This window comes from Vombatus ursinus, unplaced genomic scaffold (genome assembly GCF_900497805.2).
Source record: "Vombatus ursinus unplaced genomic scaffold, bare-nosed wombat genome assembly UNPS02009205.1, whole genome shotgun sequence".
NCBI lineage: Eukaryota > Metazoa > Chordata > Mammalia > Diprotodontia > Vombatidae > Vombatus > Vombatus ursinus.
The window spans coordinates 53,682,903-53,823,115 of record NW_020948983.1 but is presented as its reverse complement, the minus strand read 5'-3'; the positions used below and the strand labels follow the sequence as shown (position 1 = coordinate 53,823,115).

Sequence of the window (140,213 nt, the reverse complement as noted above, 5' to 3'; positions counted from 1 at the left end):
AGCCTTCACAACCTGTCTGCAACCTACCTTTTCAGCATATTACTGCCTTTTTTACATTCTACATTCTGTGGTCCAACAAAACTGGCCTTCTTGCTCTTTCTTATACATGGCACCCCTTCTCCCATCTCCAAGCCTTTTCCAATCAGCTTTTCCCAAGGCCTCGAATCCACTCCCTGCTTTTTGGAATCCCTTAATCCCTTCAAAACTCAGTTTGAGTGCTACCAATCCCCAATTCCTCCTGATTCCCCCAGCTCCTCAATCTCCGAACTGCATTTCATTTATTTTATATGTAGTGTGTGTATGTATATAATATACATATTATACATACATACACACACATATATATGTATATATGTTGTCCCTTCCAATTAAATGTAAGCTCCTTGAAAGCAGAGACTTTTATTTTGCTCTTTTTATCCCCAGTGCCTAGCACAGGCTTGACACTGAAGAGTGCTTGTTAATTGGTTGATTGAGATTTTTTCATCCTTTTGAGATCTATTGTTATTGTTCAGTCATTTCAATCTTCTGTCTTTTCTTTTCTTTTCTTTTTTTTTTTTTTGGCTAGGCAATGGGGTTAAATGACTTGCCCAGGTTTACACAGCTAGCAAGTGTTATGTGTTTGAACTCAGGTCCTCCTGAATCCAGGGCCCGTGCTCTATCCACTGTGCCAACTAGATGCCCGATGCCCTCTGTCTTACTTTTCTTGACCCTATTTGGAGTCTTCTTGACAAAGAACCACTGGAGTGGTTTGCAGTTTCCTTCTCCAGCTCATTTTACAGATGAGAAAACTGAGGCAAACAGAGGTAAGTAACTTGCTTAGGATCACACAGCTAGGAAGTATTTGAGGCTGTATTTGAACTCAGAACAGAGTCTTCCTAACTCCAGGACTGGAGCTCTGTCTCCTGAGCCATCTAGTTGCTAACTCATTGCCTAGAGAATCTTTGAGTTTGATCTCTCTGAGTTTATTGCTTGAATGACCAAAGAAAGTTCCCAGAAGAGCAGGCAGAGCACTGTGGGCTCAGCTTCTCATTTCTTGGTGGGACTTTCAAGAGATAGATAGATACGCTGATACGTGTATATATACATATATCTATTTAAAAATAACAATACATTTTTAATGCCAGAGATCAGTCAAGTTGCATACAGTGAAAGGTCAGACCTGTGGTGAGACTTTCCCAACAAAGGCAGAAGGATTTGCAGACCTGGATCTGGGGGCTGTGCCCCAACCTCTGGTTAACTCTCCATATGATCCCTTCCAAAGGGCCCTCAGAGTATTTAGAGTCCTTGTTATCGCCTTAGTCTAACTCCACATCATCATAGCCTGGGAAACTGAGGCCCAGGAAAGGGAAATAAGCTTGCCTGAATTAGTAGGATCCTCAGTCAGAACCTGAGCCCAGGGCTGTAGGTCTTTCTACCGCCTCATGTGGTCAACTGCTCTACTGAATTTCCTGAGCTTGTAACAGGGCAGCCCTTCAAACCCTTTGCCTTCCCTAGTTGCACTGAAGCAAGAATGAGCTTGAGGTTGTCTGTACCATCCAGTCCTGAGGCCTGACCTGCTCTTGCCCTGGTCTCTTGCCCTTTTAATTCAATGCAATAAGCATTTATTAATTCCCTACTATGTGTCAGGAACTGTGCAAGCAGGGGGTGGAGTAATACTTTGCCTTTGCTCCTTTCACCATAAATGGTTCCCATACCACCAAGAGACGCCTTCTGCATCAGCCTCAACATCAGGATTGAACCCATTTCATTTTAAAGGGAAATGACCGTTGTCAAAGAGAACTATTGGGGTTTCATTTCCTTATTTTAAATCCTATAGTTTCATCTTGTGGGGGCTCTGTCTGATCTCTTCCCTGAAAGAGAAGTTGGCTCGATATAGTGATACATACCTGTAATCCCTACTCCCTGGGGAGACTGAGGCTCCTGGGGGAGACTGAGGCTGGTGGATTGTTTGAGCTCAGGAGTTCTGACCTGCAGCAGGGCCCAAATTGATCAGTGTCTGTACTAAACCTCAATCAGTCAGTCTTTATTAAGCATCTATTAGGTGCCAGGCACTGCTGAACACTAAAGGAAAAAGACAGTTCCTGCCCTCACAATCTAATGGGGGAGAATCTGGCACCAGTGTGGTGAGCCCCTGGGAGCAGGGACGTTAGGGTGAGCAGGCTGCCTGAGGACGGGCTGGAGAGCAAGTCATGCTGATCAGCTATAGCGTTGGGCTCATGAACAGCCCTTTACTTCCATTCTGGGCCAGGTCCCAAAAGGGACAGAAACAGGGGCAGCTAGGTGCTGCAGTGGATAGAGCACTGGCCCTGCAGTCAGGAGGACCTGAGTTCAAATTCAGCCTCAGATACTTACTAGCTGTGTGACCCTGGGCAAGTCACTTAACCCTGATTTCCTCAAGAAGAGTGATAAGAAGTGGGGGAAGAGAAAGAGAGAGAGAAAGAAATGAGCAGGACTTAGAGTTAACAAAGTCCTAGGTTCAAATCCTACCCCACACATTTTCTATGTGATTGATTATGAGTCAGTCAGCCTTTCTGATCTTCAGTTTCCTTGTCTTTCAAATGACAGCGCTTTACCTGTAATAGCCAGCTTACAAGGTTGTTGTGAGGCTCAAATAAGATCATGTATGTAACTTATTACAGAAATGTCAGCTTTTTATTATTATCATTATGTTGATGATGGTGGTGATTGTGCCCTGCTATATACCACAGCCTAGGCACAGGTCAGCCAGGCCCTGTCCAGCACATAAAGTATAGAAATCTCAGTTTGCAGGAAATTTAAAAACTTGGGCCTGTGTAATCCTTGTGGCTGTTCCTTTTCCCACCTTTTCCCCATTCCCTAATTCTATACCCCTATGCCTATTATTCTCCCGCATCCTCCCTAATCTTTGCCCCTGTCACAATCACTCTGGGCACCTTTGCCTTTCTGTGCTCCAGACTTTGCAAACAGCCTCCCCCTTCCCAGCCCCACTTTGTTAAAGTGACTTATACTCAAATGGCATGGCAAGATCGTTGGTTACAAAGCATTTCCTCCAACCCGAGGTGTGTGTGCACTTTCCCAAACGTACACCTAGAGTGGGGAGTAAATGGTAATAAAAATGGGAGTGAGCAACGTACAGTGGTAGTGAGACTTGCATGTAGGGAACATTTGGTTGAGGCAACTCCAAAACCCACAACTGCAAGGGCCATTTCTCTCCTTCAGAGGATCAGGAGTTTGTAGATGGGCGTGGTGTCTAAAAGGAAAGAGTCGCTCCTCTGTTCTGTAGGGCCTGCCCCTCCTAGGGTGTGGTGGATGGGACAGCCTAGGGCTGGTTTAGGGCAAGTAGTTCTGAAGGCGGCTAAGCTGGCTCCTTCCCAAGCCCTGCTGCGGCTGGCCTGAGCCAGGCTGGCTGCACTCACTGTCCCTGAGGCGGGCTTCCACCTGGCCTCGTGGGGGTGAGCATTTTATAAAGGATTCACACATACACATGCACACCCACAAGCATTTCCATACGTACAGGAGAACACAAAAACAGGATCTTTTGTGAAACTGAATCTCCATTTCTCACAGCTTTAAAAGTATGTGACAAATTTTACATGTCACTTTTTAAACTGTGCTGCTTGGCTTGCTACATTCTGAACTTCCTTTATGTTCTGTGCATAAAAAAAATATCTCAGTGTCCATTTTGGGGCATCACTATTGCTAACCTCCCTCCCTTCCATCATCTTCTCAGTTAAAAAGTGAGAGAAAGAAAAAACCCTTGGAGCAAATAAACATCATTAGGCAAAACAAATCTCTTTCAGTACTTTGAGGCCATCACCTCTCAGTCAGATGCGTTAACCACGGGGCCTCTGCCATGTTGGTCATTGCATTGATTATAAAGCTAGAATTTACATAGGTAGTGAAGTGGATTCTGGTCCTGGATTCAGGAAGACTCATCTTTCTGAGTTCAAATCTGGCCTCAGCCACTTCTGAGCTATGTGGCCCTGGGCAAGTCAGTTAACCCTATTTGCCTCAGTTTCCTCATCTATAAAATGAGCTGGAGAGAGAAATGGTAAACCACTCCAGTAACTTTGCCAAGAAATCCCTAAATGGGGATCTTAAAGAGTCAGATATGACTGAAATGACTGAACAGTAATGACATATAATGCTTTAATTTTTGCAGAGTGATGAGCATATTATCTCATTTGATCCTCACAATAAGTAGGTGCTATTATTATCCTCATTTTACATATGAGGAAACTGAGGCTGAGACTTGGTAAGAGTTCTAAAGTCTTTCAAAGTTGTTGTTTTTTTAAACAGTGGTATTGCCCTTGTATAAATTGTTTTCCTGGTTCTGCTCACTTCACTCTGCAACAGTTCATTTTGCCTAGGATTCTCTGAAATTGTCATCATTTTGAATGGCAAAATAATATTTCATTATATTTATATACCCCAATTTGTTCAGCTATTCCCCAACTGTCTAGGAGACAATCTAAACCTGCCCTTAGATTCTAATTCTTCTCTCCTGCCCTCCTTTCTCTCTCCACCTTTCTCTATCTCTCCCTCTTCCCCCTTTTTTTCCCTTTCTCTCCTCTCTTCCTCTCTCTTTCCTTGTCTTCCCTTTCTCCTTATCCCTCCACTCCCTCCCTCTTCCCCTTCTCTTTTCCTCTCCTTCCCTTATCTTCCCTCTTCTCTTTTTCTTTTTCTCCACACTCCCCTGCCCCCCATCCCTTCTTTCAGGATCAGGAAGTTTGTTTTGCTTGTGACTATTCACTCTCCTGCATTATCCTCCCTCTTATCCTCCTCCCCTCCACTTACCCCAATTTTTCCCTGTTGAATGATTCATTTCTACACCAAATTCTGTGTGTGTTTAATCTAACTTTGTTCATTTCAGATAAGAATCAGATTCATATCTTATGCCTCCCCCCACCCCCCTTCACCTTTGCATATTCTTCTCTTGTGTAGCAATTAAAAGAAAGAGCAAGTTATACTGGCTTTTTTTTCCTTACTACACAAGTGTCTTTTTCCTTTTTAATCCTCCCTTCTATTTCTTCTCCTCAAATCCTCTTAACAAAACCAGTCTACCTTCCAGGACCTCAGTTTTTCTTTTCTTAATTCCCTCACTACCTTTTGAAGACATTAAGGTTCTGAGGAGACATTTGTTTCTTCTTCTCCTCCTAGAATGTTAGCACTGCATCATCATATAGCTCCTTCCAATTGCTCAAATAATTTTACTTCTAGGTTTCTCTGCACTCTTGTGTTTATATTCTAGAGTTTCTATTTAGCTCCGTTCTTTTCATCAGAAATGTTTGAAAGTCCTCTATTATATTAAAAAGCCATTTCCCCCCTGTTTAATGATATTGCCCTTTGCAGGGTAAATTATGATTGGTTGTAAGCCTAGGTCTTTTGCTTTTTGCTCTGGTTTTTAGTAGAGAGTTACAGGTTTTGTATGATCCTGATTGTGATTCCTTGGTACTTGAACTGTTTCTTTCTGGATGCTTGAAGAATTTTTTCTTTGATATGAAAGCTCTGGATCTTGGCTAATATTCCTGAGACTTTTGTTTTGGGGATTCTTTTCAGGAGGTAATCAGTGGATTTTCAGGAGTAATCAGTGGATTCTTTTTATCTTTACTTTTTCCTCTGGTTCTTAAATTATCTCTCCTTGACCTATTTTCTAGGTCAGTTGTTTTTTATATCAAATATCTTACATTTTCTCCTATTTTTTCAATATTTCCATTTTATTCTAATATTTCTTGTTGTCTAATGGAATCACTGACTTTTCTTTATTCTAGTTTTCAGAGAAGCTGTTACTTAGGTAAGGTTTGTCATTTTCTTTTCCAAGCTATTATCTTCTTTCTCTTTTTTGTCCTAAGAGCTTTCATGTCATTTAAAAAATCTTTTCTTTCATTTCTCCTAGGTATGCATGTAGTCCTTGTGGAAAGTCCATTTTTTTCCTTTGAGTCTGATGGTAGTTGTCAGTCAACCAAACATTTATTAAGCACCTGCTACGTGCCAGGTAAAGTGCTTAACACTGGAGAAACAAAAAAAGGCAAAAGACAGTGTCTCCCCTTGAGGAGCTTAAAATCTAATGGGAGAGACAACTTACCAATTATGTGCAGTTGCGCTATATACAGGATAAGTGGGAAATATTCACAGAGGGAAGGAATAAGAGTTCAGAGGGATTGAGAAGAACTTCTTGAAGAAGGCAGGCTTTTATCTGGGACTCAAAGGAAGCCAGGAGACAGATATGAGGAGGGGGAGCCTTCCAGGATGGGGGACAGCCTTTGGAAATGCCTGGAGTCAGGAGATGAGCATCTAGTTCAAGGAACATCCAGGACACCAGTGGCACTGGACTGCAGAGTAAGGGAAGTGATATACAAGAAATCTGGAAAGGGGGAGGAGGGTAGGTTATAAAGGGCTTTGAATACAGAACCCGATACAGAGCCATTGAAATTGGAATAGAGAGGTGGCATGGTCACACCTGAGCTTTAGGAAAATCACTTTGATGGCTGAGTGAAGAGTGAAGAGATTTGTGGCAGAGATCCACCAAGAGGCTATTGCAACAGTCCAGGTGTAAGATGATAAGGGCTTGTACAAGGTTGGTGGCAGTGTCAGAAGAGAGAAAGGGGAGTATGAGAGAAGCTACAAAGGTAGAAACGACAGGACTCAAACTAATTAGATTAAAGGGGTAAGATAAGGTGAGGAGTTAAAGATGACATCTAGGTTGTAAGCCTAGGGGACTTAGAACATGGTGGGGTTGTCGGCAGTAATAAGGAAGTTTGGGAGCCATGAGAGATTGGGACAGGGTGGAAGGTGGGAAGATAAAGAGTTCACTTTTGGACATATTGAATTTAAGATGTGTACCAGACATCCACTTTGAGATGTCTAACAGGCATTTGGAGATGGGAGATGGGAGATCAAGCAGAGAGGGTTAGGGCTGGATAAGTAGTTTTGAGAATCATTAGTATAGAGATGATAGTTGAAACCACTGGACCTGATGAGACCACCAAGGGAAGTACTATAGAGGGAAAAGAGAAGAGGGCCTAGGACTGAGCCCGATGGGATGCCTGTGGTTATCAGTGGGGATGATAGAGGGGGCAATACGCTAGAGGTGATGGGACAAAACGCACTCACTTGTTCGTGTAGATGAGTTGGCCTTGCAAGAAGGGCCACTTTCTCATGTGAGACAGGTGAAGAAGGAGATAGTGGCAGAAGGCATCCAGGGGATATGAGATAAGGAGAAGGAAAGGAGCTCGTGGAATGGCCTCAACTTTTTCAGTAAATATGAGGCAGAGGTTTCTCCATGGAGAAGGCTGAGAAAGGGAGACACAGGAGGTTTGAAAAGGTTTGGAAGAGTCACTGTGGTGAGTGGCATAATGAGTCAATTTGGATGATATAAAAGGATTGTCTAGTAGCAATGAGGGCAGTTGAGGTTATGTTACATAAATCTGTTAGAAGATGGAAGAAGTAGGAAAGGTAAAGATTTAAGGTTTCAATAACTTTTGAAGACATTAAGGTTTTAAAAAGATACTTATTTCTTCTCACCCTATCAGAAAGTCTGTGGCTAGGAAGCTGTCTGCAGAAACTAATAATGGACTCCTGCCAAGATGGCTGCCAAACAGGAAGCTGACCACTCTTCTTCTATGTAGACAACAGACTTGCTTTCACCTTGTTCCTCCATCCTCCAGAGCAGGCATTCTAGAGGGGACAGTGGAAGAGGTGGGTAGCTTTGGGGTGGAACACTGGGGAGGTAGGTCGACTGGCATGATGGATGGAGTTACTCTTTGCTTCTTTTGGGGAGATCTCTAGATTTGCAGTAATTTTTTATTCTTATGTTTTTTTTGATTCATTCATCACTTCAGTTGTAGTTCCTAAACTGGGGGCTTTGTGCTAGGGCTAGGTTCTACACCATGTCGTGCTTTTCAGTAGAGTGGTCAGACCTGCTTGTTCTCTCCCAAGGTTCCTTAGGTGACCTCCACTTCTGGGAGTTAGTCCTGCCTGGGTTTTTGAGGTTAAGAGTACGGGATCTTCAGGGCCTTCTCTAGCATCTCAAGATGGGTCCTAGGACCTCAGAACCCTGGGGCAGGGATTTTTCAGTCTGTTCCACTGTCCACCACTCTCTTGGCACATGCATCGTTCCCACCCTACGGCTTTCTGTCCATCTTTGATTTCCCAGCATAGCCCTCTGTTCTTGCTACCTTTGGATACAGCCTTGCAGGCAATGGATGTCTTGGACCCATCACTGATCACAACTGAGAGGTTACTCTGTAATGACACTGGCTTTGGTATAAGCCTTCTTTCCTGTTGCTTCAAGCTTCTAGTTATCTTTTTGTGCAGTTCTGGGTCAGAAGAAATCACTGACTGGAGCTCTTCATTGTAATTCTTGTTCATCACTCATGCAAACTTCAGGATTTTGTTGGCATTGGCATGTAGGAGCTGAGTGGTCTGCCTCCTGTTTGGGCAGCCATTTTGGCAGGGAGTCCATTACTAATTTCTGCAAATGGCTTCTTGACCTTAGACTTTTTAAAAAAAATTTATTTATTTATTTTTAGTTTTCAGCAATCACTTCCATAAGCTTTTGAGTTTGAAATTTTTTCCCCTCCTTTCCCACCTCCCTCCCCAAGATGGCATGCAATCTGATATAGGCTCTACATATACATTCCTATTAAACATATTTTCACATTAGTCACGTTGTAAGGAAGAATTAGAACCAATAGGAGGAACCACAAGAAAGAGGAAACAACACAACAGAAGGAAAAAAATAGACAAATTGTACGCTTGACCCTAGACTTTCTAATGGGGGAGAAGAAATGTGGATTTCTTAAAAAAATTTTAAAGTCTTCAAGGTTATTGAATGAATGAATAAAGTATTTATTGAGTTACTTACTATGTGCAAACACTGTATTATGTGCTGGAGATATAAACAGAAAAGTAAAACAGCCCCACTCTCAAGGAACTCACATTCCAATGGGGGAGAAAACACATGGGGAATATTTCAGCTGCAAGTCAACTGGAAAGGTCCCATGGTCCTTGAGGTGCAGTGACGTGCCTCGTCATCAGGTTCTGCTGTTGAGCCCTTTATCAGTGCTTTCGTGAGAAGAATTTTCTTTGCTGGGTCTTCCGGGGCTGTGGCTGTGTAGTCTCTGCAGGAGTGGCTGCCAGGCTGCATCTCCATAGGGGTTATTCCCAGGATGATGGCTGAGGGCACTGGGCTGGAAGCATTGACTTTCCCAGGGCTTTTGGGTCCAGGGTCCTCGGCTGTCTCCATTAGGGTCTGAGGGAACATGGTAGTCAAGGGGATGGTGGTGGTATCCTGACCTGCTTAGCTTATGCTGGTTCCTGTCATTCTCCCAAGGTGCCTTGCTACTTCAACCAGACTGGTTTTCCTATGCAGTGAGTGGCATGGGGTTGCTCGTTGGTGGGACTTGCTGGTCCCTTTTCTGTAGGAGCTGCCTCCCCTGATGATGATTGTTAGGGTCTGACTGGAAGCAGGGTCAGTGGTCAGGGGTGGGGCCACCCTCGGGCCTCCTAAGCTTATCTGCATGTTGGTGGCAGTTGCTCCAAAGTCGTTGCCAGTGCCAGTGAAGGTGGGCCTCCTCTATCCAAGGATATTGAAGGAGTTAAATTTTCTAAAGAATTGGATGTTGTATTGAGGGTAAAAGGGAGAAGATGCTAGTGTAGCAGGATGGGTGTGGAACCTGCTTTTTTTTTGCATGAGAACATTCCATTCAAACATGGAAGAAGTAGTGGGGCATGATCATCAAGATCAACGTTACTTTTATCTGAAACGGTCAAAATGATCAGTCTGGTGTGGAAACACATCCAATTTAAGAGAGAAAAAAGCAAGAGTTCCAGTAGAGGTTAAGGGGAAGGAAGGATAATAGTGGGGAGGGAAGATTCACCAGCGAAACAAACTTCCTGACCCTACAGGGGTGAAAAAGAGGGGATGAGGGGGAGAAAAGAACTAGAATTTCAGGGGGGTATTTTAGATTGCTTTTTAGACACCTGAGGAATAGCTAAACAAATCGTGGCAATGAACATAAAGAAATGTTATTTTGCTGCAAGAAATGATTTAAGAGAATCCTGGGGAGTGTGAATTGATGCAGAGTGAATCTATGAGAACCGGGAGAACAATATATTTATACTGTACAAGGACAACATTGTAAAGAAAAACCACTTTGAAAGGGTTAAAACCTCTGATCAAAGCCATGACCAATAATGCCTTTGGAGGACCTGTGACAGGTATGTAACTCACCTCTTAACAAAGAGATGAGGGACTCAATCAAGGTAGAGAAAAAACACCTATGTGGCCACTGTATGGATTAGTTTTGCTTAATTAATTCATTAACTTATTTTTTTTGGGGGGGGGGAAGGTTTCCTGTTGTTTTTCAGCTCATGGGAAAGGAGAATAGCAAAAGTGATATCAAGAAAAAAGAGTATTATACCATTTTAAAAAATGCAAAGAAGTTAGTGAAAGGCAGTTCAGAAGCAAGCAGAGACTGGCAGGACAGTTTTGAAAGTAATGTGTAATTTGTTTTATACTTTTTAAAAAGCAAGTTGTGTGAAATGAAGGGTCAAGATTGCATCCAGAGTCGTCTTTTCGTTGTGTATAAGGAAATGTTCTCTCTCCGTTTTGTGTGTGTAAGTTTAGAATTTAAAAAAAAATAAAATAAAATTTGGAGAAATCCTTTAACTTCCCAGGGCTTCAGCTTCCTGTACCGTGAAATGAGGGGTTTGGATAGAATTGGCTTGTGATCTGGGTTACCACCGGTTTCTTCATATGTAAAATGACAGATCCCTTCAACTTTAGGTCTATATAACCCTCAGATGTCTGGGGCTCAGTTCCCTCCTCCATAACATAAGGAAGCTAGATTATTGTGTTCTGTCCAGCCTCACTGCAGGCTCATGCGAGAGAACGTTCCAGGCTGATGCTTTGCCTTCCTAACCTAGCTCTCCTATGTACCAGAGATAGTGAGAAGGCGGAGGCAGGCAGTTGGCCTAGACTTGGTTTATCCCTCTCCCCGACTGAACCCACAGCTGCCCATGCCATGCAGCTACTTGGCAGCCCCTGCTAGCCCAGAGCATTGCTAAGAATAGGGGTGGAGTGCTTGGGAAATAGGCGAGTGAGGAGCAAAGGTCACGTATATCGAGCTGGCGCCTGGGTGGGGCAGAGCTCAAGGACTGTAAAGAAAGCAAGAGGAAAATTGAGTTTTAGGCTTGAAGATAATTCCATCCTGTTTCCTCCTCCTCCCATCTCCTTTGCTCAGAGGAGCTGGTGACGAGAAGGCCCCTCTTGCTTTTGGCAGCTGGGGTTTCTGGGACAGCTGTTTCTCAAGGGCTGACCCAGCAGGCCTGGCTTGGCTGTCCTAGGATGAAGGGTCCTCCTCTTCCTCCTCCTCTTCATCCCCTCTGCATACAAAAACCCCTTTTCACTGCAAGGTTTATTAAAAAAAAAAAAAAGTTTTTTTAAGCACCACCCTTGTGTGGCTGGGACTGCTGAGGAGGGTGGGTTAACCCCCTTAAGAAAACAAACACAACCCTGGGCTCAGAGCCCCAGGACTGCTGGACACAAAGGCTGTATTCTTCATGGGTTCAATGCTTCAGCTAGATTATCTGTACCCCGGCTAGTCAGCGGAGCCTGAGAAGGGGTCTGCACCTGCTGGGGTTTGGGGGGAGATGACTCCATGGAACCTTGTGCCCATTCCCACCTGGGGTTTCCAGATTCCAGGAAAATTCCCCAGATGATGTACCATGAGGATCCCCCCAAAAGCTAGCCCCTACGTCAGCTCTCCACTGGGTGGATCCGCAGATGGCTCCTCAGTTCTGAATTGGCTGCATATAAAAGTAGCAGAGGGTTGTGCCCCTGGGTATGGGAATGGAGCCTCTGAGTAGGAAGCCTTTGGAAAGCCTCTTGGACTGGGTGAAAAGCATCATTCATTCATAATGGATCTATATTGAGCCCAGCATCCGGTGGGAGGGGTAGGATATAACAGCATCTATTACTTCAAGGAGCTGATAATCTCATTTTTAATTATAACAACACTACACATTTGTAGAGCGCTGAAGTATTCCGAAGTGCTTTCACATTCCTTTTCATATCTGCTTTTCACACCAACTCTTCAGTGTATGCCAGACAGGTTTGTTTTTTTATCTTCATTTTACATTTTATCTTCTTTATAGCTGAAGACTAAGGTCTGAGAAGTAAAATGACTTGTTCAGAGTCATTAGCTACCAAGTGGCAAAGTCAATAATTGCCAGTTTGAATCCTGGATTCAAATCCAGGGATTCAGTGTTCATCCCCCCTCTTTTTTTTAGAGCTGCCCCCTTTTTTTCCTCAGAGGTCATTTATATATTTTATTTTTCAATTAACCTTTTCTTTCCCCTTCCACCCCAGGCCACCCATTAAAAAAAACAAACAAACCCAAAAAGCCTTGGCAACAAATATGAATAATTAAGCACAACAAATTCCCACATTGTCTCATCTCCCTCACTGTTCTATCTGCCCCCTTTCCCCCATTAAACTTCTCCCTGCCTCCCTAATGGCTCTTTCCATGCCCCAAAACGTAACATCTGCATTTTAAATCCATCACTGCTCTGGCAGGCAGTGGGTAGTATGGTTATCATTAGTCCTCTGCAAGCACTGATCAGAGGTTTAGAAGTCTTCCCAGGTTTCTCTAAATCCATCCCTTTCATCATTTATTAAGGCACAGAAGTACCCAGCTGCCTTGAAAAGCTAAGTAACAACACAGGGAAGTGTGACAGTTGTCCACTGAGTGATAAATACAGCGACACATAGGGCTGACACATAGGAGGGATTAGAGTGTCCAGGGAAGGCTTCATGCAGCAGCTGGGACTTAACCTGAGTCTTAAAGATTGTTTGATTTGGATAGGTGGGGAGAAGACAGCACAGTGGGTAAAGATTTGAATGAGCAAGCACAGTTGGAGTAGGGAGTCATAAGAAGTTTGTGATCAGGAGAGGACACAGATCATGGAATGTTAAAGCTGAAAGAGTCCAATTCCTTCATTTTACATATGAAGAAACTGAGTCCCCGCAAGGTTGTAAGCAAGGTCACATGCCAGTTCTAGGAGTTTCCATTTCCATTTTCCTTTTCTCATCTGTCCGGAGACATGCTCAGATCTCTTAAATCTGAAAAGGCCTTTCCTCTGTCCTTCTATTCCAACTCTCTCTGCTTTGCTGTTTTTTAAAATAAGTTTTTATTGATGTCTTGTTTCTTACATGATCATAGTTATCCCCCATATCTCTCCACTTCCCATATAAAAATAGTATTTTTAAAGGGAAAAAAAATCAGCACAAGATGAACAATACATTGAAAAAGTCTGAAAACATCTTGTACTTGTCAAGTCAATTTTTGACCCAAGTGTCTCAAATCACAGAAAAGGGAAGAGAATGGAATTTGCAACCTACAGACAAATGAAATTAACTTCAATTATTGAAGAGATAGTTAATGAACATCTAGAAAAGGAAATGATGATCAGATAACATTTTTTCCCTATTAAATTTCATCTTATTAGGTTCAGTTTTCTAGCTTGCTAAGACCTTTTTGACTCAGCTTTGTCATCCATTATGTTAGCCATCAACTCTCTCATTTTGTGTCATCTGCAAATTCGATATGCATGCCACTTAAACCTTTATGAAAGTGACTGATAAAAATGTTAAGCAGCAAAGGGCTAAGTACCATTCCCTGAAGCCCTCCATTAGCAACGACCTTCCAGATTGACATCAAACCAAAAGATCTGATTATTCAACCAGCTCCAAAACCATTTAATGGTTATTACTGTGTAATCCTCATCTCTCCATCTTCTCTACAGGACTAGTATGAAAAGCTTTGCTAAAATCAAAGTAACAGAAAGTAGCTAGAGTATTCCCTTGAGCTACTGGTCTAGTAACCCTGTCAAAAAGTCTTGTATAACCTATTCTTGATGAAGTCATACTGACCTTTGTGATCACCATTTTCTTTTCTAGATGTCCATTAACTATCTCTTTAATGAGCCTTTTGCCAGGAATTGAAGTCAGGCTATTTGGTCCATAGTTTGCAGATTCCATTCTTTTACCTTTGTTTTTTTTTTAAAAACTTGAAAACCTAGATAATATTTGTCCTTTCCCAGTCCTATGAAACCTCTCCTCTTCTCTGTAGTCTTTTAAATATCATTGACAGTGGCTCAGTGACCACATTACTTCTTCATTCAGTATTGAAGGATGTCACTCTTATTGGCCAGGTGACTTCAACTAATCAAGTGTAGCTAGGTACCCTCTTTCCACAGCCCTATTAAACTTAGGAACTAACTCCCTGTTAGCCACTCTTGTTCTGTCCTTTTCTATTTTAAAGGTCATCCTCCTTAGCAAAGAAAATAAGAATTGAGTAATCTTGTCTTTTCTGTAATGTTGTCATCTTCTCATCCGCCCTCAGCACCAGTTCTATTCCTTCTTTGATCTTCTTTTCCCCAATATAGTTAATAAAACCCTCTTTGTTGTCCTTGGCTTTCCTTGCCAGCCTTGGCACATTCTGAAGCATAGCACTCCTAACACTGTTTGTGTAGTATCACACCATGTTTTATATTCCTCTTCCATTAACTGTCCTTGCTAATACTGTCTGTATATGTCCTTGAAAATAATACAAGTTGGTTAGCGAATTCTCTGTGCCTTTTTCTTTGCAATCAAATTGTTGTTTTCAGAATTTCAGTCCCGAGAGCCCCACCTTCCTGGGGCTCTCCTGATTTTACCTTTTGAAATGTAGCCTGCAGCACCCTGTCTTCCCCATAGAGTTCTGTCCTTGTCAGCCTTCTTTCTCTACATTCTCTCCCTTGGCTATCTCATTTAGTTTGGTGGTTTCAATTACCACCTCTATGTGAAGGACTCTCAAATTCCTATCTCTGGTCCAAAACATTCTTTTGAGCACCTACAGGACATCTGTCCATGGATGTCTCAGTCACAGTGAACTCAGCATGTCTTTCTCTCTAAAACTACTTCATCTTACTTCATTATTTCTGCCTTTGGTACGCCATTAACCTGTTTCCCACCCCCTCCCTTGTAATGTTTGAAACCTTGGGCCTGACTCTTCGATCGACCTCACTTCTCAATCTACTTAGTAAACAGGTCTTGTCTGTTTCATTCCTGATGCATCTACCAATTTAATCACTCAACTAGCTATTATTATTATTATTATTATTATTATTATTATTAGGCACCAACCATGTACCTTAAACTTTGTTAGATGGAAGGGATACAAAGACAGAAATTAAATGGGCTTTGCCCTTGAAGAGGTTACATTCTATCAGAGGAAACATGATGTACATATATGTGAAATATATGTAAATTTGAAATTCATAAAAAGTAAATGTGAAATATATATAAGGGAATTTGGTGAAGGGGAATGCTAGCAGCTGGAAGCCTCATGGAAGGCATCATGAAGGATTCTGTACTTGAATTGGATGTTAAAAGTAAGATAAGGGTTCTAAGAGATAGAAGTGAGGAAATAATCCATTTCAGGCAGAGGAATAGTCTGAGCAAATGCACGGGGACTAAATAAATTCCACTTAGGATTTTCTTGAGATGGGATGTTGGTTGTGAAGAACAGCAAATGCGCCAGTTTTGCTGAACCAGAGAGTGCATGAAGGAGAATGAAGGAAAATGTCTGGAAAGGTAGGCTGAAGTCAGCTCCAGAAGGGTTTTAGTATTAGATGTACTACAGTCATTTAAAACTCACCATGTCCACAACTGGACTCATTCTCTTTCCTTCCAAGTCCTCCTTTCTTCCTAACTTCCTTTTAATGTCAAGGATACCGTCATCTTCCCAGTCACCTAGACTTTCATCCTTGACTGCTCACTCCTTCACATCCCCATCTAACCCATTTCTCCAAACGTAATCTCTCATATATACACCCCCTTTTCTCCTCTGCCACTGCTAACAATGACTGCATTAGCTTGCTGGCTGGTCTCTCTGCCTCAAGTGTTTACACACTCTACTCCATCGTCCAGTCAGTGTCAAGTTGATTTCCCTAAACTAGCATAGGTCTGCCCATGTCATCCCCTATTCAACCAACTCCAGTGGCTCCCTGTAGCCCCCAGGATCAAATATAAAATTCTATTTGACATTCAAAGTCCTTCCCAATCTGGCCTCTTGCCTTTCCAGTGTTTTTTACACCTTACTACATCCCTCACCAAATACTCTGTGATCCAGGGACACCAGCCTCCTTGCTGTTCCTCTCACAAGACACTCTACCTCCAGACTCCATGGATCCCTCATGCCTGGAATTCTCTACATCTACACCTCCTGGCATCCCTTCCAACTAAATCCCACCTTTTCTGAGAAGTCTTCCCTATTTTCCTTAATCCTAGTGCCTTACTTCCACCATCTCCAGTTTATCCTGAATATGTCATTTGTACAATATTGTTTTCATGTTGCCTCCCCCATTAGATTCTGATTTCCTTAAAAGTGGGGACTGCTTTTTGCCTTTCTTCATATCCCCATCACTTAACACAGTGCCTGACCTGGCAGTTAGGCGATTATTAAATGCTAGTTGACTGACTGAAAAGGGTACTTTAGGAAATTGAATCAGGCTTTGATATGTAATACTAGTCCTAGGAATTGCAAATCTACTTACTTGCAAGCTCATGACATGTTTTCTGGAAAGCTAATGGGTTGGAGAACCCAATTCTGGGCTTAGTGCTGGTTGGAGCAGAGAGTTGACTCAGCTACCAGGGCCCATACCACCAGTTCCCAAAGAAGCTGATCATTCTATGTGATGCTCCAGGCAGCCCTACCCAGACATAAGGAAAGAAGGGTAGCACTTCTCTCAAGACCAGTCCTTGGATACAACACTCACTCAAGGGCAAGCTGATTGATACATCTCATTTTCAGATACCAAAGCAATACAGGGGGAGACCCAGAGATCTGCCACCTATTTGGCACCATGAGACCTCTGCAGTTTTTGTTTGATACCATACTTTTATGAGATGGTCATAAGGTCATCTCAGCATCTGAGGACTTCATATGTTATCTAGTCCCACCTTCTCATTACAAATGAGGAAACTGGGTAATGCCTAGTGAGGTTCTGTGGCTAAGTCACACAAGAAGTAAGCAGGAGGTGGGGTTTGATTCCATATACTCCGACCTTGGAGCCAGGGATCTTTCCACTGTATCATGAGATCAATCAACTTGGCACAAACGAAGTATCATAGATGTGAAAGGAACTCTGAACTAGGTCTTCTGAATATGGATTCTAGTCTCAATTCAGCCACTAAATCACTTGGAAATGTGTCAGCTTGTCAATACCCTTCATAAACTAGTGCGTAAAAGTGATCCTCCAGATGTGGTCTGATCAAGGAACACAGGGAGCATCTTGGCCTCCCTCATTCTGGACGCTGACTCTCAGGTTAGTCTAAGCATATGTTAACTTTATTTTTTAGCTGCCAATGTATCATATTGGTGGCTCATATTGAGCTGCGTTCCAATGTTTTTCAGACAAACTGTTCTATGTGCCTTTGTGTTTACAAAATTGAATTTAGGTCTTCTAACTCCAAGAACCATGACCTTTCTGCTATATTATATTACCTAGTATACAAACTACATAAATTTGCTGGCCCCTAGTTAATTCATCCATAAAATGAAAGAGCCGCAAAAAATAAACAAGTGAGGGGTTTGGATTAGATGATTTTTAAGGTTCCCCTCAAGGTCCCCTCCCTACCCCCCACGGATCTAACATTTTGTGAACTGATATATGTTAGTAGGCTCAACAGAGATACAAATGTGCATTTTTTGTGTTGGCCAGTGGTGATCCTTGAGCAGAAAAATGTTTTCCATTCAGTCTGGCAGCAAGGCATAGTCAATTTTGTTTTTATATGGAAGTGAATTAAAATTCCTCTGCTAAAGTCTCTTTGTCTTCCTTGTCTTCTTTTGCCATGGAAGTAACTGGGGAATTCCCAAAAGCCATGCCAACAGAGTGCCTGTCTTGGCAAGTCCTATTAAGCTGGCAAGGCTTTGAACTTGAGCCTGGTGACAGATTTTGTGAAAGGTGTTCAAGGACCACAAGGACCAGCCTAGCTAAGTTTCAGAGGCCCTTTTATCAGGGTGGCACCAGGAGAACAAATTTTTTCGTCAGCTTTTTTTTTTTAAACAGGTGACATTTTATTTTTCTGATACGTTGAGAAACTGCTTGGAACTGGTGTTTACTGGTAAACTTGGAATTCATCAGCAGCTAGTATCTCTGCCACATGTTTTAAAAAAACACATTTTATTGAAGTTTTTGTTTTTACATCACTTATATTTTCTAATGTATTCTTTTCCCCTCAGAAGCTATCCCTTATAACAAAGAAAAAGAAAAAACACAACTCAGGAAAAACTAATTGATGCATCAAAAAAGTCTAACATTATACTCAGTGTTCAATATCCAGTCTCCCATCTCAGAGACGGGGGAGGGAGAAGAGTGCTTTCTCTTCCCTCTTCTTTGGAGACAAGCTTGGTCATTCTACTCCCCCAAGCATTGTTCCAAGCTGTTCTTTCCATTAATACTGCTTTAGTCATTGTGTATAGTTTTTGGTTCTGCTTATCTCACTCTGCATCAGTTCTTGTAAGTCTTTTCAATATTCATCATTATCACTGCTTTTCACAGCACAAAAATGTTCCCCAATCAATGGGCATCTACTTTGTTTCTAGTTCTTTGCTACTATACAAAGTACTGCTCTAAAATTCTAACTTACAGGGTTTTTCTTTTTGTAAGTGACCTCCTTAGTCAACTTTTAAAGACTGTCTACAAAGAGGGGACTACATTAATGCATGCCATTGAAACAGCAGATCTATGAATTACAGAAAAAAGAATTAAAACTAATTTTGCTTTGAGAATTTTACAGCACCCCATGAGCTAACTAGCAATACTCTGGGATGTCATAAAACCAGATCTAGGACTCACTGGCTAAGCAGTGAGTGACTTCAGTTAAAGGAATTCAGCTATTTTCTCTGACACACTTTCTATGGAAAATAGATTCTTGCAATACAGGATATAGTATAAGAAAGCCAGTAGCCTAGCTTAGCTAGGTTCCATTCTACCCCAAGACAGTAGTTTCAAGATCTGGCATTAGGGCAGGGGCTCAATTCCCCAGAAATGATTCAGAGGTCAGCAAAGTTGAGACTCTAGTGCCAGCTAGATCAGAACAGGAAAAGTCCTTCAGAAGCCTTGAAACCAAGCACTAGGACAAAGCACTGAGTTTGGAACAGAATGGGCAGTTTCCTTATCTGCTATCCCACTAAACTGATTAAATATATCAAGGAATACCATATGGATGCAATTACCAAATTCCTATGGGCAGGAAGGCCCTCCTCAAGACAATTCTGAGAGTGACTACCTGCTCCCTGAAGATGACCACTGTTTGGGACAAGAAAAAAAAGGCCAATATTCTATTCCCCTTGGACAAATATGTCAAATTCAAGATTGAGGCAAAAACTCCTCTTCCAGCTTGGCTCCCAGGGGATTCATCTCTCACTGTGATTAGCAACAGGCCAGCAGATCTTCCCTTCAGGGGAACAGGTATCATTTGACACAAGTATTAGGAACCTATTTTCCTGTGGTAACGTACACAGCAAGTCAGACATGAAGCCTACTCCCGTGAAGGGCCAACAATCTAAGTTCAAATAAGAAGGAACAGAGGGAACAGGCAATAAAACACTGAACAAACATGCTAACACACACACAATATGCCTGTTGATTGGTCTCATATGTAGGGTGGGGAGGGCAGAGACCTTATTCTTTAATCTGGTTCATTCAAATCCTGGGAGGGAATTGGTTTGGTGGCTAGGTGAAAAGCCTAATTAAATCAAAGAATATTTATAGAGCTCTCATATGCCTAGCAATTGAGAGGATACAGAAATGTGTAACACCTATTTCCTGCTTTGAGCTACACAAAGATGAAAATAAACAATGTGATGCTATTGGTTTCCTCTCTGTTTTCTAAATGTGCATTTGTTTCCTGGGAAAGAGCTAAGAGAGCAACAGAAGGTGGAGGGGGGTGGGCAGAGGAGGGAAAGAGGAAGAGAGAGAGGGAGTTCGAGAAAGGGAGAGGGGAATGAGGGAGAGTGTTGCGGAGCTTCAGAACACAGGAAGGGCCACTTTACAGCTGACCTGAGGCCTACCTGGTATTGTGGATACTATGAGGGCATCATATGTTTGGGCCAAGGCGAGGGCCCAAAGGAACCCTGGAATCATCTAGTCCAATCCCCACTGGAAAAAAGAAAAAAGACCCCACTTTGTAACTTGCCCCGATTATTCAACTAATTCATTACAGAGTTGGGACTAGAAAACAGATTCAATGACCAGGTCAGTATTCTTTCCATCTCATTCTTGTCTTGTGTGCCCAGAGGGCTAAAGCATTAAGCTGGATATTTTATCCACTCATATTTTATCGGTCACTAACACTCAGTGTAAATGTGTTTATCAGAGCTTTCTCAAAGTCAGCTAGCCAGGAGCAAGTTTTGATAGGAGGGTTGGAGAGGAGGGGCAGAGCCTAGGACACTGCTCAAGGACAGCAAGATGGGTGGGAAGCAGTAGGCATAGATGTGTGGGCCAGATAAATTCTGCCTATTTCAGAGAAAAGAAGGCATAAGGCACTTTGATAAAATGGTAGGATTTCCACGATCCCTTCTTTACAAGACAGTTAAGTAAGAACTTCACATCAGCCAGTCTTATGGGGACACAGAGTAGGGGAATAAACCTCACACCAAGGCTCCCAAAGAAAGGGTTATGAAGGGAGCAAGTGCCTAGACCAAACTCAAATGCTGTAGTTAATGAAGTTTCTGAATTTTTGTTTTTTACTCTGACTTCCTAAGTACAGGGAACTAACTCAGTGAGAAAAACTTAGTGCAAGCAACTCATCTCTACCTTGGTCTTAGACCGTTGTTGGGGCGAGGAGTAGGTGTCTGAGTCAGGCCTTGTGCTGAAGTCCTCCTGACTGCATCCACTCTTTTGTGATGAAGGATTATTAAAACTCTCCTGTCCTAAACCAGCCTGATATCCACCACACCTCATGGTACAGTGCTTCATGAAACAACCTTCATGGTTTCCCCAGCCCAAAGCAAGAAGCGCATCACAAAGAGAAATCAATGGGACCAGATTTTTAAATATTTTATTACATAATCTTTTCATGGCACCATCAGGAGTAACAGAAAACGTTATTCCCAGTTTCTAAACCACATCCTGAAAAATATACATTTTATTTATATATTTATATTAATAACACCCCACCCCATAATCCCACCACCTAACTGTAGATCTTTCGCTTAAAGCAGGAAACTATTCTCTTCAGTAAGAAAATATATATGGAAGCTAAATGAAAAATACAGTTAGAAGAATTACTGGAGCAGCTTGGTCCTGGGAAGGGATAAAGGGGTTATAAGTCTCTAGGCTCAGCAGGATGTGCAACTGGGATCCATTAAAGGTGGAGAGGTATAATGTATAAAAAGGCAGCGTAAATTCAGGTGGGCTCTGGCTTTCTTGGTCCATTAGGAGATGGCTTTCGCCTCAGGGAGAAAGGCTTCCCAGTACTTCACCAGCTGCAAAGAAGCCAGGGTAGAGGCGAGTGAAGAAGCACCCCAGCAGAGCTAGCTCCCTAGCACGCCCCAAGCAGGAAGGAGGGATGGCCAGTGTAACCAGAGAGCTTCCCCATCTACCTTTGGTCTCTTAGTGTTTGGCTCACTGAGAAATGAAGCACAGCAAGAGGAAGGGTGCAGAAAACAGAGCCGGCTTGACCACTGCACTGCCCGCCAGACCATGGAACACCACGCCCCAGCGGTCCTCATGGCTGGGAAGGAGCCTGCTTGTCAAGGGGAGTCAGTATCGATGCCAGTCTGATGTCGGGCTCCTGCACCTAATCTGGTATCAGGACTCTTCTCAATGCCTAAGGCAGTGGCCATCTGGGAGCCTTCGTGGGATATCGGGTGATACGTATCAGACAGTTGTCAGGAATTAAGGAACCACTTAGTATAAATTTTGAGGAGGAACCTGTTCTTGTGAGGAAACATCATGGACTGAGCACCTACAACTTACAAGGTACTAAAGGTGGCACAGGAAAAAACTTGGTAACTAGGGTCAAAACTATAACCTCCTGCCTAGTGAAGGTCCCAGCCTAACAACATGCCAGGGGCTATTTTAGCACCCCTCTCTGGGGACCAAGACAAAACCAGCCCAGCCCACTGGGAAGGTCCTTTGCAAAGAGGAGTCAAAACTAACCTCTGAAAGAAAGGCAGCAAAATACTACGAGGCACAAAGCAGAAACATTCACTCACCTGCTGCTGTGAATACAGAAGGGTTTCAAGGTACTTGATCACATGGTTTCTGAAGTCCTTGGATTTCTCTTTCTATAGGAAACAAGATACTGTGCTGAAGCCTTAGACGTTCCTCCCCTCCACATGTGGAGAGGTAGGATTAACTGCTGGCTGAGGCAGAGCCCAGTCTCCGAAGGCAGAACCAGGATGTGCATAGGTCACACTCTGTCAGCACCGAAGGAGGGAGGGGGAGCAGTTCAAGCTCCTAGCATCCCAAGACAGAGGGAGAGTGATACTCAAGGGAGCCCCTGAGAAAGGAGTCTGCCAGAGGGACCCCACTCACAGCCCTCCAAGTCACGAGCCAGAGCTTCCTGCGCTAGGGGCCTAACGAGATGAAAGAGGAACATTTGAGACAGAAACAACCCACGGCACAAACGAAAGGGTAGCAAACCAAAGCTACAGAGCGGTGGCAAGAGAGAAGAAAAGGAGTCCCATCATACCTCGAACCGTATCACTTCTTTGCGGACCACTGTCGAAATTCGTTCAAAGTCCCTTTCATACTGAGTCACACGAGACTCCCACTGGGCAGAAAAGAGAAAAAAAATCTCCCTCAGCATGTGCTCATGCAATCACAGGATCTCTCCACTGTCTGGCACTGCTGCCTCCTCCTCTCTCCCTCACACATCACTACACATCGGTGAGAAAGCAGTGAAGTATCCTGTAGCGGAGCTCACAATGAGGGGGGACTGCTGGGTCCGTCCCCGCTGCCAGTGGCCGATCACAGACGCTACCACAGAGTCACAGGCTACTCACCCACGTTAGGATCGAACTAACCAAACAGTCACAGGCTATTCATGTTCACTGGTAAAACTAGGGTCCTGATGTTTCAGGGGAGTCCCAGAGGATAAACTGTGAGGAGGAAAATACACCAAGGTGCAGAAATAACCCTGCTGGGCACAGGGAAAGGACTCATTGCCCCTCTAATCAAGGCGGTACTATCACTATGGGGCCAGGCACCGGCTGTGCATAGTTTTATACAGAAAATAACTAACAAGATCATCTTGAACCGTCAAGCTTGTCACACCTTGGAAGGTTAAAGCTTTCTACTTATCTACTTTGAGCCTGATTCAGGAAAAACAATGAAGAGATTTGCTACAGACTAGACTGTTGACTCTTCTCTGGACCAGTTGAGGTTTTCTTTGAAAAGATACTGGAGTGATTTGCCATTTCCTTCTCCAGCTCATTTTACAGATGAGGAAACTGAGGTAAACAGGATTAAGTGACTTGCCCAGGTTCATACAGCTAGTAAGTGTCTGAGGTCACATTTGAACTCAGGAATAGACAAGGAGGAGGCCAGATCAAAGAAGCAAAGTTCATAGAGCTAGGCAAGACCATTTTATATTAGGAGCTTAGAGAGCATTTGATTTGAAATACTAATTCAGAGAACTAGTATTTCATACTAGCCCTCAGTTGCACTTGTGTTAAAGCAGTAAAATGAAACCTCTTTGGCACAAGAGCCTATGTTGCTGTGGGGCAGGAATGGAGGACGCTTCCACCTGGTTGGACTTACTTCTGCAATCTCGTCTTTGGCTTGCTGAAGCTTGTCAGGTTTATTGGCCCACAATAGCCTGGCCTCAGTTTCCCGTTTCTTCTGCAACATGGTCTGGGCATCCTGCCAACGTTGCCAAGTCTTCATTCGATGGTCAAAGGCACCCTACCAAGAACAGTGAAGATCGAACATTTTGGCAGTTATCCATAATCTTGGGGGGCTAGGACATCCCTAGGGTGTGGAACTCTATAGCCATGTGAAAAAATGCTCTAAATCACTACTGATTAGAGAAAAGCAAATTAAAACAACTCTGAGGTATCCTTTATACCTATCAGATTGGCTAATGCAACAAAAAAGGAAAATGTTGGATGTTAGAGAAGATGTGAGAAAACTGGGACACTAATGCACTGTTGGTGGAGTTGTGAATTGATCTAGTCATCCAGAAGAGCCATTTGGAACTATGCCCAAATAAAACTGCATACCCTTTGATTCCGGCAATACCACCACTGCTAGGTCTATATCCCAAAGCCATATAAAAAAAGGGAAAAGGACTTATTTGTACAGAAATATTTATAGCAGCTCTTTTTGTGGTGACTTAAGAACTGGAAATCAAAGGGATGCCCATCAATTGGGGAATGGGAAACAAGCTGTGGTATGTGATTGTAATGGAATATTACTGTGCTATAAGAAATGACAAGCAGGGTGATGTCAGAAAAACCTGGAAAGACTTACATTAACTGATGCATAGCGAAGTAAACAGAACCAGGAGAACATTGTACACAGTAATAGCAATATTGTTTGATAAAGAACTGTGAATTAGCTATTCTCAACAATACAATACAATGATCCAAGACAGTCCTGAAAGACTCATGATGAAGTATACTATCCTACTATCTGCCTCAGAGAAAGAACTGATATTGTTTAAATACAGACTAAAGCATGCTATTTTTCACTTTCTTTTCTTTTGTTCTGGTCTTCTATAAAACGACTAATATGGAAATATTTTACATAATTGGACATGTATAACCTATATCTGATTGCTTGCTGTCTCAGGGGGAGAAAGGAAGGAGGGAGGAATAGAATTTGGAACTCAAAACTTTAAGTAAAAATGAAAAAAAAAAAAAGATTTTTATCAGGAAAAAAAGAGACATGGAATGACTCACGAACTGATTACAGAAAAGTAAGCAGAACCGGAACAATATACATTATAACACCAAGATTATAAATACAAAGTTTTGAAGATTTTCATAGATCAATGAAAAACTGAGGGGAGCCATGAGAACAACAATCCTGTAAAAACAAGTGATTTTGAAAACTGAAAGAATTATGATTGATACAGTATGACCCTTCATGATTCCAAAGGAAAGATTTTGACTCATGATCTCCATGACAGGGAGATAATGGAGTTGGGGTGCAGAAGGAGACATACACACAGATTTACGTTAATTTTTTTAAATTGAGAATTGAGGGGGCAGTGCTACAAATGTAAAATGCTGTGTGCACCTTCAGACAAGGTCACTGTACTATTAGTTTTACTTTGTTACAAGAGTGGGGGTAATCTGTAAATGTCTGTAATGCAAAAATATATCAATATAATTTTAAGCACCTCCTCCGCCCCCAGCTTGCTTACTGGTCTCCTTCTCTCCAACCTCTCCCTTCTCTGATGCATCCTTTACACAGCTGCCAAAGTGAGATTCTACAGGTACAAGTGGGACCATGTCTCCCTTGCTCAAGGAGTCCCAGCAGCTCTCTCTTACCTCTGGGACACAGTGCTGACTTCCTGCCTTCATAATCTGGCTTTAATTTACCTTTACAAATGGACTTCACAATTCCTTTCTTTCATGTGCTCCCCATAGAGGACATTTCCTCAGCCACCTCACCATGGCACAAACCTTTCCTCCTCCCCCCTCTGCTTTTCAGAATCTACAAAGCCCTCCCATGTTCAGTTCAAGTATCCATTCTTAAAAGAGTGAGGCTTTTCCTCCCGTCCCCCTGAATCGTTTAGCATATAGGTATTTTCTATTGACTTCTGGGTACATGTTTCCTTCCAAAAGAATGCTGGCTGCCCAGAATAGGAGTGGTGGCTTCACTCTCCTCTCTGTACCCCCAGGGCCTAGGATGTTTCTGAGGGCAGGAAAGCTCTTCCATCAATGCTGGCTGACAACTGTTCTGCAGCTTACAAGGCTGCCCAGGTATTGAGAAGGTAAATGATTTGCCCAGGATCAAAGAGTTAGTGGGTGTCCAAAGCAGGACTCAGACTCAGGTCATCTTGACTCTGAGGCCTCCTGCCAGGCACATAGTAGGTGTTTTTATACATGCTTTTGTTGAACTGAATGACCTTACTCTGGCCGTGTGTGTGTGGGGGGAGGGGTTAGTAAGAGATAAGACGTGAAACTCCTTCAATGGTCTCTACCTCAGTATTTCCTTCAATTATGCACATCACCCTCTTGCATGACTTTTGTCCATGTCTCCCCATAGTTCATCTAAGGGGCACTACCTAACATTCTGGGGTCCTGTACAAGTTGTCTTGACACCGAGAACAGTAGAGGCTGTCCAGAGGTCATCCCTCCTTCTAGCCATGTGGAACTAACATCATTTTTTTTTCCACTCATACATTTCTTTGGTAACATCCTTTATATGGTTTCACTTTCATAATTAGTTGTTAGTAAAGGACCATTCATATCCACCATGGGCCTTATCCTTTGGTTAATCCTTTATTTTAATTTTGAAACTAGAGCATTGTAGTCTCACAACTATACAATATCATAGGATGAATACTAGTTAAAAAAAAAAAAAAGACAGACCCTTTTTCTGAAGAAGTTTGGAGTCACTAAAAGAACTTACTGATTTCCGAAAAGCAATCCAGCCTACCTTCTTCTTTTGTATAAAATTCTAAGTTTAATTAATTGTTTGCAGCTTCTGTCCAAGGCTTACATACCAATAGACGAGTTCTATAGGTTGTCCATCTAATAGTATATCATCGTTTGGACAACTGGCACTCTTCAGCCACTTGTTTTTTCCTATGGAGATAGTTGGATCACACTCTTGAGTGAAAACAGACCTTATTTGAGAGTGTTCCAGCGTTTGATGCAACCAGCACAATGTGATCAGTTAAAAGGAACACTTGCTGGACCTCATCAGTCATGGGTGGTCCTTTTACATTTCAGACACTATGCTACAACTCCTCCTCGGCACTGACAGTAACTTCTGGTGAGTGTACATCTCCCTGGTTAATGATTCACAGTATTAATGATCAGAGACAAGGTCACTGAACAGAGTTTTTTCTTCATGATTGTATGAACATTTCCCTATTCAAAAGAACAGAGAAGGAGGACTGAATAGGAAACTGAATCTCCACTATTACAACCTGTTGGTTTTCTTGGGAAGTACATTTCAAATTGAGCATCATAATTCTAATACTACCATGGCAAAAAACTTATAAGCTGATAGAGGCAGTGCTACCTTGTTTGAAGAGTTTTTAAGACAGTGTTGTGCTGAGACAGAGACCGACAGACAGAGAGATCATAGATTGAGAGATTGGAGGGACCTGAGAAGCCATCAAGACCAACCCCTTCATTTTATAAATGAGGAAACTAAAGTATGAGATTAAATGATTTACCTGGGAAAGGAAAGATTTTTGACACAGACATAAGGTAATGATGAGGATGGGAGACAAAGGAGAAGATGTAAACTATATGAAGAGAAGTAGTTAAGGTTGGAAAAGTTTGGATTCGGTCAAAGGGCCACAGCTGAGGACCTAGAGGGCCACATCTGGCCTCAGGGCCACGGGTACCCCACCCTTGATAAAAGTTTCTGGATGAGGGTGGGGGTGTTTAAAAGATCAAATCGGTGTTGCAGGAATATTACTTGTAAAGCAGTGTTCAGAATGTATTTAGAGGAAAGACTAGATACTAGGAGAATACTTAGTAGTCTGGAGGAAGTATGATGAAAAAGCCCAAACTAAAATTGAATCCAAATTTAATAGGATGTGGCAACTGACTCTTCTATTATCTCTCCTCTACAAAGAAATGACTGATGTTTTGAGCCTAGGTAATAGGCTAGTATTGTTTTAACAGAAGTAGGAAAATTAAAAGGGTGGGTTTCAGAATAATGAATTCACTTTTAGATGCTGAATCTGAGCTATAAGTGGGCCATCCAATGCAGATTTTAGAACACAAAGCTAGAATGGTAAAATGAGAAAACTGAGGTCTAGAGAGGTTAAAAGAATTTTCTGTTGTCCCAAGATGGTAAGTGGCAGGACTCAAACACAGGTCCTCTGATTCCAAATTCAGTACTTTTTCTCATGCCTGGCAGGCAGCTGGAGATGCAAGACTAGAACTCACAAGAGTCTAAATCGGGCCTGGAAGGTAGGAAAAACAAACCCGGGAGATCTGGATTGTACACTGGATTGTACTGTCACTAATAATAGGGAAGAACCAGTTGCTAGGGTGGGAATGAGGAAAATGACCAGTCTGTCCTGGAGTTTGTGCCTGAGGAAGAGATGAAGTCTGGTCACAGCATGTATGGTGCATACTCCAGATCTTGAGAAAATGTATTTCAAAGGGCTTAGGTGAAGGTGGGGCATGATCCCACAAAATAATATCCTACAGGTAAATCAGTATAGGAGACATGGGAAACCCTCAAGAATAAATGAAATGAAAATCTTGAAATAAAATGGGAAACCATTTCAGAGAAGAAAAAACAGGAGATTTCTAAAGATACCCAGTGTGGACACATAAAGAACTCACCAACCAACTTAGATTTTTAAAAGAAATGTTCTACCTACAGAAATATAAAGTACCTTTATCAACTATTTATAAAATAAAGATCTTAATCTTACAAAGTAAAATTACACTAGTTATAAAGGAACTATCAAAGGAAAATAACAAAATCCTGTTGAAAACGGATTTGCAAGTAAATGCTAGTAAATATTTAAAGAACAATAACACTTATACATAAATTATTCTCAAAATGAAAGAACTACAACTCTCCAATACCTAAACCTGAGAGAGAAAAAGCAAATGAGGAACTATATGTCAATCACTGTAATGAATATGGATGTAAGAGTTTTAAATAAAATCCCACCAAAAAGATTACAGCAACATATCCAAAAAATCATTCATAGCAGAAAGGATTCCAGACTGAGAAAAGAACATAATCATATTAAAAATAAAACCACCCCAAACCATATGATTATCTCAATAGATAGATAAAAAGACTTTGACAAAGTACAAGAATTAGAAATTTTCATCTATAAGAAAAAAATTAGCTAAAACTCATAAGAAAAAGTATATATCTAAACCCTAGAGTTGGCATTATCTGCAACTAAGAATTTCTAGAAGCATTCCCAATAAAAACAAGAGCAAAGCCAGGATACTACCTTTCCCCACTGCTATGTGACATAGTTCCAAAAATTCTACTAATAGTAAAAATAAGAGAAAGAAATTAAGGACATAAAGACAGGTAAAGAAGAATAAAATAATTCTTATTTGATGATGACTTCAGAGTTCACTTACAAAACCTCAGAGCAACTAGGAAACTGACATCTCCCATTTTTATGCCCTTTTCACTTGCTTTCCCCTATTAATGCTCTGACACCTCACCTCTGCTTAAGTTTCCCGGCCTATCAAGGTCTCCCAAGGTGCTACTGCTTTCTTCTCTGAGATTACCTCCCATCTACTCTATATACATCTTGTATACACCTAGTTTTTTACATGTTGTGTCCTCTATTAGAATGTGAGCTCTTTGAGGGCAGGTTTTTTTTTTTTTTTTAAACCTATCTTTGTATCCTTAGCACTTAGGATAATGCCTGGCACACAGTAAGCAATTAATAAATGTTCTCTGAGTGACTGATAATATCTTCAGCAAAAAAGCATAGGACAAAAACTATACATACACACACAAAATCAACATTTCTATATTGTAGTAACAAATATAAGAGAACATAACAAAAATACAAGTCACGCTCAAAATTAACCACAAAATGCATAAAATACCTATAAGTCAATTTACCAAGATACATTCAAGACCTATGAAAATACAATCACAAAACATTTCATTTATTTATTTATTTATTTATTGGCTAGGCAATGGGGTTAAGTGACTTGCCCAGGGTCACACAGCTAGTGTTATGTGTCTGAGGCCAGATCTGAACTCAGGTCCTCCTGAATTCAGGGCCGGTGCTCTATCCACTGTGCCACCTAGCTGCTCCTACAAAATATTTTAAAAATAATACGTTATTGGAGTTGTAAATTGGTCCAATCATTCTGGAAAGCAATTTGGAACTATGCCCTAAAAGTTACTAAACTATGCTTACCCTCTGACACAGCAATACCCCAAATAGATCAAAGAAAGAGGAAAAGGGTTCATATATGCAAAAATATTTATAGCAGCTCTTTTTGTAATGACAAAGAACTGGAGACCAAGTAGGTAATCACCAACTGACTGAACAAATTACAGTATAAAAAATGTAATTGAATCCTATTGTTCCACAAGAAATGACCAAAGAGATGGGTTCAGAGAAACCTGGGAAGGCTTGTATGAAGTGATGCAGAGTGATGTAAAACCAGGAAAACAATTACAACAACATTGTAAAGACAAACAGCTTTTCAAAACTCAAGAACCCTGATGAATGCAATAATCAACCGTGATTCCAGAAGACTGATGTCTACCTCCTAAAAAAGAAGTGTAAGACTTGGAGTGTAAAATAAAACATATATTTTTAAAACATATGGGAATTTGTGTTGGCTATGCATATTCATTACAAGGGTTTTTCCCAACCATAAGAAAAAAGAGGTGGAAAAGAGAAAATAGTTGTTTGTTAATTGAAAAAAAAATTAAAAGAAATAATTGAACAGATATCCATTGTTCATGACTGAGCTGCTACAACATAATAAAATGATACCACCTAAATTAAGTTTTAGGTTTAGTGCTATACCAAACTACGAAGGGATACTGTATGGAACACACACACACACACACACACACACACAAATTCAGGTTTAGAATCTCAAGGGAAATAATGAAAAAGGTAAGAATAATATTGCTAGACCTCAAATTACATTATAAACAGTAATATTAAAACTATTTAGGAATGTTTAAGAAATATAACAAATCAGTGATTTGTTATTTAACAAGATATATATAATATAAGGGAATATTGGAAATAAATTGAAGTCAATAATTCAGTGTTTGATAAAACAGATTAGAAAAATTACTGGAAAAAATAGTTCAGCAAAAAATTAGGGTCAGACCCATATCTTACACTATTTACTACAATAAATTCCAAATGGATATGTGAGCTGAATATTAAGGGTGACACCAAAAAGTAATTAGAAGAGAAAAATATTAAGTGCTTTCCACAGCTGTGGCTAAATAGAAGAGTTCTTAACCAACAAGATAAGCACAAAGATAAACTACATAATTTCGAGTATTAAACTGAAAAGGTTTTGTAAGGATAAAAATGAAACAACTAGGATTAAAAAGGTAATAAGTCAACTGAGAAAAAAAAACCTGCATCCAATATTTCTAATCTATACACCAAAACATTTATAGTAGCAAAAAATTGAAACATGACCACTGGTTGGGAAATGGCTAAACAAATAGTAGTTTAAGAATGTAATGTAATATTACTGTGCCATAACAATGAATATAAATAATACAGAGAAGCAGAGAAGACTTATATAACCTGATGTAAGCTGATGCAAGCAAAACCAGGAAAATTACACATACTCAATGACTGCAAAACTGTGAAAAGAATAACATCTCCAAAAAAATCTAAATGGAATGCTGTGTAATTAAAATGACCAAGTTTGGTCTTGAAGAAGAAATATGAGAATATACCTCCCTCTCCTCTTTGTAGAGTTGGGGAAGCCATGGTTGTGGAATACTGTATACATAGCTAAACTTAGTGGATGTGTTGTTAGTTTTGCCAAACTCTTTTCCCTGACTCCCTTTCTTTTTTGTTCATTAGGTGGGAAAGGGGGAGAGATATATTGGGAAAGAAGGTGATGTAAAAGGAAAAGGTATCAATAAAAAAATTTAAAGATGTTGTTAAGCTCAAAGTTAAGTAGAGGCTGATAAGGAAGCAAAAAACAATGAAAAGGACTTGGGGTTTTTATAAGCTGTACTGGGAGAAAAAGAATGATCAAAGAAGAGATAAAAAAGGCAGTGCATGCGCGCACGTGCGCGCGCACGCACGCACGCACACACACACACACACACACACACTTTTCTCTGCCAAGAATGACTTTCGTATGAGAAGGATTCATACTTAAGGCAAGTAAGAAGATGGTTAAGAGCACACCTACTGACCCTTGATGAATTCATCAGGCTCAGATGAATTATATCCTTTGGTATGGAAAGAAGTGGAAGATGATTGCTAAATTAGTAATTACTGCTATTACTACTACTGCAAGATTGTGGAAAACAGGAGGGGTGTCACAGCACTGGAGAAGGACAAATGCTCTACTATGTTTTTTGTAATGGAAGAGAACAAATTCTGTAAGCTGTATGTATATCAGTAAGCTTGATTTTGATTTCCAGGAAAACTCTAGAATGGATCATGAAAGAGATGGATGACGAATATCTTAAAAGTAAAGCAGTGATCACAAAGAACCAGTATGATTTAATCAAGAACAGGTCATGCCAGAATAATCTACCTCTTTTTATAACAGGATTGCTAAACTGGAAGATAAGGGGAATGACAAAGACATAGCTTAACTGGATTTCAGCAAAGTATTTGGCAAAAAACTCTTACTGTTCCTGATGGAGAGATAAGGACTACACATTAATACAATTAGATGCATTTGAAACTGAGTAAAAGGCCAGATTCAAAAAGTAGTCTTTATGATACAATGCTAACTGAGCTATTCAATGTTTTCTATCAATGACTAGATAAAGGCATAGAAGGCATATTCCTCCAGATATGCAGATGACACAACTAGGAGGGATAGCTAATATAATGAATGACTAACGAGATCTAAAGAGATCTTGACAAGTTAGAACTATATGTAAGTTGATAAAATTCAATAGTGGTGAGTGTAAAGTCTTACACCCATGTTAAAAAAAATTGACTTTACATATAAAAGATGGAAGGAACCATGATTAGGCATGATTAAGCTATAGAGATGGGGCAGCTAGGTGATGCAGTGGATAGAGCACTGGCCCTGTAGTCAGAGGACCTGAGTTCAAATCCGGTCTCAGACCAGACACTTAGTAGCTGTGTGACCCTGGGCAAGTCACTTAACTCCAGGGCCTAGCAAAAAAAGAAAAAGAAAAAGCTCTAGAGGTTTTAGAGGACCCCAAACACAACACGAAACAGCTATGTGACATGGCAGCCAAAAAAGTGAATGTAAAATCTTGGGCTGCATTAAAAGAGGCCTAGCTTCCAGGACTAGGGAGGCAATTGTCTCTTTGTATCCCTCCCTTCTCAGACCAATTTGGAATATTATAATTAGTTGTGGGTCCTACCATTTAAGAAGCACACTGCTAAGCTAGAGAATGTCCAGAGAAGGGCAACCAAAACAGTGAAAGAACTTAAATCCATGTCATAAGGATCAGTGGAAAGCACTGGGGCTATCTGGCCTGAATAAGAAAAGCCTAGTGGAGGAAGGGGCTAAGACTTGTCTTTAAATAGTTGGAGAGCTCTAGTGTGAACAGAGATTGGACTTTTTCTATTTGGTGGAACCAAAACCAATGGGTGGAAGTTGCAAACAGTCCTATTTAAGCTTGATGTCAGGAAAACTTCCTAGTGATCAGAGCTATTCAAAATGGATGCCTTATCTGTATCCCAGAGATCGTCAAAATGGGAAAAGGACCCACATGTACAAAAAATTTTATAGTAGCTCTTTTTGTGGTGGCCAAGAATTAGAAAATGAGGGGACACCCATCAAGTGGGGAATGACTGAAATAGTTGTGGTATATCAATGTAATGGAATAGCGCTATAAGAAACGAGTGGGAGCGGAGCCAAGATGGCAGAGGGAAAGCAGTGACTTGCTAGAGCTCTCCCCCAAAACCCCTCCAAATACCTACAAAAAATGGCTCTAAACAAATTCTAAAGCAGCAGAACCCACAGAAAAACAGAGTAAAACAAATTTCCAGCCCAAGACAACCTGGATGGTTGACTGGAAAGGTATATCACACCAGGCTGGGAGAAGAGTGCAATTCAGCGTGGGCACGCAGGCCGCAGCAAACCTGGAGCAGGCCCCAGAGGACTGAATCACGGACAGCTGTGGTGGTTTCCAGACTTCTCAACCCACGAATGCCAAAGACAACTTAGAAGGTCAGTGGGAAAAGTCTGTTACTGCAGTGAGAGAAGAAGCTAGATCTCAGTGGCCCCAAGGGCAGCGACTGGCTTCTGAGCTTCCAGCCCACAGAATGAGGGGGAATCCGGTGGCTGATCAGAGGGGGATTGCAATCTCTTTGCCAGGGCTGAGGCAGGAATCTCTTGCTTTACCTGTGCTTGGATCTGGGTCACAGTTCTGAGGAGCGGTCCTGGGGCGAGGAGGAGCGCTGGCGTGGTGGAGCTTGTTGTGGCAGTGGAGAGGAAACACCTTGCCCCTTATCATAGCACTTTGGAAGAACTGACACTTTTCAGGTCCCTAGAAGTATCTCTGAAAACAGCTGTACAAACCCCCGAAGCCTGGGACAGTACATTCTCCACACTGGAAACAGACTCTTACCTTAACAAAGAGTTTAAAACTCAAGTAATTGGTTGGGATCATGAGCAAGCAGCGCAAAAAGAGTCAGACTATATTATCTTACTTTGGTGACAAAGAAGATCAAAACATACAACCAGAAGAAGAAAACAAAGTCAAAGATCCTACAACCAAAACTTCCAAGAAAAATATGAATCAGTCCCAGGCCTTGGAAGAGCTCAAAAGGGATTTTGAGAAGCAAGTAAGAGAAGTAGAGGAAAAACTGGGAAGAGAAATGAGAGTGATGCAAGAAAATCATGAAAAGCAAGTTGACAGCTTGCTAAAGGAGACCCAAAAAAATACTGAAGAAAATAACACCTTAAAAAATAGCCTAACCCAAATGGCAAAAGAGGTCCAAAAAGCCAATGAAGAGAAGAATGCCCTAAAAAGCAAAATTGGACAAATGGAAAAGGAAGGCCAAAAGATTACTGAAGAAAATACTTCCTTAAAAATTAGAATAGAGCAATTGGAAGCTAGTGACTTTATGAGAAATCAAGACACTGTAAAACAAATCCAAAAGAATGAAAAATTAGAAAACAATGTGAAACATCTCATTGGAAAAACAACTGACCTGGAAAATAGATCCAGGAGAGAGAATTTTAAAATTATTGGACTATCTGAAAGCCATGATCAAAAAAGAGCCTAGACATCATCTTTCAAGAAATTATCAAGGAAAACTGCCCTGATATTTTAGAACCAGAGGGCAAAACAGAAATTGAAAGAATCCACCAATCTCCTCCTGAAAGAGATCCCCAAAGGAAAACTCCTAGGAATATTGTAGCCAAATTCCAGAGTTTCCAGGTCAAGGAGAAAATATTACAAACAGAGAAAGAAACAATTCAAGTATTGTGGAAACACAATCAGGATAACACAAGATTTAGCTGCTTCTACATTAAGGGACCGCAGGGCATGGAATGTAATATTCCAGAGGACAAAGGAGACAGGATTACAACCAAGAATCACCTACCCAGCAAAACTGAGTATAATTCTTCAGGGGAAAAAATGGTCATTCAGTGAAATAGAGGACTTTCAAGCATTCTTGATGAAAAGACCAGAGCTGAATAGAAAATTTGACTTTCCAATACAAGACTCAAGTGGAACATGAAGAGGTAAACAAGAAAGAGAAATCATAAGAGATTTATTAAGGTTGAACTGTTTACATTCCTGCATGGAAAGATGATATTTGTAACTCATGAGACCTTTGTCAGTATTAGGGTAGTTGGAGGGAAAAAATTATATGTATGTGTGTGTGTGTGTATATGTGTGTGTGTGTGTGTGTGTGTGTGTGTGTGTGTGTGTGTGTATAGATAGATAGATAGATAGATGAATAGATAGATAGATAGCACAGGGTGAGTTGAAGATGAAGGGTTCATAACTGGAGAATAAAATTAAGGCGTGAGAGAAGATTATACTAGGAGAAGGAGAAAGGAAAAGGTAGAACGGGGTAAATTATCTCACAAAAAAACAGAAATCTTACAGTGGAGGGGAACTGGGGGAAGGTGAGAGGAAATGAGTGAATCTTATTCTCATAGGATTTGACTTAAGAAGGGTATAACATACACACTCAGTTGGGTATGGTCTTACCCTACAGGAAAATAGGAGAGGAAGGGGACAAGAGAGTAGGGGGATGATAGAGAGGAGGGCAGACTGGTAAAGGGGGTAATCAGAAGCAAATATTTCTGGGGAGGGACAGAATAGAAATAAAGAATAGAATGGGGGGGGCGGATAGGATTAAGGGAAATACAGTTAGTTTTTCACAGCGTGTCTACTATGGAAGTTTTTTGCATAACTGCGCATGTATAGCCTATATTGAGTTGCTTGCCTTTTCAATGAGGGTGGGTGGGTGGGGAGGGAGGGAGAAAATTTGGAACCCAAAGTTTTAAAAACACGTTTAAAAAAAATATTTTCATATGTAACTGGGAAATAAGAAATACAGGAAATGGGGTACAGAAATCTATTCTGCCCTACAGGAAAATAGAAGGGGAAGGGGATAAGAGAAGGGGGGCAGAGATAGCAGGGAAAGAAGACTAGGGGAAGGGGTATTCAGAATGCATGCCATCCTGGGGTGGGGGGAGGGGCAAGATGGGGTGAAAATTTGGAACTCAAAATCTTGTGGAAGTAAATGTTGAAAACTAAAAATAAAAAAAGGCCACTTGAAAAAAAATAAAAAAAAAATAAAAAACATAGAAAAAAATTTAAAAAAAAAAAAAAGAAATGAGGAGCGAGCCGCAGCTAGGTGGTGCAGTGGATAGAGCACAGGCCCTGAAGTCAGGAGGACCTGAGTTCAAATCTGGCCTCAGACCAAACACTTACACTTACTAGCTGTGTGACCCTGGGGCAAGTCACTTAACCCCAACTGCCCAAAAAAAAAGACAGACAGAAAGAAAGAAATGAGGATCAAGCAGATTTCAGAAAAACCTGGAAAGATGTATATGAACTGATGCTGAGTAAAGTGAGCAGTACCAGGAGAACATTGTACACAGTAATAGCCACACTGTGCGATGACTAACTTTCATAGACTTGGTTCTTCTCAGCAATGCAAAGATCCCAAGACATCTTCAAAGACTCACGATGGAGAAAGAACTATGGAGTTGGAATACAGATCAAAGCATACTATTTGCTCTCTCTTTTTGTTGTTTTGTTTTGTTTCTTCTTTCTTGCGGTTCCTCCCATTGGTTCTAATTCTTCTTTACAATATGACTAATGTGAAAACAAAACAAAACAAAACAAACAAACCAAAAAGGGATGCCTTGCCTGGCGCACGCTTATGTGACTTGTGGGCTTTCCCTCCAGGAGGTTCTTTATGCAGAGGCTGGCTCATGGGGACAGAACAGATGCTTGCTGAGGTTCCTTTCAACTCAAAGGATGTGACATGACCTGAAGCCCAGGCCAGGATGGCATCATAAAGGGTGGGGAGTCCGGAGAAAGGAGAAAGGTTAAGGCTGTAACCTTGGGAACTACAGAGACTTACTAGTTCAAGAACAGGAGGCTGCAAAGTTGACTGAGAAGCCATCTGGTGCTAGAGCAGGGATGTCTGACTCACACAGAAACAATTCCTATGGCCACATCTTGACTAAGAAAACCACAAGTTAACATTATCTGTGTTGTGTTATATTTTTATTTGGTTTAATATTTCCCAATTATATTTTAATCTGGTTTGGTGCTGCACTGGGGAGTTTCTGGCAGTGAGTTCAACACATGTGTTCTACAGTATATCTGCCCAATGTTTTTTCCTGATATCAACAGTCCTAGGGCTCTAAAGAATATATACAAGAGTCATCATCATTACAAGTGAGCCCCTCTTCTTTACAGACTTCAGATAGCTGCAAGAGATCTCAAGAAGCAGAGGCTGCCCTTTTTTGTATCTTTTCAGATCTTTCCTTAATTCCCCAATTCAGAAGAAGTTTGGAGGATACCTTCCTGGCCTCCTTAGTATGGCTCCTGAAGTGGGGGTGAGAGGAGAACAGGGCCTGCCATAGTTAAACTTGCCAAATAATATTTCTTTAACCCACCTACAGCTTATCTGATATTACTAAGTAAGACAGGAATAGGTGAATTTTATGGGATGACCTTATATCTCACCTAATTATAATTAGGTAACAAGCATTTATTAAACAGTTATATACTAAGCAGTATCCTTGGTGACAGAGATATGAAGGCAGAAAAAGAAACAGTCCCTGCATTAAAGGAATTATATTCTATCAGGGAAGGAATATGCTCATACAACTACAAACTATCCACACAAAATAAATAACAAGGTACTGGGGGGGAGTACTAGAAGCTTGGGGGAGGAGAATAAAAAAAAAACTTCATGTAAGAGGTAGACTCTGGGCTTCCAGAGATACAGGTGAGACTTTAGGCATAGGAGGCAACCTGAGCAAAGGCACAAGACACATGAGATAGATGATCACCTGTGAAAAATAGCAAAAAAGCCACTTTGGGGGGGGGGACCACAGAATGTGTCAAGGGCAACAATGCCTGACAAATCTGGATAGACAGGCTGAAAAATAATAAACCATTTCACCAGAGTTATTCTTCCAATCATAACTCGGGCCTAATCCAATGTGTTTTAGTTGCTATTATTCTAGGCTCAAAATAGAGGAAGAAGAAACCACCTTCATTTTCCCAACACTAACCAACAACTGGAGCCACTACATTTCTCCAGAAAAATATTTGCCTAGGAGTAGCAGTGTGTTCATGGGACAGCGAGTGTCACAACCCCAGACACCGTGCTGTGCTGCACCCTACTCTGGGAACTCCGGATGAGCCTCTTCAGCTGAATAGCCAATACACAGACGTCCCAGGTGCTGGAGAGCCCCGGAGTACACAGAGTGTCCTTGCAGAGGTTTGCCCAGAAATAGTTCCATTTTCAGATAGCTCCTGTATCAGGACACAGCTAGTTCTAGGGATTCCATTGGAGGTTATTTTTTAAGCCTCATAGTCTTTATCATACCAGAGTTAATGGCAAAAAATAAAATTAAAAAAAAAAATTCATGGGAGAAGAGAATGAGTACAACTCCAATAAATAGCTTCACTGTTCTGGATAAAATGTAAACTGGTAACAGTGATCCTGCCCAGTCCTGGCTTCCTTAATAGCTGCATGTGGAGATGCTTATAAGCATACATGTGCCCCACGGCTAGGAGGTGGGAGATGGAGGCCTGTTCCAAGTCAGAGACTCACCTCCTCTGACACTAGGCCTAGGAAGCAAACGGCTCTAAGGCTGCTTTTACAACATGGACAGGAAAGGAAACTTAACTCTAAATAAGGATTTGCTTTTCAGTTTGGAGACACTCTCTCAACCATTTCTTTGTTGCCTGGTGATATGAGCCAGGAGAGTGGCATGTGCCTGGAGATCAGCAGTGACGGGCCAAGCCAGGCCAGCCTCTGCTACTGCACTGACAGCATGTGGTGGGAGGGGCACAGTAGTGTCCCATACGAGGCTCTTGGGCTCATAGTTTACATTCTTCCCTATGATGCTAAGCCTTATTCTGTGGGTGCCTACACTGAAGCGACAAGTGGGTGAGAAGAAGACAAGAGGAAGATTTTTTCCATCTCATGATAGAAAAAAATCTATGCAGCAAGTTTCTCTAATAAAGGTCTCATTTTTAAAATTTTTATTTATTTTATTAAATAATTTATTTTTAGTTTTCAACAATCACTTCCATAAGCTTTTGAGTTTTAAATTTTTCTCCCCCAACCTCCTTCCCCAAGACAGCAAGCAATCTGATATAGGCTCTACATATACATTCTGATTAAACATATTTTCACATTAGTCATGTTGTAAAGAAGAATTAGAACCAATAGGAGGAACCACAAGAAAGAGGAAACAAAACAAAACAGAAAAAAAAAAGAGCAAATAGTATGCTTCCCTCTGCATTCAAACTCCATAGTCCTTTCTCTGAATGTGGATAACCTTTGGAGTTGTCTTAGATCCCTGCATTGCTGAGAAGAGCTAAGTCTTCAAAGTTAGTCATTGCACAGTGTGGCTGTTACTGTGTACAACGTTCTCCTGGTTCTGCTCACTTCTTCACTCAGCATTAGTCCATACAAGGGTTTCCAGGTTTTTCTGAAATCTGCTTGCTCCTCATTTCTTATAGCACAATAGTATTCCATTACATTCATATACCACAACTATTTCAACCATTCCCCAATTGATGGGCATCCCCTCAATTTCCAACTAACCACAGAAAGAGCTGCTATAAATATTTTTATACTTGTGGGTCATTTTCCCATTTTTATGATCTCTTTGGGATACAGAAGTGCTATTGCTGGGTAAAAGGGTATGCACATTTTTATAGCCCTTTGGACATAGTTTCAAATTGTTCTCCAAAACAGTTGGATGATTTCACAACTCCATCAACAATGCATTAGTGTTCCAATTTTCCCACATCTTCTCCAACATTTATCATTTTCCTGCTTTGTCATGTTGGTCAATCTGATAGGTGTGATGTGGTACCTCAGAGTTGTTTTGATTTGCATTTCTCTAATCAATAGTGATTTAGAGCATTTTTTCACATGACTAGATAGCTTTAATTTCTTCACCTGAAAACTGCCTGTTCATATTAAAGGTCTCATTTTATATGTATGTATGTATATACAAAGAACCGATCGAAATTTATAATAAGAGTTAATCCCTAACTGATAAATGGTTAAAGGATAAGAACAGGATGTTCTCAAGGGAAGAAATCCAAATTAGCAAGAGCCATATGAAAAAAAAATCCCAAGTCACTAATAATTAGAAAAATGAAAATTAAAGTAATTCTGAGGGAGGTTCCACCTCATACCTCTCAGACTGGCAAAGCTGACAAAAAAGGAAGATGACATATGTTGGAAGCTTCAGGAAAATAACCACATTAATGCACTGCTGGTGGAGCTATGAACTGCTCTGGCCATTCTGGAATACAATTTGGAACAATGCCCCAAAAGTCACTAAACTGTGAATACCCTTTGACCTAGCAATACCACTATTAGGCCTATGTCCCAAAGAAGTGAAAGGAAAAAAGAAAAGGACCCATATGTACAAAAATATTTATAACAGCTCTTTTTGTAGTTACAAAGAACTGAAAACTAAAAGGGGTTCCCATCAACTGGGGAAGGGTTGAGCAAAGTATGCTATGTGAATCCAATGGTAGAGAAAGTAAAGTACTTAGCACAGTGCCTGGTACATAGTAGGCGCTTACTTTCTAACTGACTAATGGAGTCCTATTGTGCCATAAGAAATGACCATAGAGATAGGAAGACACATATGAACTGATGCTGAGTGAAGCGACCAGACCTAGGAGAATGATTTATACATACGGTATCAACAACATCGAAGACAAAATTCAGAGTTCAAATACTGCTTTAAAGACTTAATAGCTGCCTGACTCTGGGCAAATCACTTAACCTCAACCTGCCTCTGTTTCTTCATCCAAAAATGGAGATAATAATAGCACCTACCTCCCAGGGTTGTTGTGAGGATAAAATGAGATATTTGTAGAGGGTTTTGCAAACCTTAAAGTGTTATATAAAAGTATTATCATTATCATTTTTGTTACTGTTATCATCTCTTGCCAGTGCAATAACAATCACAGTTCCAGAGGACAAATAATGAATTATGCTACCCACCTCCTGAGAGAGCAGCGATGGATTTAAGACGAAAATGAGACATACTCTTTTGCTAGTGGACAATATTGGAATTTGTTTTGCTTGACTATGATTATTTGTTAGTTTTTCTTTCTTTTTTTTCTAATGGATGTATGTGTGGGGAAAGGGATGAAGAAAGAAGGTAGAACACAGAGAAATAAATGCTTAATTGACATCTCCCACCCCCAAAAAAGAACTACCTACAGCACAAATGCCTTATCAGGGATCAGTTAGCTGTTAAGAAGGTAAAACACAAAGGGCTGAAGGGCTCCTGGTTTCAAGAAGCCAGCCAGCTAGCTGAAACACAGAAGCAGATGACCCCATCATCCACTTCTTACAAGTTACAGTAAGTAACTATGTATTTACTATCTACAGTTTTAGTATATTGTTCGTTAAGTGTTGTGTTGAACATTCTAATAGTTAAATATATCTTAAGATCCAGGAAATGACAATAGCCTGCACATTTAAATAACACTGAAAGGTTTACCAAGAGTTTTACATACATGATCTTATCCAATCCTCTCAAAAATCCTGTGAAGTAGGTACTGTTATTTATCCCCATTCTACAGATGAGAAAACTGAAGCTGAGTGAGGTTAAGTGACTGGTCCAGCTGTGAATAAGCATCTGAGGTAGGATGTGAATTCAGGTCTTCCTGACTTCAAGTCTACCACTGTAATCACTGCATGCTAGAGGAAAGAAAAGCAACTTTCCTTGGAAAACCACAGGTAGAAAGAGAGGGTGACCTCGAAGGACTCTTACCCTGACTATGGCCAAGAGGCGGATGTAGTCACTTAGGAGCTCAGCTAAGAGGAAGAAGTCATTGCTGGCCTGCTCCTGGTGCAGCTGCTCAATCTTCTCCTCCACCTCTGCCAGCTGGGACAGAGCCCGGGAGAGGGCCGTGTTGTCCTCAGAGCTCCCAAGCATGGCCAGACTCTTTGCAAACTGTGCTGTGTTTAGTGCTAACTCTGAGAAAAGGAATAAAAAGGGAAACACTTTAAAAAGTAAGAGTAAAAAACCCCTTACCTAACTTATACTCTTCAGTGTTTTAAAAGACCCAGGATTTCAGCATTTCCTTGGATAATAAAGAACACAGATCCTGAGATGGAAGGGACTACAGAAACCATCTAAATTCAACTCTCTCATTTTACTGATGAGTAAACTGAGGTCCAGGGAGATGGAATGATTTGCCCAGGGTTCCACAGGTAATAAGTGACTAAGCCAGGATTTGAACCCATGGCCTCTGACTCCAGAGCAAGTGTTTTTTCTAGTTCACCACACAACCTCACTAGATTTTAAAGACGTTCATGTATTATCATGACCAAAAATGAGACCAGAAAAGCCCTCGCTCTCACCTACTCTGTGGCCAACCTTCTAGTAATGATCTCTTCAGGCCAAAGGCTGAAAAATATATGATATAGTTCCTGGAGATTAAGGGGGGGGACCCCCAAAGCACTTAAGGGCTATACAACCCAACTGGTAACCAAAACTAACATATATGCTGAACTATAAGGGAGGGTTACTTTGTGAGAGACATATAGAGAGTGCCAGGCTAGGGTTTAAACAGGTTAAATGAGACAACCCGTAAAAGCAGATCAAATGCAGCTACTTAACAAAGCTTCCAGGTCAGGCTGTGCAGCAATAGGAGTCAAGCTAATAAGCAAGCAGGGCTACTGATCACTCTAAAAACCAATGTACACACACACAGACGCGCACGCACACACGCACGCACACACAGAACTGATTTCTGGCTCTGCTACTTACTACCTGTGGGTCTTTGGACAAGTCTACCACTTCTACTCTGCTCCTCAGTTTTTTCATCTTTGAAAAGGAATAATGATATCTGCCTTACCTGCTTCACCAGGTGATTGTGATAAAAAGGAGAAAATGTTAGCACTTTCTAAACTATAAAATACCATATAAATGTAAGGGATCATTATTATCAAGTTTAGATATTATACTCCTCCCATCTTCTTGTCACACACTGTTCATCAATATTTTCAGAGAGCAAAGACAAAAGAAAGAAATCAAATTAGGCCAATTTAGCTGGTTCTTAGCAGGTCTCACCAATATAAAGGCAACAGTATCAGTAGCTAAAGTAACACTAGGATATCCATGGCTTCTCCCCCTCCCCACTCCATCTACACGGTGATGTCATTAAAATGGCAGAGCAAGAAGTAATGTTATTTAAGATCAAAACCAACAAAACAAGTAATTTATAAAAAGTTATGTCCTAGTAAAATGCTGTATTAGGGCTCCTTTCCTTAAAGCCTTCTCAGTTAGAAAACAGGCAACACTACTATGACTAAAAAGTCATCCTCGTGCCAGGAAATGCAAGCTACATCTTTAAGATCTAAGCTCACCTGAATAGAGGGGATGAGCACTTCAACTCTAAGCTAGGGACCTTAAGCACAGCACGCCCTTGTCTCTAGCTCACAGGTGCCATGCATCCATCTCCTCCAATTCCAAGTACATTCCAGAAATCATTACCTTTCCTATGGTTGACTAGAGTTTCTACAACAGTATGCAGTTTTCGTAAACGCTGCTCCTCACACTCCACCTCCTGGAGTTTCTCCTCAAACCACTGAAAGAGAGACAAGCCAGAAACTATAATGGATTGTTTGGTGTGGTTTTTTTTGGGAGAAGAATTTGGTTTTTTACCTTTCCTAGAAGTTTACAAGAAAATAACCAAACACTCTCAAAGTTTGTAGCCTTGGATGTTTAGGAAGTCTAAGGGCCACTGAAGAACCAACAGCTGAGGGCCTATAGGAGAGGCAGGGGTAGGCCTGCTGTCTGCCTCCATCCTGCCTCTGACACTTACTTGTTGTGTAACCACTGGCAAATCACTTTGCCTCCATGTGCCTTAGCTTCTTCATCTGTAAAATGGGGATAAAATCTATAGTTCCTGACAGAGTCTGCTGTACAGAACTTAAAGCATTATATAAGTGACTATTATTAAGATTACAAACCCCAAAGAAGAGACCCAAAGGGGCACAAGACGACTCACAATGTCAGACTCATTCATCTTGATGGTCATTTTGCTCACTGCATCAGTAGCTTTGTTAAACATCTTGAGGAGACCGGCTCCACTCAATGTCTGTGTGCCCACTGCTCGTGGCAACTGTAAGACCAAGTAGACAGAGGTGATAAGTCACATCCAAAAGACATCAGCCATTGATTCTTCCAAATTTAAGTGTCAAATCAAGTGTCAATTAAGTGTCAAACAGATGGCAGCTACTCCAGTTCTCAAATGAAGACACCTGCCAAAAAACCCTAGCTCTCTCTCACAAGTTGCTAACTAACTCTCACATGAGCAAAGATTTTCTTTTATAAGTGTTAATGGGGGCAGCTAGGTGGCACAGTGGATAGAGCACTGGCCCTGGAGTCAGGAGGACATGAGTTCAAATCCAGCCTCAGACACATAACACTCACAAGCTGTGTGAGTCTGGGCAAGTCACTTAACCCCAATTGCCTCACCTCCCCCCTCAAAAAAAGTGTTAATAACCTATAACATACTTAATTCTCCAATGAACCTGTGAGGTAAGGGTAAATAAGGGTAAACTAACCACATCTGGTAAATATTTAAGCTTGGGAATTTAAAAAAGACCAATTAATATGGATCTTAGAAATAGAAATGTTCCATTTCATAAAAAAGTGAAGTGTTTTCAAAATAAAAGTACTTAAGAGAAAACAATGTGACAAACTCTGGGCAAATAAGGAGCTAATGACAACTCTCCCCCACCTCTCATCCCCCTAAAACAGATTTTTAGTTCTAGAGACCACTGCAAGAAGATTCTACTGTACATGAGTCATTCAATTTAAACAAAAATCACTCCAGATGTACTTTTTTTTGTTGTTTTTAAAAGGGAGATAGAGGAACCTACCGTCAATATAGAGTCAGGATTAATAATTCAGGGCCATATGAAACAAATAGAACAAATTCTTTAGCTCTTATTATGTGCAGAAGGAAAGTCAATCATGTGTATTAAGTGGTCAAGTGACCTTATGTTGAAATCTCCCAATCTACCTAGCTGAACTCCTCAATATTTTGTTTGAAGTCAAACGTTCTCTTGGACTGGCATCATAAAAAACCAGACTTAACATGTCTCAGAGAGCTCTTTAAAAGGTATGTTGTGTACTCAACAGGGGCAAAGGAACAGGGAAGAAAAGATACAAACACAAGTACCCCATTATCTTCATTCTGCTTTCATTCAATGGAAAAATATCATAAGACTAGTCTTTAATGACATAGCTCAGTTAGAAGACTAAGATATTTGAGATGTCTAGAAGCTATTTTAACTGTCCTAGGAACTCTCGAACCATATTACTTGACAAGGCCAACGAAAGGAAAGCAACCATCTTCTAATGATTTTAAGGTTCTGGGCTTTGAGAAGAAGAAAACAAACTAATCAGGAGACCAAAATTACTTATATTCAAAGCATAACTTGCCATCTCATTTACAATTTAGTACAGTTCTGAAGTTATTATTTAGTCTTTAATAAACTCCCCTATCTCTTAGCACACTGTAAAGTGTACAAAGACAAATATTACGTATAATGACAATGCCTTAATGGATTACTGTTTTGAGACTGGGGTAAGAGTCTAGACTGACCTCCAAAATCAAAACAGGCATTTTGTTTCTTTATTTAGAAGCCAAGTCCTTGACATACATTGGGATTAGAAGATATGGAGTCAGAAGAAGGAAACCAAGAAACAGCCTACTATAGTGCTACACATGCACACAGCAGGCATTCTATAAATCTGTTGAGTAAGTTAATGAATATACTCTCTACCCAACAAGGGTAGAAGTAAACTCCAGAGGCAGACATCCCTCTGAAGAAGAGTTTGATCTACCCAACACTTACCTCTTCCTTTTCTAAGAACTCTCTGACATCAGGATCCTGTAACATGGTGGGATGGTTCACAATCCTCTGAAGATACCTAGGAAAAACAATGCATTCTACTAATTTATCTCAACTCACAAGTCCTAGACCAGTTATGTACTTTATACAACTCTGTTCCTTGACACAACCTTTTTCTTCACGTAAAACACTCCTATCCTGATTAGGTGGTTGGATATGCCTGGCCTAGTGAATATATTCTACATTACATTTTTTAACAACCAACCAGGTGAAACATCATTCAAGAAGCAGGATGTGATTAAGCTTTCTGAACTCAGGACAGGAAGAGCAAAACAGTATCCTCCTCTCCCATACATAGGAGAAATGTTCAGAAAGAAACTAAAATAGAGGGGAATAGAGCTCTCAACTCTGATTAAAATTTATAAATCATTCCTTTTGGAAATAGCAGTCCTTATCCTGTTCTTATATTAACCAGGAAGACATCTGCTCTTAATAGCACACTTACCTTTCTAAAGCAGCTCTTCTTTTTTCTAGAAATTCTGCAGAAGAAGAATCTTCTTTCCCAACTTTCACTTTAGTCATTCCTGGAGTAGAATTTGAAGAAAACAATAAACAAATATGCAACAGGACAAGTTTGTGACAAAGCCAATGGGCGGAAGAACAACAAAATAAAAATGTAACACTGCAAAATACAACCAAAAAGCACAATTATGTAATCAAGCAAGCACCAAAAATTTTTTAAAAAGGTTGGTTGATAAAGTGACCCCTTAACTAGGCTGAATATATTAAGAAAAAGGATTAACTCTATATTCTATAACCTGAAACTTTATAAGTAACATCAAGTACCAGCTTATCCCACAAGGCAGATATTAAGTGATGGAAGGAAAAACATCTTCAGCCACTGTACTTTAGACTAGGAGTATGATAAACTATGAAATTCTTGTTCTCAAATGGTATCTAGAAGCAAATTTCTTGCTCCCCTAGCCTTTGATAATGTCATAGACAAATCTTGGAGTCTGAGGCCCAAATCCTTAAGTACTCCCAAATAAAAATAATAAAAACATGTTAACTAAATTGTTTGAATAATTTCTAAGAAATCAGTAGAGACCCCCTTTCACCTAGCAGGAGGCTGTGGTATTGCTAAAAGGTGTGTCTGTATACTTCAGGCAATTATTTCTAAAAATCAGTTTCCTCATCTGTAAAAGGGGATAATAATAGTATCTATTTCCCAGGGTTGTTGTGAGGAACAAATGAGATAATATTTGTAAGGTGCTTAACACAGTGCCTGGCACATAATAGGCACTATATAAATGTTAGTTGTTGTTATATGCACAGAAAACAAACCTGCAACATTAGAAGGCCACAGGCTACAACCTCACCTATTAAGCTCTTCTCTGGAGGAGGAGGGACAATAAATCCATTCTGTGAGTGTTTCTCTGAAAGTTTCTCATAGAGTCCCAAAAAATCACTGAATCTTCTTTTCACTGAAAATTGTTTACTTCTAAACATTGGCAAGCTGGTCTTGGGGACAAAAACAAGCAGAAGATTAGCTGAAAATAAGGAATTAATCATGGAGAGCTCTTCTTTTCAATTCTTCAGAAACAGTTTCTCTAAGGAAATAAATGCCCAATTCCAACTTAGAGCTCAAGTTCCGTGGCCATGTAATGACACTCATCCATTGCCTCTTGCTTAAAAGGATATAGTTCCTGGTGCCAAAAAAGCAATACCAGAGGAAAGACATTCTCCTCCCTAACAAAAGAATCAGTCAGATTTATTCATATAAGACTAGAGTCCATTGGGACACAGAAGAAGGAAAGAAAATTCAAACTTCCTACATGACATCTTAAAAGAATGTAGAGCTTTAAAATGGATTGTTGCATTAGTTGGTATGGTCCACTTAGTCTCAGAAATACTGCCACACTCAAGGAGGCAGCTAGGTGGTGAAGTGGATAAAGTGTCAGGACTGGATGGAGTCAGGAAGACTCATCTTCCTGAAATCAAATCCAGTCTCAGACACTTACCAGCTGTGTGACTCTGAGCAAGTCACTTAACCCAGTTTGCCTCAGTGTTCTTATTTGTTTGTTTGTTTTGTTTTGTTTTTTGGATAGGCAATGGGGTTAAGTGACTTGCCCAGGGCCACACAGCTAGTAAGTGTTATGTGTCTGAGGCTGGATTTGAACTCAGGTCCTCCTGAATCCAAGACTGGTGCTCTATCCACTGCGCCACCTAGCTCCCCCCCCCTTTTAAGGCAATTGGGGTTAAGTGACTTGCCCAGGGTCACACAGCTAGTAAGTGTCAAGTGTTTGGTCTGAGGCCGGATTTGAACTCAGGTCCTCCTGACTTTAGGGCCAGTGCACTATCCACTGCACCACCTAGCTGCCCCTTCAGTGTCCTTATTTGTAAAATGAGCTGGAGAAGTAAATGACAAACTGCTCGAATATCTTTGCCAAGAAAACCTGAAATGGGGTCATGAAGAGTTGGACACAACTGAAATAATTGAACAATTCAATTTCAACACTCACATAAACTTCATTTCAAACTTTGCAGTGAGTTCCCAGACCTCAGAGAAAGTTGGGTAAGGAGTATCTAGGGGAGCTATTGGAGTATAAAGGCTGGCTCCATCTTCTGTCAGAGACAAGAAAAACTACAGCAAGGAAATTAAGGGGCTTCTAATATAAAGCAGAAATTCCACAGCCACCTTTATTATTTACTAAAGTCTAAAGAATCAGGGCTCTCTCTCAGACTCACCTGTGTTGTAACTTTGTAGGCCACGTATGCATTCATACCATCTCCTACAGAAGAACCAGGAGGAAACAAAAGTCAGTACTAACATTTAAACACCACTCTAGATCTATGCTACTCCTGCTTGAAACTGGAAGCCACATAAGCTTTATAAGAAAGAACCTTGGGGGAAGAGGGAAGAGGGAAAAGGGAGGGAAATAATGCAGATCTGAAAATAAAACAGAATTAAACAAAAAAAAAAAAGATACTTCTTGCACGACAAAGTTTAACAAAGCCCCCTAGAAACTGGTCCATTTTGCCTTAGGACTTGTACACACATGTCATAGCGGCTGCTGGGCTTGTTCCAGTTTGATGGAAGACAATAGATTCAGCTTTTTTGTTTTGAATCCAGGCCTTATTTATACTCCAAGATCTGCAGTGACCCTTAACAATCAATTGGTTGTTGCCCTGCCAATATTTGGGCTGGTTACACACATCTGCCCAAAATGAAACAATTTGTTGGCTGTATCAAAAATGAGGAGAAGGAAGCAACGGATGTAAAAGGAAACAAGTGGTTCTACCCTTAGTCCAACTTTACGGATGGTTTGCTTTTTCAGATATCCGTCACAGTTCTCTGTATTGGTGCTACAGTACACTGACCTCTCTGATCTATGATGTTTGCCCAGAGCAAGAGAAGATTTTCTGATGGACTGATGTCATACAAACATCCCTTTCACAGGGAGACAAGAAGAGGGGGGAGGGTGTCATTTTTCTGAAAAAGCCTTTGACTGCTGAATGATTCAAGAGACTGGTATTCTCTGCAACAGAGACCTGTCCTGGTTCAGTTGGGCATATAAAGGAACCACTGACAAACACAGAAAAAACACGTATTAGGATGGAGGCAGACACAGTTCCAGTCCCCAGTTAGGATTTTTTGTTTTTGTTTTCCCCGCCAGTGGTTTTATTTGCTCCCTCTCTTCATACCAAACAGGAAAATCTAGTTAACAAAGAGTTACAGTGATCTGAGCTCCTAAATTAATGCTGAAAGCAGTGGAGAGTGAAAGAGTTGTCCTAGATCAGAAAGAGCAATTGTCATAGCTGGATCTCAAAGCAGATGATCAGATGTGACAACTTTTATCAAAAATACTCAAAAACTAGCGAAGAAAAATAACAAAGTGGCTTTCTTTTCTTTTTTAACCTTTATAATTCCTTAGAGGTCATTTTAAACCATTTAGTATCTTTGGTTCCTCACTAATATTTTTTCTTTAGGCTAACTGGACAGAGAATTAGGAGAAAGGATTCTAATCCTATATCTGCTACCAACTAAAGTTCCATGACCTTTTGCAGGTCACTACTGAAATCCTACGCATTTCAAATCTTTTTTTTTGAGGAGGGGTCCATAGGTTTCACTAAACTACAAAAAGGGTCCATGACACAAAAAAGTTTAAGATCTCTTGATCTAGGTCCTGAATCTGTCTAAATCCACACTTTCGTCAAAATTCCTTTCACAACCATAGCAAGATATACCCCAAACTCCAATCCCTTCAGGCACTTTCCAAAATGACCAAAAATACTTAGTGTATCTATACAAACTTCAAGAAAGCAAAATGCTGTAGATTGTAAAGAACTGAAGAGACAAAAAGTCAATAACACCCTTCTTTGAATTTAGTTTGCTTTATTACTGCATGCGTAACATACTAAAGAAAACAAAAAGAATCTCTCTCAAAAAGGAAGGGGGAGAAAGAGTTTGGGGAGTGACCCATCATGAATATCATTCACCTCGGTTGGTTCCCCAAATATTTTACAATACTTGAGATAAGCTGTCTACAAGGCTGCAGAGGATTTGAGAGGGAATTCTGGGTAGTAGAAGGATTCTAAATTTACTTAGTTATCAAGTATGAGGGATGAGAAGCACAAAATGAATAAACAAACAAAGTAAACAGAAGGTGCACCAATGAAGATCAGACCTCAGATTCTAAAACAGTGTTGGGCAGCTGCTTTCTGGGCAATTAATAGTGCTAGTAACCAAGGACCCATTAGATATGCGCTTAATTGGTTACTAGGAATAGGGTGAGTATAAAAGATTAAGAGCTATAGGGTCCTATAGAGCATAACACACACTAGACCTCAAGCTTCTTTCCTACTAATCTAGTGCTTTGTACTAAACATTTAAAAAATTCTATTACCCCTGCCCTTTTCGTAACAGTTAATTCTCAGTGACCTGTAGAGATTGGAAATATGGGTATGTGAGTATGTGTGTGTCCCTTCTCCTTTGAAGCTTACTAGCCCCCTTTTACTAACCCCTTCAAAACTTGAGTCCAGTGCCAACAAATTTATCTAACTTTCAGTGGCATACTAGGGATGTTGGGCTATATGACCAAGTGTTAGATTAGAGATGCTTACATACTTATTTTCCCATTAGAAATACGTTTTTCAGGTTGACTAATACTCAACATCTCTTGCTCTTCAATTGTCAGTTTAGCATTTTGGAGACAGAAGGGAAAACAAAGAGATATTCACAGTTAAAATGCTATCTGTGTGCCCTGCTCTGTTCCCCTGCCCCCCATTAACCCATATTTCTAATCTCTACAAATGTCCATAACTGCTCAAAAGGTTAAGTGAAAATTTTCAAAAATCTTAGCAATTGAATACTCAATCCTCTAGGTGCCATTTTATTTTCCCTCTGTCTTAAAAGGTACTAAAACTAGCCTTTTTAGCTCACAAAAGTGCTAAGAACAAAAAAAGGGATATAATCATTGAAAACAAGCTATTAAAAAAAGGGAGTGGACAACAGAATTTATAAGATTCTAGTACAAAGAGCACTAGACTATTGGTGAGGAAGCCTAGGGTCTACTTTCAGCTACATCAATAACTATCTGTGCAACTTTGGGCAAATGACTTCATCTTTTTGCTTCAAGTTCCCGATCTATAAAAAGAGGGTTGGACTAGGTGATTCCTAAGGTGATTCTTCCAGCCTGAACACATCGTGGTACCAGAGTAAGGAAACAGAGAAGATAAAAGTAACCTGTTCAATGTCACAAGCTCATCAAAAGAAGACTTAGGTTAGAACTGATAAATCCTTCTTTCTAGCTCAGTGCTTGGGTACAGAAAGAAAAAGTCAGGTTTGGAAACCACTGTCTTAGGGAATTAGCCACTTTGCTTTTGTACCAATTGTGCTTTTCAGAGGGCAAGGTTTTGTGCTTCTGTGGTCACTGAAACTTAAAGCAATGGGGGGAAAAGGAGAAGTATCTACTTTTCTACAGTTGTGAATGAGCCCTCAAACACAACACATAGCTAGGAGGAACTTAATTCTAAACAAATTAAAATACTTCATTTTTTCCTCAGGGAGCTCAGAAAAACCTAATCTGACCAAATCTCCACCTCAGTGCCTCTGTTCCTTATTTATAAGATGAAAACATTTCCATGCCACAGTAATGGCAGTAAATAGTCTACAAAAGTAGTGTGAAACTCAAATAGAAAGGGATGGGGTAGGGAGGAGAGGAGAGGATACACACTAAACCATGAGAAAGGATCCCTTTGGGATGCTGCTAACTTAGTTTTAAAATGTCATGTTAGCTATGTTTTATTGTATGTTTATTCATTTTGTTAAATATTTCCCAATTATATTTTAATCAGATTGTAGTGCTTTGGGGAGTATTATGGCTTCATAATAGTAGCAGACCTCTGGTCTACAATACTATTTTGTGAGGGGGTTACTCGGGGTACTCACCTATTTTTTCTGGATCTGTTATGGAAACTGTCAGATCAAACTGGTCCTCCTGTTCCTCTTCCTCAAGCTTTTTGAAAAGAAATCATGAGAATTGAAATGCATAAGAATGTTAGACTTGTATTTACCTTAGAGTGCTACACTTAAATAGCCTTCTCTTACACATATTAAGGGATATCCAAAATCAGGTTTGATCCCAAATCAGTTGAATTGCATAATTCACATCCAGCAATCCCAGATGCTAATTACTACTGTGCAAAAAGAAAGCCTTTACATTGACACTTGGCAAACACACCTTGCTGAAACCAGAACTTGTACTGAACACTTGCTGCCCATTAACTGTAAGAGCCTTCTTTAGGGTCACAGAAAATCTGTCAGAGTCCTCCTAATCTACATTTATACTAACACTAGCCCATTCAATAATTCAACAGCAACAAGACCAAACTCTTACCTCCTCAGAGTTCTTTGGCTGCGACTTGCATGAAGAATTTGTGACTTCTTGGGGAGCAAATGAAGGAAGGGCCTTGGCCACCGCATCCTTCTGGTGGTTGTGTGTGTTATCCAAAGATAGCTCTACTGTGGCATCTACAAAAAGATAGGATTTCCCAAATGAGATTAATATATCCAATGCCCCTCACTGCTAAAGTCACAGATCTAATTCTAAAAACACTACAAGAAAGATCACATCACCAGCTCTCTACCTCTAATGCTTAGGGATTCTGAGACTAAGAGTACAGAAGTTTGAGATTCTATGTGGTCAAAGGGCTGTAGTAGAAAGGAGAAAGAAAGTGTAACTGTCACTTTAATTATTCTTCCTGAAATAACATCACAAACTATCTTAAGCTGACACTATTATCTACCTGTAACACAGCAATCTGGAGTAAAGCAAAAGCTGGTCTTGGCAGCCAAAGAAGGATGGCTAAGTCCACACTCATGCCCTTTACACATGGGTAGTCCTCCCTCTATCCACTGTCAGGGCGTGTCTATAGATTTTATACATCAAGTTAATTACTAGAAGCTTGGTTACCTGGTTTCTAAGCTCATACTGATTAGAAACAGCAAATCAAAAGAGGAATAAGGGGCTACTTACAGGCAGATAGATATTGGTAATAAAACAGAAAAGCCTATAAAAATGAGATAAGAACTCAAAAAACACAACTGCCAGGAGCCATTGTATATAGTGTCAAACAGCTTCACATACTTTAACTGGTCTTGATGGTATCATTGTACTTCATAATTCAAAGTTATCTGCTCAGTATAATCTATTTTAAGAGGATAAAAATGGAATATATTTTAGAAATATTTCTACCCCAAAGAGTTCAAATTAAAGAACTTTGGGCTCCCCTTTGTGCTTGAATGGAAAAAAATCTTAACTATTAAAATTAATTTACCCATTACTATTCATTCCCTGAACCCTTCCCTAACCCTTCTTAATTGCAGTGCCTTCTCTCTGTTAATTAATTCCTATTTATCCTGTATATAGCTGTTTTATACACACACACACACACACACACACGCACACACATATATATGTATATGTCTGTATATATTTATATAGGGGGAGGGCCACCCACAGCTAGGTGGCGCAGTGGATAGAGTGCCAAGCCTGGAGTTATAAAGACTCATTTTCCTGAATTCAAATGTGATCTCAGACACTAGCTGTGTGACCCTGGGCAAGTCACTGCTTGCCTCAGTTCTTCATCAGTAACATGAAGTGGAGAAGGAAATGGCAAACTACTCCAGTATCTTTGCCAAAAAGAAAACCAACCAACCAAACAAACACCCAAATGGGGTCACAAAGAGTCACACAACTAAACACAACAACAGCATATTTATTTGCTTGTCTCCCTCATTAAACTGTAAACTTCTTGAGAGCAGGAACTGTCTTTTGCATCTTTGTATCCCCAGCACTTAGCACAGTTCCTCACACACAAATGGCATTTAATAAATTGTTTTCTGTTTTTTAACCCTGCCTTTGATAAGTAATGGTTGTATACTACTTCACTTCTCAATGACCCAGACATCTCTTTAAGACAAATTACAGAGCAATCAACAATCTGCACTGGTAGGAGATATCTCACTGGGAGTACTAATAAAATCAAAGATCGAGGGCAAAGCACACATTCTGTGTGTGTGTGTGTGTGTGTTTGTCTCTCTCTCTCTCTCTCTCTCATGTAAGAGTGAGCATGTACACATTCACATACACATTGTGTAGTCAAACTTAAAGGACTGAGAGTTTTTAGCTAATTAAAATGACTTAGAAACTAGAATAAAGGGATTATAAGTCCAGAATCCAAACAAAGTAAATACTCTGTAGATCAAGGAATTCAGATATCTATGTATCTCCATTAAGGTCCAGCCACTTAGCTGAACGATATTCTCTTTCAGTCTTTGTAGATCAAAGAAAAAGTTCTCTTATGGCCTAGGACTAAATGCCTTTCAGTTAGTGCTAAAAAGAAACCCAGCACTAGGATCCTGTAGTTTCAGCCAGTAGCTCAGATAATAAGATCCTAACATAGTGTTCAGGCCATTCAATGTGGATCAAATCTAGAAATAAGGTTGTAACCCCTGGTGAAAGTTGTGAAAAACATCCTTCAGCCTCATGAGAAACTAAATCTAGTCTGTAAGGGAGAGGATGAAGAAGGAGAGAGTATACATTACAGATTCAAAAAGAGTCAAACAGCACGGAAAGAAAAAAATTACATAAAGACAGAAGAATTTGGGCGTTCTTTACCTAGAACAAGTAACCTTCTACCTGAAATAAGCTGAGGGTAGATAAACCATTTAGGTCTTAGTGTACTCTGCCTCAGCCTAACTGTTTAAACCCACATGTTTAAACCTAGGTCAAAGTATGGATATGAATTTGGAAGGACTGTCAGTTTAACACCTTTAGTTTTTAAAGCACTGCTCAGAGGCCTTTTAATTTGCTATCAATTTCTAGCTACAATCTGTTTGAAAAGACTCAAAAACCAAGAATAATAATAGTTTTTGTTTTCATTAGTTTGCAAAGAATTCTATAAAAGCCTCCAGGGCTCTCTCCCAGAGGCTCTGGCAACCAACACTAAGTGAAAACAAGATCAAAGAATTCATTTAAAATTTCAAAATCACCATCACAGACATTGAAGAAATTACTAGGTTTCTGTACTTATACTTCACTGTAGTATTTTTAATATAGGTATCTCCTTTTTTGAGTTTAAGAATTATTGTCCATATATTCTAATTGTGGTCATTATATCACAGTCAATCAAAAGTATATACCTAATAAAAAACCTGTCTACACCTCCATAGAGGATAATGGATAAAATTCAAATAGAAATCTTTTCCAAGTACAAAAATTCTAGGATTTTAGATTTTCTTACATATCATGTAAATGGCATGGACCAAAAGCCAAGAATGTTAAGCATTTTTCCCCATTGAGTTTCACAGGAAATTGGAAACAAAGGCAAAAGGCATTGACTTTTCTCACTTCTCCCCCAAAAGCATTTTAAGTTCCACAGATGACATGGGTTAGAGAACTCTTAAAAATCTTGGTATAAATTCTAATATAACTCCTTTAAATCTCTGATGATTCTCAACTTATCTTTCCTTCTTCCTACCCATTAAATGTGGGTATTCCCTATGGATTAACCCTTGGTACACAGTTCTTTTCTCCATAACGTTCTTCCCTGAAGATTCCATAACTTCACTTCTGCCTGGAAGTGATAACGTCCACATCAACATCATCATTCCCGAACTTTTTCAAGCTTTACTCTCACATTTCTATTTGCTAAACATTTTCTACTTTGATAACCTATTGCTTCAATTTCAATTTCTCTAAAACTTATCACCTATTCTTTCTCCTGACGCCAGTTTTCCTTTCACATGCAATTTCTGTTACAGTTTCCAATTTCCCAGTCAGGATGAAAATCTTGTTATTTTTCCAACTTACTTCCTTCGACTCCCCAAGACACCAGTCACCAAATCTTGTCAGTTCTTCCTTAGCACTGTTTCTCATTTGTCCCTTTCTCTTCTAATACCATCACTCTAACTCAGTCTTCTCTTAGTTTATATCTAGACTGGTGCAAAAGACTCCTAATCAATCTTCCTGCCTCTAGCGTTTCCCTATCCAACTTATCCTTTCATTTAGCATTTCATATTCTTATATATTGTCTTTACAACACTGTAAGCACTTTGAAGATATAGACTACATCTTACAGTGCTATGCGCTTCTATCTACAATGCTGTGCACTTAGCAGATGCTCAATAAATACCAGGTGTCCCAAAGTAACTTGGTTCAGTTCTACTTGAGCTGATAAGACTTTTGGGACACCTTGAATTGTTTTATTATAATTCAAGTCAGAATTCTGGTTAGGAAGACCAGGCCAAAACAACTTTTAGTGCAGCAGCCTTAAAGAGTTCACACTTACCTGCAAAGAGGTCTTGCTGATCTTGGTCCAGCTCTTCATGGACTCCATTCTCTTTGGAGTTGCTAGTGACCAGTGGAGGGGATGCTCTCTTCAGTGACAGGGACTTACTCTGAAAGCAAAGAAACAGTTTGAGTAAATATTTCCACTAGGAACAGTACTGATCTACCAGAAGGTAGGATACCCAAATGCTTAAAATAACTCTCTTTAATTTCTCACAGACTTTTTAGGAGACCAGCTGCATTACCATGAAGACAGCTAAACTTTTTATCTCCAACAAAATGAGCAATTCTTATAAAACAGCCACCACTGCTGCTGTATACTTGTGGCTCTTAATCGCCTAACATACTCAACAGTTTCCTAAGTACACAATGAAATTGTGTATGCCCTTATGACAGCTCTACCTAGAGATACTTTGCACAAGAACATCCGAATATATTTCTCGAACTTGGCTGATGACCTTTAAACTTTCAAAACACTGATGATGTAAAGAATACAACATTAAAGCCTAGAATTCAGACTGTAATCCCAGATTACTATATGGCCTTGGGAAAACTACTGACAGTCTGTGAGATAACACTGGTTCACCTGACTAGGTAGGAATGTAGTAAACTTTTATATTCAGCACAATTTCTATATCCTGGCTTCTTTTCCTGGTGGGCACATTTTTGTCCACGGTTTTTATTCAAAAGACAAAGTGACTGGGTACACCATGGCTGTGGTGTGTCCCTAAAATACTTTCAAAAGTGAACAAAGCTGTATTGTTTAGACTATGAGCAGAGAGCTAGGAATTTTACTTCAAAAGCTGCCAATACTATGTTATAAGGCTTTGAAGTTAAGTAGTCTGAATCACTAAAAACACTTATTGGGTCATCTGTTGTATAACATCCCTTTAAAAAAAATCTGAGGGAGTTTGTTCTGACAAATTAGGATGGTCCACTTTTCAGAGAAAAGCCAACTAGCACGTCCACTGGATTTTCTATATTTGATTTACAAACAACCACATCCTTAATATCGCCCACTGGGGATAGACTGTTGCAGTTATTCAACCTTATACTACTTTTACATGCACTTTTCCTCCTTTGATAATCAAAAAGGATTCTAGTCACCTAGCTGAATGTGACTAACCACTACACACACAAAGAAATTGAAAAATTAAATAGCCCCTCCCCTCTAAGAGGGGACATTGTCCAGGAAGACAATGATGCTAAGAGGGCAGTGTAATATGGTAGAAAGAACATTGGACCTGAGGTCAGGAGACCTGAATATCAATCCTTTTGTCACATGCTAGCTCACAGGCCCTGGGAAAAGTCACATTCTTTGACTCTTCGTTTTCTCACCTGTCAAATACTGATAATACTTGAACTACTTACCTCACGAGGCTGCTGTGAGGAAAGCACTTTGTAAAACTTCTAATAAAAGTGGGTTATTATTTTACAAGATAAAAAAAAGTCAGAAGAATATAAAAGCATATGGGGTAAACAATGTAATGGCATCTGGAATAAACTGAGGGTTAAGTGTGTATTTTAAAGTAGCAATTGAGAAAGGGAAGATACAGGAAAGGACTAATGAGAACATTCCTGTGGTCTCATTCACTGACACCAATTTCCCCATACATACTGTATAAGAGGCAGCTATGTAAAAGACATATAGTATATGTCATAATTTCATGAGTTCTTGTTATGTAGCCCATTGTCAGTAGCTTCCAGCTATATAACAAAAGGCTAACACAAGATGCATATATTATTAATGAATAATAGAGCACAACAAAAACCCTTTACAACAGCAGAGAGATTTTGAGTAACAATAATGGAAGAATTTTTTGACCAATCTAAACCTTATTCCTATGACCTCAAATTACTACTTGTTACATTAATAAAACCAGTTTTCCCAGATATACTGTCTAAGGATCAAAGTAAATTTCCAAAGAAGAGCTTTAGAATGTTTAAGCCTTTTTTGTACTACAGAGGGGAAAAAAGGCATCAGTGACTGAAGTAGGCCATATTAGACGTGTTAGAAACTGTTCTTTAAACCTCTTTGGGTCTCTTTGTAGGAGAGGGACCTTAAAATGTAAAACCAGAAGGGTCTACATTCACTCAGGAAACTGACAAATTATCTATAGAATTAAAACTGGTCTACTGAAGTTGAATCCTTATGAATGAAGACCATTCATAAGTGCGTGTTTGCAGAGCACTAAAAGAGATGGACAACGTCCCTGCCTTAATGGAGCTTATAGTCTGGTAAATGGATACATAATTAACCAATACCTAAATGCATCAGAAAAAAAGTAAGACAAAGTGACTGGTGGGATGGGGGCATGGCAGGGGAGGGTATGGTTGCAGGTGATCCTCTGGAACATAAGAGTTTAAGAAAAGCAATTCTTTTTTTATGGGATTATAATAGAGTCAGACTAATTGATACATTTAGATTTCCAACATTCTTCTGCCTTGATTTTGTCAATTCTACAATTGTAAACTTATTGCATAAGACTAGGGTTATTTCTTTTCTGCTATATAATGCCATTTTAGAATTTAGAGCTGGAAGGATTTAGGATTTAGAACTAGAAGCTCAACTCACTCATTTTACAAATCAGGAAACGGAGGATTAAAGAAGAAAAAATGACTCACACATTTACAAAGTTAACAAATACCAATGCCAGAATTTGAACCCAGGGGCAGCTAGGTGGCACAGTGGATAGAGCACCAGCCCTGAAGTCAGGAGGACCTCAGTTCAAATCTGGTCTCAGACCAAACACTTGACACTTACTAGCTGTGTGACCCTGAGCAAGTCACTTAACCCCAAGTGCCTAAAAACAAAAACAAAAACAGAATTTGAACCTAGATGTTGCTGCCAAATCTAGTGCTCTACTACACTATGCTGCTCCTCACCCTCCCCCAACAATCAATTTAAGAAATCAAATAGACAAAAGTTAATGCATGTAACCTGTATAATCTGGGGTAGGAGTGGGAGGGAAGATTGACTCTGGCTTGTAATTTCAATAGCATAACTTCCAGCTGAAGAAATCCCTTCTAGAAGGACATGATGACAAATATTCTGTAACTTACAGTCTTTCTTTCTTTTTTTTTTTTTGTGACGCAATTGGGGTTAAGTGACTTGCCCAGGGTCACATAGTAAGTGTCAAGTGTCTGAGGCCATATTTGAATTTAGGTCCTCCTGATCGGCTGGAGCTCTATCCACTGCGCCACCTAGCTGACCCTGGAATTTACAGTCTTGCCTGGGACACTGACAGGCAACAGTCCAATGAAATAGACAACCTATACATCAGTAGGAGGACATGAAATCAGGTAATCCATTATACCAGGTTAACTTTCAATCTGTGCATTATGCATTAAAACATCAAATACAATAGTTAATTCTCATTTCACTGAGAACTGCTAAATACAGAGCACATGAATGTTTAAAGACAACTATAAGTCAGCAGAATTTCCTCCCATGGGAAGACTTGCTTTTTTAGCCCAAGAAAGATGAACACTTACTACAAAAATGTTACTATTCTTCTGTGTAGAGATTAGTTATTCTTAACTGAGGAGCAACAAGCAAGGGTTGACTGAATAATCACCTGGCATTCCTATGCAATGGAAAGAATCAAAATAACATGGACTTTTAGGGATATGAGAGACCTGAGAAGTCTTCTAGTCCAGCCCTTTAATCTTACTGTTTTTAGGCTGTCAGCTAAATCAGATTTTAATGAAACCATACCACATTGGTGATTAGTATAAAACTACTGCTAGGGATCAGGAAACAGTAAAACTCTCAGTCACCAAGCAATCATTAAGCACCTACTATGTGCGAAGCACTGTACTAAGTGCAGGGGATTCAAAGAAAGGCAAAAATAGGGTCCCTGCCTTCAGTGAGCTCACATTCTAAGGGCAGAAGACAACAAGCAAACAATTATGTACACACAAGATAAATACAGAGAGAGTAAATCAAAGGGAAACTCAGGGAAGGCACTCGCAGTGGGGTTATTAGGGAAAGGCCTCCTGCATAAGATGGATTTAAGCTGAGTCTTGAAAAAAGCCAGGGAAGCCAGGAGGCAGAATTGAGAAGAGAGCATTCTAGGAAATGAGGATATCAAGTAAAAAGGCAGGGATTCTGGAAATGGAGTGCTGTATGCAATGTACAGCAAAAAAGTCAATGTTGCTTAAATGTAGCGAATGTGGTATAAGAAGAATGGAAAGAAGATTGGAACAAGGAGTGGCAGGGTGGTGAAGAGTTTTAAATGCCAACCAGAACACTTTATATTTGGTCCTAAAGATAAGAAGGAGTCAATGGGAATCACTGATGGTGGGAAGTGGGGTTTGTGACAGTTGAGGTGTCCTGACGGTGGGAGAACTTAAGGCCGAGAAGTCAATTTCTGAAATAGTTCAGGCATGAAGAACTGAAGACCTCTACCAAGGTAGCAGCTGTGTGAGTGGAAAGAATAAGGTATGTTATGTTTCAAAAGTTGAAACAACAAGACATAGCAACAGAGTAGGTATGAGGGGTGAGTGTGAGTAAGGAATCAATGGCATTGAGATTGCAAGCCTGGGTGACAGGGGTGAAGGTATCCTGAAGAGGAATAGGAAAGTTGGTAAGGGAGAGTTTGTGGGGAAAACCTGTCTGCTTCAGACATGTTGCATTCGAAATACCTACAGAATAACCAGTTCAATATGTTCAAAAGGCAGCTGGTAATGGGAAAATGAGCTCAGGAAAGAGATAAGGGCTTGGCATATAGACCTAAGAATCATTTATATAGAGATAATGGAACCCACAGAAGCTGATGAGTCACCAAGCAAGACTGTAGAGCAGGAGAAGGCGGCCCAGGACAGATCCATAAGGGACATTCCCACAGTTATGGACATGAAATGGATGAAGATCCAGCAAAGCAGACAGAAAAAAGTGGTCATATTAGCAGAAGGAGAACCAGGAGAAAGCAATTCACACAAACCTAGAGAAGAGAGAATTTCCAGGAGAAAATGGTGATCAAAAGCTACAAGAAGGATGAGGACTGAGAGAAGGCTATTAGATTTGGCAATGAAGAGACCACACATAATTTTGGAGAGAGTAGTTTCAGTTGAAAGATGGAATCTGAAGCAAGACCACAGAGGATTTAGAAGCAAATGAAAGCAGAAATGGAAGCACTCAATGTAGATAGCTCTCTCAAGAAGTTTAGCCAAGAAGAGGAGAAAAAACATAGGATGATAGGATCAAGTGAAAACTCATTAACATTGGGGGACTGACTAGTCTGGAGATAGTAGATAGGAAGAGATTAAGATTCAAGAGAAAGTAGAGATGAAAAAAGACAGCAAGGGATAGGATAAAGAGTGCAAGAAGATGAGAGAGGGAGGAAGGAGGAGACAGCAGGGAAAGATGTCTAAGTAATGTAATAGAGGGAAGAGGGAAAAGAAAGTTCTCTTGGTTAAAGACATCAATTTTGGGGGTGAAGTATGAGGTGAGTTCCTCAGCTGAGAGGGTAGGGTACTGGGGGAGGACTGAAGAGGGGTGAAAAGATTTGCAACAGCCACTGTGGTGAACAAGATAACAAATTGATGAGGGTAGTGTAAAAGGGCTGCATTGCTTCAGCAAAGGACTCAGTTGAGATTATGCAACAAATTTTTAGTGGACCCAGTCAGCAGTTTCATGATTTTCTCCAGTTCTTTTTAGTAGCACATAAATAGAAAAAAGGAAGAATAAAGAAGTTAGTGGGAATAATCAAGGGTTGCGGTTTGTTAATGTTGCAATAAATCACAGCAGGGCAAGGGATTAAAGCAGGGGCTCTTTTTTTTTTGGGAGGTGTGTGTGTGTGGTAATTGGGGTTAAGTGACTTGCCCAGAGTCACACAGCTAGTAAGTGTTATGTGTCTGAGGCTGGATTTGAACTCAGTTCCTCTTGACTCCAGGGTGGGTGCTCTATCCACTAAAGCAGGAACTCTTAAGTGGGGCCCACAGACCTTCAAGGAAATCTGTGGATAGATTTCAGAGGGTCTAAGAACTTGGATAGGAAAAAAATTACAATTTCATAAAAATGGTTTTCGTTGTACTTTATGCACTTAAAAACATTATTCTGAGAAGGGGCACATACATTTTACCACACTACCAAGGGCATCCATGACACCAGTAAAGAATTCTCGAATTAGAGTAAAGAAGATAGTGTAGAGATGAAGTGGTGAAAAATGTATGTTGATGTACCCCTATATGAAGGCAGGAGGAGTTGGGATGAAGAGAAAGACTGAGCCAGGCACTGAACTCAATGAAGAAGAAAGAAAAACATTCTCCTATTACACTAAGAATGGAACCTGTAATGAATCACTCACTGTCCAAGTATTCACTTGAGTCTTATAGCATTATATTTTGGCTACAAAATGAATACTAGTGTGCCCCAAATGATAAGTACCCCAAAGAAAAAGACCCACTTTATAATATGAGAATTTCAAGTTAACCCTTCTCTCTCATCTTCCCTCTCCACTGACTCCTTCCTATGTAACTGCAAAGAGGCTCAGGTCATCACAATCTAAAAGAAACAAACAAAAATCATCCAAAACCCTTTTTATTTTACTATCAGACTTCTTAAACTTCCTGGAAAAATGGTTCACACTCCATGACTTCACTTTTTCACCAACGGTCCTTTTTAATTAACCGTGTAATCTGGCTTCTACTTCAGACCATTCTACTCTCTACTCTGCTCTGGGAAGGTCACTGAAGCTTCCCCTAATCACGAGATCCAAAGGCTTTATCTTTTCTCAACTTTTAATTCCTTTGAAGGAGTTAACACATTTGAATTCCCCCAGGTAAAGGATATTCTCTTGGCCCAAGGGACAATCATTTCTTGGTTCTAACTGCAAGTGAAGCTTCTCAAGATTCTTTTTTTGACCTTCATTATTCCCTAAACTCTAATTCCTATGACTTCAACTCTCACCTCTGTTGTTGACTTTCAAAATATATATCCCCAAAACTTTATACAATGACAACAATATTATAAAGAAAAACTCGGAAGGATTAAAATTCTGGTAAATCATAAGTCCTGAGGAATGAACATATAATACTCCACTCACTTCCTGCCAGAGATGATGGAGTTAAAATGCACATCATATCATGTATTTTCTGGACATGACTAATGTGAGAATGTTTTACTGGAAAATGTGTATTTTTATGAAAGTTTAATTTTTCATTTTTAAAAGCTGTTCAATGGGCAGTGGAGGTAGATAATAATTGTTTATAAAAATAAATTCATTTTAAAAATCAGCACTGATCTTTTTTTTTGATCTCCAACTTGTATCTCCAAATGCCTGTGAGACCACTCTACCTGGAGGTCCCTCTAACACCTCAAAGTCAACCTATCTAAAATTGAATTTCTCATCCTTCTCCCTAAATTGTTCAAACTTCATCATTTCTATCAGCAGTCCCACCATTCACCCACTCTCCAATGCTCAAACCCATGGCATATGCTTGATTCTTCCTTTTTTTGAACTAAATTTTTATATTTTTCTATCATTGAAAATCTACTTATTCTCCCTCACACCTCATCCAACCCCTACTAAAAAAGAAAGAAAATTCCTGTTACAAGCAGGAACAGGCATACCTCAGAGATATAGCAGGTTTGGTTCTACACCACCACAATAAAGCAAATAGCGCAATAAAGTGAGTCACATGAAATTTTCTGGTTTCCCAGTGCATACAAAATTTATATTTATACTATGCTATAATCTATTAAGTGTGCAATAGCATTATGTCTAAAATAAAAATGTATATACCATAATTTAAAAAGACTTTATTGCTGAAAATTGCTAACCATAATCTGAGCCTTCAGTGAGTCATAATCTTTTTGCAGATGGAGGGTCTTGCCCCATGCTGATGGTTGCTGACTGATCAGGATGGTGGGTGTTGAAGGCTGGGGTGGCTGTGGCAATTTCCTAAAATAAGAGAATAATGGCCACACTGATTGCCTCTTCGTTTCATTTGAACACTTAGGCCATTGTAGGGTTATTAACTGGCCTAATTTCAATACTGTGTCTCTGGGAATAGGGAGGCCTGAGGAGAGGGAGAGAGGTGGGGAATGGCTGGTCAGCAAAGCAGCATTTATTGATTAAGTTCAAGAACGCTATCTTATATGGGTACAGCTTGTGGCAGCCCAAAACAATTAAAATAGTGACATTAAAGATGACTGATCACAGATTACCATAACAGATATGATAATAATGAAAAAGTGTGATGAAATATTGCAAGAATTAACAAAACGTGACAGACAGGATACGAGCACATGCTACTAGAAAAATGGTGCCTACAGATTTGCTTGATACAGGGTTGCCACAAACCTTCAATTTAAGCAATTATCTGTGAAGCGCAATAAAATTAAATATGCCTGTACTGACTCTCCCTTTTCCCTCCCTTTATTGTGGATAGAAGGCTGTACCTAGAGTTAAGAAAACTAAGTTCAAATCTGGTCTCAGCCACTTACTAGTTGTGTGACCTTGGGCAAGTCACTTAACCTCTGTTTGCCTCAGTTTCCTTAAAGGTAAAATGAGAATCATAATAAATAGCATCTACCTCACAGGGTTATGGTCAGGGTAAAATGAATAGTATTTGCAAAGCACTTTTCAAATCATAAAATACTATATAAAGGCTTATTATTGTTAATATTATTATATCTTGTCAATTCTACCCCTACAATATCTCTTGGATCCACCTTCTCCTTTCTTTTTCTATTACTGCAACCTTAGCATAAGTCCAGGTAATCACCAACCCAGACAACTGCAATAGTCTTCTAATGTGTAGTTGCTTATTTCTCCCTTCTCCAATCCATCTACTGTCAGCTCAATTCTCCTTACGCATATCTCTGATCACATCACTTCTACACTCAAAAATCTTCAGTGGCTCACCAATGCTTTCTGAACAAAATTCAAATTTCTTTGTCTAGCATTTGAGATCTCCTATGATCTGGTATCATACTGTATCCAGCCTTATCTTATATTGCTCTCCATCACATCCTACTTTCCAGTTAAACTGGATTGCGCCATTCCTGGAACATGGCTTGTGCTTTCCTGCCCAAATGTTTACAATGTTTCCTATGCCTGGAATTTACGCCCTTCTCACCTTCCAGAGGTGGGGAGGTTTACCTGCAGCCTCAAGACCACATGTGGCCCTCTAGGTCCTCAAGTACAGTCCTTCGACAGAATCCAAACTTCACAGAACAAATCCCCTTAATAAATGGATCTGTTGTGTAAAACTTGGACTCAGTCAAAAGGCCACACCCAAGGACCTAGAAAGCCACAAGTGGCCTCTCAAGGCCGCAGGGTCTCCACCCCAACCCTGCAACTATTAAATTTCTATCCATTTATTAAAGCCTTCCCTGTACTACTGTTATTACTTTCCATTCTCTAGTCTCATATAGCATTTTGTGTTTTAACTTCACTAACTTTAGCACACAATAGTATCTGTATGTCTATTCTCTATTAGTAACTAGGTCAATAAGCATTTATTAAACACCTGCTATGTGGGAGGTACTGTGCTAGGGATACAAAAAGAGACAAAAGAGAGTTCTATGCTTGAGGAGGTCACAATCTAATGAAGGAGATAACATACAAACAAATATGCACAAACAAGCTATATACAAGATAAACAGGAAATAATTAACAGAGGGAAGGCACTAGAATTAAGAAGGAAAGGCTTCCGTAGAAGGCGGGACTTTAGTTCATATATTAGATTATATAAACCATAAAGGCAAGTAGGGATTCTACTCATATAAACTTCGTATTTCCCGTAGTACCTAGCATAATCTACTTCCCACCATTCCTTGTTTAAAAAAAAAATACCAAACAGGACGGGAGGATACAATGTTTTTATTAATGATAATTCAAGCTTCTTAATTGAAAGAACTCAAGCCTCAGGGCCTGTCTAGCTAGAAACAGGACTGAACTACTCTATTAATGTACACAGCATTTATTTTATATAATTAAGATCAGAGTTAACATACAGTGTCTTAGCGAAAACAGTAATTAATGAAAGCAACCTAGGATGAAGAGGATTTTTAAAAAATGATATAAAATTTGAGCAATAGATACTATCAATGTTACACTAATTTAATATTTACATAATTATAGTTTAATATAAAAGATAATTTGCCTCATGGTAATAGTACATTAATTATAAATTTATATAATATTCGATTGCTTATAGCTCTTATACAATGAATAATTTGCTCAGGGTAGATTGCTAAATCAAATTCAAATAACCAAATTTGTAATTATCAATACCAAAAAAGCAGTTAAATTTTCAGAAAGAGGTCCTGTGTGTGGGCACATGCACACATTCCCATCCACACAAGGAATGAGAAATTGCTACTGCTAATACATGAAATAAGAAAATATATGCTGAATATGACAAAATGGGCAGAATTATTTCTAAAACTAAGTTTTGCTTTGAGGTCTGGTATGCTTAAAATTTATTAGAATGTGAGCTTCAGAGATGTTTCAAATAAACTGGCTTAAGTCAGGGGCAGGGAATCCACAGCCTTGAGGCCACATGTTGCCCTCTAGGTCCTCAAGCACAGTCCTTCGATTGAATCCAAATTTCACAGAACAAATTTCCTTAATAAAAGGATTTGTTCTGTAAAACTTGGCCTCAATCCAAAGGCCACTGCCCAGGACCTAGAAGGCCATGTGTGGCCCCAACGCCACAGGTTCCCCACCCAGCTTAAGTCTTTTATCCCTAAACAAAACAACTTAAGCAGAATGAAAAACACCAATTTAAACTACAGTAAATAAAGCCAGGGAATGAATATTTTCCCATCTCTTTTCTATTTTTTTCATCCCCTATAGAAAAGTTACAGAAGTTTTTTTCACTCCTATAAGAGGTGAGATTTCAGTCCAAGATAGCTAAATTGTACTGTTTTTATGGGCCAAGTTTTTTTTTCAATGAATAAAAATCTGTTTCATCCTTTAACATTCATTAGGGGGAAAAAACCAAAAAAGCAAAACAAAAACAAAACCTTTGTCACAAATGTGCATAGTCAAACAAAACAAATGCCTGTACTGTGGGTCAATGATTCTTTAATTAATTTATTTTTCAATCAATAAAAATCTGCATTGCAAATTAGCCATGTGAGGGGGGAAAATACATCTGAATCTGCACTCTTGGATCCAACACCATTTCATCATGAGTCCTCTGGAACAATGGTTGGGCACTGCATTAATCAGTTCTTAAGTCTCTCAAAGTTTGTTGTCTTTAAAATATTACTGTTATTGTATAAGTTGTTCTTCTGGTTTTGCTCACTTCACTTTGCATCAGTTCATTCAAATCTTTAATAGATTTCTCTGAAACCATTCTCTTCATCATTTCTTATCTAGCCCAATAGAACTCCATCATATTCATATGCCCTAATGTGTTCAACCATTTCCCAATTTGTGGTCACCCCCTCAGTTTCCAATTCTTTGCCACTGCAAAAAGAGCTGCCATGAATATTTTTGTACATATGGGTTCTTTGCCTCTTTCTTTGATTTCTTTGGGTTATAAGACTTAGTAGTAGTAAAGATGGGTCACAGGGTATAGAAAGTTTTATAGCTTTTTGGGCATCATTTCAAATTGCTGTTGTGATTGCCTGTTGACACTTTTCAGAACTGCTGGACCAGTTCACAGTTCCATCAAAAGTGCATTAATATATCTGCTCTGTGGGCCAATAATTTTAAAAAGTGGTTGTACTGATAATTCCATTGGGGAGTTCAAGTACCTATGTATAAATCATTAGAGAGCAGAGACAGTCATGTCAAGCTACAAAGATAGGCATTCAGATTAATTATAATAGCTGGTTGTGGGGCTTTACATAACAGGTAATGAGAATTATTTTAGGTTGGGAAGAAGCCTGGCAGATACTATAATTCAACCCCTTAACTTTGTAAATAAGGATATCAAAGCCTAGAGGTTAAGTACTTTATTTTTATTTATTTTTTTTTGGCTAGGCAATGGGGTTAAGTGACTTGCCCAGGGTCACACAGCTAGTGTCAAGTATCTGAGACCATATTTGAACTCAGGTCCTCCTGACTCCAAGGCTGGTGCTCTATCCACTGTGCCACCTAGCTGCCCCTCAAGTATTTATTCTGGGGCGGGTTGGTGACACACTGGATAGAGCACTGGGCCTGGAGGCAGAAAGGCCTGAGGTCAAATCAGGCCTGAGATCCTTAGTAGCTGTGTAAAGCTAGGTGAGCAACTTAACCTGTTTGCCTAGGCTTTCTCATCTATAAAATGAGGATAATAGTTAACACCTACTTCCCAGGACTGTTGTGAGGATCCAATGAGTTAATATTTGTAAAGCACTTTAGTACAGTGCCTATTAATTATTATCATTGTTACTATTATTCATCTAAACGTACAAAGCCTAGTTATTTTCTTACATAAGGTTACAAGAGTTATGAAAATATTTTTTCCACTACATTATACCAATTTATTACTCAATAGACTGAAACTGGCCACCCTGGGGGAGTTTTCTTTTAGTAAGGAAGCATGGACGAAAACTACTGCCCACTGGAACACTCTGAGTTACTCTGTCCTGAAGGATTTCATAGTAACATTCTTCTGCAAATCTCTCCAACTCAACAATTCTGGCTCTTCTGGCACTTACTAGGCCTCCAATATGACTCAAATGTCATTTGCTGGTTTGGTGTCCGACATTTTTACTGCATCCAAGATGCTTTAAAAGGACATTTTAAAAATTCCATTTCACAGAATCATAGAATTTTACAGCTGGAAGGAATCTCAGATATCATCTATTCAACCCATAACTGAAATGGATCCCAACTACAGCACATCTGACAAATGGTCATTCAGCCTCTCTCTGAAGACCATCAGTAAGAAAAGCCCGGTGTTTGCCAGGGCAGCTCAGTTAATTTTTGCATAACTCTAATAGTTAGGAAACTTTTCCTAACATCAAGCCCAAGTTGCCTCTTCATACCCTCTACCCATTTTTCTTGGTTCTGTCTGGGGGCCATCTCCAGTCTTCCTGATCTACACCTTGCCATTAAACCCAGGTGGCACCAGGGTTGAGAAAGTGAGGCCAGTGGCTTTGCACAGCCCTCCCTCACTTCAATCCAATTCATGGGCAAGGCGTGGCATCAGCTCCCTGGCATCACGGTCCTCTCTGAGAACAGAGGACAAATAACAGCCGCCTGGTTCCGTCCTCGGGGGCTTCACATTACACCCCCCCTGAGACAGCTCTTAAGTTCCACCAAGCTCTCTCTCCTTCAGTCAGTCCGCAGGCATTTATCAAGGCCCCATTATGCGCCGGAAACTTTGCTAAGCACTGGAGACACAGAGAAAGACGGGGCTCACCGACTAAGTGGGGAGACAACATGAAAACCACGACAGGCAATCCTCAACATTCAAACATTTCACTTTTGCAACTTGGAGCATTCACATGATTTCACTGATAACTTCATTTTCACTTTGGCACTGTCAACTGTGCACATTTACAACTATGTGCAGTACAAAAAAAAATAAGAGGCTTGATGCGTGCAAATTTGTGGATTAGCTGGTATCCCACTAGGCGCTTCGTTGGTCTTGTTCACCCCACTGTTGTACAGAGCTCCCTGTGAATATGGGAGGGTCAGAGGTGATGTCAAGACTTTGTCAGTCTCATTGTCTTCCTATAGTAGCAACTCAAGTCCTGGCAATCCATGGGTAGCCTGAGCCAATATGAGAAAAATGACAATTCTACCTAAATTAATCTATTTATTTAGTGCCATACCAATCAAACCACAAAAAAACATTTTATAGAGCTAGAAAAAACAATAACAAAATTCACCTGGAAGAATAAAAGGTCAAGAATATCAAGAGAATCCATGTAAAAAAAAAAGTAAAGGGGGGTAGCTAGGTGGTGCAGTGGATAGAGCACCAGCCCTGGAGTCATGAGGACCTGAGTTCAAATCCAGCCTCAGCCACTTGACACTTAACTGGCAGTGTGACTCTGGGCAAGTCACTTAATCCCACTGCCTAGCCAAAAAAGAAAAAAAAAAAAAAAAAGGTAAAGGAAGGTGGCCTAGCTGTATACCAGATCTCAAACTATACCATAAAGTGGTAATCATTAAAACTATCTGGTATTGGCTAAGAAATAGTGGTAGATCAGTAGAATAGATCAGGTACATATACATTGTAGTAAATGACCATAGTGATCTAGTGTTTGATAAACCTAAAGATCTAAGCTTTTAGGACAACCACTCATTATTTGACAAAACTACTGTGAAAACTGTATGGCAAAAACTAGGTAGAGACCAACATCTCACACCACATACCAAGATAAGGTCAAAATGGCTACAATGTTTAGACATAAGATGATATCATAAGCAAATTAGGAGAGCATGGCATAGTTTACCTGACAGATCTGTGGATAAGGGAAGAATTTAGAACTAAACAAAATCTAAAGAGCACTGTGAAATGTAAAATGGATAATTTTGATTATATAAAATTAAAAAGGTTTTGCACAAACAAAACCAATGCAAATAAAATTAGAAAGAAAGCATAAAACTGGGGGAAAATTTTTACAGCAAGTATCTCTGATAAAGACCTCATTTCTCAAATATATGGAGAGCTGAGTCAAATTTCTAAGAATAAAAGTCATTCCCCAATTGACAAATGATCAAAGGATATGAACAAGCAGTTTTCAGATGAAGAAATCAAAGCTATATAATAGTCATTTGACAAAATGCTCTAAATCGCTATTTATTAGAGAAATGCAAATTAAAACAACTCTGAGATATCAGTTCACACCCATCAGATTGGCTAATATGACAAAAAACAAAAATGATAAATGTTGGAGATGTGGGAAAACTGGGACATTAATGCACTGCTGGTAGAATTATGAACTGATCCAACTAATCTGGAGAGCAATTTGCAACTATGCCCAAAGGGCTATAAAGCTGTGCAATTGATCCAGCAATACTGCTACTAGGTCTGTCTCCCAGAGAGCTAAAAAAAAGGGGGGGAGGGCGGGAAGAAAAACTTATTTGTACAAAAATATTTCTAGCAGCTCTTTTTGTGTGGCTAAGAACTGGAAATTGAACGGATACCCATCAATTGAAGACTGGTTGAACAAATTGTAGAATATGATTGTAATGGAACATTACTGTGAGAAATGACAAAGCAGGATGATTTCAGATAAAAACTGGATTTACATGAACTGATACAAAGCAAAGTGAGCAGAACCAGAAGAACATTTTACACAGTGACAGCAATACTATATGATGAACAACTGTGAATGACAGCTATTCTCAGCAACACAATTATGCAAGACAATCCCAAAGGACTCATGATGAAAAATGCTATCTGTCTCCAGAGAAAGAACTGATGCCATATAAATACAGACAAAAGCACACTATTTTCTTTCTTTTTTGTTTGTTTTTTCTTGCATAACATGGCTAATATGGAAATATTTTACATGACTACATGTATATAACCTGTTATTAGATTGCTTACTTTCTCAGGAAACCAGAGAGGGAAGAAGAGGGAGGGAATTTGGAACTCAAAACTTAAACAACAAATGCTAAAAACTGTTTTCACATATAGTTGGGGGAAAAATAAAAATATTTTTAAAAATGATAATGTCCTTGAACAAATAAAGTCCCAGCAACCTCTCCTTTGGTAAGAGAGTGGCCAAGGTAGAGAGGTTTATAGTAGTATAGTTTTATCTGAAACTAAATGTGTGTAGAAAAGTGTATTTTCAGCAACCTCTAGCGAAAGATTATAGTTTTTGGTGGTCACTGGAACCTAACTCCCTATTTCCCATGGGTTCAATGTATCAACATTTGCATTTTTTACTTTCTGACCATTTTCTAGGAATGTTTTCCCTGGGAAAGCTGAGGATTGACTGTATGGATATACAAGATATATATATATATATATATAGATATATATAGATATATACACGTATGTATATACACACACACACACACACACACACACACACACAATAAATTGGAGATAATCTCAGAGGAAAGCACTAAGACTAAGGAGGACCAGGAAAGGCTTCATGTAGAAGGAAGCCAGGACGGCCAGAAATGGTGGAGCACATACAAGGATGGAAATGACCGGGCTTGTAACAGACTGGATGTCAGGGTGAGAGATAATAAAGTATCAAGAAGGTTGCAAACCTAGGGCACTGGGAGGATGATGGTTCCCTCCACAGTAATACGGAAGTTTGGAGGAGGGGAGGATTTAGAAGGAAAGACAATGAGTTCAGTTTTGGACATGCTGAATTTAAAATGTCTATGAGACATCCTGTTTGAGATGTCTAATAGCCCAGCTGGAGATGCTGCTTTGGCAGTTAGGAGAGAGGGTAGGGTTAGATAAGTAGCTCTTAGAATAACCAGCATAAAAATGATAACTGAATCTACGGGAGCTGATAAAATCAAGTGAAAAAGGGAGAAGAAAAAAGGAAAGGCTCCAGGACAATGGGTGGGGGAGAATGAAGCAACCACCATTAAAGGGCATGACTCAGAGGCTGGAGATCTAGCAAATCAGACATAGGAGTTACCAGAACTAGACTTAGAGTAGTATCCTAGAAACCTAGAGGGAGAGAATATTAAGAAAAAGAGGGTGATTAACAGTGTCAAAGGCTACAGAGTGGTTAAGAAGGATAAGGACTGAGAAAAGGCCATTAGATTTGGTGATTAAAAGCTCTCTGGTAACCTCCTGAGGGTATATGCCAATAGTGAAAATCTATGGGTCAAGAGGCATTGCATTTTTGTGACATACTTTGACTTCCTTTAATAACTACAAATTTCTTTCTAGAATGGATGGACTGACAGCTCCACTAGTAGCCAATCAGTGTGACCATATTTCCACAATCCCTATAACCCTATTTCCTAGATGTGATGATTAATAGCAACAACTGTCGCATCAATGCAATGGAAATGACATACATTCTATTACTGACAGATATGAAAATTATATAAGCCTAAGATGCACTATCTTTTGCCAACAGACCTTCCTAATAATATTCTGGCCCAACTGGAATATCACTATTAACTAAAAAAGTAACCAAACAAACTGTGTTGTAAAGTGATTCCAATTCAACCAACGCTTATTAAGTACCTACTATGTGCAAAGTACTATGAAATAAGGCAGAAGGGTAAAAAGAAATGTACATAAATACAAGGCAAAATAGAATAAATGCAAAGGAGATGCAGGAACAAAATCATTTGAGAACTCTGAGAAGAGATCACTTTCAGATGGGGAGGACATGAGTAGGAGTTTAATCTAGGAAACCTAGGAGTAGACAGCACTCCAGTTAGGCCTTGAAGGAAGGAATTTTAATAGATTGGGGATAAAAGATTCATTCCAGGCCTGAGGGACAGCATAAGTAAAAACATGGAGATAAGAGAAGGTCAAAACAACAAAGAATGAGAAAATAAATGACCATAGATAATTTAAGGTTTTAACTAAGGCTGGAATGACAGACTGGAGCCACAGCATGAAAAGCCTTGAATGACATAATATTATGCTTTTGAGTAGGTTATCACACAGCTTAATTATGAATATTACTGAAAGAGCAGTGTGAAGGATAGATTGGAGAGAAGCAGGATAATTTATCAGGAGATTATTACAATAATCCAAGTAAGAAGGTAACAAAAACCTAAGGTGGTTGCCGTGAGAATGGAGAGAAGGGGACATACTTGCTAGGTCGTGCATTCAATAGATATGGCCACTGATTGAAAGTAGGGTGTAAAGGGAAAGAAGAGTCAAGGATGAGTCTAAAGAAGACAGCGTGGTCCATTAGAAAGAATACTGGATTTGGAGTCAGAGAACCTGGGGTTGAATACCAGCTCTGCTACATACTCCCTGTGTGATCTTGGGGAGGTCACTACAGCCTTTCTAGGTCTCAGTCCAAAACAGGAGAGTGCCTGGACCAAATGACTTTAAGGTCCTTTCCAACTCTTGATCTATGATCCTGAACAGAAATATTGGCAGAAGCAGTAGTGGAAGATAAAGTAGTTCAGTTTGGGACACACAGTTTGAGATGACTTTGGGACAGCAAAGTGGAGATTTCCAAATGTCTCCAGGGGACAATAAAAGACTGGAGTAGACAGAAAGGAGTGAGTTGCCTAGAGGTATTAACTGAAGGGCAGATTTGGAGGACATCTGCATTTAGGAATAGGAGGATAAGAACCTAGTAAAGGAGGTAGAAAAGAGAGAGGGGTAAGAGAACCACAAAAATAAAACAGTGTCATTCAAGATAGAATAGAATCAAGAAGAGAATGTTGAATGCTAGAAAGAGGTCAAGGTTGAGGACCAATAAAAGGCCACTGCATTAGATTTGGCTAAAGGGGACATAAGTGACTGAAGAGATCAGTTTCAGAAGGGTGGTAAGGACAGAAACTAAATTGAAACTGACATTGTCAATGGAGAGTCTTCTTTCTCTAAGTCTGGAAGTGAAAAGGAGGAATGGGGCAAACTATGGGTGGTAATAGTGAACAGAATGCTCTGGAATCAGGGGATCTAGGTTCAAATCCTACCTCTGATGTTTACTAATTGTAGACTTTGGGGATGTCACTTAACCTGTTTGGGCCTCAGCTTCCTCATTCTTAACCTTTCTGGTGTCAGGGACCTCTTTAGCAGTACACTGAAGCCTAGTAACTACTTTACAGATAAATGCACACAATTAAATAGGATTACAAAGGAAACCAATTATATTGAAATACAGTTATAAAAAAGTTATATACACCCAAATTCATGGCTCCCCTGAAATCTATTCATGGACCTCTTAAGGAATCTGTGCACCCCAAAGTTAAGAAAGAGCCTCTGATCTAGAAGGCTTCTGAGGTCCCTTCTAAATATATGATCCTATGAAACAGAAAAAAATATCTTAAGGCAGAGGTGTCACACACTACCACTCCAGAATGTTGCTTGAACCAGATTAAAATGTAAATGGAAATATTTTACAAAATAAATAAAAATTAATGTTAATTTGTGTTTTTCTAAGTCAACGTGAGGGCTGCAGGAATCCATTTTCATTTGAGTTTGAAACAACTGTCTTAAGAGGATAGCAGAGCCAAAAGAGTAGGTTTTTTTTAAAGGAAAGAGTACATAGTTAAATCTTCCTAAATTTGGATAAAAAATACTAAACACATAGAGTATTATTTTTTCTAGAAACACCAAAAGTTAATTTGGGGGCAAAAACCAAAAAACCAACCCTTAGTTAATCAGCCTATCTTCTAATTCTTTAGTTTCTGTGTACTTTATCAAAATTAGGGAGAGTGAAAGTTATTAAAATTAGGGAAAGTGAAAGCTAATCAATTCGGTCAAGATGTGTTGAATATGGGGAAGCTGTAAGAAGCTTGAATCAGAAATGTGATTTATTAGCTTATTCTGTGATGCCAGTATTATAGAACATCCACCAATATATGCAGGTGAAATTTTCTACAGAATTCACCACTATGCTGAAAAGTCCAGGGACTAAAAAAAGAACACTGAGGTACCACAATCCCTTTTTTCACATGGGTGCCATTTGGCTTTCCATCGATCAAATAGTTAGGATTGGTTAGTGTCATTCAGTCAATAAACATTAAGCAGCTACTATGTGCCTACCAGGTGCTGTGCTAAGTCAGTCCTGAGGATTCAAAAAGAGACAAAAGACAGTTTCCTGCCCCAAAGGAGCTCATAATCTAACTGGGGAGGCAACCTGCATATACAAACAAGCTATATACAGGTTAAATAGGAAATAATTAGCAGGGGGAGAGGCACTGGAATTAAAAGGGGTTGCCAGAGATTTCCTGTATAAGGTGAAATTGTAGTTGGCACTTAAAGGAAACCAGAAGACAGAGAGATAAGTAGTGGCTTCATACAAATTAAGATTGAAGTAGAAAGCTCTGAAAATGACTTGTAGGTGGCATTTTAGTTACCTTGGCAACTCATTTCCCCTGAATCAAAGTTCTAAATAAATTTAGTTAAGCTTTCTGTGGTAAAATAAGGTCATCACAACGCCCCCAGTTTTAGTCTGAGATTAGACCAAGGACTGTTACCATCTGTCAAAAGACATTGCTAGCATGTCGCTTTGGTGCCTCTGTCAAGTGGTCTAGTTTGGCCTATGTAATCATGGTCCCTGGAGACTGTTTAGTAGATTACAGGACCAATCTAGAGGTTTCCTCCAGATCTAGGGTACCTTTGGAGAAGAATATGGAAAATGATAATTAGTTAATTTCCATCTGTTTAGTGCCAGACTGCCTCAATTTTTCAAGCATACAATACTTCAAACCATTAATACACTGCTTTTAGAAAGTTTTCCTTTCCCACATGTCTCTGGGAGAATAAAAATAAAGATAATAATTGAGTCTTTAAAACTTGCATACAGGACAAGTTTAAAAATCAGTAAGAAAACTATTACTGGGGCAGCTAGGTGGTGCAGTGGATAGAGCACTGGCCCTGAAGTCAGGAGGACCTGAGTTCAAATCTGGCCTCAGACCAAACACTTGTCACTAACTAGCTGTGTGACCCTGGGCAAGTCACTTAACCCCAACTGCCTTAAAAAAAAAAACCCACAAAGAAAAATATTACTGATGAGTGCATCTGTTTCAGGAAATCTAACTTCCAGATTATTCAATAATGGGAAGGCTCCAAATACGTTATTACGTGCATTTAGTAAAAGGAATTATGCTGATTACCAGCCTGACCAGAAATGAACAAAAGATAAGCCTAAGTCTTTTTCTAACACATACTTCAATAAATTATATGCATTCATCCAACAGGAACTTACTTATTAAGCACCTTATGTGTACCCAGCTTAAAACTGGGCTCCTTCACCTATAAACATCAGTAAGTAATATTGCAGAGACTGCCTGGCTTAATGGATAGAGGACAAGTTTCAAAGCCAGGAGGGCTTGGGTTCCAGTCCCATATCTGACATATACTTGCCATAGGACCCTGGGTTAAGTCACTGAACCTGTCAGTTCTCTAGGCATTCTGCAGACCTAGCTACTGTGCCTCAGCTGCCTCGATACTCAACTCCTGCTGGCCCCTTTTCCCACTGTGAAATTTCGGGAAGGGCCCCAGACCATCCCTCATTCTCCAGTTCCTGCTGCGGTACCTTCCCCTTCCCCACTTTTCAGCTCCCCTTTATGTGTCTTCTCCCATTAATAAATGCTTGTTCCAATAAATAAATAAATAAATAAATAAATAAATAAATACTTGTTGACTGACTGCCAGACTTCACCTCCCAGAACTCTAGGCAATCTTCTAAGGCTGTCGAGTAGTACCTAGCAAGCGGCTCATAAATGCTTGCTGACTGACTCGCAGACATCGCCTTTCAGGACTCTTCTCTAAATGGCACATAGCACGGGTAGAGGGGGGTTTCCACTCCGGGAATCCCTCGTAAAACAAAGATCCAGTCCCGTCCAAAGTAAAAACCCAGCTTCTCCGTACCCCTCCCCCACATTATTTTTAAGAAGGATTAAAAAGCCCCGGCCCGAGGGAGGTAACTGGCTCCGGCTCCTCGGGGGCTCGGGCCGGCCTCTCCGCCCCGAGACAGACGGAACTTTGGACGTCCTCTACAAAGTGGCGGCCCCCGGAGGCACCCAGCGCCCTCCCCCAAAGCCCTCTGGGTTCGCAGAGGGGGGTCCCGCACCCCATTTCCCGGAGGGGCGGGGCTGGACCTCTGGGGACCTCGCCTCCGGGCTCCCTCCGCCCGACCCCGACCCCTCCCCCAAGACCAGGGCCAGGCCCCGCGGGCCCCGGGACTCACAGCGGCTCCCGTGAAGATGTCCTCGCCCTCGGCGTCGCTGTCCCCAGCCTCGAGCACCGAGACGCCTCCGCCGGCCGCCCCCTCGGGCCCCGGGGGCTCCAGGATCGGGAAGGGTGGGGGGAGTCGCTCCGCAGCACTACAGCCGCCGCCGCCACCGCCGCCCGACGCCATCTTCCTGCACCGGCGGCGGAAGCCGCAACAACAACTTTATGGAGGAAGCCGCGGGAGCAGCTGCGAGCCCTCGCTCCGAAGGGGAGGGAGAGCGAGAGCGAGAGCGAGGCGAAGACCCCGGGATGAACCGCCGAGCCTCGGCAGAGGGGCGGGCGGGCGGGAAGGGAGGAGCCCAGAGTCGGGGGCGGGGCCTAACAGGCGGGGGCGGGGCCTGCAGCCTCGGGAGCCCGGGGCGCCCACCCAGGATCCTGGGCGGGGGACAGATGTCCTCAGCGCTGGGTGGGGGGGCAGAGTCACGAGTAAGGAAGTGGCAGGACTCCGAGGCTAGGACTCTTTCGGGTCAGTAAACATTTGTTTAGCACCTACTATGTGCCAGTTACTGAGGATCCAAAAAGAGGCAAAAAACTGCCCCTGCCCGCAAGGAGCTCAAAATCTAACGGGAGAGATAACATACAAATATGTACAAATAAGCTATATACAGGATAAATGGGAAATGATTAACAGAGGGAAGGCACTAGAATTAAGAGTCAGTCAATAAACATTTATTAAGCACCTACTGTGTGCCAGAAACTCTGTTGAGAATTGGTGGTGTGGTTGAGCCCTGTCCCACTCTTTGGTACCTCATTTGGAATCTTCTTGGCAAAGGTACTGGAAGGCTTTGCTGTTTACTTCTCCAGCTCATTTTACAGATGAGGAACTGAGGCAAACAGGGTTAAGTGACATACTTAGCTAGTGTCTGAGGCAGGATCTGGGCTCCTGAATATGAGCCTTCCTGATTCCAAGTCCAAGGCTCTATCCACTTTGCCACCTAGCTGCCGTGTGTTGAGGATACAGAGGCAAAAGACCACTCCTGCCCTCAAGAAGTTCACAGCAAAATGGAGGTGACATGCAAACAGAAATGTACAAACAAGCTATATACAGGATAAATAGGAAATAATTAACAGACGGAAGGAACTAGAATTAAGAGGAATTGGGGAAAGCTTCCCATAAAAGATGGGATTTGACTCAGAGGCTTAGTAGGGTTGCTCACACTGTTAAGACTACAGAGAAGGACAGAGCTTTGTAGAGAGGCAGAAACACCCCCATAGTTGGAAATAGCAGTATCAGGGGAGTTTGTGGGGGCATGATGTTACTGAAAGTTGTCACAAGGAAAAGGCAGAGGAAGAGGAAAAGGGAACCAAAACTGTTGAAGGCCTTTATCAAATCATGTCGATAAGCTGTAAGCTCCATGAGGGCTTATATTTTCAGAAATGGATGGGATCCTGGAAAACATCTCATCTAATCTAACTGACCTATTTTATAGAGGAGAAAATTGAATCCCAAGGGTGTTAATTGACATTAGTTAATGGAGGCAGCTAAGTAGCACAGTCGATTGAGTGCTGGGCCTGAAGTCAGGATAAACCCCAGTTCAAATGAGACTTCATACACCAGCTGTCTGACTCTGGGGGAATCACTTGAATTTTCTCATCTGTAAAATGGGGGTGATAATAGCACCTACCTTGCTGTGTTGGTGTGAGGATCAAATAATATGTGTAATGCATTTAGCACAATGCCTGGCACATAATAGGCATTTAATAAATGTTTGTTTTGTTCTAATGACAGAGCTGCCCCAGTTTCTTACTTATTTTCTTACTTATTTTCACCTATCCCATATGTTAGTTAGAATAGGGATTAGAGTTGTGATTTCAGTGGGAAAGGGAACTCCCAGATGAGGAAAACCTAACAGTGAAAAACTACAACTTAGTCTTAGAAAGTTATCTAGAGCAGTAAGAGGTTAAGTAACTTGCTAGAGTTACAAAGCTATCATGTGTTAAAGGTAGGACTTGAACCCAGACCCTCCTGGCTTCAAGGCCAGCTCTTTAACCACTATTCTGATTTTTAAAAAATGACACTTCTCAGGCTTTTAATATGTACTTAATAGTTCTCTATAAAAATTAATAATCATCATCTCATCTTTGCTTAAAAGGATCATCTTAGAGTAGCTCCAGGATGAAACATCACATTTAATTTAAACATCTTTGTTTTTAAAGTGTAATTCGAGTACCACGAATGGGAGGAAAAATTATAATTCTAAGGCAAATTTTATTACACTTAATCTATTCTTTGAATTCCCCATATTAGAGATATTCCAGTATCCTCTTTGCATAATCTGCAAAATATGCAAAATTAAGAGGCAGATTACAGCACCAAGATGGGAAATCCAGTAGCATTTAACACACTGCTCCAGCTTGCCTTGCAATCCAAATAAGCAAAAATAACAGGCAGGTTGCAATATCATAGGGGGGAAATCCAGTAGAATGTCACTTTCTTGAAGGCAGGGGTTGTTTCATTTTGGTCTTTGTCTACTACATAGTAGGTCCTTGGTAAATACTTGCTGAGTTGAATTTTTGAAATGTTTCACATATTCCCTATTGCATTGTTATATAGAGCACCCTAACAATGGTCAAGATGGTTACAAGAACTGCATAAATTAAAATGTTGGGTTTGAGGGTGGGGGGATGGAAGGGGCATTTTGTTTATTTTTGCCTGAAGCGGTGAGGGCCATACAGAGGAGTGCAGCAGAGAAGATCCTGGGGAGGAAGACAAAGATAATGAGATGCTCGTAAATACCTCCCTCTAGTTGGCTAGCTTGGCTCCAAAAGATTTAGTTAACATAGCAACGGAAACCCACTTCCGGCCCCGCCAGGAAGTGAGAAAAGGGTTTCCCAGAAATGGCTCTCAGATAAAGGGCAGCAGGCTCTCTCAAAGTTCCACGACGGATGCTTGTCTCCCATTGTTGCCTCGGGAGTGAGGTTCCCCAGGATCCGTAAAATGAAGTGAGAGCAGCGTACGTCCTCTTTTACACTACAGTCGACCTCTGGTAATGGTGCGTAGGGACTCGAGATTGTGGAATTTGAGAGTTGGTGACCGGAGTAGAGAAAAGCTATGTTTAATTCAGGGTGGAAACTACAAGTCCTAGAATACACCGCTTCAGCCTACTTCTCCGGAAGGGCCTTACCTTTCCCCACAGGCCGCGCGCCGGATGTGACCCCTCCACTCCCGGATCCCCGCTGAAAAGAAGCAAAGCATTTTGGGATCTGTAGTCCCCAGTAGAAGCTAGTTCCCTATGTCCTTAGCGCGCCCGAACCTCCATTCTCCCCTCCCCGCGACCCTTAGGCTTCCTTGCTTCGCCGCCTTGGGACCAGGAAATTGAAATATCTCCACTAGGGTGGTGGGAAGACGGTGGCTCGGGTGGGACCGACACCAGGGATGGCGGAGTGGGAGGATGGAGCAAGTGTCCGGGCTGCTTTCCTGGGCGCTGAGCAGAGTACTGTGGCTCTCGGGCCGCTCTGAGCGGGGAGCTGCCCGGCAGCCCCGGATCATGGAAGAGAAAGCGCTAGAGGTTTACGGTAACTCTCCCCCTCCGGGGCTGCTCTTTGCGGGATTGGGCACCTCGGGGCGGGGGAGCTGGGGTCCGGGTCTTCCAGTCCGGAGGTGGGGGACAGGGTCAGATAAATCCATTCCCACTCACGCTGTCTGTGGCAGTGTATGTGCTTAGGGGAGCAGGATGTGTCCCAAGTCGCACCCTCGCGCAGACCCAGCCTCAGAACCAGATGCTACTTAATTCTCCATTCCCTTTTCCAGTCTGTAGATATGCACTCTATTGAAATTGAACTGAGGGTGCCAGCGACACTTTATTGGAAGAATCAACAGCTGAGGGGGTCTCCTTCATCTATGGTGAAGTGACTACTTGGGTTCAGTTGAACTCAAACAACATTTAAGCTCCTGCTATGGGCAATGCCCTGTCAGTCAATAAGCATTTATTAAGAGCATGCTGTGTACCGCGTGCGCTGTGCTAAGCGCCAAGGAAACGAAGAAAAGCATAAGATTCCCTGCCCTCTACATGCTCACTTTGTAATAGGGGAGACTGTGCAAAATAGGGGAAATGTGCAAAACAAGATATACAGACAGGATGAATTGGAGATAACCAGCACAGGGAAGGCGCTGGCATTAAGGGGGATCAGGAATAGCTTCTCTTGAAAGGCCGGAGGTTTTAGCTGGGACTTGAAGGAAGCCATGAGGTAGAGATAAGGAGGGAGAGAATTCGAGGCATGAGGAAGAGCCAGTGAAAATACCAGGGCTCTGGGGGTGGAATGTGTTGAGAGACCTCTAGGAGGCCAATGTCTCTGGATCTGATTATGTGAGGAACTGTAAAGTGTACAAAGCCTGGAAAGGTAGGTCGGGGCCATGTTGTGAGAGGCTTTGAATGCCAAATAGAGGATTTTGTTTTTTATCTTAGGGATCAAATGATGACAAGGAACCCTCGGAATTTATTGAATGGGGGGGTGGATGTGCTTAGGGATTGGGTATACAAAGACATAAATAATGAACAGTTTGCCCTCAACAAGCTAGATTCTGCAGGTGAATACAGCATGTAACTAGATAATTATTTGAGCAGATAACAAACAGTTGGAGGGAAGTAGCCATCAGGAAAAGCTAGGAAGTGGCACCTGAGATGAATCTTGAAGGAAGTTAAGGTTTCTGAAAGGTGGAGGTGAGGATTCCACTCCAGGGATGCAAAACAGCCAGTGCAAAAGGTGTGGAGGCATGAGATAGATTGTCAAATCCTGGGAGCAGAAAGTGGGCCATTTTGACAGAAACGTGGAGGGAATAAAGGCATCAGTCCAGAAAGGTAGCCAGGCTTAAATATCCAAGGAGCTGGTACTTTATGCTGGAAACAATAGCCATTTAAGCTTTTTGGGCAGGAGAGAGACCTAGTCAATTTCGGGTGCAGTGGACAGTGGAAAGAGCATTAGGATTGGAGTCACCTGACCTGGATTTAAATCCTGGCCCTGTTACTTATTTCTTCACCTACAAAATGAAGGTGCTGAACCAAATAACTTCTGCAGTCCCTTCCAACTCTTAAGTCAATGATCTGGCCCAACACCAGTGCTTTTGGAAGCTTACTTTAGCAAGTGAGAGAAAAAAGAGACTGGAAGCAAGGAGGCAGTGTGGTACAGTAGAAAGGGTCCTGGATTTGGAGTTCAAGTGCTAATCTATTCCTTATTATGAATGACCTTGGACAAGTAAGTCACTTAAGTTCTCTGGACCTTAGTTTCTTCATCTGTGAAAGGAGAGAAGTGGGCTAGAAAAGCTTGAAAGACCTTTCTAGCTCTGAGTCAGTGATCTAGGTGAAAGTTGGTATGTTGGAGCCTTTGGGGGTATAGGAGTGAGTCCAACAGGTTCCTTTCATCTTCAGTGAAAATAATATTGTTTTATCTCAGCTACGAATTGTAGACTTACAGGAGCTGAGGGCTGGGAAGCACCGTTGGAGGTTGAGGGCAGGAGAGGACTTTACTTGAGAGTAAGACTTATTTAAACTACCACCATAGATGATTGTCATTGAGAAATGATCTTAAAAGAGCGGTCTGAACAAATTATCCTAATGCCCAACTACCAGGCAGAGGAAACCAGGGCAGAAAGACAGGTACTTTCTTAGATCTGGAAAAAATATAATGAAAGGTGACTATAGAATCCTAAATTTTAACCTAGAAAGGGACCTGGGAAGGGGTTGGGGTTATGGGGGAGTCATCTAGTCCAACCCCCTCTGTTTTGTGACTTGGGAATCCCTTGAAGGTAATAGTACTTTTCATTTCAGAATACTTTTGTAAATCATCTTTATCCCATGAAGTGCTCTCTCCTTCCTTAAACTCCTCTAATACTTATCTAAACTATTGGGACACATAGTGCCTTATGTTTATGTATTTATGTGCTATTTTCCAGACTAGATGGTAAGTCCCATGAGAGCAGGAATCATGTCTAATTCTTCATTGTGTTCCCCATAGCACAAAACTCCTGGGCACGTAGGAGGTACCTGATACACATTAATTGATTGGTTGATAAAATGATGAGTAAGACCCCTACTGGGAAAACTAATATTTCGTTTAAGTGGTTTGCCCAAGTTCATGCAGCTAGATAGTGTTGTAACTAAGACTAAAATATATACTACCAATCAGATAAAAATTTAATGATAAGGAGATTTTTCTATCTCTGTTACTCCCCTTACTCCAAGTTCTGTTCTTTGGGACCTAGCCCTCTATACATTGCTCCTGCTTCTGTCCTATGGGCCCAAGTGAACAAATCTCTTCCTCTTTCAAGTGATGGACCTTTAGATACTTGAAGAGTGCTGTCGTGTTATTGCCTTCTTAATGCATCCTGAGACTCCGTTAGCTTTTTGGAAGGCTGCTGTAAGACTGGATGGAATTGCAACCCATTAAAATCCCTAGATGTTTTTCACATAATCTATTGTCTAACCATACCTTCCCCTGACTAGTGAAACCGATTTTCCATTCAGCAAACATGTATTAATCACTTGCTGTAAGCAAGGCACTGCTAGGCATTGGGAATACAAAGACAAAAATGAAAGTCCCTGCCCTCAAGGAGGGCATTCTACTGGAGGGGATACCACTTATATACAGAAAAGTAAGTAAAAGGAATTTCAAGAGGTAGAGAGAACTAATAGCTGGTAGGATCAGGAAATCCTTCTGTAGGAGATGGCATCTTGGAAGGAAAGTAGGGATTCTTCAAGGTGAAAGAGAGGAAGGAAAGCATTCCAGACATAGCTAGAATGTAGCCACAGAACAAACTGTGGCACTGGGACAGAAGGTGGAATGTCAGGTACAGAGAACAAGGAGGAGGTCAGTTTGGAACAAAAAGTTTGTGGAAGAAAGTAATAGGAACTAAGTTTGGAAAGGTATATGGGAGTCATGTTATAGAGTGCTTTAAATGCCAGGGTGAAGATTTTGTCCTGGAGGCAATGGGGAGCCACTGAAGAGATTTGAGTAGGGGAATTACATGGTAAGATCTTTGTTTTATTAACAGCAGTTTGGCAACTGTGTGGAAAATAAGTTGGAGAGGGGATGGTGACCTAATTATGAGGCATTTGTAATAGTCCAAGGAAGAGATGATAAGGGCCTGAGCCAGAGGAGTGACTATTCGAGTGAAGAGGAGGAGATGAATTTTAGAGAGGTTGTGGAGGTAAAATCAACCAAATTTGGCAATTGATGGAATTTAGAGGTTGAGAAAGAGGGAAGAGTCAGAATGTTTCCAAGGTACTAAACCTGAATAAAGAGAAAGATGGTACTGCCTTTAACAGGAGAATTTGCAGGAGGAGAGGGTTTTGAGGAAAATTGGAATTTTCTTTTGGACATTTTGAATTTAAGATGGGTTAGTGATGCAGACTAGATAGATAGATAGTGAGGAGAATTAGTGATGCAAAACTAGAGTTGGGAGAGACGTTTGGGCTAGATATATGGATTTTGAAGTCACCTTCTTAGAGAGGGTAATTGAACCCATATGAGCTGATGAAATTACCAAAAGGAGGGTTGTAGAGAGAAAAAAGAAAAGGGCACGAGGCAAAATGTTGAGAAACACCCCCACATAGGGATTGGGATATGAAGACTTGGCAAAAGAACCTGAGAAGGAGCATTGAAACAGGTAAGAGGCGAACCAAGAGACAGCAATATCACAGAAGCCAAGGGAAAAGAGAGGGAATGTCGGAAGAGGTAGTGGTCAGTAGTTCAGATAGAGGAGAGAATAGCAATGAAGAAGACTCAGAACAGCTAATGTGCAGAATACAATGGAGGGCCATTGAAGAAAGAGGCAATAATGATCGTCCAGTTGAGATTAGAATGCAACCTGTCAGTGTCCCAGGCAACTCTTTAAGGTGAACTGGTGATCTGTGTTGGCACAGGAGGTTTATACATAGGGAGTTTCCTACAGTAATGAAATCCCAAGTCCAGACAAAACAAGGTTGTAGTGAACCCAGATGCATTCTCCAGCAGCATTCGACAGCAAGTGATTAGGAATAGCGAAAGGGGGATGGAATGGGAGGGTGGTAAACCAAGGGTGAGTATTGATCAGCAAGGTGAAATTTGTGATTGAGTAAGGAGATCAAGAATAACTGGCAGTGTGTGGCTGATATGGTCAGTTAAAGAATCGATGGTTGGGAGGGAACCAAGGCTAATGAAGGGTTGTTGGGAAACAATGGTAAGGAGTGGAGAGGGCCTAGAAGTCATGGTGAGGGTGAAGACTAGATTTAGGAGCAATTGGGCAGAAGGATAGTAGGCCCACAAGCATTTATTAAGTGCCTGCTGTGGGAGAAGCACTGTGCTAAGTGTTGGGGATACAAAGAAAGGCAAAACACTCCCAAAGGAGCTCATAGTCTAATGAAGGAATAACAGTTATATTTAGAGGCAGCGAGGTGGCTTAGTGGATAGAGCATGGGGCCTGGAGTCAGCAAGACTTGAGTTCAAACCTGACCTCAGACACTCACTAGCTATGTGACCCTGGGCAAGTCACTTAACTTCTGTTTGCTTCAGTTTCCCCATTTGTAAAATAATTGTACTTACCTCCCAGGGTTGGTGCAGAGGATCAAATGAGATAATAATTGTAAAGTCCTTAGCACAGTATGTGTAACATAGTAAGTACCATATAAATGTTAGCTAATATTAACTATGTAGAAACAAGATATAGACAGGATAAATTGGGGGTAGTCTCAGAGAAGTCACTCTCTTACAGTAGGTGGGACATTAGTTGAGACTTGAAGGAAATTGGGGAAGCCAGGAGGGAGAAATGAGGAGGGAGAGCATTCCAGGCATGGGGGACAGCCAGGGGAAATGCCTGGAGTCTGGAGATGAAATGTCCTATGCAAGGAATAGCTCGGAGGCCATTGTCTTTGGATCACAGAGTATGTGGAAGGGAGTAAGGTGTAAGACAAGTGGAAAGGTAGGAAGAAGCCAGGTTACAATGGGCTTTAAAAGCCAAGCAAGGGTTTTTATATTTGACCCTGGAGGTGCCACTGGAGCTTATTGAATAGGGTCAGACCTGTGTTTTAAGATCAGTTTGACAGCTGAGTGGAAGATGGCTTGGAGCATCGAGAGACTTGGGGCAGGAAGACCAGCCAGTAGGGTCTATGGCAGTAGATCAGGAGTGAGGTGATGAGGGCCTGCCTCAGTGTGGTGACAGTATCAGAGGAGAAAAAGGGGCATATGTAAAAGATATACAAGGGTAGAAATGACAGGACTTGGCAACAGATTGGATATGGGGGGTGTGGAGAATAAGGAATTAAGGTTACAAGGTCGTGAGCCTGAGTACTAAGGATATGGTGGTGTCCTTGACAGTAATAGGTAAGTTAGAAAGAGTGGAGGGTTTTAGGGGAAAGTTAATGAGCCCAGTTTTGGACATGTTGAGTTGAAGAGTCTAACAGACATTTGGAAATCCCAGTTTATAGGTTAGGAGAGAGATTAGGGCTGGATAGTAGTAGATCTGAGAATCATTAGCATAATGATCATTGAATCCATGTGAGCTAATGAGATCACCAAGTAAAATAATGTAGGAGAAAAGAAAAGGAGGGCCCAGGACAAATCCTGGGAACAGTAGGGAAGGAGCCAGTATAGACTGAAGGATGAGAAGTTATAACTGGACAGAGGTCTTTCAGAGTTACGAATCAAAGAGATAGAATAGTTTTGGAGGATGATGAACTGGGATGCCAGGGTATTTGAAGAGACATCCGTGTGTCTATTGTGAGGTATCAATATGGAGGAACAAGACTGTAAGCCAGGTACTGGCTTTTAGCCAAGTATGGGATTTTACGTTTATCTCTGTTAAATTTCATGTTATTAGTTTTGGCTATTAGCCTGTCATGATATTTTTGAATCCTAACTAGTGTATTAGCTAGCCCTTCCAGCTTTATGTCATACTCAAATTGGATAAGTATGTCATCTAATTCTTTGTCTAAGGTAACAGCAATCCATTAATGACTATTCTTTAGATTTACTTTTTCAGCTTATTTTAAATGCTCTTAATTCTACTGTCTTCTAACTCACAGCTCTCTAGAGATCTTGTTCACAAAGACAGCATTAGATACCTGCTAAAATCTAAGTATACTCTGCCTGTACTCATAAAACTGGCAGTCTTCTGAATTACCAATCTGGTGACTGTCAGAAAAGGAAATGAGGTTGGTTGAAGTTTCCTTTTCTAAATCCTCACAAATAATTTTTCTAATAATACATTCTAGAATCTGGTCAGGAAACAAAGTCATGCTCACTGTCCTATGGTATGCATATTTCATTCTCTTCCCTTTTTAAAAAATTAGAACAACATTTGCCCTTTTCTAGTCTTTTGACAGTTATGGAGCTCCACCTTCTCTCAGTACTCTGAATTTTCCCATATCTTTTTTTTTTAATCTCCTCCTTAAAATTGTCCCAGAGGCTTTTTTTAGCGTCATCCTTAGCTTTTAAGAAATATTTTTTTGATTCTCTTAATGTCACTTCTAAATGACTCCTCACCACCATTCTCTGTCATTACAGATAATTATATTTAAGGAAAATGAACCAACACATTGATCATGCTATGCTTCATTCCGTGATTACAGTCTACCATCTGTCTACTAAGAGGAGAAAGGTGGTAGGACAGTCAGTTCTTTAGAGTTAAGCTGGGTCATTGCATTGATCAGAGTTCTATCTTTCAGTAATATGTTCTTCTGCACTACTGCAGTAATTCTGTAAATTGTTCTCTTAGTTCTGCTTACTTTAGTCATTGTTTCTTCATACAGGGCTTCCCAGGCTTCTCTGAATCCTCCGTATTCCTTGTTTCTTTTGGTGCAATAATACCTTGATCCTTTAATGTACCAGTTTGTGCAGCCATTCTGCAGTTGATGGGCATCCACCTTTTCTGTTTCTCTACTGCCTCAGCTCATTGTGAACTTTAGTCCTCCTGACACTATTCTTGCACTGTTTGTATCACACTGTTGTACTTATCCTCCATTACCTGTCCTTGCTTTTCCTGTTCTGTGCTTATTTTTTAAAGACCCAAGTTAGTTGCTGAGTTCCTTGTACATTTACATTAGTCTCTTTAGACATCTCTCCCTTTCTCTTTGCATCTTCAGAATTTCATTCTTGAGGGCTTCCAGTCTTGAGGGATCGATTTCTGTAGAATTTTAGGCTGGTGGTCTTAGCTGTCTTTTCTTCTAAGTCTTTTGAGATCTTCTTTGCCAAAATGTCAGACAATATACCTAGCTTTCCTCTCATCTGGGAGGCGAGGTGGCGCAGTGGATAGAGTGCTGGGCCTGGAGTCAGGAAGACTCATCTTCATGAGTTCAAATCTGGCCTTCCTAGCTGTGTGACCCTGGGCAAGTTACTTAACCCTGTTTGCCTCAGTCCCTCATCTGTAAAATGAGCTGGAGAAGGAAATGGCAAACCACTCTGGTATCTTTGCCAAGAAAACTCCAAATGGGGTCATGAAGAGGCGAGCATGACTGAAACAATTGAGCAACAATATCATTGGGGTAATTTTCCCCCAAGGTTCCTGCTATTTATACTTAAGTGACCAGTTTCTCCTTATTTCTTGGAATGGATTCCAAAATATTTCCCTTGAAACACTTCCCCTTTTTTCTGAATAGCGAAATTATCATTATGACAAGTAAAGATTGTATATTAAGTTCTCTAAGGCTCTTAAGTTGCAGCACAGGGGCTGACTCACATTGATAAAAGAAACTTCCTCACCAGGAGCTCCCTGAATCAGTGAGCTCAGAGGTCTAGTTGCTATCCCTGTCTCTATCCCCATCCTACTTTTGACAGAGGATGAGCTCCAACATATGTCTAAATAAATGAAGCCCCTATATTACCTATCCACGTTTGATTTATGATCTGTTTCCTGAATTCCTTCTCTCCTCCCTCTCTGAATCCAAGTGGTATATTTTCATGATGATAATGCTTCTCTTCTCCCTCCATTGGTCTTAACCCAAATCCTTTCCACCATGTTTCTGGTTTTCCTCACATGAGCATACTTCTTTATGTACAGTGCTTCCCCTCTACTATTTTTGTATTTTGTTCTTTTGAATAAGATAGACTGTTCCATAGCCATATGCTGCCCAGTCTCAAAAAGGTAAAATTTGCCTTCTCAAACTACCTTCTACTTAACTATTTTGTTTATGTTTATATTTGTTTACTTTATATTTGTGTATGTATTTCTTGTCTCCTCTATTAAGCTTCTTGCAAGTACAGATTGTTTCATTCTAGATACTTGGATCCCTAGCACCTAATGTGATAACTGGCACATAGTAGGTACTTAATAAATATTTTTGATTAGTCGGTTTGTTGGCATTGGCAGGAAAAAACAAACACCATATAACACTTTTTTTGTAGGACTAGGCAAAATTGCCTTTACCTGTTATGGTTTCTAGAACCAAAATCCTTAGTCATATTTACAAAGAAGAGAACTTCTCATTAGTAGCTCTCAAGGCAAAGTTTCTTGACACACTTGTTTATTATACTGGGGTCTTCATTTCTTGATTATGTAGCCAATAACAGTGTTCAGTGTAGTAAAAACCATGATTCAGTAGGAGAACACTGGATGTGGAGTCAGAGATCCTGCATTTGAATTCCAGCTCTGCCACTTCTTGTTTTAGGGACTGTGGACAAGCTACTTTTCTCTGAGCTTTAATTTCTTCATTTGTAAAATGAGGATATTGAATTAGATGACCTTTGAGAGGTCCCTTCCAGCTCTAATCTATGATCCTGTGGATTCCAAATCTGAGTATCAAATCTTAATTTTTCATCAGCTAAAAGTGATCTTTCCTTTAAATTTGAACTATCTGGCCATTCTTAGCATTGCATATGTCCTTTTGGGCAGCAAGGTTGCACTGTGGATAGAGCGCTGGGCCTAGAGTCAGGATGACTCATCTTCACGAGTTCAAATCTGGCCTTATTGTCACCCTGGGCAAGTCATTTAACCCCGTTTGCCTCAGCTTCCTCAATTGTAAAATGAGCTGGAGAAGGAAATGGCAAACCCCTCCAGTATCTTTGCCAAGAAAACCCCAAATAGGGTCATGAAGAGTCTGAGACAATGACTGGAACAACCCAGCAACAACAATGCTTCCTCTTACCTCTGTATCTTTTTCATTTTCAACCTAAAGATGAAAGACCTTCCGAAATTAAAGATCCCAAAAACTGGACATGATTTAACAGCCCAAGAAAACAATGTTACTTTAAAAAAGCTAGCAAAAAACATTCTTTTAAAAAGAAATTAGCAGTGAAAGTGCATGCCAGAAACCTGGTTAATCATTACATTGGTTGCTTAAGAGAGCAGGGAAGAAGACAGTACAGGGACTAAAAAACTGTTACTTGGTTTAGAGTATTTCTGTCAGTATGTGACACACTTTCTGTGATACGTTTTTCAGATCTAATTCGAACCATCCGGGACCCAGAGAAGCCCAACACTTTAGAAGAACTGGAAGTGGTAACAGAAAGTTGTGTGGAAGTTAAGGAGATACATGAAGAAGATTATCTGGTTATTATCAGGTTCACACCCACAGTACCTCACTGCTCTCTGGCCACTCTTATTGGTAAGCTTACAGTCCTTCACAGTCCTTTAAACTTTAACTTTAACTGAGTTAAACACGCACCAGAACAGCCTTGCCAATACTCCCCCTGGCTCTGGGCTCAGGGAACCCAATGACACGTAAATGGAGATGACTCTGCCACCCTTCCACCCTTCTGAATGTTGGAGTGGAGACGTAAGGTCTTTTTCTCTTCTAGAGCCCACTACTGTTGCTACCACTGTCCCCCTCTTGTCCTCTCTCACTGTGGTTTACATGTATTTATATCTTATCAGCGGAAGGTTACATTTCACAGAGCATTTGTGGACAGAAATGAGTAGGCAAATCGTGTTATTGTGGTATGTTTTCCACTTGCAAGACTGTATTTCATTGTTTAAGGTTAGCTATTAATGGGATTGTGTAGTAAGTTTTATGAAAATATACCATCTCTTCTGAGCTGTTTACTCTGTGCAGAATGCATGTTCAGTTAATGTTCAAATGGTCATCTTTTTGTTCATTATGACAAAGTTGTCATTCATAATTTTAGTTTTGCAAATTTAGCTTCCAGAAAGAGTTCATTTATTTTTCAAATAACTGCCCCATATGGTAGGTATCCTGCTAACTGGTTCCCGAGTGATATGATCCAAACTATAAGGAATGTACTCTTCGCAAAACTCAGGTGGTAGCTATCTGCTTGAGCTGCCACAGATTTTATAACCATGGATTTCTATGCTTTGTATTAAAAATAAATCTCTTGATTAATATGGCTAAACTTAAGTAAATATTATAGTAAATATTTTTCAAACAAACTTTTAAAGCACACTCCAAGACTCAATTAGGAATTTTTCTTTACTGTCTATTTATTATTATTTTTATTCTTACTATTCTTATTATTTTTCATCTTCTTCTTCTTCTTCTTCCTAGTTATTTTCTTCTTTTATATCTGTTCCCAATTAATAAAAGCAGTTTTAGGCTCCTTTTAATCACCAACCTTACTTTGAATCTGTTTTGCCTCTATTGATTGTCCTTCGTCCTTTGCCTTGTGCTAAGGATACTTTGAGTTAAGGAATCATCTTTGTCACAGCATTGAAAGATCTTGGTGTAATGTCAAGAGCACTGAATTTGGGGCAGCTAGGTGGCCCAGTGGATAGAGCACCGGCCCTGAAATCAGGAGGACCTGAGTTCAAATCCGGTCTCAGACTAGACACTTGACAGTTACTAACTGTGTGATCCTGGGCAAGTCACTTAACTCCAATTGCCTAAAAATAAAAAAAAATGAATTAAAAATAAATTTAAAAATCACTGAATTTGAAGTCACAGAACCTGGGTTTGAAATAATTTCTATGCTACTTATTAACTGGTTGGGCTAGATGATTTCTGACATCCTTTATGGTTCTAAATCTGTGATCCCATGACCATAGATTTTGGAAAAGTAGATTTCAGAAAGTTCATAGGAAGGATAGGCAGGATTACCATGAAATAAATTCTACAGAGGAAGTTAGCCCAGGTGAGATAGAAAGCTCTTAAGACTGAAATTCTGAAGACACAAGAGGAGTCAATTCCATTGTGAAGGAAGAAAAAAAAGTTTAAAGATACTGGTAAATATGCAGAGGGATAGAAGATGCATGCAAGGGCAGTAAACAGGATGAATATAAGTAAACATGGCATAGTCCTGCAAAAATAGGCTTAGGAGTACTAAAGCACAGAATGAGTTGAGAGGTTGTCAAGGAAATATGAGGACAACAAAAAAGTATTTTTTTAAAAGCTATTTGGAGAGAAAGAGGAGAATCAAAGCAGAGGAAGGACTTCTGCTTGGAGAATGGATGGGATAATGAAAACCCACAGCAGAGAGGTAATCACGCTGGTCATTTCTTGTTCCCATTCTGATTTTCTGCCAAAGAGAATGGTCCATGATTTGAAATAGTAGAACACAGATGGTTAATAAGGAGTTAACACCTAAAGTAATTAAGGACATTGTAATGGAGCATCTAATTGTCTTTGATAAATTCAATTTACCTGTCCCTGAAAGAACCAATGGGTATAATAGCTAAAGCACTGATAGTGATTTTTGGAAGGTCATGGAAAATGGGAGAGATAGCACAAGATTGGAGAAGAGCATATAGCTTAAGTTTCTTTTTTTAAATATGTTTTTATTTCATTAAATATTTTCTAATTACATGTAAAAAATTTTAACATTTAAAAAAATAGTTCCATGTTCTTTCCCTCCTCACCCCTTGAGAAGACAAACAATATGATATTGATTATACATGTGAAGTCATGCATAACATATTTCCATATTAGCCTTGTTGCAAAGGAATACCAAAAAAAATCCCAAGAAAGATAAAGTTTTAAAAAAAAGGTATGCTTCAATCTGCCCTCAGAGTTCATTAGGTCTCTCTCCAGAGGTGGATAACATTTAATGGCTTGATTTTCCAAAAAATGAAAGAGAACAGAATCCTCAAGATATAGGCCAGTGCGCTGGACTTTAATTCCTAGGAAAATTCTAGCATGAATCATTAAAGGGATGGTTAATGAATATCAAGAAAAAGAAATTACAATTACAAAGACATCATCAAGAATAGGTAATGAGAGACTGATCTTATTTCTTTTTTTGATATTGTTATTGAGCTTATAGGTGAGGGTAATGCTGGAGAAATAGTTTACAAAGCTTCTTATAATAGATCTCCTGCTATTCTAGTGGAAGAGATGGAGAGATGTGAAGGTGATCATACAGTTAGTTGGATTCAGAAGAGGTTGAATGGCTGAATTCAGAGTAGTTCTCAATAGTTCAGTGTCAGCCTGGCAGGAGTCTTTGAGTAGACTCTTCCAGATATTCATATTTGGCCCTGTGCTGTTTAACATTTTTTGTCAATGTCTTGGATAATACTCATCAGATATGCAGATAACACAAAGCTAGGAGGGGTGGCCAACACTCTGAATGACAAAATCAGTGTCTTAAAAAATCATGATGGACTGGAAAATCTGGTCTGAAATCCAGACTGAAACTAATCCTGTGAAATTCGATAGAGAGAAATGTTAAGTCTTACATTTGGGTTACTAGCTAAACTTCACAAGTAGAGGATGTGGACAGTATGTTTTAATGGCAGCTCTTCTGCACAGGATCTGAGTTGGGGGAGGTTAGTGGATCACAAGCTCAGCCTGGGCCAGCAGTGTGTGATGTGGCAGCCAGAAAGGGTAATGATGACCATTAATTTCAGAATGTGAATGTGACGGGATATCTCTAAGAAATGATGACTATGAAGAATAGAGAATCATGGGAAGACTTCTGTGGACTGAGGCAGAGTAAAGTAAGCAGAACCAACTGAGCTATTTTTTTCCTCTTTTTTTGTCTTTATTATAAGGAAGGAGATGGGAAGAATATATTGGAAAATAGAGGTGATGTTCAAACTAAAAATAGCAAGAATAAACTTCCTTACTTTCAAAACGAAACAAAAACTAATTCGATCTTGGGCAGCATTAAGAGAGGCATAGCTTGCAGGAGTAAGGAGGAACTAGTCCCTTCCATGGTTTGCTTCTTTCTAAGGTAATTCCTCCATAATAAAAACATTTTTTATTTTACTTATGTCTTTACTTACATCTCTCTTGCTTTCTTTTTTTCTCTTCCAGAAATGTTAGGAGCCTTTTTCTTACCAAGACTAAGAGATGATTCTAGGCTTTTGCTTTTTTCTTTCTCAGCTTTTTAAAATGCTCTCCTAATTTCAGGGGTCTATAATTTCCATTGGTGTAAATGTTTCCTCCATCTACACAAATTACAGTCTCTCCACACCTTAATAGGATTTTTGGAGGTTTCTGTGACTAAAAAAAAAAAAAAATATCACCTAGTGGCCTACCTTTCTATTAATGACCCTATTTATCCTTTAGCAAGGCTGGTCATTGGACAGCAGACTTACAGGGCACCTCCAGGGCCTTCCCTGAGCCTTTCAGGCTTGGTGGGACTTGTCAGAGCTTGTGCTCCTGGACTCAAGGGTCAGATTCTTGCCTTGTCCCTTCCTCTTGTTTATATCTTAACTCAACATCCAATGTAGGTATTTACATATCAACCCTGAATTGCTGGTATCCCTTAGTGATAGCCCTTAGCACCTGTCATGTTTATAATCTGTCACTGAAACTTTAAAGAAAGCTATTGCTTAATTATTATTAAACACTTTAAATAAAACTTGAACAGAAAATTAAACAGATGTAATTACACTGGTTTTATAATTAGCTGTTCAAAATCAAGAGCTCTCTAAAGCACCCTTGCTTATTTCATAGAATGTTGTTCTATAGTTTTTTAAAAAAAGTTCTTTTTATTCAGAACTTAACAAACAGCAACTAAAACGAGCATTTACGTATGCATAGTAGAACTGAGAGTGTAGGTAATACATGAAATTGCTTGTCTCTATATTGTACTACTCGCTTTTTAAAAAATTATATAATAAATCCTATTTGTTATTTAAAATGCTGTCCTGCTCGTCTGTGGTTCCTTTGGGCTTTCCTTCTGTTTTCTTCTAAGCATTAAAAAACATCTTTCCATGGGGGCAGTTAGGTGGGGAAGTGGATAGAGCACTGGCCCTGGAGTCGGGAGGACCTCAATTCAAATCCGGCTGTAGTTATGTAACACTCACTAGCTGTGTGACTAGGCAATTCACTAAACCCCAATTGCCTCACCAAAAGGAAAAAAAAAAGGAAAAAACATCTTTCCATAACCCTCTTTTTTTTCTTTTTCTTTCTGATTTTGACAACTCCATGCCTAGCTCCCCTCTCTCTTTTTCACTGCCCTTCTCCACCACCTACCCTGCCTTTGAGAAAAAAGAAAGACAAAACCTTTGTAAAAAATATGCATGGGTAAGCAAAACAAATTCTCACATCGATTGTATTCAAAAATGTTTGTCTTTGTGCAACTTGAGTCTATCACCTTTAGTTTCATTAGAAAGGTTCATAGAATGAGAAGCAAAGAAGGAGGAAAGAGAAATTTTGGGCTATGTATTATCTAGCTGCTTACCAATGTTTTCCTTGTTATCTAATAGTGTCTCTGGTGTCATGTAAGCACTTAAATTTTTAAGAAGAAAAGGGAAGCAATGAGAGGAAAAAAATACATAGCATTTAAGTGGATAGATATTGGTGGAATAGCTAAAACCACCAGAGGAAATCTCTAGTATTGGGGGGGGACGGATGTCAAGAGAGTGACTAATAAGTAAATTCTTAACCCTGTATTAGCTAAGAGACAGGTTAGATGTGGCAGGGAGCATGATATAATCAGAACAGTACTGCGTTTAGAGACTGAAGACCTCAGCTGTAATGTCTGTTCTGCTACTTACTAATCATTTGACCTTAGGCAACTTTCTTCCCTTCTCTGAGCCTCACTTTCTCTTTGTAAAATTGAGAGAGGAAGAGGGAGTGTGAACCAGATGTCCCTTCCAGCTCCAAATGTTCCTTTGTTCCTAAGTCACCTAACCTTTCTGGGTCTCAGTTTTCCCTTCTATAAAATGGAGTTAAACCAGATGATCTCAGAAGACCCTTTCAGCCCTACATGTTATGTTTTGAATAGCCTCTGTTGTCATTCTTCAGTTTGGAAAAGCTGTTGCCTGAGGTATATTCTCCTCTGTTGGGGTATGACCAGTAACTCCCTGATTTACCCAGTTGTGTGAGTACATACATACCAGGATGTTGAAAAGTGGTAAGTCTGAATCGTATGGATTGCTGGATTATCACATACATTGTGTCAAACAGAAATTGACCCAAATGAGTGATCTCCGGTGTAGTTCTGCAGGCCACATTGCAGTTTGTGAGATAGTTGAGTGGACCACAAGTACCTTTGGGTCCAATTTTGGTAAGACCACATAGTCTGTAGAAGCACTTTCCAAGTTAATGTTTATTCTTGTTCCCCCTACAGTTGTAATTTCATTCTTCCTTCTCATCATCATTTCTATCAGAAATATGCAGCAGACAAGGGAAGTGAGACTGAGGAAGGGGAAGGGAGAAAGGGAGTAGTGAGAGCCATCAGAAACCTTTCTCTAGGCCACTAAACCACAGCTTGGATAAAGTCCCATATAAACCAGCCATCTGGAAGGAGGTGATATTTCAGATTCTGACTCTTCTTGGCACTTTCAACATGCATTTAATCACTGACTATTTTTGTAAAGTCCTTGAATATACTTCAGGGGTCTTAGTGTGGGGTAATAGGATCATTGTTGAAATTTGATGCTGTGAATATTGTCTTAAAATGGATAACGTACTGGATTGGCTTTTGGTACTTGGAAGTAGACATTAACGCCTACGTGTAGTCACTGGAGTGAGTAATTCTCGAGAGGGAGCTGTCCAAGGAGGCATTCACCATAGTTGAACTGATTTGAAATTACCAAACAAAGATAGGGACAGATTCATTTGGATTGGAAGGTAACTTCATCACATTCTGAACAAGAAATACTGCAGTTGAAATCAGGTGCTATTTATGATTAGAATATGTCATCTGAGGATAACTAATTTGGGAAAGGGCATATAGGAGAAAGAACAGCTTTTATAAACCTTCTTTAAGACTAATCATGTACATCGCCTTTCAAGTCATATTTTCCTGCTGAGTTGGTTTGTGCTCCCAGCCTTCTCATTTTCCCATTTCTTTTTAAATGATTCTGGTAGCATAGCTAATGGTACTTAGACCAAACACACGTTGATTTCATGATGCTGTAAAGGGAACAGGCCTAGAATTAGGACAAAGTAGAGTTGTCCTGGTAATTTCTTGTTTGTTTGAACCCTGAAAGTTTTCCTATCAGGTTAACAATACCCTGACACTACCACCTATTAAGTACAAGGACGTATGAATTTCTCTGAGAAACAGGGCTGGAGAAGTAGAACTGGTGTTATTATCACTGTTGATCCTTTGTTGGGTCCATGATCTTGTGGGGATTCTGTTCAGTGGTGTAGCTTACCCCTCTTTTGTACCTTCTCATCCTGTGTGATTCTTATTTGTGGATTTAAAAAAAGAATTCCTCCGTAAAGGACCTTCCCAATGCACTGGAGGCTTTTGTTTTCCGTGGGCCGCCCACCTCTAATCCACACTTTCATTTTTGCTACATGCCTTGCCACTTCCTTTTCTCGGTCTCTTGATGATATCTCTGACGTCACTTCTCATTTACAAGTCATCTTTGCTAATATAATAAGCTCACATTTATATAACTCCTTAAGGTGCTTTATCTCATTGCATTATCTCATTTTATGTTTATAGCAACCCTATGATATAGGGGCTATTATTACCCTATTTTACAGGTGAGGAAACTGAGGTTGACAGAGTTTAAGTGATTTGCCCAGGGTCACACAGCTAGTAAGTGTCAGAGGCCAGATCTGATCTCAGGTTTTCTTGACTAAAAGTTCAGCAGTTTGTCTACTGTGTCATTCAAATACCTATTATGTGTAGCCTTTTCACCCACAGTCTGCATACATATCACTGTCACCTACTTTAAATTTCTGCAGTCTGAAAATCTCTGTTCATGGCTTGAGCAATTTAGTAAAAGTTGTTTGTTTGAGTGACCTTATATGTTAGAAAATATAAGACTAGATTTATTAGATAAATGTTGAGTACTCTTTTATTTTTAAACATTTGCCCTAAGGACATCCAGTAGAGAAGGCATTAATTCTGAATTTGTCCTCTGTAGCAATACAGAACACCAGATTTGACAGATTTCTTGTGATTTTCTGTAGCACATGGAAACTGAACTTGTTTGTCTCTAACTTATGTGGTCCTTAATTTATTAAGCAGTTTGGCATTAGTCACTACCAGTGGCACACACACAGCATGCCTCCTTTCATTCTTCCAGAGGACAGCCACTGTCACATAAGGATGGTGGGACACATGACAATAACTGCTGTCACAGAGTCAAGCTTTGTCCAAAGCTTGTCGATATCATTCCTTTCTCTGTTTTTTGCAGGGCTTTGCTTACGAGTAAAACTTCAGAGGTGTTTACCTTTCAAACATAAGGTAAGGAAGAACGTTTTTGACCAACCATTCTAAATGGCATTCATGTTGCCAGGCCTTGTTTACTTCTCCATAACTGATGACAGATCGCTCGGGTTGCCCAGTCACGTGAGTGACCTGTGAGTCAATGGAGTTTGAACTTTTATCAATCATTTAGTGCAGGCGAGGCATCTGTTGCACCATGCTCACAGATGAGATAAGGCAAGTGTTACATCAGTAAAGGCATTTAGGTGCTTATAGCCCCTATGAAAGGGAGGGCTTGAACTAGAGATTTGTTCCCTGTGGCCCTTTCCAACACTAATATTCTTTGGTACTGTGGTTCTGTCTCAGGCCAAAAGCATGTATGTATATAGTCACTCTCGGTGTTCACCAAAAAATAAATAATAGGTTCTCAGGTTTTCTGCATGTTAGAAATTCCTTTTGTTTGTCGTGTGCAGTCTGCCTTGTTATTTGCCAAAGAATTTGTGTTAATTTAATGAATCATTCTTGATGGCTGTTTGAAAAGCTGGCTATTTTTTTTTTTTAATCAGTAACGTGCAGAAAAGAATTGTGGTACTGAGGGGTTCAAGCTTAACCCAAAGCTGCACAATTCTTTTTTTTTTTTTTTTTTTTTTGGTTTAGGCAATGGGGTTAAGTGACTTGCTCCAGGGTCACACAGCTAGTAAGTGTTATGTGTCTAAGGCCGAATTTGAACTCAGGTCCTCCTGAATCCAGGGCCGGTGCTCTATCCACTGTGCCACCTACCTGCCCCACTAAAGCTGTACAATTCTTTATTTGTATAAATAGAACCCAGATTATTAGCCCATCACTTGCTCTACCTAACCATGTTGTCTCTAAATGCTTTAATGTTTGTGTTTAATTTTTTTTTTATCTCTAGTTGGAAATCTACATTTCTGAAGGAACCCATTCCACAGAAGAAGATAGTAAGTGGTTCTGAAACATAAAAATGGACATTTTAGTCTTTCGTATTGAATATTGAATCACATAATTAGCTGGCATATATTTCCTGGATAGTTATGTGCATGAAATAATGAGGCGTACATTAGGTACTCTCTCACTAGTGGAGAAACCCAAGGCATTTTGAAGTTGGGATTTTATCCACGGTAACTTAGAGACTGACCAAGCCTGGTCCCAGATTGAATTGAATTTTGAGTAGTTCTATGGTAGATAGTAGCCATGTGACATTAATGGAGAGAGAGCTGAACTTGGGATCCAGGGTCCTGGGGTTAATATGTGGGCGATCTGCCATGCCCTGTGAGACCCTGGGAAAATCACTTAGTATCTCTGAGTCTCAGTTTCCTCACAGGGTTGTTGTGAGACTTAAATTCAATAATAACATATGTGAAAGGACTTTGTAAACTGTGAAGCGCCAGTGCCAGCATGAGGTGGTCCCTTCCCCTTTATTAGAAAAACTAGGAGGCCTTGTTAGAACTCAGGTGATCCTGAGTCCATTCAGGCTGGTTTAAAAAAAAAATTTTTTTTATAACTGACCGGTCTGATAACAGTACTGTAGTGATGTGAATCCATGTGACCCAAGCCCAGAGTACAATGGAACGTGCCTTTTTTAAACAACATGTTTGGGGTAGTAAGAATAATAACCTGCGTTAATATCATTTTAAGGTTTGCAAATCAATTTCTTTACAATAACCTTATTAAATAAAGAAGGCAAGTTCTCTCTCCATTTTGCAGAAGGGGAAGCTAGGTTTCAAAAGGTTAAGCAATTTTTTGATGGTCCACGCGGCCACTAAGTGTTGAAGCCAGTATTTGAACCCAGGTCTGCTGTCCATTGTTCTTTCCACTTAGTCCTGCCTTTGGGGCTGTAGTGTGCACATTTAGCTGGAAGGGGTTACACTTCGTTTTCTAAAAGATTCACTTTTACCACAAATCCATGAAATCCAATCAGTGATAGGAAAACGATAAAACTCCTGAACCAATGAAATCATGGGTCTTTTGGAATAGCCACAGGACCTAGTCTGGTACCCAGCACATAGTAGGTACTTATAAATGCTTGTGGATTGATTGGTTGTCTAAAGCAAAACAATAAAGAAAGAAAAGGAGTAATTCCACCTTAACTACCCCACCAAGAAGGCAATTACATGATGTGGTAAAAACTGAAGTCAGGGTTTCTTATAAATGCCCAGATAGATAAGTACTCTGATTCCTTGGGTATAAACAATGTTGATTGCCTCAACTTGTTGACATTATTATCTGTTAACTTTATTCTTTGTATTTTGCAGTAAATAAACAAATCAATGACAAGGAGAGAGTAGCAGCTGCTATGGAGAACCCCAACTTACGGGAAATTGTCGAACAGTGCGTCGTTGAACCTGATTAGCAGCTTTTCTGAAAGCCACCAAATTGTAATCATTTGATACATTTGTTTAACTCTTTGTTAAATAGAATGCCCTTTTGTTTATTACTTGGACAATTTGTACCTCCAATCACTTTTTTAAAAGACCATTTCCCAAGCTTAAGGTAGTACCTATTATGTTAATGTATGTAACATTCTCAGGTTTTATCACATTTGGTGATGTACAGAAGAATATTTTCTAGTTACTGTGGATAAGACACCTATTTTCAGATGCCCATTCTGACAACACACTGTTCTTTGGCGGATCAACTATTCCTACTGTACACAGACAAATCAGGCTTCAATCATTACTCTGTAAAAATAGAAATAAAATGCAGATGATTCTTATAATAAAACTGCCCTCTCATTGCAGTGTTTATTGAATTTCTGAATAATCTGAATGTCAACTCAGAAGTTATTTCTAAAATGTTAGCTCTGCTGATTTGTTTACTTATGACCCAAGAAGTTGGTGTTAAGCCAGGAGCCAATTCCTAAAAGTAGAAGCAATGAATGTAGTTAAAAACAAATGAGTGGGGGCAGCTAGGTGGCATAGTTGATAGAGCACCGGCCCTGGAGTCAGGAGGACCTGAGTTCAAATCCGGTCTCAGACCAAACACTTGACGCTTACTAGCTATGTGACCCCGGGCGGTCACTTAACCCCAATTCCCTAAAAAAAAAAATACAAATGAGTGGTCTATGCTTTGCATTTGATTTTAGAACATTTGAAATTTCAGAGGAGTGGAGGGCATCTTCATAGTAACTAATTTCTCTCATTATAGTGTTCAGATTTTTCCCCTCTCACTTCATTTCTCTCCATGTCCCCTATTTCTGTTAATCCATTGCTTTGGGTGATAGTACCACTAAAATTTCCCTTTGAGCGCCTTTCACTAATAGTCTTAGTCTTGTTTGGAGAATGTCCTAGTTATTGCATCCTTAATCAGTCAATACTTAAAAGAAATTAAATCAGACTATTCATTGGAAGGACAAATACCGAAGCTTAAATACTTTGGCCACATACTGAAAAGATGGGACTCAATTGAAAAGACCCTGATGTTGGGAAAGATTGAAGGCAAAAAGAGAAGGGAGAGCAGAGGATGAGATGGAGAGACAGTGTCATGGAAGCAACAAACATGAGCTTGGACAGACTTGGGGAGACAGTGGAGGATAGAAGGGCCTGGTGTGCTATGATTCATGGGATCACAAAGAGTCAAACACGGCCGAACAACAAAATACTTACTGTTTTCCCTTTTCTCCACAAAATTGAAGATGTGGTTGCCAAAGTAACCTTTTTCCCTCAATATCGATTTCAGATTTCTTCTTCTATTACTCCATCTATCTCCACATCCCCTATTCCTCCTAAGCAAAACTATCCATTGAGTCTTTGAGTTTCTTTCAGATCAAGTTTTAATCAAATACTGGCCTTTATGGCTTTCTAAAAAGTATGTCTCCCATTCCTTCCATTGTCACTCGCTCTTCCTCCACTTTACTTCTTTACTCCAGACAAAAATACCTTCATTAGTCTCGAGGGTCACTTGCAGCATCATGAATTGAGTACTGACCCTGAAAAGTCAGGAAAACCCGGCTTCAAATCTGGCCTCAGACACTTGCTATGTGTCCCTGGGCAAGTAACTTAACCTCTACAAGCTGTGCTTTCCTTATGTGTAAAATGGGGATAATAATAGCACCTACCTCACAGGATTGTTGTGAGGATAAAATGAGAGACTACATATGCAGACTTTAAAGTACTATTTAAATGTGAACTGTTACAGTCATGTTCTCTCCTCCCACTCCTATCAGCTTATTTCATGTTTTCCTGTATTTCTGGAACAGTTGCCTCCTTGCTCTCAACAGAGTGTGGTCCCCAAATCCCTTCTGGGAAAGTCTTTTATGGATAACCCAAGTACTGTGCTGAAAACACTGAATCAGGGGATTTCTTGGCAAAATACTGTTTATTCAATAATTATTTACTTTTCTTTTATTCACCTTCCCATCCCTGTGTGTTTGTAATCTTTTCCCCTCATTGCCATTACTTCTCCCTAAATTATAAGTACCTTTTCAATGACCAATATTTTGAGGACTAGTCACCACTGTGGTTTCTCTCTCAATGACCTGTAGACCCATGCCAATCCTTAGGCTCAGACAGGCACAACATTCTAGGTCTGTTTACCCCCTGCATACATACAGTAATATTCATTCCCATGAACAGTGATAGTGTTGGCTGGATCCCAGTTCTGCCTCACGCTTCACTTCACCGGTGACTTCTAACCACATTCCTAAATGTCTCCTCCTGGAGCTGGGGCAGCCTGATAAGCCATGAGGGCCTCTCCAAAAGGGCTGGGTAAGCAGGATTCTCTCTCTCCTTGCCTTTCTGATGAGATTTCAAAATTTTCATTGGAAATTAAGGGGTTTGGATTCCAGAAAGGTCAGAAAACACTAGTTAAGCTTAAAATGTCAGCTCTCAAGGTTAACCTATCACGAATAAATCTGAAATATTCCACTCTTTGGAATAAAGGCTGGTGTAACATACGTTAGACATCCATCCCATCAACCATGCTGGGTTGTGCCAGTGCAAACAATGGGATCAATAGATGAGCTGCTCCTGGAAGAGGGTAGCAGACATCCATAAAGTGTGATTATAAGGGCTCCAATTGTGACATCAAATTCATTTCTTATACCACAAAAGGGGAATTGTTCTTAAGATATATATCTGTCATTTGTATATCTGCTGGTGTATAATGATATAACAATAACCTGTCAGGAAATCTATTCTTCCTCAGGGCCCAGTATTCATATTACAGGGCTATGTAAAAAGCTTTTTATAAAAACCTTAGAACATCTTTTTTTTTTTTTTTAACATTACAGAAATTTACAGAATACCCCTACTTCACTACGGTCTCTTGTATCAAAGTAAAACAGTCAAGTGAAACGAATAATGACCTCATCTGAAGGTGCATGCAACATTCCACATTTATAGCACCATTCTGCACTTCTCTGTTTAAAACATATATATATATTTTTTTATTTTTTTAAAGAACAGACATCTGTTTTCTTCCTTCACTTCCCACTCCATTGTAAGAAAAGAAGAGAAAAACAAACTCCTCGTAACCAATGTGCATAATCAAGCAAAACAAATTCACCCATTGGTTGTATACAAAAATATGTAAGCCTTATTCAGCTTCCAATATCCATCACCTCTCTGTCATGGATAGCATGTTTCATTATTGGTCCTCTGGAACCGTGAATAGTCATATTGGTCATGATTCTTATATCTTTTTAAGTTTTTTTTTTTAACAACATGTTTTTAACAGTTGTTATTGTATGAATTGTTCTGGTTCCACTCATTTCCATCGTCATCAGTTTTTTAAAAGTCTTTAAGATTGTTCATTTATGTAATATTGATGTTACAGTATAAAGTGTTCTTCCATTTCTGTTTACTTCACTCTGCTTTAGTCCATAGAAGTTTTTCCATGTGTCTTTGAAATCATCTTTTTTCTCATTTTTTAGAGCATAACAGGCAGCTACGTTGATGCAGTGTATAGAGTACCAGGCCTGGAGTTAAAAGACTCATCTTCCTGAGTTCAAATGTGACCTCAGATACTTTAGCTGTGTAACACTGGGCAAGTCACAACCATATTTGCCTTAAGTTTCCTCATCTGTAAAATGAGTTGGAGAAGGAAATGGAAAAGCACTCCAGTATCTGTCAAGAAAATCCAAAATGGGGTCATAGGGTCAGACACAACCGAAACGACTTAACAGCAAGAAGAGCATGATTGGTATTCCATAACATTCATATACCACAGCTTATTCATCCATTCCTCAGTTGTTGGGTATCTCTTTAGTTTTCAGTTTTTGGCCACCACATCTGTAAGGGCTACAAATATTTTTATACTTATCAGCATACCTTTTCCTCTTTATTTGATCTTTTTTTGGGTGTAGGCCCAGCAGTGATTTAACTGAGTGAAAGGGCATGCACTCTTCAGTAACTTTTTGTGTACAGTTCCAAAATGGTTGTACCCATTCAAAAGTCCACCAAAAGTCTATCAATGTGCAATGTTTTCCCAGAGCCCCTCCAATTCCATATTTACAAACAAATGTGAACACTAGACCCACTCAAAAGCCACCAGGAAACAAATGGCAGAGATAAGCAAGGTCATAGTAGAAAAACCTACTGTATTAAGTCATGTGATTTCAGGTGCTCGGTTCTTTGTGCCCAGTAGACTAAATAAAACTACTTATTTGGTGCTTGTCTTTTGGGTTTCTAGCAAGAAATCAGGGCTTTCTTTTCTAAAGGGGACCTCTCTAGTCTATGTTACTGGATCAGCACTAGAGGGCAGTAAAAGACAAAAACCTAAGTATGATGATGCAAATGACTCAACATTATTTGATCCTCATCATCAACAAGGCATTAAATGAAGCTAGGCAAATCTTTGTATTTGAGATCGAGAAGGGATCAAACGAAAATGCCTGGTCCATAGTCAGAGATAATAAATTCAGATTAATTGATGTGCAGAAAGTTGAAAGGATTTCTTATCTCTATGCAGGTGACTTTGAGAGTTATATATCCAGCCCTAATCTGTATCATAATCTCCTTTCTCCTTCTAACTGGCTCCTGGACATCTGGACATCTTACAGATATCCCAAACGCATGTCCAAAACAGAAGTAATTAGTCTCTTCACCTCACCTTCCAAGCCTCCTCTTCTCCAGATGACTCCATTTATGTCAAGGGCACCACTGCCCTTCCAGTCACTCAGTTTGGTCACCTCATCCTCATCCTTGACTCTTCCCACTACCCTCACTCCACATATCCATTCCTTTGCTAAGTCACATCTTATTCCCGTAGCATCTCACTTCCCATTCTTTCCACATACCTAGCCACCACATAAGCACTACCCAAGTGCAGAGGGGCTTAAGTGACTTGTCTAGGGTTACACAGTAAATGTCTGAAGATGGATTTGAACCCAGGTCTTCCTAATTCCAGGTCCAAAGCTTTAATCACTTTTCCACCAACGGCCTCTAAGCCTTTACTATGTCTCTAAGGCTGTACTGGCTTACTTAATGTACCCCCAAACTTTGAATTCCATCTTCTACTTTCATGCCTTTTTGAATCTACCTCCCATTCTTAGAATGCCCACTCTCTTCACCTCTACCTCTCAGAATCCCTAGCTTTCTTCGAAGGACAGCCCTTGTGCTACCTCCAATAAGAAGGTTTTCCTGGTCCCCCTAACTGTTAAAGCTCTCTCCCTCCTCCAGTGATCATTTATATACTGATCTGTCCCCCTGGTAGTAGGTTGGCTCCATGAGCACAGAGATCATTTTTTTATTTTGTCTTTGTGCACCAGGTCCTACAATAGTTACTTGAACATAGTGAATGTTTGATGCTTGTTGGATTAGATGAGACAGCTCAAGATCATGCAGGCAATTAGTAGCAAAACTAGTCTCCTTACTCCTAACCCAGTTATCTTTCTACCAAAGGAGTATAGTGGGGTGGGGGTGGGGTACTAACCAATGAGGGCTTTGTTCTTGAAGGTTGTACAAACATTCTCTGCCTACTGCTCATCTAGCCCATGCAACTTTGTAAGGTGCCTTTGACCATGATGACTAGTATAATGTGGTGGTAAAAAGCCTTTTAAATGGCTTCCAAACTAGGAAGACCGTTGACTCCAGATGTAGCAGAGATAGAAATGAGTTTGAATACAATAATAATAATAATAATAGCCACCATTTGTGTAGTGCTTTAAAGTTCAAAGTGCTTGACAAATATTATCTCATCCTCACAATGACCCTGGAAGGTAGGTGCTATTATTATCTCCATTTTACAATGAGGAAACTGAGGTAGACCGTGACTTGTCCATGGTCCCATGTTTAGTAAATATCTGAGGCTAGATTTAAATTCAGTTCTTCCTGACTTCAGATCCAAAGCTCTGTATCACCTATCTGTCTCTAAAATGTTATGCTACAGAAGTATCCATATACCCACCTGAACCCCTTTTAACTTTTCTGTCCTGGTTGCCATCAAGGGAAGAATTTCTGTAAGTCTCCAATTGAGGAGAATGGCAGCTGGCTATTTCCCCTACCTCCTACCCAACCATCTGACCATGGTGTGTCCCCAAGTACATGTTTTCTATTGCTTTTGTGTTCATTCTTTCTTCATCTTAGGCCACCAGGAGACAGAATTGACCACATTACAATTTTGTGAAAGATTTGGAAGAACCATCAGAAGTTTCCTCAGAAGCTGGAATCAGTAGCAGAGATGACCACTAGAGCTCCGTACCAGCAGTAGCTGAGCAAGGGAGTGACTGGGAGTGACTGGTGCCATGTGCAGAATGGAGATTGGTGGGGACGCTTTGAAGGAGGAAAGGGACTCCCAGAATCAGGTATCCCTCAGGGTCCCCACATCCCCTACACGTGTGCCTCACCAGTTTTGTCCTTTAAATATTACCTCACTCCCCCCCCCCCCCATACCCCGGACCTTGTGTATGCAAGAGAAGAGGGCAACTGAAGTTTGGGGGAGTTTTTATAATTTCTGTTTATAACTTCTGTCTTTACCATACCTTCTCAGTAAATATCCCTTTGTAAAAGCTAATTGGTATCACCCACCTGATTGACAGTGGTAGGAGCATACTGGATGGGGGCTCATGAGTGACAGAGTTAGAAAACTCCATTCCCCTCAAGGTTACCCACGGATTGAACCCTTAGTGGAGTAGTAGTTATTACCCTCTAGGAACCTAACTTTTCTGTTAAGTCAACAAATCCTAAGTGTCTGTCAGGTACATCAACGCCTCCAGTGTCTTATGTCAGTTTAGCCTGCTCCAGTACATACTATCAGTGTGACCTTGGGCAAAAGCCACTTACTTCTCTGGGCCTCAGTTTCTTTATCTGTAAAATGAGGGAGTTGGACTAAATGACCTATAAGGTCCCTTCTAACTCTAAATGCTGGATCCTATGATTTCAATGGGAAAGTCTATTCATTCACATAGACTGATAGGATATTAGAGATAGAAATGACATTAGAGGGCATCAAATACAGTATTCTCGTTTTATAAATGAAAAAACTTACCCAAAGGGGTAAAGTTACTTGACCAAGGTCACACAGTTCATCAGTGGAAGAACTGGGACCAGGATCTGGATTTTCTGATTCCCAGTACAATGTTTTTCTTTTCTTTTTCTTTTTTTAAATGCTACACTATATTGCTGTTCACCCTTACCAATAGAAGACAGCTATCTACAAATATGATTTGAGTGACACCAAAAGGCCCTCCTGCCCAAAAATGTTTCCCCTCTCTTTTATAAGGATTTCTTGGGGTGAAGGAATTGCAGAAGATCCCCATTAAAAGCAAATGGGATAACTGGACAAAGGGTAGCATTAATCCATTTACACTTAAGGAAATTTATTTTGCAGCAGAGTATTTAAGCAGTTGGGCAAAAAGCAAATGCAGTTTTGACGGATAGAGGAGGAAAGGAAAAGTACATAGCATAGAGTATGAAAGGAATGCTAAGTGTCTGGGTGATAGGAAACAAAGTACTTATTTTTCAGTTTTGTAAAGAACTGTCCCTGTCTCCTCATGTAAGAAGATTAAAAGGGTTTTGAAAAAAAATCTTTGACACAAATATTGATAAAAATTTGACAACCACAATCCATAAAGAACTGAAAAATGTATAAATTTAAGGTTCATTCCCCAATAGATGATGAAGCAGTTCTAGAAAAAAGCAACATGAATTACCAATAACCAGCTAAAATTTGTTCAAACTTTCTAGCAAAAAACTGGATACATTTGACAAAAATAATCACTTTCCACTAAACAACTTCCCTTTTCCTTGAAAACTGTTCTTTTTTTTAAAAAAATCCATTAATGGATAATCGATAATCTTTCATTAAGCACCTACAATATGCTAGGTACTGAGCTAGGCACTGTGAATTCGAAGACAAAAGCAAAAACAACTCCTGTCCTCAAGAAGCTTAGGGTCTAGTAGGCAAAGAAAACATGTACATGTTAGATACTCCCCTCAAAATTAAGTGACTGTCTCAGAGTCACACAGCCAGTATGTGTTAGAAGCAGAAGGACTAAAACCCAAGTCTTCCAAACTCTGAGACTAGTTGTCCATCCAGCTCATCTCCTCTGCCTCCCCTTAAAATCAGAAAAAAATGAAACCATTTGGGACTGTAGGCCTGATGAAGCTAGATGAACTTCCTTAAGGCAGATCACATCTGGGGAGCTTCACTGGTTGTTATATTAATGCTTCCTAGCTTAGATTATTTTACCATCTTTAAATTCAAGTATGTTAGGATGACTCGGCTTAAGTAATGAGCAGTGAATAAGGTTTAAATTTTGACTGCTGTGTCTGTGTGACCTTCACAGAATCACCTAATTGTGTTCTATTTTCTTCTTTTTTTCTTTGTTTTAGTACTGAGTTATCCTATATTGCTCAGATTGGAAGTTCAAGGGGCATGGGCCCCAGTCCCACTATTGATCCATACCCAGAGGTTTGACCTACTCTATTTCTGACCTAGGACAGTTTACCCTTCCTTAGGCAACCTTCTTGCCCTGTCCTCAACCATATCAATGCTTAATTTAGTGTGGACACCAGACTGGCCAAGCCCATTACTGTAGCTCAGAACTCCTGAGCTTGAGATCAACCAGCCTCAGCCTCCCCAGGAGCTGGAATTATAGACATGCACCACTACTGTACCATGGAATGTGGATAGAATCCTAGAATTTAAGCTCTGGAAAGGTCTTCAGAGTTTCCCATCCCTGATAATGTATTTACTTCATACTCCCAGTGTTCACATAGCCCTAAGTAACAACCATGAAGACTAGAAATCAAGTCAGTGCAGTATAGTAGAAGGTATAATTGCATCGGATTCAGCATGGGGCTGCAAAGGAGAGGTTCTCAAAGGCTCAGGTTTTATTTTTGGTTTCGTAACCACTTCCCCATTTGATTCTGGGAAGGCCTAGCATCCTATGATTCTAATACAGCCCAATTTTGATTAGCTGGCAACTTTTATTAATCAGAATTATTTCTTCTACATGCAACTTTTTAGAGTAAGAGGCCACTGATTAAAAAAAAGTCTAGCCATTATAGGGGAATTTGATTAAAACACACACACACACACACACACACACACACACAAAATTTCCAGGTTACTAGAGTGATCAAGGAAAACTTTACAGAAGAAATGAGTTGGACCTTGAAGGAGAGGTGATAGGTAGGATTTGGAAGAAGGTAGAGAGAGGATGCCTATCAATTGGGGTATGGCAGAATAAGTTGTGGTATATGAATGTAACAGAATACTATTGTGCTATAAGAAATGATGAGCAGATGGACTTCAGAAAAACCTGGGAAGACTTGTATGGACTGATGCTGAGTGAAGTGAGCAGAACCAGGAGAACATTGTACACATTAACAGCCACAGTACACAGTGTGATGACTGACTTAGCTCTTCTTAGCAATGTGAGGATCTAAGACAACTCCAAAAAACTTATGATGGAAAATACTGTCCACATCCAGAGAAACAACTATGCAGCTGAATGCAGATTGAAGGATACTATTTGCTTTCCTTTTCTTCTGTTATTTTGTTTCATTTCTTCTTTCTCGTGGTTCCTCCCATTAGTTCTAATTCTTCTTTACATCATGACTAATATGAAAATATGTTTAATATGAATGTATAAGTAGAGCCTATGTGAGATTGCACACCATCTTGGGGAGGGGGGAGGAAAGGGTAGAGGAAAAAATTCAAAATTCAAAATCTTATGGAAGTGAATGTTGAAAACTAAAAATAAATTTTTTAAAAATGATGAATAGGTTAATTTTAGAAAAAAACATGGAAAGACTTGTATGAAATAATGAAAAGTGAAGTGAGCAGAACCAAGAGAACGTTGTATACAGTAACAGCAATATTGTTTGAAGAATAATTGTGAACAACCAAGTTATTCTGAATACTATAAAAACTGAGATCAGCTGTAATGGACCTATTAAGGAAGATGCTATCCACCTCCAGAGAAAAAACTGATAAATAGAAGTACACATAGTATGGTTTTACATATATTTATAAACCTGCATTAAATGATGGCTTTCTCTAGTGTGGGGTGGGGAAGGGGGGAGGGAGACAATTTGGAACTTAAAATGTAACAAAAAGAAAGAAAGAAAGAAAGAAAGAAAGAAAGAAAAAAAGAAGTGGAGAGGAGAACATATCCCAAGTGGGTAAAGTGTCATGGATAGAAGACAAAGAAACATGTCAGGCGTGTTCAGGGGACAAATGAAACAAACTAATCTGGCTTCATTGTGCAAGTCAAGTGTCACCTCCAGCTAAAATCCTTCTGCAGAGATTCCAGCCCACACTGACCTCTCCTTATTTGGATGACTCTTACACTTATTGTCTGTACCCATCATGAGAGCATTAGTCACAAATTGCCTCCTCTGAAAACCTTACCTGATCACCCCCCAGAATAGTGATCTCTTTGCCCTCTGAGCGCCTCCTTTGGCATAATGGGCTTATTTGGCATTTAGCTCCTACTTACAAAAGTACAGTTATTGGGGCCCATGGAAACTATAGGGGTCAGGATCATCTACCATACCACACTCTGTGTCCATCTCAATACCTGGCACAGTTTAAATGAGCAAACGTTTGTTGAATGAGTGCATGATTAAATCTCAATATGAAGAAAATTTTTCCTACAGAGCTGTCAAAAAGGGTGCCTCATGAGGTAAGGAGTTCCCTGTCACTGAACTCAGATCCTTTCCATCGGTACTCCTCCATGCCTGGAATTCTCTTCCTCCTCCCACACTGGCTTTTGGATTTCTTGGCTACCTTCAAGGCTCAGCTCAAATCTCACCTTCTAATAAAAAGGTACCCCCAGGGCTAGTGCCTTTCCTCTGAGATTATCTCCAATTTACCCTGCACATATCTTGTTTGTACAGTTGTTGTTTTTTGTCTTTCTTTGTAACAGTGCCTGGTACATAGTAAGCACTTAATAAATATTTGTTGATTGACTGAGTGATTGCAGGTCTTTAAGAAGAGGTTGGATAGGGCCTCATTGGGAATACTGTATTGGTGATTCTTGCTCTCATGTGGATCAGCTAGCTGTTTCTGGGGTCTCTGCTCAGTCTAAGATTCTGTGATTCTGATTATACTGGAGGTGATATACTCTTAGCTGAATATTCTACTGTTAGGAGCTGAGTGGCTCCCTCCCCACTCCTCTGACCAGACTCACCTTCTTTCCCCCACCTGTGGACTTAGCTCTGCTAAGTACTGACCGAGTCTGGCCTCTAAGGTCACGACCAGGAAATCTGGATCTCACTCTATACTCTTGAGTCTGTCTCCTCTGTCAGGAGGTGAGTAGCAAGTTTCGTTATTAGCATTCTGCAACTAGAGTTGGTCATTGCACTGATCAGAGTTCTTAAGTCTTTCAAAGTTGTTTGTTTTTACAGTGTTGCTGTTATTGTATTCGTTGTTTTTCTGGTTCTGCTCCCTTCACTCTGTCTCAGTTCATACAGTAACAAGGCCAAGCTCGCTCCTGATCTCCTATTTGTTCATCTTTTGGTGGCTGGGCTTTTAATACTGTACCTCATTCTCTTCATGCCTGGGTTCCTGTCCCTCTAGCCTCAGGTTCTTTCTCTGGGAATCCTTTGGGTCTGAGATGTTCTAAATCGGGCTGGAGAATCTGCATCCTTGAGGCCACATGTGGCTCTCTAGGTCCTCAAGGGCAGCCCTTTGAATCCAAACTTCACAGGACAAATCCTCTTAATAAAAGGCTTTGTTCTGTAAAACTTGGACTCCATCAAAGGGCTGTATTTGAGGACCTAGAAGGCCACATGTGGGCCCAAGGACTCAGGTTCCCCAAACTTGTCCTAAACCATCCTGACTGTTTCATTCCAGATCTCTCCATCTAAACCCCACATCCTGCCTGAGGTCCTGCTTATCTAGGACTTGTGAGGGCCAACCCATCTACTATGAGTCTACAGTTTTCTTACCCCATTTAATGTGGCCTGATAATCTAAAAAATCTGATCTTAACTTTGCCCTCTGGTTACAGCTCATGCATCTAGCTTTCTCTCTCCCTTTTCCTTACTGTGACCCCTTACCTAGCTTCCCTTACTATCTGCCAGAGCCTACTCCCACCAGCCCTTTTGTCTTTTCCTGTGTTACATTTAAAATCCACTTTAATTTTTTTTAATTAACAAAAATCTATTTTCTCTTCCCACTCCCACCCCACCTCCATCAGAAAGAAAAAGAATCTCTCCCCCCTTTTAAAAACAAATATAGATGAAAACAAACTCCCACCTTGGTCATATCCAGGAAATCTAGGTCTCACTCTATACTCTCGGGTCCATCTCCTCTGTCAGGAGGTGAGTAACAAGTTACATTATTAGCTTTCTGAAACTAGAGTTGGTCATTGCACTGATCAGAGTTCTTAAGTCTTTCAAAATTGGTTGTTTTTACAGTGTTGTTATTGTATTCATTGTTTTTCTGGTTCTGCTCTCTTCACTCTGCCTCAGTTCATACAAATCTTTCCAGGTGTCTCTGAAACTCTCCCTTTTGTCATTTCTTGTAGCACAATGGTATTCCATTATATCCATGTACCATAATTGTTCAATCTGGTAGGGAAAGACCCTCGGCCAAAACCAAAACAATTACTATTTAGATTCACCCTGAGCCATTGTTGGCCAATCAATGACAGCCAGAGTGATTTGGGTTTAAGAAAGAAATGTAACCTACCAACCCCAAGATATCTGGTGAGATTTCAGTGATCAAAATGTACACTCCTTTGGGCACAGCACCCGAAGGTAAGGCTATGATATACTATGTGGACAGAGGGAGAGGATGGAGGAAAGGAAAGGAAAGGACCCTGAGGGTCTTTCCCTCCCAGATTGATTTTTTTTTTTTGACTAGGCAAAAGGGGCCATTCTTTGCCTCATTTCTTACCTAGCCTTAATCACTGAAAGGGCATTGCTTCAGTCAAACTGAGACCTGGGAAAGACCTTCGCTTAAAAAGGCCAAGGTTTCCCACTGCATCAGGGGCCATCTCCAGTCATCCTAATCTATATCTTGCCACTGGACCCAGATGCTCCAGAGGAGAGAGTGAGGCTGGTGACTTTGCACATTCCTGCCTCATTTAAGTCCAATTCACTTGCGAGTCATGGCATCACCTTCCTGATGTCATGATTCTCTTCAAGAACGAAGGATAAACAACAATACCATAATTGTTCAGTCATTCCCCAACTGATAGGCAGTCATATAGTTTCCAGTTCTTTGTCACCACAGAAAGAACTGCTACAAATATTTTTTACATACGAGGCCTTGGCCTGTTTCTTTGATTTCCTTGAGATATAGGCCTAGTAGTAGTATCACTGGATCAAAGGGTATATACAGTTTAATAATTTCTGGAGCATGGTTTCAAATTGCTTTCTGAAATGTCTGAATTAGTTCACACAGTTCCACTCACTGTGCATTAATGTGCCTGTTTTCCCTTAGCCCCTTCAACATTCATCTTTTTCCTTTTTTATTTGTCAACTTTGTCAATCTGATAGATATGAGTTGGAACCTCAGAGTTGCTTTAATGTGCATTTCTTTGATTACTAGTGATTTGGAACATTTTTTTCATGTTGCTATTGATGACTTGAATTTCTTCCTTAGAAAACTGCCTCATCACATCCCTTGACCACTTATCAATTCCTTCTTAGTGTTGTTGACACCCATTCCTCATTCCCATAAGTCTTTCAGGAAACTGTGTCATCTTCATCAATAATTCTTTTTTTTTTTTGGCTAGGCAATAGGGTGAAGTGACTTGTCGAGGGTCACACAGCTAAGTAATTGTCAAGTGTCTGAAGGCAGATTTGAACTCAGGTCCTCCTGACTCCAGAGCCAGTGCTCAATCTACTGCGCCACCTAGCTGCCCCAATAATTCTAAATAATAAGCATCGGTATTCAGAGTCATGGTCCTAGAGTCTTCAAAATCATTCATTAGCCAGATTTTTTATTTTAATTTTTCAATTTCAATGACGATATTTGAAAGCAGAAGTTGTTTCTTGGAAAATTCCATGAACTAGAATGTCTAAGTATTCTAGTGAAGGGAAACATATGGTACAGTGTGGAAAGAGTCCTAGATTTGGAGTCTCAGAAGACCTAGGTTTAAATCCTGGCTCTAATAGTTATTTCCTATGTGACTGGACAAGTCTGAACCTCAGTTTCCTAATTTATGGAATGTGAGGTTGTACTGTATAACCTCTAATAGCACATCAAAACTCTAACTATATGATCCTAATTGAGATTTTACTATAATGATCTACATCCTCCCAAAATATTGTCCAAAATATGATAAACCCTCTACTAAAGTCCTAATGTGATGCCTGGTCACTTTATGCAGCTGATCTTTAGTTTTTGAAAGCTATAGCAGTGAAGCACAAACTCTAATAGGTCCCATTAAGCTGAGAAGATAAGCTTAGCAGAGCCAAGTAAATAACTAGGGTGGGATAATAAGTTATTTGCCCAAGGGCTGTGAAATCTATAAGTTACTGACATTTACACTCCTTCTATATAGAAACAATTAAGTTTAGCAGCTGGTTAGCAAAAAATAACTAGTTAAAATATGATGTTCTTCTTCTCTATAGCTATTGCCTAAGTAAGTAATTTATTCCCCTCAGTAGCAACCTTGCAGTATTCCAGCTCTTAGCACAGTGCCTGGCACATCGTAGGAACTTAATAAATGCCTATTTTTTGATTGTCCCAGTGTTTCTGTTTCCTCCCCCTCAGAGTGATATCCTGGGTTCTCTCCCTCCCCAGGGCCTTCTGCACTAGCTGCTCTCTTGTTCCCAACTGAATTTATTTTTTCATGAACCTTGTGCTAAGCACCAAAATTTATAGTTTTGATTCCAGGGCCTGGTGATGAACTATATGCCTGTCATCTGAAGGCCAACCTAGGTCAATTTGGAATGGCCAATCATCAATAAGCTATAGCCTGATTCTGTCTCTCAGAATCCTTTAGTTTCCTTCAAAGCACAGCTTTAAACCCAAATCACTCTGGCTCTCGATGAATGGCCAATGATAGCCCCCAGCCCAAGCCCCTGTAACTCATTTTCTAAGTTTTGATGGCTTAGAATGAGTGTAAATAGTAATTGTTTTCTGTTCTAGCCAGAAACTCTAAGGATCTTCCCATCCCAAGCTGATAGTTTTGTGTTAGGAAATTGGGTCATCTTTTGTCTCAATTCTTACCTACCTCTTAATCACCAAATGGGTGTTGCCTCAAACAAACTGAGACCTAGGAAAGACCTAATTTAGAAAGGCTAAGGTCTTCTACTGCACCCTGGGCCATATCCAGTCCTCTTGACTTTTGTCTTGCCACTTGACTTCAGTGGCTGGAGGAGAGAGTGAGGTTGATGACTTTGCTAACAGCTTTGCCTCACTCACAATCCAACTCACCAGCAGGTCAAGACATCACCCTTGGGATGTCATTGGTCCCCTTACAGAGTAAAGGATCAAAGAACAACAGCTCAGACTCTACCTTCTAGTCTACATGAATTTTTTGACTGTAGAAATTCTCGAGAACAGTCTACTAACTTATTAGTGGGGTTGTAACCTGCATTGGTTGGAGCACATAACAAGAAGGCAATAGCGGGGCTATTGTGAGAATCAAACGAGATAATGGATGTAAAGCAATTTGTAAACCTCAAAATGCTCTATAAATACCAGTTATCATTATTATTATTGGCCTCCAGTCACCAGGCCTCCAGTCTGGTGATAGAGTTATTACCTGAGCCTTTTTCTACATTCCTATTGCGCTCAAGCAATATTTATAGAATAGTACAAGGGTGTGCTGGTAAATGTTTAACTACTAGGCTCTTAGGGGAAAAAAAAAACTACAGGCACATACAATTTTAAGTTTAATCTGTATTATTAATATATTTTAAAATCTAGACAATCAACAAAACAACAAATCAAGGCTTGATTTATAGTTTTTGCTGACTTCCAAGGTATAAATGCTCACACTGAAAATTTAACAATGAGCTCTCTCAAGACAATCAGAGCTGGCTCCAGCACACCTCTGACTATACTTTTGAACTATAAGGCTAGGAAAAGCTAATATTCAATAATTCTGAGACCTCAGACAAAAGGCACTACATAAAATCCAAGGAATAATGTTCCTCATTTTATCACCACCATCATTCCTATATTCATTGTCTTGGTTTCAAATGCCTTAGAGCTTAGTGAAACTCAGTACCCTTTAGCAAGAATGATGAAACTTAATAAGTGGCCATCAAATGAAATTAAGATAAGCAAATATGAATGAGCATTAGCCAAATGTAACATGTATTAAAATGCCTTAGCCAAGATTTCATGGGTACTAATAGTCATTATTAATCATGATATTCAATAACAATCATCATGGTGATGGATAAAGTGTGTCATCTTTCTTCCAGGTGACTAGAAGAAGTACAGGACCAAGAGTTCATTGAGATTCACAATCCAAGGTTTTCTTTTACTTTTTTTTTCTGATTGGAGGAAGTGGGAGAGAGAAGGATATAGGGGTAGAAAAAAGGGAAGAAAAAGAAAAGAAAGAGAAGAGAGTCATTGAAACATCTTTTAGAAACGCACAGAAGAGAACAGAAGGAAGGCCAGAAAGAATCACAGACAAGTACAACAGCTTTGAAAATCACATTGCATTTATTATATTACTAAAAAGAAAAGCAGTCATACATAATAGAGATTCATAGTTTCATATACTATTTTCTTTATTCTGATCTACTAACTATGTAGAACATGTTATTTGGTGTTTAAGTTCAGAATAAAAAAATTCTTTTAAAAATAGATTTACAAAAGTGAAAGTTACTACAATGCCTGCATTATAATTATAGATTTAGAGTTGGAAGGTTCTTTAGAACCTGGAAAATGTTTAACAACCGGCTCCCTAGGTAGAAAATGTGCACATGATACACTTTTAAGCTTAATCTGCATTATTAACATTTTCTCCATCAGTTTCTTATATCTAGAGGGGTGGGGAACCTACATCCTTGAGACCACATGTGGCCCTCTAGGTCCTCAAGTGCAGCCCTTGACTAAATCCAAACTTCATAGAACAAATCCCCTTAATAAAAGGACATCAATAAAACAATAGATCAAGGCCTGATTTGTAGCATTTGCTAATTTCCAAGATGTAAAAGCTGAATTTTCACACTGAAAATTTAAGAATCAATTCTCAGTCTCTAGTACCCCCTTGGTTGAGTCCAATTTCTTTATTTTACAGATGAGACAACTGAGGCCCAGAAAAGTAAAGTCATTTTCCCAAGATCACAGAGGATAAAATTGGGCTTTAAATCCTGGTTCTTTAACTGTCAATCCGGAAGTGCTTTCCACTAGGAAAAATGAGGTGGAGAAGTTAAGTGACTGGCCCTAGTTCACACATCACACATCATTGACTTATATTTCCCATATGTTACCTAGCCACTGAGATGCCACACTGTCTCCTAAAATTAGAATGTGATTATAAATAATTAGCTAGTTCAGCAGTACGTATGTCTATGATGCCTATATTATTTGATGTTAAGAATTGAAGTTGAGGGGGCAGCTAGGTGGCGCAGTGGATAGAGTTCCAGCCTTAGAATCAGGAGAACCTGAGTTCAAATCCGGTCTCAGACACTTGACACTTATGAACTGTGTGATCCTGGGCAAGTCACTTAACCCCGATTGCCTCACCAAAAAAAAAGAATTAAGTTTAATGGTATAGTGGTATATTAGGGAAGATATATTGGGATATTAGGTATATTAGGAAATCAACAGTGGTGAATGTATACATTGTGTGCATGTGTATCAGAAATGGAATTGGGGCTAGACAATATAAGCTGTTATCTAGGGCACAATACGCAGAAGAAGCAAACAAGGAACACTATAATTTGACCTGGGATAGTCTGGCTCTATGTTGTCCTAATTGTTGAGACCTCCCTATATTTAGCCTACTCCAGACTCAATCAGTTTGGCCAATCGATGGTTATCCTGATCGTTCTCTTTTTTTTTCTTTTTAGTCAATTGGGGTTAAGTGACTTGCCCAGGGTCACCCAGCTAGTGTCAAGTGTTTGGTCTGAGGCCGGATTTGAACTCAAGTCCTCCTGACTTCAGGGCCGGTGCTCTATCCACTGTACCACCTAGCTGCCCCTGACCATTTTCTAACCTTCCACCACACCCCTTTCCACCTTTCTCTTTGGAAATCAATACTACCATTGCTTCTAGAAAGATCAAGCCATTGACTGCCTTTTGGTTGCATTCGTCATCCCTATGGCTTTCCAGATCAAAACCTACTTCCTGGGTCCCTCGTCCCACGTACATGTTGTCTCCCTTTATTAGAATGCAAGCCCCTTGAGGGCAGAGATTGTCTTATTTTTATGTCCCCTGTTCTTAGCTTAGTGCCTGGCACTTAAAAAATGCTTAAGAAGTGATGTTTCATTGCATTGAATGAGTTTTTCTAAATACACAAATTTTAATGCCAGAAAATTCTGCTCTCCACAGCATGTAAATACTTATTTTGGGGATAGGTCAAGCTGTTCATAATACAGTTTAAAGTCAAAGCCTCCAGTGTACATTATCACTCAAGGGGCAGCACATTTTTTTTAAATGCAGGGGCAGGAGTGGAGAAAGAAAAGCAATTTTTAAACCTCATTTAGGGCATACAAATGCATTTTCCCAGGAATTTTTAGGGTTTACAATATTGTCATTGTTCAATTGATCAATCATGTCTGACTCTCTGTGACCCTGTGGACTAACTGTCCATGGGGTTTTCTTGGCAAAAATACTGGAGTTGTTTGCCATTTCTTTCTCCAGTGGATCCAGTGCATCCTTTCATCAGGCAATCAGAACTTATGTGACTTGCCCAGGGTCACACAGCTAGGAAATGTCTGAGGCCAGATTTGAACTCAGGTCTTCCCAACTCCAGCCCTGGTACTCCATCCACTGAGCCACCAGCTACCTCATACAGCATTAGAAAGGTTAACTTTTCTGTTTGTTTTGAACTGGAGGGATACAGGAGAGACGGAAATGAACTGATCTACAAATATTTCTCGAATGCCTGCTATGTGGTGGACACCGAGGGAGGTGACGTGGGAGGTAGAGAAGGAGACAAAGGTATGATCCCTTTCATCAGGGAGGTTGTAAGCTGGATCACAACATAAAACAACAGTAAAAGGTAGATGATTAATAGCCAGATAAATGAGACAGACAATTAATGCTGTGAGTTCAGAGGAGAGAAGCATTCCAGTAGGTTAGAACAGATGGGGAAGGCCTCTCTGAGGACCTGGGACTTGAGCTAGAAAATGAAGAATGGGTAGGATGTATGTAGGTGGAAGGGGAGGTAGTTATGTGACCTTAGACAAGTTACTTTGCCTTAATTGTCTTATCTATAAAATGGAGATAATAATACTTTACCTGCCTGAAGACAGGGGGCTGGGCCAGATGATTTCTTGAGGCCCCTTCTAGCTTGAGGTCTATGATTCCATTAGTAGCATAAGAGGATATTGGAATGGGATGAAGAAGAGAAAATGCCAGAGGTTGGGTGTGAATTTGAGATTTCCTAGACTGCAGCTGTGGGGCTGGGAGGGGCAGGGTGCTTTAATGTTTACTAAATCAGCTATTCTTGAAAGCTTTTCTCTCTTCTGCTGTCCAGGATGCATCTGCTGCTAATCGTGGTCAGAACCCCCCGTTTGGTGACTGCCCTAACATGTGAACCAAGCAGAGTCAGCAACCCATTCAGGGCAGCGGGATCCATTTATCGCAGCAAGCTGGGGAAGGGCCGTGCTGCCCAGGGTGGCAGGAGTGTAGTGTGGGAAATGATTCTCCAGATGACGGGACAGCCTGTTCTCAGCAGTGTCTGTGTGTGACTCCAGGCAATGGAAACGGGCCTTACTGTGGGGCGTCTGAGGCCAGTGAAGGGTGAAAGAAGAGGTAGCCTCCATCTGAGAGTCAGAGATTCTTTCTGGGATGGTATAAGCCACACTCCCCCTTGAAATGGTCTACCAGTCTCTCCCTCTAAAGCTGTAGGAATAGAAAGTTTCACTGGGTGAGTCACGTGGTGGACAGAGCAGTACCCTTGGGATCAGGAGAGGCTGGTTTTTAATTCTAGTTCAGACACTTATAAGACAGTGCCACCCCAGGCAGGTCATTTCATCTTTCTGACCCTCTGTTTTTATTTTTTAATCTATAAAATGGGAACGGAGTGGGGAAGCTTGACATTATCATGTCAAATCTAGTACAGTGGCTAGACTAGTAGTCGGACTCAGTAAGACCCGAGTTCAAATCCTATCTCAGATATTTACTAGGCGGACCTAATCTCATTCAGCCTCAGTTTCCTTATTAGTAAAATAGGGATCAAAATAGCAACCTGCCTCCCAGGGTTCTTCAGAGAATCAAATCAGATGATGAAGGTGGCACAGTGGATAGAGTGCTGAGCCCGGAGTCAGGAAGATCGGAGTTCAGATTTGGCCTCTGATACTTACTAGTTGTGTGACCCTGGGCGAGTCCCTTAATCTCAGTGTGCCTATTTCCTCACCTGTAAAAAGGGGATAAAAATAGCACCTACCTCACAGGGTTGTTGTCATGATCAAATAAGATAATATACATAAAGCACTTAGCACGTTGCCTGCCTGGCACATAGTAAGCACTGTATGAATGTTAGTTGTTATTATTATTATCTAAAGTACTTGGCCAATCTTTAAATGCTTTAAAAAGGTCATTATTATTATCCTCTTTATCAGTTTGCAATAAAGCTGAAAATGCCATAGACATAGGAGTTATTATTAGTAATCAATCAAAAACATGTAATGAGCTCCTATTGAGCTTCATCTTTTACCACGGAATACTATTGGAAATATTGAAGAAGTGGAAGGTATGGTTTCTACCCTCCTGCAATCTATCTGGGTAAACTAACACTCTTGAAAACATTAGGAAAAAGGACAAGATAAAATATAATCAAACTCTGGATCACAACCTCCAGACTGTAGGTGCTGTGGGAGTTCAGAAATGAGAAATATCATTAAGGTCTAAAAGAATCAGGCAAGTTTTTAAAAGAGAGAACTGGGTCCTGGAAGAGAAGGAGGAGAAGGAGGTAGAGGAGGAAAAGAAGATGAAGGATCAGGATAAGGAGAAGGAAAGGAGGAGGAGTAAAAGAAAGAGGAGGTGAGAAAGAGGAAAAAGGGGGGGAGGAGGAGGAGAAAGGAGAAAGGGAGGAGGAAAAGTAGGAGGAGGAGGCAGAAGAAGAAGAAAAGGAGGTTGAAGAGGAGGAGGAGAAGCAAGACGTTTCAATAAACACACAGAAGAGCCCCACTGTGGTAGTGCTGTGCTTACCTTTAATCCCTGCTACTGGAGAAGCTGAGGTTGGTGCCAATTGGGTATCTGCACTGAGCCCAACACCAATATGGCAAACTCCTGGGAAGAGACAGCCATGAGGCTGTCTAAGAAGGGGTGAACTTTTGGAAAAACAAGAGTGGATTGGAGCTTCCATGCCCCCAAGTACTGGGATCTGACCTGTAAGCGGCTACTACACTTCCAGCCTAGGCTAGATAAAGAGAAGAAAGGAAGGAAGGAAGGAAGGAAGGAAGGAAGGAAGAAAGGAAGAAAGGAAGGAAGGAAGAATGAATGAAAGAAAGGGCAGGAAAGAAGGAGGAAAAAAGAACAAAGAAAGGAAGAAAGAAGACAGAAAGGAAGGAAAAAAGAAAGAAAAAGAAAGAAGAAACAAAATAATGAGGGGGAAAAGAAAGAAAAAAGAGAAGGAGGAAAAAAGGAGAGAAGATAGAGAGGGAGGGAGAAAGAAAGGAAAAGAAAAGAGAAGAAAGCAAAAAGAAGTTCAGAAGGGGACATAAACAAAAATGACCATTTTGTTACTACCTTGTTAAATTTAGTATTCATTTTTTAAAAGTTGTATATGACAAGTTTATAATAATAATATTAGATCACATTTATATAGTTCTTAAAGGTTTATAAATCACCTTACATATATTATTTCATTTGATTTGATCCTCACAACAATCCTCTGAGGTAGGTGCTACTATTATGCCCATTTCACAGATTAGAAAGCAGGACAAGAGAGAGTGACTTGATCATAATCCTACAGCTATACAAGTGTATAGGGTAGGATTCAAACCAGTCTATACCTCTATCTAAAAACAACACTGAAGTATAGTGGTGTCTCCACTATACCAGTAATATCAAACTCAAATAGAAATAGGGACCACTAAACTACACATAATTATTCGTGTGGGCCATATATTGACTTAGAAAACTGTGTATTAATATTATCCATGTTCCATTATATTTTTATTTATTTTGTTAAGTATTTCCCCACCATATTTTAATTCACGAAGGGCTGCATACAGGAGTGTTATGAGTCTCATGTGTGATAGCTTGGCACTACACCAAGTGCCAAGTAGCTGTTTCTACTACACATCCAGTCCTCTATTTTATTCTTCTTTGTATAAGGAAATATATTTGTAAAGGATTAAGTTCATAATAAAAAAGAAATTGTGAGAAAATTAAAAAGAAAGAAAATAGAGGGGAGGAGAGAGACATTTCCAAGGCAGTGTACTCATAGGAGTAAAGGTTCAGAAGTCCAAAATTTTTTGTTTGTTTGTTTTTTGGTTGGGCAATGGAGGTTAAGTGACTTGCCTAGGGTCACACAGCTAGTAAGTGTTATGTATCTGAGGCCGGATTTGAACTCAGGTTCTTCTGAATCCAGGGTCGGTGCTCTATCCACTGCACCACTTAGCTGTCCCCTAGAAGTCAGAAATTGAAAGATCTGGGTTTGGGTGGGTGATGAGACCAATAAGGAAGGTGGACATACTTCCCTGGAGAGTCTGTTTGGCGAAGAGGTAAATCCAGATCTAGCAGGACTACAACCGAAGGGAAGAGATAGAAAGACAGTAGCTGGAACCTTACAGGGAGCTATAGTCATAGGACACAAGTTTATCTTCTTAAAAATATTTTTTAAAATGTTTTGAGTCATAAGAATAAATGGAGCCTTTCTTAAAATGATAAGTAGTATCTATTTAAAACCAAGAACAAACATCTGTAATGGAGATAAGCTAGAAACCTTCCCAATAAGATCAGGAGTGAAGCAAGGATGTCCATTATCATCACTATTATTCGATATTGTACTAGAAATGCTAGCTATAGCAGTAAAACAAGAAATGGAAATTGAAGGAATAAAAATAAACAGTGAGGAAACAAAACTATCACTCTTTTAGATGATAAGATGGTATACTTAGATAACCCAGAGAATCAACTAAAAAATTAGTTGAAATAATTGACAATTAACAGCTTTAACAAAGTTGCAGAATATAAAATAAACCCCATATAAATTATTAGCATTTCTATTTATTGCCAACAGAATTCAGGAGAAAGAGATACTCTATTTAAAATAATTTCAGACAATATAAAATACTTGGGAATCTACCTGCCAAAATAAGCCTAGGGGCTATGTGAACACAATTACAAAATACTTTTCAACTGGAGAAATATTAGTTGCTCACAAATAGGCTGAGCTAATATAATGAAAATGACAATTCTAACTAAACTAATTTACTTATCTAGTGCCATACCAATCAAACTACCAAAGAATTATTTTATAGAGTTAAAAAAAATAATAAAACTCACCTGGAAGAACAAAAGGTTAAGAATATCAAAGAAATCAATAAAAAAAAATGTGAAGGAAGGCAGTCTAGCAAGACCAGATTTCAAACTACATTACAAAGTGGTATTCATCAAAAACAACCTCATATTGGCTAAGGAGTAGAGTGGTGGATCAGTGGATCAGATTAGGTACACAATACACAGTAGCATATGACCACAGTAATCTATTGTTTGATAAACTCAAAGACCTAAGTTTTGGGGTAAAAACTCACCATTTGACAAAAATTGCTGGGAAAACTGGAAAGCAGTGTGACAGAAACTAGGTATAGCGTAGAGCAATATCTCACACCATATCCCAAGATAAGATCAAAATAGGTAAATGATTTAGACATAAAGGGTAATATCATAAGCAAATTAAAAGAGTATAGAAAAAGTTATCTGTCAGATTTATGGATAAAGGAAGAATTTATGATCAAACAAGAGATAGAGATGATCACAGGATGTAAAATGGATAATTCTGATTATACGAAATTTAAAAGTTTTTGCACAAACAAAACCAACGCAGCCAAAATTAGAGAAAAAAAACCCAGGAAAATGGGGTGAGGGGAGAGTGGGAATTTTATAGCAAGTTTTTCTGAGAAAGGTATCATTTCTCAAATATATGGGGAGCTCAATTGAATTTATAAAAATAAGAGCCATTTTCCAAATGCTAAATGGTCAAAGATATGAACTGGCAGTTTTTAGAAAAAGAAATCAAATCTGTCAATAGTCACATGAAAAAAATACTCTAAATCACTATTAATTAGAGAAATGCAAATTAAAACAACTCTGAGATACCACCTCATACCTATCAGATTGGCTAACATGACAGAAAAGGAAAATGATGAATACTAGAGGCGAAGTGGAAAAATAGGGACACTAATGCTTTGTTAGTGGAGTTATGAATTGGTCCAACTATTCTGGAAAAGAATTTGGAACTATGACCCAAAGGTTATAAAACTGATTTTTTGATTCAGCAATACCACTACTAGGTCTGCATCCCAAAGAGATCAAAGAAAAGGGGAAAAGACTTATCAGAACAAAAATATTTATAGTAGCTCTTTTTGTGGTGGCAAAGAATTGGAAACTGAGGGGATGCTCATCAATTGGGGAATGTCTGAACAAGTTGTGGTGTATGATTGCGATATAATATTACTGTGCTATAAGAAATAACGAACAGCATGGTTTTAGAAAAATCTGGGAAGACTTCACATGAACAAAAAGTGAAGTGAGCAGAATCGTGAGAATATTGTACACAGTAACAATATTGTAAAAATGATTAACTGTGAAAGACTTAGCTACTCTGATCAGTACAATGATCTAAGACAATTTCAAAGGACCCACCATGGATAGCATATTTATGTTACCCACCTCCAGAGAAAGAACTGATGAACTCTTAGTATAGATTGAAGAACACTTTTTAAACTTTATTTTTTCTTGCTTTTTCTTATTGTTGTTGTTGTTTTATAGTTTGCCTTCTCAAAGGATAGGGGAGAGGCAGGAGGGAGGGAGAGAATTTGAAACTCAAAATTTTTAAAAAGTATGCTAAAAATGAAAAAAAAGGGAAAACATTAAAAAATTTTTAAAATATTTTAAGGCATTTTGATTTTTATAAGCCAGTATTCTCTCCCTACCACACAAGATCTTTTATTAAAAATAAACAACAAAAGAGTTAAAGAAAAACTGACCCATACTGGTTACCACTGGTAGAATACATAACATTTCACACACTTCTCTCCTGAGAGGAAGGGAAGGGGGTTCCATCATTAGTTATCTGGAAGCAATATTAGTCATTGCATTTGGTTCGAGTCCTTTTGCTGTTTAGTGTTAACTCCATTGCAATAATTTGTTTATATTGTTCTCCTGGTTCTGGTTTTTTTTTTATCAGTTTATGCTGATTTTTCTTTTTTGAACTTATCTTATTTTCCCCATTAACAAGCATTCATTTTCTCTCTTTCCCCTCTTCCCCCAAATAGAAAAAAACAAAAACAAAACCCTTGTCTCAAGTATATGCCAGTTTTTCCATGTTTCTCTGAATCCCACATATCTGTCATTCCTTATGGCAAGATAATATTCCGTATTGTTATTGTTGTTCATTTGTCTCAGTCATGTCTAACTCTTCATGACCTCATTTGGGGTTTCTTGGCAAAGATACTGGAGTGATTTGCCATTTCCTTCTCCAGATCATTTTACAGATGAAGAAACTAAGGCAAATGGGTGAAGTGACCCAGGGTCACACAGCTAGTAAGTAAGTAATCTGAGGCCAGATTTGAATTCACGAAGATGAATCTTCCTGACTCCAGGCCCAGTGCTCTATCTGCTGTACCATTGAGCTGCCCCTAAAATCCCAGAGATGAAAGAAACATGATGAGGATGGGATTTGAATCCACACATGAAGAGCACAATGGATTAGGAGTCTATCACCATAACCACTAGGTCACCTCATGTCTGAGGCCAGATTTGAACTCAGGAAGATGAGCCTTCCTGACTTGAGGACTGGCACTCTATCCACTGCTCCACCTACTTGCCCCATATATTCCATAGCATGCATCAACCATAATCTGTTCAGCTATTGTCCAATTGATGGGCACATGTGTTGTTTGAGGTTTTTTGGTGTTACAAAAATATTATTATGAATATTTTGATATTTGAGTGACCTTTCTGTCATTGGCCTCTTTAGAGTATATGCTTAATAGCAGACTTATTGAGTTAAAGGGTGTGATTAGTTTAGTTACTTTTCTTACATAATTTCAAATTGATTTCCAGAATGGTGGCACCATTTGCCACTCTACCAAAAGTGTGTTAGCTATGCATAGTATATCTTCCATATTTCTCTGCCATTAATATACCGAGTCAAACAAAAGGTAATGATACTGTAAGGCTGGGTCCATGATGTCACAAAGTATGAGCATGCTGATGTCATCACTTCTTCTGTATGAGTCATCAGAAAAGGAAAGGATTCTTTGACTCTCAGTACTACTTTCCCAGTTGGAACTCCGAGGTTCCCTGGGTACCTGAAGCTCTGGGGTTTATGAACAAGACAGAATGACATGGACTATTGCGAAGGGTGAATGAGAGGAGTTCTGAATCTCCCCAGGAAAGAATGGCCAGAGTCTACATCCTCTTTGTCAGAATAGTGCTAAGTCAGCAGAGGAGGAGCCCTGAGTACTGACCGCAGTGAGGAAGGAAATTAAAACTGCCAGGTCCTCCCCCAGCCACACACACCAACCCTGAGCCAAACAGGTCATAACACTGAGCTGAAGTGAGCCTGAGTGTGAGAAAGTGGAAGACAACATGGCAGATCTTCACAAGAGTTTATCCTCCTGATCTAAGGAGAACTTTCTTGACGCTATCAGGCTCAGAGGGTAGAAATGAATGCTCCCAAAGGAAGAGGGAGGCTTCCTGAGACTCTTGAGCACCTAGCCACCTAGTTATAAGACCAAGCTAGAGAATCAGCTGTGCTGGGTCATCCCTCGCTGTGAGCTGGTTTAACCCTGCACCCGGATGAGCTGGAAATTTCTTTACTGGGTTGGGCAATGGGAAAGGTCCATGTGGATTATGAGACAGAGATGTGATTCTGTCCACATGGATGGAGTCCTTAGCCTTGGTGCCTTCTGGGAAGAGATCAGCTTTGGCACAGTTGTGAAGGGAGCAAAGCTGGTCTTCTCATCACCTCTTTCAACACTCCGTCCCCCTCTCTAGGATCTATGTCCTCCTCACATTGCCCCTGTCTACCATGCTCAGCACCCTCCTGGTAGTTCCTGAATAACCAGGAGCCCCCACTCAAGTCTGTCTCCAACCCCTTGCCAGTACTTTCATTTCCCTCACCTGTGAAATAAGGGGGTTAGGCTCGGGTTTTTAACCTTTCTTTATATGTCATTGACCCCTTTGGCAGTCTGATAAAGCCTGTGGATCCTGTCACAGAGCAATAGATAAAATAAAATATAAAATATATATAATATAAATACATATATATAATGCATATAAAATAAAATACATAGGATTGCAAAGAAAAACAATTATATTGAAATTAACATGTAAACTTTTTCCCATCTAAGTTCATGAACCTCCCTGAAATCTCCATGGAAAGAGGTCTGTGGACCCAAGGCTAAGAAATGCTTGGGCTAGATGATCTCCAACGTGCTCTTCAGTTCTAATCTATTGTGAGTGTAGGAGTCTCCACAGTGTATCTTTTGTTCCTCCTCACTTCCTTGTCATCTCTTGTGATGATGAGAGGAACTGGAGACCATACTGAGCACTGGATGCATGAGGTCTCGCCCAAGTCAGGTTAGTTCGTGTCTAACCATTCAAAGACAGCCTTCAAGTAGTCATAGTGGGTGATAGGCAGTTCCTTGCTCCAATACCTCTACTCCTCTGCTTGTTATTCAGGCATCATAACTTAATTCCTCTGGCATTATAAGCTTTTTGCTTCCAGAGTCCCCTGTAAAAATGTCAACGTCTCCAGGAGATGTTGGGCAATATGAGCTACCATTTAGTCAATCAACAAACATTTAAGTGCCTACTATATGCCAGGCACTGTGCTAAGTGCTGGGGATACAAAGAAAGGTAAAAAACAGCTCATGCTCTCAAGAAACTCAGTCTAATGGGGGAGACAGCCTGAAAACAATTCTGTGTAAACAAGATAGGTTCAAGATAAATTGGAGATAATTTCAGAGGGAAGGCAGTACCATTAAGTAAGACCAAGAAAGGCTTCCTCATAGAAAGTGAGATTTTAGCTGGGACCTAAAGGAACCCAGGAAGGCCTGAGGTGGAGAAGAGGAGGGCATGGGGGACAGCCAGTGAACATTCCAGGAGACAGGGGGTGGAGTGCCCAGTGTGAATGATCATGGCACGGAGACCGGTGCCACTGGATCTCAGAACATGTGCAGAGGAATAAGGTATAAGAAAACTGGAATGGTGGGAAGAGGCCAGGTTATAAAGACCTTTAAAAGTCAAATAGAGGATTTTATATTTAATCCTAGGGGCAAACAGGAGTGACCAAAGTTTATTGGGTAGTTTGTGGTCAGACCTTCACTTTAGGAAGATCAGTTTGACAGCTGGATGAAGGATGGACTGAAGTGGGAACAGACTTGAAGTAGGGAGACCAATCAAGTAACCAGGAGACTATTGGGTTTTTTGCTTGTTTGTTTTAATTTTAATTTATTTTGTTTTTAATTTGAGGAAAAAACCCAAGCATTTCTATAGCATAGCATAATAAAAAAGATGATTATACATGAAACTACAAATCTATTATGTACAACTTGCTATTCATTTTAAATTTAATAATATTATCACGTATATTTCTTTTTTCCCCTTTTTTTCTTCCTTCTCCCCTCCCCCTGCCCTAGAGATGGCTACCATTAGACACAAATATGCATACATCTGTAAAATCATTCTATACATACTTCTATTTATCAGTTCTTTCTCTGGATGCAGACAGCGTCTTCTTTAGTATGTCCTCTGTACTTAATTTGGGTATTTATAATAGTCAAAACGACTCATTTGCTCCAAGTTGTTCTTAAAAACAATATTGCCATGGTCCACGTGCGAGGTGATGAAGGCCTCCACCAGGCTGGTGGCAATGCCAAAGGAGGGAAGTGGTTTTCTATGACAGATGTTCTGAAGCTGAATTGACAAGACTCAGCACAGTTATCAACTAACACCTCAGTTGAATAGCCGTTTGAGAACGACGCCTTGGAGAAGTAGGATAGCTATCTGAATATGTGTGGTAAGCGCAGTTTCAGAAGGGAGGAGATGGAAACCGACGGGGCAGTGAGAAACACAAAAACAAGCTATTTCACAATTTGGCTGAGAGTTGGCCTTGTGAACCGATAGGCCTGTGGTTAGAACTACACTGTGTTAAAGCTGGAAGTACCTCTTGGTAGCAGCCTTGCCTCTTCTTAGAAGTGCTCACCCAAATTTATGAAAACAGCTTTCTGACTTCCTCTTTCCCATTTCAAATACTGTCTCAGAAGATTCTCCCCTGCCCCTCCTTCCCCTGTGAATGGAGGCAAGCGGCTGAAATAAACCCCATGAGCTAGAGGAGAAAACGAGGCAAAGAGAGCTGTTATGACTCCCCAGAATCACTGGCAAAGCCAGAAAACTAAACAGAACAAAGCATACAACAAACAATTTCATATAAAAACATATGTAACCCTTATTTCAGAGACTTGCATGACACAAAGGGTCCAGGTACACTTTGTAAACTTTTCTTTCCCTTGGCTTTTAGCCACCCACTCCCAACCCAGGAAACCTAGGAAAATGTGTTATTAACTGTACCTCTGGTATTCTGACACCGAATGCCCACTCGCAAGCACACTGTTCATATTACTGAGGAATGTTTGATTGAAAGGAAGGAAACCAAACCTAAATTTTAGAATGAGAAAGCATTCCTCCAAAAATCTATGTAAGTCCTTGAAGGCTCATGCAGTTCCAAATATAAAAGTTGCCTTGATGGAGGCCCCTTCACAAATCCTCTGTCTGAGGCTCCCTGTGCTCAAAAGGGTGGTCTGACTGTTCAATGCCATCTCCCAAGAAGGCAAAACCATCTTCTGGAACTTCTCCCTGGCCATTATTCTTTTCTTTTTTACTTTTTTTTGGCAATTGGGATTAAGTGACTTGCCCAGGGTCACTCAGCTAGTAAGTGTCAAGTGTTTGGTCTGAGGCTGAATTTGAACTCAGGTCCTCCTGACTTCAGGGCCGGTGCTCTATCCACTGCACCACCTAGCTGTCCTCCATTGTTCTTTTCTTACAGGCACTTGTCCTCCATACTGTTTTTGCTTGTCAGTTTTTCCGGGTTAACAGTCCTGCCCCCAAATCATCATGCATATCTTTTCAGGAAGACATTTTCTTTCCCCCAGTTATTCATGTGGGAAAGAGTCAAATACCCCAGAAGTAGCTCATTACATGTGCTTCAGGATTTATAAGGGGCCTAAAAGTTCATCACTTAGTGACCAGCTCTCTGGTGATGAATATCTCTGGTCAGATGGACGTTGGTTTCCAGACTTCAGATGCTACTGAGATAAGACTCAAAATCTTTTTATTCTGGTAGATCCCAATAGAATTTAGCCAACTATGATGTAGATATCCAGACAATGTTGAAGGTCTTTCACTTACAATAGCATAGTAGCTAGTAACTTTTTTCTTTTTTTTTTTTTAGTGAGGCAATTGGGGTTAAGTGACTTGCCCAGGGTCACACAGCTAGTAAGTGTCAAGTGTCTGAGGCAGGATTTGAACTCAGGTGTCAAATGTCTGAGGCAGAATTTGGACTTGGTCCTCCTACCTCCAAGGCTAGAGCTCTATCCACTGTGCCGCCTTGCTGCCCCTAGTTAGTAATTTCTTGATTTGCCTAAATGATCATTTCATTTTTTAAAAGGTGAAGGAACCAAAAAGAACCAAAAGGAACCAAAAGGAAAGAGAGGAATTGATTACTGTGGTGGTAATGATAGTGAGCTTAAGGGGAAGTGACCTCTCTACCTTAGAATCTGTGAAAGAGATAAAGAGGAAATCTAGGTCTAGATTCACACGCACCTTAGATTTTTGGAGAGCAGATTTAGAAGGGTTCTCAAGTAGAATAGATGGGATAGCTAAGCACTTTACAAATATCTCATTTGATCAATCAAATGTCAGAAAAGTGAGACAGAGGAATCTTGGAATAGGAAGCCAGGCTGGTTTTAGCATCAATGCCGTGAGGAGCAAGGAATGATATTCAGGAGTGATGTTCAGGACCCCAGCCCAGCAGAACGACTCACACAAAGATCATACTAGAGCAGGGCATGAAACTTGGTGGGACCAAAGCTATGTTGAACTGAGCTAAGTTTTGAGCCTGTTCTCCTAGAAACTGAGGTAGTGTAGGTGGAGTACTTGGAGGTATTGGAGAAAATATACTCTGTTTTTGCTGTCTTTGAAGTAAACATCCCTTTGTAAAAGCTAGCTGGTATTAAATGTTTAAGTGGATGTGGAGTGTCAGTCACAGGCCCCTAGCAACAGGGGTAGAGGGGAACATAGTGGGGGCTTGAGCTAGTGGCAGTAGAAAAGAGATACCCTGACCCCTCAGGGTTACCTTCTGGAATCCTGAGGGGAGATGTATCTAGCAGGCTCGGCCCATCTTAGGATAGCTGTTTGGTCACCTGTGCTCAGTGAAAGACACTGAAAAACGAAGCGGCAGTCAGAGGGATTTGAGGTTCAGCCTCAGGCCCGTCTCTGCTAACACAGGCACTCAGTGCTAAGTTAGGAGGTCGCCATTCCTTCAAGAGGCAGGGGGTAGAGGAGGAGGTCCCTTCTTACCCCCTTGATTCAAATCTGAGAGCAAGAACCATATTCTGAGCAAATGTGGGAAAAAAGAATATAAGAGGATGGAGTCACTGTTTTTAAAATCTATTAAATGGGCTGCTTTTCTTGGCTTGGTGGTGAATCCTTTTAGAGAGCATCCATTTCAGAGAAGGTGGCAGAAATAGCACGTGTGGAGACCAGCCAGAAACTCCTCATTTTACATGTGCTCTAGCAAAAGCCACAAGAAGGAATGGGCCAGGGGCATGCTTAGCTTCAGGAGGTGTGGCTTGGTCCAGAAGATGGGGTAGGATGCCTGATGACCCCATTTTACATAGAAAATTATATACAAAATATTTGCAATGTAATTTCTGAGGAGACAGAACTAGGAACTGGGGAAATCAGAAGAGGCTTCCTGGAAGAGGCAGCCCTTGAGCTAAGCTTTGGAGGCATCTATGAGGCAATAATGAAGAGGACATCAACGTGGCACAGTGGGAAGAACAATGGCTTTGAGAAATCCTGCTACTTTGTACACGTGTGTCCTGCGGTAAATCACTCATTCAACTTCTCTGGCAACTAGGTGGTTCAATGAAAAGAGCGCTGGACTTGGAGTCAGGGAGACCTGAGTTCAAATCTGCCTCAGACACTTGCTAGCTCTGAGCAAGTCATTTAACCTCTATCTGCCTCAGTTTTCTCAACTGTAAAATGGGAATAATAATACAGGGTTGTTTTGAAGTGTCTGGCAGACAGAAAACACTTAATAAATGCTTATTCCCTTTGCGTCCCCACCTGACCCCCTTAAACCTTAATTTTTTTCATCTGTAAAATAAGGGGGTTGGACTCACTGGAGTTGAGGTTCCTTCTGGCTCTATTTCTATGACGCCATAATTATATTCCTTGTGCAAAGGAACAAAGATAGGAGATAGGATCCTGTAACACCCCATTACTACTGTAAGCTCTATGAAGGCAAGAAGCCTGTCATCCCCAGTCTTTGTATATCTTCCAAGTATTAGCATAAGAGATAAAAATGGTTGTTGGAAGTTGTTGAATATACCATATACTGCCTAGAATTGTCCATTATCTTTTTACCATCCTCACTACACTGGAAATTCCTTGATGGTAGGATTGTATCTTCCTGAATATATATATATATATATATATATATGTACACACATATATATACGTATTTTTTATATATATATATAAATATATATAATTTTGTTTGTTTGTTTGTTTGTTTTGTACCTGGGACAGCATCCTACACATAGCAGACACTCAATAAATACTTCTTGATTGATTAATTGATTGATTGCCAACAAGAGATGTGATCTGGCTTTCTAGCCTTCATCACTTAGTGTATGAACTCCAGCCTCCCCAAATCAGCCTGAAAAAAATGGTAAAAGCTCTTGGTATTGCTGGGGACAATTGAGAAATTGTGTCATCTATCCTGAAAGCAACATGGTCATAGGCAGTAAGGTTTATGAAGCTGTATATCCCATTTAACCTAGTAATCCCCCCATTGGAAATGTATCTCAGTGGAAGTAACTGAAGATGACTTAGAATAAGAAAAGAACTATTTGCTCAAAACTATTTATAGTTGTCTTGTACGTAATAGTAAAAACCTGGAAACAATCTAAATGCCTAACAGTCAGGGAATGGATAAACAGACTGTCATGTATCAACGTAATGGAGCCCTAAACTGCCATAAAGAATGACAAACATGAGGAAAATGTAGAAATGTGGAAAGCTTCATGGGAAATCATATGAAATGGGACAAGAAGTAGGAGTATACACGTTGATTGCAGCTATGTTTTTAAAAGTGTATGTAAATAGCAGCATAGAGCAGTGAACTTGAGAGTCAGCAGTCTTAGATTTTAGTTCCATTTGACAAGTGGCTCATTGGATAGAGTGCTGAGCCTAGAGTCAAGAAGATCTGAGTTCAATTCCAGCCTCAGATACGTACTGGCTGTGTGACCCTGGGCAAGTCACTTAACCACTGTTTGCCTTAATCTGATGGAAAAGGAAAAGGCAAACCACCCCAGTATCTTTGTCAAGAAGACCCATGGGCAGTACTGGTGTGCTGTGATCCATGGAGTCATGTAGTCAGACAGGACTAAACAACAACAATAATATCCAAAATTTCTCACTGGGCTAAAACTGCCATTTGGGACTCAGCCAGACTGTTTAAAAACCCTGGCAAATCAAGTCCATGATATGAGCCCACTTTATTATTAACAATAATAAAATCTACATGGATTCCATGAGAAGTAAGGAATCTAAGTCTCTGAATTATATCTCACTTGGATAATCAGCTTTACTGTACTCAAAGTGTATGCAAAGATATTTTTTTTCAATGTCCTAGGCATGGTGTTAGACTTTGATAAATGTATCACTGCTGAAGTTTTTACCGAGCCTCTGGCCCTTGACTAAGTGACAGAGTTAGATTAGATGATCCCTATGTTTCGTTCCAGCTCTAATGTCAAGGACCACAACTCAGGAAATATGGAGGGTTTATTTCTGGGGCTCTAGCGCCTTGCCTCTTCTGCACTCATCTGCCCCCTTTGACGTTCTCACGTACTCAATGTCCTTATGCCTCTTCTCTGATACCCCCATCAAAGTCCCCTCATAAGAAAGGATTTGGTAAATTGTAGACGCCGAGGTGTCGATGACCAATAGGGCTTAATGTATTACTTCTTAGGGTATATTTTCAGAATACAAAGTTCACATTTGTCCTGAGTCCAAAGAATAAAACTCTAATGGTACAATTTCAAACAGTCGCTGAGCTGGTTGGGTAGGTATTTGGGGAGAAGGAGACTTTCTTTCCTTAACCTCTTGAAATCATATAAGTAGGTGACCTCGCAATCTACTATGCATAAGGCTGACCCTGATTAACATGAATAATTATAACTCATACTTATATGGCGTTTTTTGCAATGTCTGTACAATATGGTAGCCTGAGGAGGAAGGGAGTTATGATTGTCTATGAACGTCATGGTATAATGGAATGAGTGATGTTTCTTGAGTCAGAGGACATTGGTTCAAATCCTGCCTCTGATGCTCATTACCATTGTGACTTTGGGTAGATCACTTAACTTTCCTCAACTTCAGTTTCCTCATTTGTAAAAAAGAGGGGGTTGAAAAGGTAACCTCTGAGGATCCTTATCTCTCAAGATATATGGTCATTCATAAGAATGCTGAAGTGGGGCTGGTTGAGATACTATTCAGGACTGGTTAAAATTTATCTTCTCCCTTCTATGTCCTACATCACAATGGGAGCGATGAATCTAGGGAAGCATGAGAAGACTAACGTGAATTGATTTAAAGTGAAGTAAGCAGAGCTAGGAAAAATATATATAAAATATATTTACTAAACATATTTTATTTATAAAATACATACAATTTTTGTCTATAAAATATATTTAATAAATATAGAAATAGAACAACAACAACAAAAGAAACTGAATGCTGTGAGATTATAACGATCAAGCTTGGCCCTGAAGAGGGGGTGAAAAAATGCATCTGCCTCCCTTTTTTTTCTGAGATGGGAGACTACTGTTGTCTAACATTGTATATGTTGTATGTAGGAACTGTTGTTCCCACTTTTTTTTTTCAGTTTCTTTTTAAAAAATGTTTTAAAATATTTATTCATTTTGAACTTAAATACCAAAAGGCAAAGAAAAAGAACATTTCCATGAACATGGCACAACATAAAAAGAGGATTCAGTATAAAATCATGAATTTCCATTTCATAATGTTTACTTTCTTTTTAAAAACTATGTAATATATACTAGACATCATTTTAAAACGACACTGCTTTTCTGTGCTTCCTTCTAAGTTTTCTTTTGCTCTGTGCTCTGCGCTTTTTTTTCCTCCTTCCCTCCCTAACCCACTCTAGAGAAGGCTACCATTAAACACTAATGTGTGTGTGTGTGTGTGTGTAAAACCATACTATACATACTTCTGTTTATCAATTCTTTCTCTGGATATGAATAGTATCTCCTTTAGGTCCTTTGTGGTTGATTTAAATATTTGTAACACTCAAAATGACTTAGTTGTTCAAAGTTGTTCTTAGAACAATGTTGCTGTTACTGTGTAAAAAGTTCGCTTTGTTCTGCTCATTTCACTCCTCATTATTTCATGCAAATCATGTTTCCATGTTTTTCTAAAATCAACCAGTTCATCTTCTCTTAGAGCACAGTCGTTCCTACATTTTAAAAACCACATTACTACGTTCTTTAACTGGGTGGTATTTCAAAGGTGGATTTTTTTGAGATGCTGCATGTTAAAGAAGGTAGGAGACTGAGCTTTCTGAAGTGGGTGGTGGGGATGGTATGGGGGAAGCAGGAGCAAGAGAAAGAGACCATAGTGTAGGAAGGAGAAAGGAAATAAGCATTTATATAGTGCCTACTATGTGCTAGGTGTGCTAAGTGATTTTTACAAATATGATCTCATTTGAGATGGAGTGGATAGAGTGCTGGCTTTGGACTTGGAAAGCCTTGGAATTAATTCTTATCTCTGATACTTATCAGTTAACAGTCTACAAGTAGGTCACTTCAACTCTGCAAGATTGTAAGTGTGATCTAGAAATACAAGGTGTCCTAAAAGTCTACCAGAGCTTATTATTGATACCCTGTATTACTATTAATAACATTAATAATAATCAATAATGATGAAATAATATTACTATTAATAACATGTATTACTATTCATGATATAACAATTAATAATACAGCATCCCCTTTGGGGCCATTCCCCCAACTGGGCACTAGAACGTGCAGGTTGGGATCCCATAGAACAGCTACTATTTATTCTTTCTTAGGGTTCTAGATGTAATCCAGAGGGACTGTAGTTCTAATATGTTTGCTCATGAGCTCCCACCAATGTATTATTCTCCATTAACAATTAGCCAGTAGACTTCAATTAGCTTTTTGAAAAGAGATTTACTAAGGTTTCACAATAACAGTTGGTACAAAACATTTTCCCCAAAGCCAAGGGAGCACTTTCTCACAAATCTACTAGCTTCCTTTAAGTCAAAGCTAAAATCCCATTTTCTATAGGAAGCCTTTCCTCTTAATTTTAATGCTTTCCCTCTTTTCATTATTTTCTATTTATCCTGCATGCGGCTTGTTTGTACATAGTAGTTTGCTTGTCATCTCCTCCATTAGGTTGTGAGCTCTTTGAGAAAGGGACTATCTTTTGCCTCTTTTTGTGTCACCAGCACTTAGCACAATGACACATGTTGCTGTTCAATTGTTCAGTCACATCTGACTCTTCATGACACCATATGAAGTTTTCTTGGCAAAGATATTGGAATGGTTTGCCATTTCCTTCTCCAGTGGATTAAAGCAAACAGAGGTTAAGTGACTTGCCCAGAGTCACACAGCTGAGTGTCTAAGGTCGTATCTGAACTCAGGTCTTCCTGATTCCATGCTC

At 40.0% G+C, this 140,213-nt stretch overlaps 2 protein-coding genes across 3 annotated transcripts; one reads left to right on the top strand and one right to left on the bottom strand.

The window, feature by feature from the left end:
• Positions 1 to 21,074: 21,074 nt before the first annotated feature.
• Positions 21,075 to 79,341, bottom strand: SNX1 (sorting nexin 1). 2 transcript variants are annotated; one of them, XM_027852035.1, is made up of 15 exons: positions 79,028 to 79,338; positions 57,317 to 57,425; positions 53,362 to 53,495; positions 52,914 to 52,980; positions 49,211 to 49,254; positions 47,842 to 47,983; positions 46,968 to 47,046; positions 46,466 to 46,541; positions 44,608 to 44,721; positions 44,091 to 44,184; positions 42,363 to 42,568; positions 23,800 to 23,943; positions 22,730 to 22,810; positions 22,251 to 22,322; positions 21,075 to 21,518 (listed from the first exon to the last, which is right to left on the bottom strand). In XM_027852035.1, exons 1-15 carry the CDS (start codon positions 79,196 to 79,198, stop codon positions 21,468 to 21,470), a joined length of 1,584 nt encoding a protein of 527 aa, XP_027707836.1. In that variant the 5' UTR covers positions 79,199 to 79,338; the 3' UTR covers positions 21,075 to 21,467. The 2 variants fall into 2 exon arrangements, with proteins under 2 accessions (XP_027707836.1, XP_027707837.1); XM_027852036.1 differs by lacking the exons at positions 42,363 to 42,568; positions 44,091 to 44,184 and having other exon boundaries at positions 79,028 to 79,341.
• Positions 79,342 to 82,295: 2,954 nt separating this feature from the next.
• On the top strand, positions 82,296 to 103,230 carry CIAO2A (cytosolic iron-sulfur assembly component 2A). The gene is made up of 5 exons (XM_027851436.1): positions 82,296 to 82,587; positions 92,418 to 92,582; positions 100,478 to 100,527; positions 101,402 to 101,447; positions 102,762 to 103,230. The coding sequence occupies exons 1-5, from the start codon at positions 82,464 to 82,466 to the stop codon at positions 102,857 to 102,859; spliced, it is 483 nt and encodes a 160-aa protein (XP_027707237.1). The 5' UTR covers positions 82,296 to 82,463; the 3' UTR covers positions 102,860 to 103,230.
• The last annotated feature ends 36,983 nt before the right edge of the window (positions 103,231 to 140,213 follow it).

Bases quoted from the DNA above. Each gene is read 5' to 3' on its own strand.
- SNX1 (XM_027852035.1), bottom strand. From the start codon at position 79,198: ATGGCGTCGGGCGGCGGTGGCGGCGGCGGCTGTAGTGCTGCGGAGCGA. The intron at 57,426-79,027 runs GTGAGTCCCGGG...CTTTGCTTTCAG, and splicing joins ACATCTTCACGGGAGCCGCT to AGTAAGTCCCTGTCACTGAA. The intron at 46,542-46,967 runs GTAAGTGTGCTA...TGTTTTTCCTAG, and splicing joins AGAAGAGCTGCTTTAGAAAG to GTATCTTCAGAGGATTGTGA.
- CIAO2A (XM_027851436.1), top strand. From the start codon at position 82,464: ATGGAGCAAGTGTCCGGGCTGCTTTCCTGGGCGCTGAGCAGAGTACTG. The intron at 92,583-100,477 runs GTAAGCTTACAG...TGTTTTTTGCAG, and splicing joins CTCTCTGGCCACTCTTATTG to GGCTTTGCTTACGAGTAAAA. The intron at 100,528-101,401 runs GTAAGGAAGAAC...TTTTATCTCTAG, and splicing joins GTTTACCTTTCAAACATAAG to TTGGAAATCTACATTTCTGA.